Source organism: Trachypithecus francoisi, unplaced genomic scaffold, assembly GCF_009764315.1.
Source record: "Trachypithecus francoisi isolate TF-2019V2 unplaced genomic scaffold, Tfra_2.0 Lachesis_group4, whole genome shotgun sequence".
Lineage (NCBI taxonomy): Eukaryota > Metazoa > Chordata > Mammalia > Primates > Cercopithecidae > Trachypithecus > Trachypithecus francoisi.
In genome coordinates this window covers 144,574,440-144,718,618 of record NW_022681469.1, presented here as the reverse complement: position 1 = coordinate 144,718,618, position 144,179 = coordinate 144,574,440, and the positions used below count along the sequence as shown (strand labels likewise).

General features: G+C 43.7%; 1 protein-coding gene and 1 long non-coding RNA gene across 27 annotated transcripts; one reads left to right on the top strand and one right to left on the bottom strand.

The window, feature by feature from the left end:
* Window positions 1-31,518: 31,518 nt before the first annotated feature.
* IKZF1 (IKAROS family zinc finger 1) lies at window positions 31,519-134,017 on the bottom strand. 26 transcript variants are annotated; one of them, XM_033194268.1, is made up of 9 exons: window positions 133,666-134,017; window positions 118,049-118,102; window positions 109,528-109,647; window positions 68,510-68,569; window positions 59,280-59,540; window positions 53,388-53,555; window positions 48,622-48,747; window positions 44,223-44,357; window positions 31,519-36,054 (listed from the first exon to the last, which is right to left on the bottom strand). In XM_033194268.1, exons 1-9 carry the CDS (start codon window positions 133,721-133,723, stop codon window positions 35,345-35,347), a joined length of 1,692 nt encoding a protein of 563 aa, XP_033050159.1. In that variant the 5' UTR covers window positions 133,724-134,017; the 3' UTR covers window positions 31,519-35,344. The 26 variants fall into 26 exon arrangements, with proteins under 26 accessions (XP_033050159.1, XP_033050167.1, XP_033050157.1 ...); XM_033194276.1 differs by having other exon boundaries at window positions 133,689-133,709; XM_033194266.1 differs by lacking the exon at window positions 133,666-134,017 and adding an exon at window positions 133,088-133,305 and having other exon boundaries at window positions 44,253-44,357.
* LOC117073435 lies at window positions 42,129-48,270 on the top strand. The gene is made up of 3 exons (XR_004433233.1): window positions 42,129-42,223; window positions 47,495-47,589; window positions 47,979-48,270. It is a non-coding gene; the product is annotated as an uncharacterized LOC117073435 (long non-coding RNA).
* Window positions 134,018-144,179: the final 10,162 nt, after the last annotated feature.

Here is a 144,179-nt window from a genome sequence, read left to right as displayed (position 1 = left end):
TGAGAGAAAAATGTTTAAAGGTGAAGAGAAACTAATAAAAGCTTAATAAAGAGAAATTTTTTTTTATTGCAAAATGATCCAACAAATAGAGTGAGCTTGACATTTAAATCATTTAAAGATAATTCTGACAATATTTGGTAGAAAGATTGAAATTTCCACAGGCTAGTAGACATCTCAAACTTTTTTTAAGAAACGAAAGGTTTCAGAGATCAAAGCCAAAGCAGCATACATGGGAGCCAACCTATTACCAACAAGAATGTCATCACTCGGAATCACTTTCTGCCTTGCCACTTCTCCTGACTTTCTTGTTGAAGCAAACAGTAGCAGTGAGCTGCAGAGCTGACGTTTATGCTTTTGTCATGATGAGTAGTCCTACTAAAGTAAGCCAAAATGCCAATAAAAAGGAAAACATTTTCATGTTAACTAGTAAGAGAACCTAATAAATAAAATATAATTACTGAAATTGTAACATTAGTAATTAGTAATATTTGGAAACTGCTTACAACTTCAAGAATCACGCAAATGGAGAAAATAACCAGAGTATTGTGCCACACTCATAGGAACTAATGTAAAGTATCTTAAATTTCAGCCTAGTTTCAATATGCTCAGTTCTTGTGCTACAACATTTTATTTCCTTTATATTTTGAAACTGCTTAAAGTGTAGCATAGTGTATTATTCTACCATGAAAAAGTTTTATTTAGTGAGGATTTTTCCTCCCATTTAAAAATAAAGTGTTCATGTATTTTTACATCTCTGACATTATAGACTATCTACCCTGCAAATAAATGCCAAAATATATGTTTTGTGAATGAACAAATGACGAAATGGTGTTTGAAACAATGTAATAGCATCACTGGTTTACTTATGCATTCTTCTAAGACTTTAATTCATTATATCATCATTTTATGATTTATTTTCCACTCTTTAGAAACTCTACACTATTCAAAAGAACATTTTTGAAAATGCCTCTCAGGTAGAGAAGAGTTCTATTAGACAATTAACTATATGATCATTTATGTAATGTAGAGAATGTTAGGTAATTGCAATTATGATTACAAATACTGCTTCACATAAAACATATCTTCACAAGGCAGAAGTACATCTGCAGGGTGAAGTCCAATTGCATATTATGGTCTTGGCTTAAGTTATGGGGAAAATATTTCCACATTCATATAAATGCTTCTATCTTATCGATTTATTGTGCAAATTTTTAACTAAGTACAGTATTCTTCTGTTTTCTTTACAGTATTCTTACATTTTACTCTGCAGGTGACTATTGATTAAATCAAAATTGTACCTCTCCAAAGCTGGAAATTTTTGCAAACATTATGTTGCCTGAATGTAACATTTGGCCTTGAGGTTTTTTCCCAAATAACCATCCAGTCATTTCACATAGAAAAGATCCAACTTTTGGGAAGACCTAGCCAGTTTTGCCATTTTTCTAAAAAATTACATGAGGCTTTACAGTTGGCACATGATATAAAATAACTATTTTGATAAAGAACAGTTTCTGACAGAAATATATATATGTAAATATATATATATATAATTCCTTCTTTATGAGTACACAGTAGTATTACGGGCAAGAGGTATTTAAGGTGATTACTTTTTGAACATTACCTCTGTATTAGCATTAGTTTGGAATACTTTTGCATCACTGCAGTTATCAAGTTATCAAACTAATTATAATTTTCAATACAAATACTGACAAAAGCATTAGGATAAGAAGAATCTAGGCTGGGCACGGTGGCTCACGCCTGTAATCCCAGCACTTTGGGAGGCCGAGGCGGGCGGATCACAAGGTCAGGAGATCGAGACTACGGTGAAACCCCGTCTCTACTAAAAATACAAAAAAAATTAGCCGGGCGCGGTGGTGGGCGCCTGTAGTCCCAGGTACTCAGGAGGCTGAGACAGGAGAATGACGTGAACCCTGGAGGCGGAGCTTGCAGTGAGCCGAGATCGCGCCACTGCACTCCAGCCTGGGCGACAGAGCCAGACTCCGTCTCAAAAAAATAAATAAATAGAAGAATCTGTGACCTTCTTAGCAAAATAATCCTCGGTTTAAAAAGTGTTTCAAAAAGTGTGATATATTATCCTAAGATCCATGTTTAAGCATGATATGGAAGGTGTGTAATCATAGGAAACAACAGGTGCTGGAGAGGATGTGGAGAAATAGAAAATTTTAAATAAGACGTCAGGTAAAAGAGCAAACATTTCAGGGTTCACAACAAATGCAAAAACTTCCTTGATTAATAAGCAAAGCCTCCTAGATTAGGTAAAAAGGTAAAGTTTAATTACATTATCTTTATAAAACAAAATAGAAATATTGAAAATAAAGGAATAGAAATATAAATAGGAAAGTGCCAACAAAGATCAGGAACAGGGCTATTAATACCAGAAAAAGGAGGAATCAAGGTAAAAAGCAATAAACTGGATAAAGAAAAAGATTTTATACTGTTAAGAAGTTTTTGCAGCCGGGCGCGGTGGCTCAAGCCTGTAATCCCAACACTTTGGGAGGCCGAGACGGGCAGATCACGAGGTCAGGAGATCGAGACCATCCTGGCTAACACAGTGAAACCCCGTCTCTACTGAAAAACACAAAAAACTAGCCGGGCGAGGTGGCGAGCGCCTGTAGTCCCAGCTACTTGGGAGGCTGAGGCAGGAGAATGGCGTAATCCCGGGAGGCAGAGCTTGCAGTGAGCTGAGATCCGGCCACTGCACTCCAGCCTGGGCGACAGAGCGAGACTCCATCTCAAAAAAAAAAAAAAAAAAAAAAAGTTTTTGCCTTTACATCCATCATAAACATTTACACATTGAGCTAAAAGCATCCAAACATAAATTTAAAGAAGATACCAGTATAAAAATGTAAATTTAAAATTTAAAAATTATTAAAATATTAGCATAACATTTGGAAATAGTGACATTATCCAGTGTTGGCAAATATTTGGAGAGTAGGATCCTGGCATCCACTGTTGTGGAGTGTGGATAAACTTAGCCTTTTTGGAAAGGAATCTGGTAATATCTGCCAAAAGTGATTCCACTTCTAGGAATCTATACTACATAAATAAGTTCACTGAGACACTTTAATATGTAAATACTAGATGGCTTAAATATCCGTCAATGGAAGATAGCTGAATCTGTTCTATGGTCTGTGCAGTGGGTTTTAAAAATCAAGTCAATGTATGTGCAGTGGTGGGGAAAGAGCTCCAAGTTCTATAATTCAATGAAAAAAGCAAGCTGCACATAGTTCATGTACTTACATATGTAAGTAAAGGAATGCGAAAAAGATTCAGAAGGGCATACGATGACAGTTAAGAGTGTTTACCTCTCTGGAGGTAGGTGTTGTGAGAGGGAGGAAGTTTTCCGTATTTGACTTCACTCACACACACACTATGGTGGTTTTGTTTACAATGACAATCTACTCTTTTATAATCTAAAAAACTCAATGAAATATTTTTAAAGTATTGAAAATAGCTTTCTTAAATAATTAAACTATTTTTTTTTTCAACTGGCACCATTAGGTTTGTTTGGAGAGGCAAGTGGTAAGAATTGAAAATCCCTATTACGAATTCCTCTCAGAAAACATCATATATTGCATTTAGGAAATGGGGCTGAAAAGACAATGACCAAACAGAAAATGAATGTTTAAAAATCACGTTGAAAGTCTCCATGTTTTACACACATATAAGATTGTATTTAGAAGTAAACCCCTCAGAATCAGAATCCTTAGCAAATAGTCATTCATCCAACTCCAAATTGAGCAAACCTATTGAAATTGCTTTAAAAAGTAGTTGCGAGGCAAATACAGATTTCATCTGCATGTTAAGAAACCAAACGTTCGGAAACCCATTTTACAAAGGAATCTTTGAGCAAGCAACATATATGCATAACATTACATCTGTGACCACAGAAGTGGATAAATTCTTATTTTATCGGAGTTTGGGATGCAGAGAATGTTGAGCTCTCACATCTGGAAGAAATACCATGACTATATACGTGCTTCTGACCTGGTGGAACAATGCAACTCCCAAGTGCATGATAAGCATCTGGAGGCATAATTTCACAAAATACAGAAAATTGCTGTAAAGCCAGGGCATGATTGCAATTTAAGGGAAATGGTGCAGATAAATCTATTTTAATGGATAAGCTTAGTAGATGCAAAATAAATATGTCAGCACTTCATTATTTATTCCTTTCAACTGGTCTAAATTAGAGTAGAAAATGCACATAATATCCACTTTAGAATTGTACACATAGACATGAAAAAAATATTTTTCCTAAGCCATTTTAGTACTTTGGAAAAACTTAATCCTAGTCGAGCCTTAATTTCAAAGCCTCTCTCTGAGTCTCTTTTTCAATTCCACTGCATTATTTATTGACCACCTTTTTGTGTCAGACATTGCCTAAGCAGTCAAGTTGCTCGCCACTGAATGGAGTTCACAAATTCATTTTTGCTCAAGTGAGAGTTGGTTATTTCATTCAACATAAAATAAGTTTGGGAGACTGAACAGAGAGATCCTCACCTGGGATCACTGCCGGACAACAGGGCAGTGATGTCAGTGGTGATGAGCCCAGTCTGAGTACCCTGCCAAAGCTGTGATACCTTCTAATCTGGCAAGTTTTAGTTTATTGGCAGTGGTACTGAGGCAGGTTTATCTTTCTTGCAGCCTGTGCAATAGACTTTATTACTTAGGATCTCCTAAAATTATACCCAAATTTAGGAATCAAGTCATAGATATCTAGTTTCAGAAATGAGGAATCCAATATAGTATTTCCTTTATTTAATTAAATTGCTAATTTATGTAAACATAGTAGGTACTATATAATGTTCTAGAGAAAATACGACATTTCTTTTTAAAAGCAAGGACAAATCTTCCCTGGTAACATGATAAATGGTTTTATCAGCTTAAGATTAGTTATTAACTTTAAACAGGAGAAAATAAATGAACAAAGATAACTTTGCATAAGAAACGAAAACACATTTTCTGAGGTAACCATAAAATTTTGTACAGGCCCAGGGTCAAAAAATAAAACACCCCAAACTGGCTCTAAAAAGTACTAGAACTTAATCTCTGTGTTCCTTGTCTCTTCTTCATGTTCCCTGTGTAGGAGACCCAGCCCAGGCCCACTGCCTCAAGGATCTGCATGTTAACAAGATCCCCCTGGTAATTCCAGTGCATGTTACAGTGTGAGAAGCTCTGGCTTCATGCAACAGAGGAAAGGGTGTAACTGGAAAACTCTCAGCAATATTTCAAAATAGTACAAACAGCAGCCAATGGGTACAATTCTTGAAATCATTTCAAGTCATAATATTGTTCACAAATATATCAGGCTAAATTTAAGAAATGGGATTTGGGGTTTGGAACAACTCAGAGGAAAGTTAGGTTGAAATAGAAGGGCTAACCATCTTGGAAGTAGATTTGCTATCAGTCAAACCTTCAAATCTGTGTTTTGTGATTTCTTTCTTTCCATTTAGAAAGCCTTTTCCTAGCCACGGGTGAGATATCCTGTATATGTCTTGTATTTAAGTTCCCACCTTTTTGTCTAGGTGTCTTTTGTGTTTAATATCATGAGGCATTAATTGATTTTTTTCTAGTAGCTTCCTGATTTTAAAGAATCGTGAATTGCATAGTTATGTTTTTTCCTGTTTGTTTTTTTATCTACTTGTTCTTTCAAATCAGCTCTCAAAGTGTGGTTCACAGATCTCTGTATTCCTTAAGCCCCTTTCAGGGGGTATACAAAGGTAAAACCCAGATATTACTTGCTTTCCCCTGTGTTCATATGTGCAGTGATGGTGAAAAAGCAGTGGTGGGTAACACTGCTGGTGCCTGAATCACCACCGTGACTCCACACTATGCTGGTAGCCATTGTATTTCTCATTGCAACACATTCTCAGTTTTTAAAAAATCCCCCTTTTACTTAAGAATATCCTTGATGAAGCAGTAGAAGTTATTAGTGGTTTTTTTTTTTTTATAATCTCAATCCATGAGTAAACATCTGGTATTTTGTGAGACAAAATGGGAAGTAGACATATAGCAAATCTATATAGCATATCACAGTACCCATTTTCCTGAGGAAAAGCACTTGAACAATTATTTGAATTATAAGCTAAATTAGTCACTTTTTTGATAGAACACCATTTTTAGTGAAAAGAAATGACAGACACAGTATGTTTATTTACACTTGAGTTTTTGGCAAAGATTTTCTTGGAAGTGAATGGAGTGAGCCTGTCACTTCAAGCAGAACAACTGAATATTTCTTCACAATATAAAATTTAAGTTTCCAAAGAAGAACTGGAATTTTAGGAAGCTTTTCATTGTGAGCAGCTCCCCAATACTTCAGGACGTTTCTGATGAGATCAATGGTGAACAGATTTTGATGTGGCCTCCACAATCCTTGTTTCCTGGGGCTCACACCTTTTGACAGTGCCTCTCTTGAATGGGGTGCATATTTGTGACTTTCTTCTAGACTACAGCATGCAGCAAAGGTCATAGGCTGTCAGTTCTGTGATTGTGTTGTCTAAGACTTGATCTTGCTAGAACATTCACTCTCACTCTCCTGCTGGCCTTGAAGAAGCAAGCTGCTGTGTTGTGAATTGCTTGCTGTGAGAGCCACAAGGTGGGACAGCCTCTAGGAGCTGAGGGCCACATCTGGGCAGCAGGGAGTAAAACCCCAAAATTTTCAGTCATATAATCACAAACAGATGAATTCTGCCAGCCACCTGAGTAAGCTTGGAAATGGAGCCTTTCCCAACTGATCTTCCAGAAGATAATGCAGCCCAAATGGCACCTTGAATGCACCCTGGTAAGACTCTGAAACAGAATCCAGCGAGGCTATGTCTAGACTCCAAGCCCATAGACACTCCGTGATTTTAAGCTGCTAAGTTGGTGGTAATTTGTTATGTAACACTAGATAACTAACACAGATTTTGGTATCTAGAAGTAGTTGGGGGCTGTCACAAATCCCTACAAATGGGGCAGTGGCTTTGGAAGCAGGCCATGGTGGGGGCCTGGAAGAATTTTGAGGAGTGTAATAGACAATGCCTGAAGAACCTTGGACATACTGTTATTAGCTATGCAGACCCTGGCACTGTCATTGAGATCTCTAAAGAAAAGGAGAAGCATGTTATTAGACACTGGAAGAGGTGGAATCTTATTATATAGTGGCAAAAAGCTCAATGAAACTGTCTCCTGAAATTCTATGAAAAGCTGAACTTGTAAATGATTAACTTAGCTATATAGTGAAAGGGATTTGCAAGCAAAGTGTTGAAAGTGCTGCCTGGTTTCTTTTTGCTGCTTATAGTAAAATGCAAGGACATAGGTATATTGACAGAATAACTGTGCATAAAACAGAGCCATGACTTGAGGACTTTGAAAATTCTTTAGCCTTACCAAATGGCAAACATGTCAACATGAAGAGATTTATTGTCAGGAAAATGCACTCTGGGAGAAAAGCAGAGGGTGTAACTGTATAACCATTTGCCAAAATCTTAGAAGGAATACAAGCTCAGAATATTCACTCACACAAAATACCTTTCCATGCTTCACAGACCCTCTCAATAAACTATCAGGCCTCTGGGAAGCGTAAGGGCACTATCTGTCTTTCATGCCCAGGGGGCCAAGGTGGAGGAGGTATTATTACAAAAAGGTCTGTGGATGTGACTTTTGTCCAATGGAGTGAACCCATTAAAATCCACAGAAAGCCCATAGAATATTCGAGAAAATTGTTTCAGCAGAAACATCGCCAGCTTAGACTAATGGGGACAGACGGAGTAAAAACAAAAGGCCACGTCAGACTCCCAAATTCTACTGGCAGGTAAAAGGCCAATAAAACTGCTCACCTGCAAATGCCTTTTACGAAAATGGAAGGATGACCCAGAGGGCAGCGTTAAAACTCAGAAGGCAAAGCCAAGAGCCACAGGTCATTTATTCTAAGGGCTTAAAGCTTAATCAAGAAACTCAACATTCTCCTGCCTGGATTTCAGAACTGTGATGGATTGGTGACTCTTTCATACCTCCCGTGTATGAGAATGTGTATAGCTGTTATCCTCTGCCTCTCCACCTGTGTATACAGGGTGAGATGGGGGCAGATCATTCATCTCTTTTGTTTCCCAGGTCCACAGATCAAGGGAAGGTGGGCCCCAGGAACTGTATTTATCTGGACCTGGACTGATGATAAGATTGGACTTTGTGCCAATGCCTGAATGGGCAGGGACATTTGGGAACGCTGGGAGGCATGAATGTCTTTTGCATGTGTCATGGATGTGAATCACTGGGGGCCAGAGGGTGGACTCTGGCAGACAGACTCTAAGGTGGTCCCTGCAAACCTTGCCTTCTGTTCATGTTTCTGTGTAATCTCTTCACCTTGAGGGTGTTTGGAACTTGGGACTTTCTGCTAGTGAACAGAATTTAGAACTGATAGGGTCTCACTTCCGTGACTAATTTACCAAAAGACTGTGGCTTCTGGCTTGTTCATCCTCTCTTGCTCTTTCACTCACTCTGATTTGCACCTGCTGCCATAATGGGAACTGCCCTGTGGAGAGGCCCACGTGGCAAGGAACAGAGGGAGGCCTCGGGCCCAACAATCATAAAATGAGCTTAGAAGTGAACCCTCAGCTAGTTGAGTCTTCAGATAAGACCTCAGCCCAAGCTGAGGCCTTGTGAAACACCTTGAGCCAGAAAACAAAGCTAAATGTACCTAGATTCCTGACCCACAGAAACAGATAATAAATATCTCATGTTTTAAACTGCTAAGTTTTTGAATAAGTTTTATGTAGCAGTAAATAGTAAGGTCAGTAAAATGATATTTATAGCACACTTGAGTTTGTGGTCCAAAATTCAAACATACTGCACTATTTGTGAATTCACTGCTAACCATATGTATTTACCTCTAAAAACCTCATAGTGAAAGAAAGACTTACAGTTTACCTCCATAGATTCCTGAGTGTCCTTCCAATAGCTATTGTTTGTGTAAAAATGTAGAGATCCTACTGCTTATTAGAAACTTGCTAGTTCATGCACGTTTTTTTGTCTGGTTAAAGTATCTCCTACCTTCTTCATTTTAAAATAATTTTTTATTTTGAAAATTTCAGACACAGAAGTTGCAAACATGACAGAGTTCTTTAGTACCCTTCACCCACTTGCCCCCAGTGATAACACTGTACACACGCAAAATACATTATTAATATCATCTGATTCCTTTTTTGAATAGAAAAACAATTCTATTTGGTAGATCTATTAGTAGGCTTTCACCCTACATGAAAGTCTTTCTTATATTGGAACTTTTCAAGAAATGTGGCTGCAGATCTATCTGGTACTATCTACAGGGCAGAGCCCTCAGATCCCGACCGGCAAAATGAGCCTCATTGGGAATCTATACTTGCCAACCAACATGAACATAGCAGTAAAATGATCCATTCGTCAGGGCCTTGACGAGGCCTGCGCCCCAGAGGGCGCTCAGCTCCCAAGCTGCTGAGAGCTTTGGGGAGTAGCAGGTGTGGGGAGCGGACGGCTCTACCGAAATAACAGCAGCAGCAGCAACAGCGACAATGACAACAGACAAAGTAGAGTCCCAGGAAGAAGGGAGGCACTGTTATTTGAATTCACATTACTAAGGTGATAATAAATGTCACTTCAATAATGTGTCCAGTGATAATAAATGCCACTTCAATAATGTGTCTGTGGACATTCTAAGTGTCAGACTTCACGTGAGCATGACTGAAGTTCTTTCAGTTAAATTATGGATTCTCTTTGCTTCACATCTCTCACTATAGGCAAGCAAGCTTAACCACAATTTCCAAATTTAAAATCCTATAGAGACGTTTCGCTTAAGATTAGGCATGTATTCAATCTCACCAGCACAAACTCTGGCAAAAACACAATGAACAGTAACTGTGGTAAAGCAAAATAATTAGATACTATTAAGGAAATAATCTACTTAGAAGAGAGGTGATAACACTTTTTTCAGATCCAGCTATGGCTGTGCTGCCAAACACAGCAGCCACTATCTGCATATGGCTATTTAACTTAAATCTATTAAAATTAAATAAAATTAAAAATCTGTCCCTCAGTTGCACTAGCCACATTCAGGAGCACATGTAGCTAGTGACTTCCACACTGGACAGTACAGACATAGAACATTTCTTTTACCACAGAAAATTTTCCTGGACAGCAACAACTTGCAGGATGCAGGAATCTGAAAGGGGCTAAGAGAAAAGAAAAAATAACAAGGCACATGAAGTGAGATATGAACTGCAGCAGAGCTCTCTCAATATCATTAAGTGTCAGAATGATATTTAGATGTATATTACCAGATAACTCACCAATTATCTCAGCAAAAATTTTTGAATAATCTTCCTTTCCCCACTGATATTTCTAATGCCTCCTTTATTAGTCTTAGGGGACTCTGGGCAATTCCACCCTTTGGCAACTGGAATCATGGCCTCTAGCTATGTGAACATTTTTCTTCTTTGAAGGAAAGATGGACTCGGAATGCCGCCACTGGGAAAACATGGCACCATGAGCCCTGGGTGATTATTGTCACAAGAAGCACTTTTGTATAGCAAAAATAATATGATCTGATACGATACATGATATGACATGTCACAGGGAAGACTGTTTGAATGACAGGTTCAGCACAGGGACTCCATACTGCCATCATTTGCCCACAAAAAGGACAGGCTTTCCCCTTTGAGCTTCATGGGCAAGGCAAGAGGGCGGCACTGCTTCCAATTCTCCCTCAAGTGTGTGGGCTCAGGACCCTCTCATGAGATGCCAAAGCACAGTCAACACCAGGCTGTGGAGTTTAACAGACTTTGTGGAAATTTTGTGGTTCGTAGAGATAAGTTTTTATGCATTCAATGGAAACCATAAAATGATATAGGACATATTATTGTTCCTCAGGTTAACTGACCACAGACTGGAAGGGAGTCTCCCAGGGGCTGCTGGGGACATCTCAGCCAGGTGACTCCCTGCCTTGGTGTTGCAGAAGGCTGCTCACCTTACAACACAGGACCTTCAGCCTCGTCCTCCTGCCCAGAGCCCAGACCCAATTGCTTCAAGCCACCACAGAATCTTTCCTTCCACATAAAAGTTCTTCACTTCCTGCTCGGGGTGACTGCAGCCGGAACAGTCTCTCCTTTTAGGAGAATCTTCTACTCCAGGAGCCAGGCAAAACCATGGGGAAGGCTGCATAATGACTGGCCTTGAAGCTATGCACTATTTATTTTGGGGGTGGGTTGAGGACGATGGATAGAGATACCCCAGCTGCACCTGCTGTCCCCACTGCTCCCAGAGCAAAAGAAGAAGCTGACTTGAGAAATTTCAGCATCCACACAAAATACAGAAACCGCTGGCACTCTCCCATCTCATCAGTCTCCACTGGTGGAAACTCTGCTAGTCACCTGTTACATTAATCATAATAGCTAATACTTATCGGGTGCTTACTGTGTTGCAGACAGTTGTTCAGCCCTTGATATACATGATAATATTTGATCAGCACAACACTCCTATGAGGCAGAAACTATTACGGCAAAGTCTAATTTTCAGAGTTGAAACTTGACCCTGACAAACACTGGACTAGTCTCCTAGGGCTGTGGTGACAAATGACCAGCACAATAGAAATCTCTTCCCCCACAGCTCTGGAGGCCAGAAGTCCAACCTCAAGCTGTCGACAAGCCACGCTCCTGTTGGTGGTTCCCAGGGCTCCTCTGCCTGCCGTGGCGCCATTCCAGCCTCAGCCTCTGTCTTCACATGGCCTTCCTCCCCTGAGACTCCGTGTCTGTCTGTGGCACCCCCTTTTCCTATAAGGACACCAGTCTTTGGATTGAGGGCCCACCCTAAATCCAGAATGATTTCCCCTTGATATCCTTAATAACCTCTGTGAATACCCTACTTCCAAATAAGGTCACGTTCTGAGGATCCTGGTGGATGTGAATTTTCGGGGACACTGTGCAACCCATGACACATAAAAATAGTGGGGACTCATCAGGAATTGTTTAACGAGTTCATGAGGGGGATAAGTGGGATGTCAAGTTGAGGAAAAGAGCACTTGAGAGGCTGAGTGTGCACATGCAGCCAGGAGGGGAATGCTGGAGCAGGTTTGCTAAGTTAGCAACAAAGCTTGTCAATGTCTTCAGGTCAATAAAGTATCGCTTTTGAGGTTATCTTCACTACTGGGCAGAAATTATTTGTATCTTTACAGGACAAATGTACATGCATATAAGCAACTTCACAGAATCTAGGGCCAAGACAATGGCAATGCAGGTTAAACACCAATCAATTATCCTAGAGAATTATAGGGTCCTTGGGTGGATCTGTTAGCCTGTGTCCCAGTATGACACTAAAAGGACGCACCCAATCATTCTCTTTTCTGTTTTGGATCATTTTTCTTAGCAATTTTTACTCCCATCTTACAGATGAGAGATTTGGTTGCCTAATAATTATATCAGTGATTCAGCCAATGGATTCAAGCTCTAAACATGAGTCTGAATTTGGAGCTAAAATCTTTGCCAAATATATTTCCTCAGCTCTTTGGTTTTGAGACTTCTTGCACTAGATGTTCATTATTTATTTTTGTCTATAATGTTCACAGAGTGAAGCAGAAGCAAAGTTCTTTGTATCATGAAACAAGAACTATTATCTCATTTTGACTTGAGAATTAGCATGAAATACACACAGTATGACTCAATTTCTGGCTTTAAAGTGAATGCATACAGGAAATCTTGCATTTTTGGTTAAACATTTGAGAGTTTGGCCATTTGTGAGGACCCAAATTTCAGGACAGGTAGTGCTGTTAGCCATGCTGAGGCCTGGATCTTATGGGCATGTTGTGTGTGCTGGCCAGTCTTTCAACCTAAAAGGAGAGCCTAGTATAAAGGATGCCATCAGCTTCTCTAATCTCTGCTCCTCATTACTCAGGATCTCAGCAGGGTACTCTACATGATGGTATTTGTGAAGCTGGGGATCTCTAAATCTCCCTCGGCCCTAATTGCTTGTGAATGCCGAGTGCCTATTCTATTCTGCAACATGCTTGTCCATGAATTACCAAAGATCATCAGCTTGCTTTGATGTTCACATGTTTCCAAACAGAAAACTCATATTAGAATAGAAGAGAGCTGAAATCTTCAAATCCCAGGATACTTACCAATTCCAGTGATTCTGAGGAGACTTGAATATCTCCAATGACAGAGGATTCGGTACCTTCCCAGTCATCTTTTAGCCATCTCTCACCGAGGAAAGTTTTTCTCTAGTTTTCATATATTGTTGCAGTTTTCCTTCTGGGCTCACATGAAGTCAGTCACATCTCTTGGTCACAATCATTGATTAAGTAAATATTTTTTCACAACTATCAGCTTCAGTCCTGGTACAAAGATGAGTGAGACACGTAGCCTGTCCTGAGGGAAGTCACAGTCCAGGGAGGCCAGCAGACCGCTTGTGGAAGTGATGCGGCTCCCAGAGCCTGCTCTCCCTTCACCGAGCACCATAGTCTCTCAGTGCCTGGTCGTGTGGGAGGATGACTGTTCCATAGGCTGGCTTCCTGGTTTATCTCTGGATCCAGGCGGACCACCTGAGAGCCAAATGTCTGGACCAGGATTGACCTCTGCGTTACTTTTTGACATCAGGTCTTCAGGATACTTTGAGTTGTTTAACAAGGAAAAGCCTCGAGAACCCCATTAGGCAATGCCTGGGGAGGGGGACGGCTGAGGACATCGACCACCTACCTGTGTCAGTGGTTCCCAGCCCTGGCTGCACCTGGGCAGCTTTGAAGCTATGGACCCTTAAGCTCCCCCAGACACTTGTTGTCATTGGTTCGGCCTGGGTCCTGAGCTTTTGTATTGCAAATGCTTACCACTGGATCCTATCATGCAGGCAGGGTTGGGAATTAAACCATTACAAATATAGAGGGTCTCTTATTTGAAGTCCCATGAAGGAAGATATTTCTCTCAGAGTAAAGTGCAGTGTACATTGTATTCTCCTAAAAAGAAAGCCATGGAACTAGTAACATAGCTTAGAACCCTAAATCAGGAGGTGAGTGATACACATAGATACACGCACACACATAATGTGTGTATGTAACCATTTGTTCTACTTTATATTAGCTCTGGTAATGATTTTTTTAAATTATATTTCCTTGCCTGTGGGGAAAGATAGTTTTTGAGATGTTCACTTATTTTTCCCGCTTTCTTTTCTTCTTTCCCTTCCCATAACAGATAGCTAAGTCTGTAGGTTCTTGCCTAGGAGGATATTTAAGACAGGCTTCCTAAATCTAATAAAGACAATAAATAGGATGTGAGGAAAAGGGGTGCCTGAAGAAAATATGGAGAGGACATGGGATTCCCTTCAGAATCCCAATGCTTCCTTGGACTGGAGGAAGGAGCGAGAAAGAAAGGGGGTGGTGGAAAGATGGAGAGGAGAGAGACGGAGGGAGAGAGGAGGAAGACAGAAAGGAAGAGAGAAGGGTAAGGGGCAGAGGAGAGGGGGACTGATCCACTGTCGTAGCTTTTTGGCAGTGACCTAAGGCAATGAGTGACGGAGCTTCAGAGGTGGGACCTCTGAATTGAGAGGTGGGGCCTCTCAATACAACAGGAAGAACCGACTTTACCTCACCAAGGGTTCCTCAGCTCAGCACGGCCCCTGAGCAAAAAATCCAGTAAGGCCAGAAGGGCCAAGGAGAGGTCATCATCACTGGACAGATGTCAGCTGGTGCAGGGAACTCTTGGATCCCAGCCCTGTGTGAGGCCCTGAGAGCTTGGCAGCCTTCGTAGGGGCCCTGGGGTTGCTGAGGTTGATTTTCTGCTATCTTAATATGACAAGGCCTGGAGGTAAATTTAAAATGATTCATTAAAATAAAAAAGGAAGAAAGCAAAAATGTAACTTCTTACACACCTGCTATGTATTCAAAACCATCTCAGAGAATTTCTGAACTGAAGTGAGCCATAATTCAAACATGAACTAAATATGATTAAAAGTAAAAGGCTACCCCAGATATGGTCTGACTGGCACAACAATACCTGTGAGTCCAGATTGGCTGCCTACGCCGGCTTCACGGCTGTGTATCCCAGCTTCTGAGGGTTCTCCTGAGATGCAAAGGCCTTGTAGAGTCCACTCTGAAGGCCTCCTGGGGATCCAGCAACATTCTCCGAAAAGCTCTCAAGTCAGGTGCAGTTTCAAAGTGATTTCATCTCAGTCAGATACCTCAATGTTTAAAACAGCTTTATTGAGGTATAATTGAGATACAGCAAACTCTACCTGTTTAAATTTGGTAAATTTTAACAAATATATACACAGATAAAACCACCACCACAATGAAAATAAGATCCACATGCATAACCCCCAGAATTCCTTTGGAAATTCCCTTCTCCCACCTATGGCTCTCCCCACAATCCCAGGCAACTACTGAACTGCTTTCTTGACCTAGACAGTAGTTTTCATCTATTAGCATTTTATATAAAGAGTGTTGTTTTTTTTTTTTGGTCTGACTTCTTTAATGGAACATAATTATTTTGAATTTCATTCATGTCATTTTATGCATCAGTATTCATACCTTTTCACTGATGAGTAAGTGTCCCATTGCATCGATGTGCCATGGTTTTTATCCATCCAGGTTGATCAATATTTGGGTTGTCTCTGGTTTTTGGCTATCACAAATAAAACTGGTCACAACAGTGCTGAATGACTGGCTTGAATTTAGTTGCCTATTCAAAGATACAAGTGATTCATCACAAGAGAAGTCAAGGCTTCTGGTGGAAGATACCTTGCTTCACGGAGAGAGAACAGGAAAAGAAAAGCGTGTGGAAGAGGGGTGCGGTCTAGAGACCATGAGGAATGCCTGTCCTCCCCTCAGTTGTGGCCTTGCCACAGTGGTGCTCCTGGACCTCCCTGTCTGAAAGCTGAGCCCAACTCATTTCTAAATGAGTCAATTACAGATGACAAGATCTAAGTCATGCTGAGGGTGTGGGAGTGATTGGGAGGCTGAGGGGCCCAGGGAAGGGAGCTGCCTTTTTCTAAGACTTCCATGTGCTGGGCCCTATGTCATTCCTATGCCATCTCATTGCCTATTCACAGTATCCTTTTAAGGCTGAGATTATTATCATCCAACATCACAGGCAAACATGAGGACTCGCAGACAGTAAATAACATGCCCAAGCCCACGTGACTCACAATTTGCAGGTCTGGAATTTGAGCCCAGGTCTCTTGGCTTCCAGGGGCTGTTTTCTTTCATCCACCCTCTCCAGGACAGCCTCTCAACCTGTGGCACGTGCAGGTGTCAGACAGCAGCGGCAGCCACGGTTAAGGGGCCAGTAGGGGGAAAAAGTGCTTTCTGAACTGGATTCTTAGTGCATTCAGGGTCCTTACACCCCTTGTTCAGTCCTGGGCGAAGCTCTACTGAGACAGGGAGGGTCCACAGGCCAGAGCAGGACAGGAGCATCCATCCAGGCCAGAAGGGTTCTGGGCCACAGAGTGACGGTCTCTGCACAGCCCCTCTGGTGTGGGAGATATCTCTGCTCTGCGTGTTAGCAGGGTTTATGCAAGAATTGATGTGCGTAGGCACAATAGCTGATTTTAAGGATAATTTTGAAGTCAAGCCCTAAGCAAAGAATCAACCTGAGTGACGGCCCCTGTGTCTACCCTTAACTTGGTAAGTGACCTGGGTAAGTTCCGTGCTGGCCCTGGGCTCAGTTTCTCCGTGTCCCTACGAGGAGCTGGGCTCTTCCTGCAGGGCCCAGTGATGCAGCGCCTCCTTCCTGGAAATGGCATTAGTTAACTACATGCGTTCTGCCCAGCCTTGCATTCCTTCACCACTAGGTGGAGGGCGTCTCTCAGGTTTCCCCACCGCTCCCTGAAGGCCTTGGAGGTGATCTTATCCATCCCTCCATGAAAACCACTTTTTTACATTGGGAGTTATACCTGATGTAAATGACGAGTTGATGGGTGCTGACGAGTTGATGGGTGCAGCACAGCAACATGGCACAAGTATACATATGTAACAAACCTGCACGTTATGCACATGTACCCTAGAACTTAAAGTATAATAATAATAATAATAATAATAATAAAAAAAAGAAAATCACTTTAAATTTTGACAGCTTTTAAAGGAATTCCAACTCAGATATTAGGAAATATTCAGTCAATTCATTTGCCCAAAAGCTCAAATTTTGAGTTTCTTCATTTTCGATTTTCCTATTTCAATATATTGTACTTAGTTTTTCATTGTTGTTGTTGTTGTTGTTTTTAACTTTTATACTAAATTAATTGGACTTTAAAAATGTTCTGGCCTATATTTATTACTTGGGAGATTTCCAGCAGAATTGCTTTACTGATGCTTGCCTCTATGTGAAAAGTGCTTCTGATATCTTTTAAGTGAACTGTTCTCTCCTGCCTGAACCAGACACAATGAAATAGTGGAGATGTGGGAGAGAGGTAAGGACTCCTTCTTTCAGCTGACATGCTTTTGAGATTTCTATTACCCCCCAGGGTGTTCATAAGGCCTCGGCACAGAGCAAACTATTCTCACAATCATGCCTGATAATGAACTGATCACCTTGGGCATTTTCCAAGTGCTCTCTTCACATCTCTTATCTCATTGAATCCTTCCTACTCCTATTACAATGAGCATTTTTAAGTCTCTGCCTTAAAGAAGAAGCAGGCGAGGCTATTATTGGCCACATAGATTCCCCACCTGCACCCCAACATACACAAATTTTCCAAGCATAGGTTGGAATTAGGAAAGGGACTTGACCTTATTTAAGTGCCCATGAGCATAGGAGTGGTCAGACTTTCTCCAATCCTGCACTTAGCAGTAGGGACCCAGAGAAGCTTGCCTCATTCAGGTGGTTGTGTTGGCTGGCATGGTCATGGGGGCCATCAAGGGACATCCCCAGGCTTCAGATGGAACCTTCCAGAGCTGTGTCTTGCCTGTCCCTAGAGTCCAGTGGAGGCCAGCACCCCTCCACTGAAAGAAGAATCTGAAGACTTCAGCCAGGCTGACTTGCCCTGGGGTTGCTTTTCAAGTGGAGGCGCAAGGACAGCGTTAGCTACAGAGAGAGGGAACCTGGAAAAGCAAATGCCTCCAGAAGCCCCAGAATCTGCAGTGTGTGAATGTGTGGAAATAGCAGCTTTCACAAGGAACATTTCTCTAACTGCAAAGGAAATTAGGCAAGCAGTTTATTTAGGAGAAGCAGAAGCAAGAGGAAAGTGATTTGCCTTTTTTTCCTCTTTTTCTCCTGAGAGGAGGATGATCCTGCAACAATCTACCAGCAGGGCGTAGCGAGTCCTTCCCTATTTGCTGGAAATCCCACCCTCCTCCTATTGCACGTCTCGGTTTCTGTTTTGCAGGTTGCTACTGGCAGGAGGGGACTGGAAGTCACAGAAACCCACCAGGGCTCCGACTCATGAGAGACAGGGTGTGTGGCTAGGAGATCCCAGGCATGTCTGGGCATTCAGGAAAGAGAGCCAGCATGTCAGCCCACACCTTGAAAGGGACCAGTGTGCCTGCTTGAGAGAAAGCACATGTCCTCAGGCAAGTGACATTTCCCTCTCAGGCAGAGTGAAGGGCCAGGTCGAAAAAGAAGAAGCGAAAGTTGCTGCATACTTCGAATACCGAAGGCGGCCTTCAGGATTTAGTAACCCAAGGCAGACTTCTTTGGGGAACAAGCTGGGAATGAATGGTTTACTTGGAGAGGGAATTGAATATTTTCTGGGCACCCCCTCACCTTGTGCCAGGCACTGTGCTAGACCTTGGGGAGCACCAGGGAGCAAGGCAGGTGCTGGCATGTCATCAGCACTTCCCGACAGAGCCTTCTACAACAATGGAAACGTCTGCTTCCACATTTGTGCTGTCCAATATGGTGGGCATAGTCGCATCTGCTGATAGAACACCTGGAATATGGCTAGTACAACTGAGGGGCTGAAGTTTCAATTCTATTTCATTTTAATGTAAGTTGAAATAGTCATGTGAGGCTAGTAGCTACTCTGTGGAAAAGCACGGTTCCACATAGACCCTCAACGTGGGGAACAAAAGAAACACACTGTGTTGCAGGTTCTGGCATCACGGTGTTCCAGGTGTGAGATGGTTGCTCAGTTTCTCTGAGAAGACAATCAGGAAGTAGGATCGCTGGGTGCATCTGGGAGGTATGCCTTTCTATTGACTAACTTACTCTCTCATACACTTAGTACAGCCTACAGGGGTTGTGTGTACCCAGTGTGTATCAGGGACCAAGCACTCCTTAGGATGAGAGTGTTTTCTTTTTTGGTTGCTCGGCATCATCCTACTTTTCATGAGTTACAGTCACATTATATATATACAACAGCCCAGGGCTCTAGGGGCTGGTGAGAGGAGTGGTACCCAGCAGCTGGGGGACCTCAGTGAGGGGCTGGCCCAGCCCCATTCTTCTCTCTAAGGTGTGGGGAAAATGACTCCTCTATTCCTTTTCTCTACGTATCTGGCCCATAGAAATCCTCATTCCGTGACAGTGCTGGTGTCCACTGGACGGAATGCTCTGTTCATCTGCGCAGTGGGAAAGCTACTTAGTTCCTGGGTCCGGAGCCCTTCAAAAGGAAGGCCTGGCAATGAGAAAGGCTTTCCTTTTTGGTTGACATTGGAAATGCTGGAGATGGCTGGCCGCTTCAGTGCAGTAGCTTTCTGCCCTCTCAGATCCTAGGGCAGAAACAAAGTTGCACATTCATCATACCCTGGTCTGCAGCCGTTCTTCATATCAAAGAATATTTAGATGAACAGAAAAGCTGCCATCAGGGATGTGAAGTGAGGGATTATGACTAATTCACAAACATTTACTCCACACCTACTCTGTGCTGTTGGGTTAAGCATTATGCCTTCTGAGGTCTGCTAATGCTGGAAGGCTTTGTCATTATTTGCGGCTTTATAAATGTGCTTTTAAAGCATGGAGATCGTCAAGAACAGGAAAGATTTAATTTTATCCCAAGGTTGGGCTAAGGATTTTGTGCAGTATAGAACAGGGTCTGTGGAGGAGATTCTTTTGAGATCATTGAGACTTGCTTTACCCAGGAAGGTGACATCTTGTGCTGTGTATCTGTTTGATATCTGGCTAAGACTTTGAAAATAATCACTACATATTAACAAGTAGGGTACGACAGAATCTTTTTCTGTGCTATTTTTCTAGCCAAAATACTCAAAATACTACTTCTCCTACTTCTTTTTTTTTTAGACTGAGTCTCACTCTGTCACCCAGGCTAAAGGGCAGTGGCACGATCTTGGCTCTCTGAAACCTCCACCTCCTGGGTTCAAGCGATTCTCATGCCTCAGCCTCCTGAGTAGCTGGCATTACAGACACCCGCCACCACACCTGGCTAATTTTTATATTTTTAGTAGAGACAGGGTTTCACCATGTTGGCCAGGCTAGTCTCTAACTCCTGACCTTGTGATCTGCCTGCCTCGGCCTCCCAAAGTGCTGGGATTACAGGCGTGAGCCATTGCGCCCGGCCTGCTTCTACTGATTTTCCTTCTGAACTGTCAGTCCTGTTCAGCACTTTTCCTTGTTCCGTTGTTGAAAGTCAGGCGCATGCCTTTGAAGTACATTGTCAAATCTCTATATCATGTTTCTCTTTCCCAAAACTATTCTGTCCTCCCCACTGCCACCTCCCTCATGCGGTATTGTAAGGGAGTTTACTACCCAAGAGAAATCATTTTGAGGATTCTTCTTCATGATTTCAAATGATTGACTCTACACCCGAAAGGTCTGTACACTGTCAAACATACAAATGAACATGACCTAAAGGCATCCAGTTGTAAGGAAATATTTGGAAAACAAAAATAATTTATTAACTTAACTGATACCTTTTCTTCTTCTCTATTTTAAAAACACAGATATGTTATTAAGATCTCATATTACTTCAATATTGGCGTATTGCACTGATTTTGTTATCGTTAATTGTGTTATCCTGGCTTCGAGGATCTGTGAATACTGTATGGTTTGTTACTTGTCCTGTCTGAGTCTTAGGATCCCATATTCGTAAGTGGGCACAATAACACCTTGTGAGAATGACAAAAGCACTTAGATGATACCATCTCAGCAAATGCTAATGTTCCTCCTTCCTTTTTATTCAAGTCTCTAAGCATTTTACAGTGAATCTAATGCTACTTTTCATCCAGGCCTGAACGAGAAAGCACATAGAAATGGTAAGCTGGTACTTTTCATATGGTTCACACAGATGCTTAGGACCCAAATCTGTTCTGAATTATCCAGGTCCTGAATTTCAATGCTGAGTAGAGATGCAAGCTGAGGAGGCAGATAGTCCTGCAGCTCTGCTTCCTGCTCTAGGGAGAAAGGGCCTTAGGCACCCCCTCCATCCTTTACGGCCTCAGCGCTGAAATCCCCCAGCAGCAGGTAGAGGCTCCCACCACACCAGTTTCACTCTTAGGGCAAGGCTAATTTCCAGAAGTCAGGAGACAGCTCATGTGATGACCTTGGAGCAGGCTCCGGGCCACTGTGCTTCACCCTGGGACGGTGTAACCACGACCAAGTCACAGTGTGAGCCAAACCTGTGCCTTCATCCATGATCCAGGGCCTGGCACCGCAGGGAATGAAGGGAACAGCAGTGCTGGGGACATTAGCAACCTGAGGGCAGCAGGCCAGGAACATGGCCAGGCGAGGGAAGAGCCAGGGACAGGCTGGCTGTGGTCCCACCCTGGCTCTCGGTGTTCCCTCTAGGACCCCATTTTCTAAAGCGTTTCCCTTCCTTTAGTGACATGCATATTAATGGTAATGTTGAAGAGGGGAGGGAGGTGGGGCAGTTTTAGGTTAACTGTATTTGTGGAAAGCTGGATTAAATAAACCATCTTCCATTCTGCCCAGGGCATTTCAAATGCTAAGGTACCTTGTGGATCTCCAAAAGAGGGAAGAGTGTGTGGCTTTTCCCAAATCGTTTGCCCCATTCTCCTTTTTTGTATTACGCATAATGAGCTTTAGGAAATGTGGCTTGAGGGTGACTCCCTATGACCTTGAAAACGGCTCTCTGCTTCCTTGGCCTTAGTTTCACTACCTGAAATTGGTGCTCACACCCCTCTCCGCCCTTCCTCAGGGGGCCTATGCATTCATGACAGCCCTGCAGCTCCAAGGTCAGGACAGGGGCTCAGCTCCTGCTCCCTTCCCCAACCTTCAGAGGGCAATTCTTTGGTGGGGTGGTGGACCCCTTCTCTCCAGGCTTCTAGCACTCCCCAGCCCCCAGGACACTCCTCCGGCCCAGCTGCACGGCTTGGCTTTCCTTCAACACTATTCCATGTCCAGGCCTCTGTACCACATTCACGCTGCCCCCACTGCCTGAAACTGCCTGCTGCCTTTCTTTGCCCAAGTAACTCCTGTCTTTCAGTTCAACTGCATCCTTACTGATTTTCTGCCTGCTGGATCTGTCCGTTTCTGATGGAGAATGTTGGAGTCTCCAGCTCTAGGAGTGGGTTCACTGATTTCTGTGTGGTTCTCTCTGCTTTTGCCTCATGTATGCTGGTGCTCTGTTGTTAGGAGTGTACATGTTAAGGATTGTTACATCTTGTTAGAAAATTGACCCCTGTGTCATTATGGAATGCCCCCATTTACCCTGATGCCTTTGTTTGCTGTAACTCTGCTGTGTCTGAAATCAATCAGTATAGCTACTCTTGCTTTCTTTTGATAGTGTAACTATGGTATTTTTCCCCTTAATTTCTTTACTTTTAATCCATATGTGTCTTTATACTTAAAATGGATTTCCTTTTTTTCTTTTCTTTTTGAGACAGAGTCTCGCTCTGTCGTCCAGGCTGGAGTGTAGTGGTATGATCTCAGCTCACTGCAAACTCCACCTCCCGGGTTCAAGCGATTCTCCTGCCTCAGCCTCCTGAGTAGCTGGGATTACAGGTGCGTGCCACCATGTCTGGCTAATTTTTGTATTTTTAGTAGAGACGGGGTTTCACCATGCTGGTCAGGCTGGTCTTGAACTCCTGACCTCATGATCCACCTGCCTCAGCCTCCCAAAGTGCTGGCATTACAGGTATGAAATATGGATTTCTTATAGACAACATGTAGTTGGGTCACATCTTTGGATCCACTGAAACTCTATCTTTCAATTGCTGTCCTTAGACTATTGATGTTTAAAGATATTATGGGTACATTTGGATTCATATTGATTACATTTGTAACTGTTCTCTATTCTATTTGTGGGCCTTTTTGTTTTGTTTTGTGTTTGTCTTCCACTCTTCTTGCCTTCTTTGGCTTTGAGTATTTTGTATAATTCACTTTGTCCCCTCTCTGCCTTCTCTTTTTCAAGATTCAGCTGAAGTGCACTTGGTCCCATGGGCCCTGAGTACCTTTGGGTCCTGGGTGTCTGTGTCGGCAGCACAGAGCTTGTCTGTGGACGCTCTTGCCTGACGGTTGCCCATTTCACCCGCGGCTCCTCCAGGGCGGTGGCCTTACATTCTCATGTCTCTGACCCTGGCTCCTGGTCCTGGGGTGACAAGGGCAGGCCTGGTCAACGCTGGTGGGACAGGACAGAACTATGTATATAGGACAGCACTTGAATGAGTGTTAACACAAACACACGTTCATAGGACTAAAAGCATGTTTACATTGGAAAATAAAAAGCCCCAGAAGCCTTCTTGAGGGAAATCCCCTCTCCCCCACGCAGACTGCTGCACGGCTGAACTCCTCTGTGCCCAGAGGGGGCTCTTCCGGCCTTCCCTGCCCCACAGCCCTTCTCTAGATTCAGCCGATTCATCCAGGGCTAGAGGCTCTGCCTGTCTCTTGGAGGAGTTCCTTGTCCAAAAGAAGCGCCTGAATGCTAAGATGAGGAGAGGACCCTCCTAGAGCACCCAGGGAGTCCAGGGGTCAGTATCCTATTGCGTCTGGCCCTTTCTCTGGGCGGGGGGGTGGGGGGGAGCAGTTGATGTTGGCTGTGGAGCAAGTAGAAAGATGGCCAGGGCTTCAAAGGGAAAGTCATGGGCCTCAGGCCTACGTCATTGCCTGGGCAAGATAAGACCTCAGGGAGTCCAGGACTCTGGGATGGAATCTCCAGCAGAAGCTTCTCTCTGTTGTTATTAGAGGCTCGGGATGTGTGAGACCAGCCTCTGCTCTCCACAGGCTCACAGTCCAATGGAGGAGGTGGACATCCCATATACTGCGGGGTGAGAGCCCTAAGACAGCTGACATGAGGACTTGAGGAACTGAGAGATCAGGTCTTCAGAAAACTCAAAAAATTAGGTGCAGTAAGTTCTGCCTTGTCCCAGAAGAACTCAGCAGGCAGCCAAGCATGGGAAGACTTCCCAGGACCAGCAGGGCCCTGTGATGCAAGGAAACCTGGGAACTGGGTGTGATTTGGAGGTTGGGAGGAGGCTGGAGGGATCGTTTGGGGTCACATCTCACTGAGACCGGATGCCTTCCTGGAGATGAGATCTTACCCGGAGACCAGCTGACCAGCCTCCCGCAGCTCTCAGGGTCCCTGCCTCCATGCGTGTCGGCTTCAATTTCCCATCAGTGCATGTAAGCACACAACTGTTCTCCCATGGGGTGGTATGAGACCAACTTAAAAAAGGAATCATGGTGCTCACAGAGGTGGGAAGTGGGTGTGGGCAGAGGGGATTTACAGAGGGTTTTGCAAGGGGCAGTGCCCACTGAGGGTGGGGATCAGGGCAGTGCCCAGAGGGAGGAGGTCCCTGAAAGGGGAATCGAATTGAGGGACCCTGAAACTGCACACCCTTCTTACTGTGGGGCCCAGCCCACCCTCTACCCACAGGAAGCTGGAGGGAGGATGACAATGAGGAAGCTTGTGCAGGTGCCTGGGGAGGAACAGCACCGTGAGACGGTGGTGGAGAGGAGGCCGCAGCCACCGAGGCCTTCTGGGAACCTGGGATCACACGTGGTCACAACCACAGAGAGAGGTCTTAGCGTGGCCTTGTTCGGGAGAGGCCCACACGCGTGTGCATGGCACCTCCTTGGGTCCGGGGGTAGCAAAGCAGAGAGAGAGGCCAGGGCTGACTCATGGGCAGAGAAACAGAAACATTGGGACAATTCACACACTCAACGTCACAACTAGTTGGTTTGACAAAACATGGGAAAGAAGAAGTGAAATTTGTTAACTGTATCGAGATCCATGCAGTTCACTTCAGGGGACAGTTTTGGTACCAAATTATCCTTATTATGCAAATTCCCTCCCCCAGCAGGTTCCAGTTGTGCCCGGGGACCCATGGCGGGTGCATCTGCTTCCCATGGTTCCGATTCACCGAGTCACCAGGGCCCATCTGCTCAGCCCAGGCCCAGGGCCTGCTGCCAGGGAGGAGGGGGCGTGGACAGGGGCCAGGCTGCTGCTCTGGGACCTGCCTGGCCACTCCTGGAGCTGGAAGGTGATGCAGCGTGCCTTGAGCAGCCCAGATCCCAGACATGGACAGGAGACAGAGTTCAAGGGACGTCCACCTTCTTTCTGTCTTGGCCATGTCAAAAAGCAGAAAAAGCAAGGGAGCATCCCCATGAGGCTCTTACCTTTCTCCTTAGAAAAGTGCGGCCAAGAACTTGGCCTTTCCAAAGCATCCGCCTCCGTGAGGCCTGGGCTGCATTGCAGGGTCCTGTCTTCTCTGCCAGCTGCTCTCCAAAGCCCACGTCTGCCCACCCTTGTAGTCCACTGCCACCCACCCCTTGAAGTCATTGCCAGCATCCTAAATACCTGGCCCAGTGGCCTCATCTCTGCCCCCTTCCTTATTGCTTTATTGAACCTATTTATGGGCCCCCTTTTTTGAATTAAAAAAACAAATCTGAGATGCTGTCCCCAGCGGGCTTTCCTATCTGAAATAGCCCCTTATTTCCTTTGCCTAATTCCTCCTGCTTCTCCTCTCCCCGTGCTCCCCAGAGCCGTCCCCTACCCTCCACCTCTTTCCTAAGGTGACATGTACCTGTCACAGCCCCCATTACAGTAGCCTATGCCTCATGACTCCCAAATGCATTGACCATCCATGGGGACCCAGCTGTCCCACTCGTGCTTACACAAAGCCAAGTTCCCCTCCTGAAATCCCCTGCCCATTTTCCCTTTTCTCAGTAATGGCCCATACAGGCTCTGAGACTGGGTTTCACCTCCTCACCTCTCTTCAAAGCACAATAGATTTAATTATCTCAAATAGATGTTATGCAACAAATATTTATTGAGCATCTAATATGTTCCAGGTACTCTTTTTGACATGGAGGATATGGCATTAAATAAATGAAAAAAAAAAAAAATCCCTGCTCATGGAACCTGAGTCCTAGTGGCAGAGTCCAGTCCTCTCTTCTCTGCTTCTCTCCTCTCCTCTCCTGACTTCTGCTGGCTGGTGTCAGCACCCCTGCTGTGGGCAAAGCCTCTCTTCTGCCTGGATGGCATGACCCCCTTCCCTGTCTCCAGAGTTCCCATTGCATCACCCTCTCCTCCTCACCTCCTAAAGCTCCTGGATGCCTCCCTATTCACCTGTTCAAACTCCTCCTGTCCATCCTCAATCTACATTTCTCGATTTATCTCCCATTTTTTTTTCTCCTTGAGTACTCTTTCCCAGACAAACAGGGCTACTGCTATTGGACCTCTTGTTCTGACATACAACAGACTTCATTCATGTTTGCTCTGTTTTGAATGCCCTTCCTCTTATACCCCCAACCCCCTGCTTCCAATGTCAAAATCCCAATCATTCTGAAAAGCTGGGATCAGACAAGATCTCTTCCAGGAAGCCTTCTGTAATCCTCAAGTGAGAAGTGATGTTTCCTTCCATTCAGCTTTTACAGCACTTTGTCACTTTAGAGCGCTTTTCATTGCACCTTGTTTTTTAATCACCTTTGTGCTGGGTCATTTCTCCCTGTGCTTTCTGGAGTGCAGGCACAGGAGCCAGGTGCCCAGGGGCAAGTGCTGGTCCTAGTACTTTCCAGCTGTGTGACCCCATGCAGGTTACTCAGTTTTTCCAAGCTTCAAAGTCCTCATCTGCAGAACAGGAGGTGACAATGGTACTCGTAGAGACAGACAGGGAGTACCCATGGCACAAGCAGGTGGTTACAGTCCCCAAACCCTGTGATGCTGTGAGCCTTGATCCCAGCACAGAGCCAGGAACTGAAGGCTCAGGAGCGATGTGATGTTAGTGGGTCAAGTCATTATGTGATGTCAGGAGTGTCTCTTTTATCAAGGAGAAATTGATTTACTTTATTTCCAACTTCCCAGTCTCCCCTTTGCAGCTCAAGTTATTCAACAAATCAATGAAGGATCTTAAGATTGAGAAGAGCTAGGGATAAGATGCAGTGCGGAGAGAGCAGAATGAAGTCAAAAGTCAAATGTGTCATTGTGTGTTGGGGGCAGGGGCACTGTGTAATTGGGGAAATGCCCCTGCTCTTGTCCTTGGTCTTGAGTTTCTTGGTTGTAATTGCACTCATCTTTGACTAGATACCTCTAGGCTCCCTGGTATTTCGCAGAGCTCTCCCAGTCCCCTGATGCTTACCTTAACTTGTGTTTCCAGTGCTCTGAAATATCCCTTCATTGCTCAGACTCTGTTTGGCCCTCATTTCTTTTCCTGCTCCTCCTGCCCTTCTGTTTCTAGTTCAGATTCATGCATACTCCATCCTTTCAGGGACCAGCTCTCCAGCAGTGTCAGCTGCCTTGCATGCTCTGTGGGGCTGGAGGGGACCAGAGCGGTCCACAACCCCCAACCCCACCTCCTAGCTCTGTGCCTGCCTTGGCATATGCCCCTCGAGATGCCTCTGAATTCTCTGAAGTGAAAGAGCCTGCTCCCCGAGGTGGAGGCTGGGAAACTTGATGTGCAATTTGTGGGTGAGTTTGGTTGAGGAGGCAGCCAAGGGAAAACCCTCTGAAAGCAGGTTTTCACCCGCATCTTTCTCTTCCCCTCCCTGGAATTCAGAAGCGATGGGACTGCCACACCCTGTCATTCCTGTGTATCAAATCCCACATCCTCCCTGGAGGAAGCACTGCCGAGATGGAATGGGAGCCAGGAGAAGAGCGGGCCCGAGGGGCCGGGACCATTCTGCCTCTGCTGCACTGGACTCTGGGTGCTCTGTGGAGCCCTGAGACGCAGTTCTTTCACTTTACAGTGGGGCACATACCATCTTCCCCAGGCTCATGCGGAACATGCCCAGCATGGTGATGGCTGAGAAGGAGGTTTGTTGCTTCCCAGACACAATTGTCTGATCTCTAAGGGGAATGTGGTTGTGTTCCTGTCTCACTTGGCTGTCATGCAGTTGGAATGAGATAAGGGGGCTAGAAGGTGCTATACAAATGCCAGGTGAGGCAGGAAAGGCTGAGCAGCCACTCCTGCAGCATTGAGCCCAGTGCTCCACAGACACTGATGATTTAATCCTCACTATAACCCTCTAGGCTTTCAGTGAGGAGAAAACTGGGGCTCAGAGAGGTTAGGCCATGTGTCCAATGTCACACAGCCTTAATCTACGGAGCAGATATTCACACCCAGGCTTGGCGGCTCCAGAGTCCCATTCCTAACCACCGTGCCTTATGTACATCTCAACATGCCCAGAGGGACACCTCTAAGGCAGGGCCACCTTGTGCTCCTGGCTGAGGAAATGGCACTTGGCTTTGGAGTTGCAGGAAACTAGGGGAGATCTGTGTGCAGGGTAGGGTCAGTGATTGATCAGGTTCCTGCTTTAACACAATCACTATTGAGAAGTCAAAAGTCTGGGTAGGAGTAAGGAGACTCAGGAGGTAAGGAGGCCATTAGGAGGCTCCCATTGAAGGATGGCCAGGGAGAGAGACTGTGTGACAGTGAGGGTCACTGCGGAGACCAGTGGCAGCTGGGGCATGGCCTTCCATCTTAGTGGACCATGGAGGGCCAGGTGAACAGGCTTGGCTTCTCCATTAGGGGAAATAGGCTGAGATCCAGGGAGTGATGCGGGGATGCCTGTGGACTCAATTTTCTCACCCCTGTTTCCATGTGGATGGACTTTGGTAAAGCCCTTTGCTGGACCCCAGGAGGAAAGGAGTGGCCTAGACTTGAGTCTGGATGTAGGAACCGAGTTGGCTTCCTCTTGCTCCATGGGGGTCTACTGCCTACAGTGTGTAGTTTCTGGTACCCTCTCCCCGTCCTGCAGGGCAGGGGCTCAGCCTTTGCTGGGGCCTCCTGAGCTTAATTGCTACCTGTGGCCAGGTGGGCAAGTCTGTCTAATGCAGGACGAGTGTAATGCCTGCTGAGGTCACACCGTGAAGCTGTGTCCTCTCATCTTGGTTTATGAGTAAGAAAGCTAGTTTTTTGGTTTCCCACTTGTTGATTCTTTTATCTATAATATCTGGTTTGTTTCAAACTCAGGAGGAAAAAAAAAGAGACTATTATTGGTTCCTCCCCTCCATTCCAAAAATGGGTTTGGGCCCAGGAAGACAGTCAAGGCTGTAGCTGTTTCAAGGAGGAATGGATTGGGAGTCTGCTTAGCACGACTTGGGGGCTGGTCCCACACCTCAAGGGTGGGCTGTGTCCAGACCTCCAGCTCCAGAATGTTCTGGAGGAGGCTTCTGAAAGCTGCATTTTTAACAGCCACTCGGGTGATTACAAGCTGCATTTGGGAAACAAAGTCCTGGGAGATCACTGGAGGCACTGGAGCCTGGGCAACGCTGGAGTCAGTGAGGGAGTCTCACGGCAGCTCAAAACTGGGGGTTGGTTTTGTTCAAGCCTGTTTAATGGCAGGAAAAGACGGTGGGAGCCTAGGATGCTGAGGGCAGGGTTGCTATTCTAAGAGCCACGGGGAATCCCTTTCTGCCTTCTTAGAGGAAGTTAGGGGGCGGATGATTTGCAAGAAGTCAGAGAAGACAGATCTGTGCATGCAACAGCAACGTTTTGATTTCAGCTCCGCACAGCAACCCTGTGCCAGCCTGTTCTGGGTTCTGGTGCAGAGAAAAGGCCAGAAGTTTTCAGAAAGATGTCCTGGGCTTTGGAGGAATGTGGAGTTTCTGCTTTGGCTGTCTGAGAACTTCCTCCGGGTCTTTTACCAATTGCTCAATCAATCCCTTGAGTGTCTCTTTTGTGCCTGGCGCTGTGTTGGAGTTGTGAGGCCATGAAAGAAAAGACAGGAGTTTTGAAAACAGCCAAAGGGATTCTGTTCCTTGAGAACCCATGTGCTTCCAATGAGAATATGAGAAGGTTTCACCAAGGAGTCATAACCTCCAAGAGATTTTATTTTGATAGAAAATTTGTGACAAATCCATCAGAAACGGGATCAGGAATTTTTGGGCTCCTAGTCCCCAGTCCTGATTTTTAATTCCCAATTCCAAAGTTCTATGCTAACATCCAAACCATAGTTTGACTTTTAAATTTACCCCACTCCTCGGGAAGAGAAGTGCAGGCAGGCAGCTGTTTCCAGGAGATCAGAAGAAGGTAAATGAATACTCAAGATTTACAGCGTCAAAGGCTATGTTAAGGATAATTCTTATGACTTTGTAAAAGACAAGGTACGGAAAACTAAGAAATGAAGGCTGTCATCCTCCCCATGGCTCCTAAAAGAGTTTTGGAACCTCTCTTTTATGTCACTACATTGCTGGTCTAGCTTCCTAAGGCATTGAGCTGCTAGGCTGTACCATACAGTTTTACAAAAATATATATCAACATATTTCTCACCCTCTTGTCCTACCCCTTACCCTTCTGAATTACTTTTTCCTCTTAGTTTGAGTCCAGGTTATTTTTAACTAACTGTAGGTATTCTTTATTATTATTATTTTTTTTTGCACCATAATCACTGGAAATATGCAGGGTGTAGCTATAAAAATGACTGGATAAATTTGCAAACAGATGTATCATTATATGTATATGTACATATATACAACATGATCCCTCAATGAGGTAACCTAAGGAGGCTGAAAAGTTCTTCTAAAGATGCTGCCTTGGCAAAGATATTTTAAAAAGTCCTTCTTGGGTAGTGGTGCCAGGCCCGGATGTGAAACCTCATATGCTGTTTATTTCACTAGAGTTTCATCTTGTTTGCGTCTGACGTTGTGCCACATTAAAGGTAGTCACCTCACTGGATTTGCTAGATCTGAACCCAAATGATATCTGCCTATTCATCCAAAAGGGACAAGGATTTTCACCACAGAGAGTCTGCAGTAGTACAATTCCGTGGCAGAGCTCAGGCAAACCTCCCATCACTGGCTCAGTCCTGGCATAGCGTGTGGCTCTGCAAACTGCCTATGCTGAAGGTGTACTCACTGTGGTCACTCTGTCCTCTGTGCTCCCACCACCCTGGGTCTGGTCACTCACAGAATGACTGAAGCATGCTGCAGTGGAGAACTGGAAATGTATCTCTTGTTGCCCTCTCTCTCCCCCCACCCTCCAGACTGGGGCCCAGAATGCCCATGTCCAGCACTGTTGTAGACGGGAGGTCTGTCACGTTGAATTGCTGCACTGGCCACATTAAGATACCACGTGTTCCCAAGTGGTATTGCAGCTGTCCCGAGGTCCATCTCTTCTCCCTCTCATACTGGGATTTCACTGGGAGGAAGTCTCGGCAGATTCCTGCTCTGATGGGCCTTCTCTTATGCTAGTGTGGACTTCACGGGATAGGGCAGACAGAGTATTTGTTGCATTTATTTGTTCTATCACTACAGAAGAAGCATTTCAAAATGTGTACAAAAGGATACTCTATTCCTCCAGTGGTACATCCCTTGTTCACAGCTAAACAGCAATAATTTAACATCATCATAGAGGCAGACTGGAAATATGACTGCATTTCTCATTTACAATCCTGTGCATGTACTCGCCAGAAGGGCAGCTGAAGACCTAAAGCTGTACTGGATACAACAGATTCGACCTGAACAATCACCACACACAACATTATAAAAAAGTGTATTAGAAAGTATTGGAAACAATATTGCATATTAATATGTGGTTACACATGTTCACAGTGAGTGCCATTGCACCAAAAGCATTATGTGCTTCTTTTTTCTGATGCCTGTACATCTTAAATAAGTCTAATAATTTTGGTTCATCTTAAAGTAAAAATACATTGAAATGAATGAGAGAGATCTAGATTTTAAGAGTTGACCATTCATTATTGCTGGAACTGAAGAAAGGAAGGATACACTGGTGTCATGATTTGTCTACGTTTAAGTCCAGTTCATCTCGCGTTTGTTTTGGCAAGAAGAGGACGCTACAAAACTCACAGTGCAGTCAAAACAAAACAAAACAAGAAAAAAGCACAAAAATCGGGGGGTGCGGGAACCATATAACAACAAACCTACATCTCAGGCAGCTCTTTCTCAAGGAAGATTCTAAGATTTTATTATGTGGCTAATTCTAAATTGCAAATGGAACATGCTGGTATGTGAAAGCAACTGGTGCTGGGACTTTACCCTTTGCTGATATGCGATGATAATGTGATGATTTTTAGTGACTCTTGAATTAGGATAATCACACTCGTTAGGTACAAATTACAGAAGGAATATGGGGCAAGGAGCTGAGATCCAGGCTTTCCATATCTTGGGAAGCTGGGGTGTCAGAGAGGGGGAGGAACAAGAAACAGCGATTACTAGCTGTAATCAACAGGCCAATCTGTTACGGGTTACCCTCCCATCTCCAGTATTTACTTCAAACACAATGAGAGTGCATGGAATCTAGGCACACAGTAGTACACAGCAGTACCCAAGACACACACTCACGCCATCATACAACAGAACAAACTACGCAACAAAAAGTGTGAAGTCATGCAAACTCCTACTTTACCAGCTAGAAGAGAAACTTCAGCAACTTTTGGTACATTATATGGCCACCTTTTAAACATAAGTTAATTACTTGCTGACATAATATGAAACCTTACTTTAAATACAATAGTTTCAAAGAAAAATGGTGTTACAATATAAAACCACAACAAAAGGTGTGCAAAGAGACATTTATATTGGCTATAAAAGGCAGTGAGAGGAAAGGGCGAAGCAGTTTAGAAAAGAATTCCTGCAACCACTATTTACAGTTCTGGTTTGAGCTTTGCTTGAATTCCACTTGAAAAAATAACTCCCTTCAACCAACTGACTCAGGGGGATAGATGGAAAAGAACAGAGTAGGTGAAATTTGCAACAAACTGACTCTAAGAAGGCGCTCACCTTACAGATATTAACTTGGATAAGGTGCATCTTTCTCTGTAATGGCATATTGAAGGAGGACTGTCTAAAGCCCTTGGCTCCTCTCTCTGTCTTCCTTCACTCAGTGCATTGTTGCGGCCATTTTGTTTATTCCAGTTTCCAAATGCCACACCCTTCTGTGAGCAGAGAAATCCATGACTCAAGAATGGTATCTTTGTAAACTCCATCCTTTCAGCAAAACTCAAATGTTTATGAGGAAATACATTTTTGAAGACTGAAGGGGAATAATTCATTTATAGAATTTATAATGATTCCACAGGAACACAAGTCAGGCTTGACACTGCTGACTGGGAATATTGGGAATATGCTTTAAGTGCTTTTCTATTTTTTTTTTTTGGGAGAGGGGGAGGGCTTCCCAGACCTTTGATTGGTTTAGAATTCAACTGGGTCAGTGGTTCTCCACCAAGAGCGATTTCTCCTCGCAGGGGACAGTTGGTGATGTCTGGAGAGTTTGGGTTGTCAATTTGGGGTGCTACTGGCGTCTATTGGGTAGTGACCAGGGATGCTGCTAATTATTCTACAATGCACAGGAGAGCTCCTGCCTAACAAATAAGTATTCAGCCCAAAATGTCATGGTGCTGAGACTAAGAACCCCTGTTTGGATTAAATGCTGAGGTGTTTATGTACAATTTCCTCTCTGTTGCTTCATTTCTTCTTAGGACAGTGTTGGTGAAGACAAATACTGTAAATATTTGAAATGGTATATTCTCCATTGCCCAGGTGGTTGAGAGTAATAACCTTAATGATAGCATTAATCTCGAAGGAGACCCTTGCTGGTTGGGATTAGAATCTCCACACACCTTCCTTGGGCTTCAGTGCCTCCATGTCATAATATGGACAGGTAGGGTTCTCACCTGCAGTGCCACCTGCCTCCTCTTTCCTGGGGGATCTGGTGGCACTACTCTCTGAAGGTCTGGCTCAGTCCCTCGATTGCCCTGTGCATTCCAATATCCTACAGGCGCGGGGCCAGCCATCCTATGTGTGTGTGGACACACGTGGTGGCTTGCCTTTACATTAAAGAGCTTCAACACGTTTGACAGCTTAGGTTCAAACAGATGAGTTCAGTGTGTTGGCAACAGAGATGCTGGGCTTCACGTATTTCACTGAGCTGAAAATTAATGATCATTCTAAATCACTCCTTTATGGGTTTTAAAACGAGAATAATATACAGTGACGGTAGGTAAAGAAACTTACCAACACTGAGAAATTCAGGCTTGTGGCTACAAACAGATGTACATAATTAAAATGAGGGCCAGGATTGGATCTCCTCAGGAAAAGAGGTTTCTGGCATTAGATGGAACCAGCCAGGGAAGGAAGAGATTTGAAATAAAGCTTTGGTTTCTGAGGAATGTTGCCATTTGAGAGGTTCAAAAAGAATTAAGATCCAAATTTCGGGACTGGTGTTTAAATTGTAGTGACAGACTTTGGGGGCCATTAAACGCATGGGAGTGAAAAAGCGGGGAACAGTGCTCCCCAGATATGCCCACGGGAAGACAGGCTCCTCCTACGGGGCAGCAAGCCTCCGGAGGCTCAGGACATCTGAGCAGCCTCCGCAAAGCCAGTGAATCCAGGAGGATCCCAAAGGCTCTAGCCCAGGGTCTCCCTCCACCCAGGGCAGTCTGACAGACACAACTTTCCCCAAACAATTCATTTTCCTACGCAGAATATGACTTAAAATAGTATTTTCTCTCAAAAGTGTAGCCTCTCCGCCTTAGATGCATGTGGCCCGAAACTGGCCTGGGCACAGGTTGTTGGCCCTGCTGTGTCTTGGCACTCGGTTGGCGGCACACCTGTCCTGTCTGCTCACCTGCAGAGCCACACGGCAGGGGCTGTGCTTTCTGCTTCTGGGGACTGGAAGAAGACACCTGGTGCGCAAAGCCCGTGCTTAGCACGGGGACGAGCACGTTCCTTCCCAGGCTGTGCCGTGTTTTATCTATTTCTCTTTGAAAATTTAGACTAATCGCTTGGAGAAGGGGATTCTAGGAAGCAACAGGTGAGGGAATGTCAGCCAGCAGTCTGGGGAAACATCTAGGAAGGTAGCAGTTATGGATGCTCCCAATGCAGCCCTGCCTCTAAAAATAAAAATCTTTTCAAAAGCAAATCAAACCCCAATCAACCAATTCAAACAAAAAACAAAAACAGCTACAAATCCAAACACAACATTATCTGGTCCAGTCCAGTCTATGCTGCTGGCGGGAGCGAGAAGGCGACAGTCCTTGTGCTTTTCCTGGGATGGCTGGGTGGGGCGGGGGTCGGGAGGGCTTTAGCTCATGTGGAAGCGGTGCTCCCCTCGCGTTATGTGCGACGAGAACTCGTACCGGTCCTGGCTGTGATAGCCGCACATGTTGCACTCAAAAGGATCACGGAAGCCGTGGCAGCCCATGTGGATGGTGTACATGACGTGATCCAGGAAGAGCACCCGGCAGTGTTCGCATTTGTACACCTTCATCTGCTCCCCGCTGGTGCTGACCACGCGGAGCGCGTCCTGCGAGTTCTCGGAGGCGGCGCGCAGCAGGTCGTAGGCGCGGTGCTCCTCTTTGAGCGACAGCCCGTTCCGCGCGTGCGGGGCGATGTGGTTGGTCAGGTAGATGAGGCCGCTGCGCTGCTCCTCGTTGTTGCTCTCGGTGTCCGTGGAGTCTTGGCAGCTGTTGCTCGGGGACGCCTCGCGCTCCGAGGGCACCAACTTGGCCTTGGAGAGCAGCAGCAGGTTCTCCACGGCGCTGTCCTGGGCCGAGTGGTTGGAGCGCGGGGTGCCCTCCGCGAGCGGCTTGTGCAGCTGGTACATGGGGCTGATGACCGGGACCACCTCGGAGCTCCCTGGGGGCGTCTGCACCAGCGGGCGCAGGGACTCGGCCCCCAGGTAGTTGATGGCGTTGTTGATGGCTTGGTCCATCACGTGGGACTTCATCATTTCGTTCTCCTTCTCGTAGCTGGCGCTGCTGTCGTAGGGCGTGTCGGACAGACCCTTGTCCCCTGTGGAAAGCAGGCGACAGTGAGTGGGGCGCGGCCACCTCCGGAACCGGTCAGGTCCCGCAGCAACAGCTGAAATCTACACGCGGGGAGGAAAAGGGGAACGCCGCCTGGGGGCCCAGCACGCCTGCGGCCCCCACACCTACACACATACACACACACCTGCGGACACATCACACCTGCACCACACTGACGGGCTGGGGGAAGGCCCATGCATCTGTCTAGCGGGCACCAAGCCAGGACCCACCCATCATAGGCACTTAAAGAGATTTTGTTGGATAAATGAATAAATAAATAGGGGAACAAAAGATTAATTTAATTATGTTATTGCATTTCATTTAATATTTTAAATGATGCTTTTTCAGTAGAGTGTTCTCAGTAATTTACAACTGGCTAGCTTATACATTTATTGAATTAAAATACATAATAATTTATTCATTATATACAATATATTTAAAATATGTGATATGTTAAATTAATAATTTTAATAATTGTATTTAATACTTTTAATAATCTAGTGTAAAATTTAATCAAAATACATGATGATTGTTTATTTTTGTAATAAAATGACACATTTTTGACAAATAACCCAAAGGTAGATGAGCTCTGTCTTGTGATGAGAGTAGAAAGGATACTCAAAAATAATTATCTGTAGTTGGCAGGCCTGAAGCAGGGCTCCCCAGAAACATGTAGTGGAGAGTAGGAGGCATAGCAGGGGAGCTACAGGGAAAATAGTTGTTATTCATCTGTTATTTTTAGAAAGTACTGAGAATTATTGATTTACAAGGAACTACTGCTGAGGCCTCAGCAGTGACTGGGCCCTGGCCTCGAGAAGCTTCTGATCTAACATCATCAGTTCATAGGAGTCCGTGAGCTCATTTCCCTGGCAATGGTGAAATCAGAACCTAGATTTGGCTTCTTCAATTAGCTTTGTAGAAAATACCGTAATACAAAAAAAAAAATTTCCTTGAAGGCACACCTTCTCAATATGTTGGTCATAAGTTCGGTATGAAATCATGGCTTAATTAGCAAATTCATTAATTACAGTAACTGTCTGCACTCTTACTGGCAACACTGCAGCTGTGTTCTACTTTCAGTGGTGATACATAAATGAGTCAAAGCACATAAGCCCATCCTTGGAATGTCTGAATGGTTTATATTTTACCGCTACTCTGTATATTTCCATCCTTCAACACATCTGGACTGGGCAGAGGGACAGAATGGTGAGCAAGTGAGAATGGTCCCCATCCTTAGCAGCAGACAGCTACTAAGGGAGGGTAGGTAGAAGTTCATGCATGATTGCACAGATAATTCCTTCCCATCTGAGAGATCCACGAAGACAAGGGGAGCTTGCTATGAGAGCATTACACAGGTTTCTGATCTTGTAAGAGTCAGCCAGACAAGGAGGGTTTTGTGTCCCAGTGTAGGGGACAACAAGAAGGAAATTTCTGAAGGGAGAACGGGCTGGGAGGTGTGGCAGGACTGAGTGAAGGTTGGGGAACCAGAGCCCTAGGTGGGGGCTGTGCTGGAGAGGTAGGCAGGAGGGGCAGGCAGAGGCTAGACAGGCAGAGACTTTATCTAAAGGAAAATGGAAACCAGTGAAAGGTTTGAAGGAAGAAGTGGCCTTCTCATTCATTGTGGAAAGAACAGCTTGAAGAGGGGCAAAAGTGAGGGATAATTCAAAACTTCCCCAATGTGCAGGTTATGGCTGATGATGGCTGGTGAGGGTGGTGGCAAGGGAAGGTCCCAACACCTCCCACGCTGCACCTGACACTGAGGTCATCAGCTGGTTCTTACTAACAGAAGGATAAACTACTCTGTAATTCATACATTTACTAATAGTCCTTTTGTAAAATCTGTGACCATTAAGAATTGTTCAGGAATATATGCCCAATTATACCATAAAGTACCTTTGAGTTTCATGTCTTATTTTGCAATGGATATGTATCATATAATAGCCTAGTTTCTGTTTGTTTTCATCTACTGGTGGTCAGAAGTGACATATACTCTGACTACAGAAAGAAAACTTGTGCATGGCCAGTTACGCCCTTCCAGAAACAGAACAGGATGAAACCCCTATGAAGCTGATGGTAGGGACCAAAGAAGTGGTATTTCTCTCCTTAAAGGTCAGAAAAAGTAATTGTATAACATTACTGAAACCACACACATTTTTTGTTTCTCTTTTTGTGTTGAGCAGCTAAATGTCTTGTTACACTAACTCCAGAACAGAATGAATCCATTCTAGTTTGTATCCAAGTCTACCCCTCTACCGAATCACAGCAAGAAACGCAAGAAACGGAGGGGAATGGACTTTGTAGCCAATTTTGCTAAATATAGAAGTCTTTACAGCCCCACCAAAAGGGTGCTTTCCCACCTAATCATCCTGTCTCTCCCCAAGTCATGGTTGTGTGGTTTCCCAAGCAACCCTGAAATCTGTTGTTTTCAAACTTGGTATCACAACAAATGGGTGTAGGAAAAAAATCAACATATATGTCAGATTACTGTGGCACGTGAAAATTACCATAGAATTTCTCTTCCTTAATACCCAGTGAAACAAGAAAAATAAAAACCTCTAAATTTCACCAACAGCAATCAGCTAAAGGAACAGGTCATGTATAGTCATAGAATATTATATATAAACATAATTATATAGAATATGTACTTCATTATGGTGTGTGTGAGTACACACAGACACACACTCAAAGACTAGAAATTCTGGAATGAGATGTAGGGCAAAGCTTCGCTGTTAATCTCATTTCCAAATCTTTAGGTGTGAGTCAAGAATAACCTCAGCATTTTCCCTCATATCTTCCTATCTATAAAGACATGATTCAAATAGGTATATTTTCCCTGTTCTGATCAGAAAAGCAGTTGAAACCTTGGCTGACAAGAATCAGATGACCATGGAGAAGTGAGCCCCTGCGGGCTCACTGGGACAGAAGCAAAGTCCTCTGTGGTCTACACTGAAGAGGAAGATGGCTCGAAGCCCCAGAGAATCTCCTGTGGGGATGAAAGCATTCCCCAAGTAGGTACAGTGCTGATGGCTTAGGGTATGTAACTAAATTTCAGATGAGGGAGAGAGAGCAAAGGAAAAGTATTTTAACAAAGGCTGCGCTTTGCCTCACCAGACTCCTCCAACCCCATCTTTGTCATTCTTTTAGGATTTAGAAAACTCAATAGCTCTCACAGGAAAAAAAGTGTAGTGGGAAGAAGGCTGAAATGTCAATCAAGCTATATCAGACCAAGTAGAATAAGCAAGATGAAAAGAAATGTCAGGGTTACTAAGAAAATATTTTCTAGAAATACAGGGGAAGAAAGGAAGCAAAACACAGACCATCGAGCCCCTCCTAGGGGAAAAAATCCTTAATTCCAAGAAGAGAGGAAATGCCTCATAATTGCTTCATAACATGGAATCAATTTTAAAAGTATTCAAAATAAAATACAAAAGCAACGGAATAAGACAAAGAAAGAGATTTCAGATCTCAGGAGACAAGATAAGGAGCAAAATAATATTATTACAGAATAATGATGGATTAAAAATACATCCTCAAGCACAATACAATGATAGAAATAGAACATCTATAGAAACTTTTTTTAAAAAGTTACTTGAATGTAACATCCAATCAATTTAAGAGATTAATCAACATAGACAGAAATAAGAATAAAAGGGCAGGGTCTGATCCTTGAATCTATTTAAATAGAGTTAGTAATAGAACCGGAACTACTAAAAATTAAATTACTGACAGAGGAAAACCACAAGAGAACAGTGAGTAAATGTAAAAATAGACAGAGAAATAAACAAAAAACGTAAAGAACTGTTAACAGATATGGAAGACAAATTATCTAACATACGGACAACTAGTATCCCTCAACGGAGATCACAATAGATGGAACAAAACATATATATATAAAAGAGAATTTCCCAGAAATAAAGAGAGAAAAAAAGGGGACTTTCTAGATAAAATGGCAGGTATTTTTATTCAGAACGAATAGACCAAGATACATCCTAATCAGGGTATTTAACTTCAAGGTTAAAGAAAGAACCCTCAGGCATTCAGGAATAAAATGCAAATCACCTTGAAGAAGAAACAGTTACACCAGACTTGATGTTTCCACAGCAACATTCAACAAGCAGGGCCATCAGCCAAATCTAAAAAGTTCTCAAGCGAGAAAAAGAAAGAGTGGCCCAAGATCATAGACTCTGTCAAAATGCTCGTCAAATACGAAGGCAACAGGCCAGCATCCTCAAACACAATACAGTGATAGAAATAGAACACCTATAGAAACCCTTTTTAAAAAAGTTGCTTGAATGTAAAGTCCAATCAATTAAGAGATTAATCAAAATAAACGGAAATTAGAACAAAACAGCAGGGTCTGATCTTTGAATCTATTTAAATAGCATTAGTAATAAATAAACTACTATGAATTATGATTACAGAATAGAGTGTGAATATTATAAAGCTGGACAATGTAAAAATAATAAGATAATGTGAACACTGGAACACTGAATGTGAACTGGAATACTGTCCTTATTTTTCAAAGCAGTGAGCCAGTAAATACTGCTTAACTTGAAACAACCGGATTAAAGAAAATTCAAATTTCTTAATGTTTTTCATAATACATATTTTTAATCTTAGAGGATCCTTTAAAAATAATATTCCTTTATGTGAGAGGATATTTAAGATAAGCCAATTCTCCAGTTTTGTTCGGGTCTCTTTTCGCCTCTTGAATTTAAGGCATGTATGATATGTTGGAATCTTTATGAAAGTATTTATTTCATATTTACCTATCCATCAATCCACCTAGTTCATCAGCCTATCCACTCACATACATATGCATCAGAAGATATTTAGAATGTTACTTATTTACTTTTAATATTGGTAATTTCTGGATGTTGGGCTTTGTGGTGATTTGAAAACATTAATCTTTGCATTAAAATTCTTTATATTAACTTTGTGTTATTTTAACAATACAACAGGGTTTCTTTTTCTTACAAAAGAAGAAAATATACTTAGATAATTATAATGGGTAGCACAAATATTGGTAATTGTTGTTTTCCTCTTTGTGCTTTTCTCTATTTCAAAAATGTTCCCAAGTCAAGCACCAGACAGACTAAAAACAATAATTATCATTGCTATTTAATATAAGCACTTTTCTAATTAGATTAATCAGTCCTGTTGACCTGTATTTGATGATCTCAGAGGGGGAGATCTTTAATGGCCCCAGTGGTGAGGAATGTTGCTGGCAAAACAAATACTCATTCACACTCATGTCAAAGTTTAAGGAAAAAATTTTAATCATAGGTTATAGATCAATAAAGCAAAACTATATGCCACTCTGAGCAATAGTCATCATGAAAATCATATCATCTTACATTCTTAAGATGCTTTCTAGTGTTGGGAGCACCATCACATCCATCACCCCTTCTGAGCCTCAGGATAGCTCTGGGAAGAGGCAGGGTAACAGATCCACACCCATCCCACAGATGGCAACACTAAGCCCAGCACCATACTCAAGGCCACCAATCACTCCTAGCTGGAGCTGACTTTGAAGCATGGGGCTCTTTCAACTGAACCACTATTGGGCCAGCTTGTGTGAGAACAGCTGTATTCCTACTCTCTTTCCACGTTCACATGAAGGCTAAACTCAGCCTCCAAGAAGCGGAGAGGGGCCTTAGAGACTCACTCACCTTTTAATTTTAGGGCTGCAGAAGCCGTGACACATTGGGAGTGACTGATGGAAATCTGATCAAGTTGAAGTGGGGGTAAGGTAGGCATTTTAGGGCAGGAAGAGGCATCATTTTTACAAATGAACTCCCAATCACCAACAGATTATGCAGCTGCTTGTGAGTCTTTTGCTCCAAACTCCTCTTCTGCTACCCTTGTCCACTGTTCCTACTATGTCCCCTGGGTACTCCTTTTTCATCTTCGCCTTGCCTCATCAGAGCACTGTGTTGTTTATTTCTTCTACTAACACAGAAGCATCTCAAGCCAACGCCCACATTGTGGTCTCACAAGGGTGGGGGTTGGGGAGTGGCTCCAGTAGAGTTTCACAGATGAATTTCTTGTTTGGTTTCAAGTCTCCAAAAGCTAAAAGGGGCTGCAAATGTTCATTCACCAAAGCATTCTCCAGGCTCCTCACCTGACAGAGGATGCTGTCCCTGCTTCTTAAGGTCAGTAACCCTTCACTCCCCTTGCACACACTCGCTGCCTTGTCTCTGCCCAAATCCCAGTCACCACCCATCTCTCTGTCACTGTGTCCACCCCGTGGGCCTCCAAGCAGATGCTGGGCCCTGTGCCCAGTGCTGCTAGAATCCCACAGCTTATGCTCAGCACAGGACCCCACTCCTACTCCGTTCAGGATGGCAAGGCCTCCCTCGTTCTCATGGTCTAAAGGCTCAAGTGTATGTGGACAACTCCCCACTGGCTAAGCCAGTGACTTTCGTACTTTATGTACACTGAATCCTTCTCTCCCTTGCTCCTCTCAACCCCCACCCTATGACTAACCTCTGATTAATGAAAAGGTCAAAATGGAGCCCTGTTTGAAGCTGCAAGAGGGAGGCTGGTGCCCAGGACTTGGTCTTGCCTCTGTCCTTCCCCCTTCCTGTCATCCTGCAGGTCAACAGGTGCCCTCTGGGACCCTTGGCCTCACTAGCCCCTGTTCTGGCCCCACCTCTCTCCCACCACAATTTCCCCATGTGTCACAAACACCAGAAGTCCTTGAAAATCAACATGTCAAAAGCAAAACCCCGTCTTTTCCCAGAACCTGGTGTTATCCTTTTCATCAAGGGCACACTACTCTACTGGAGTCAGTGTGACTCATGGTTTTCCTCACCCAATCCCTGCCTTCAGCCCTATGTTCCTCTGACAGCAACCCTTCTCCTTCACAAGCCCCTCTTTCCATGCCTGCTGCCACTGCCTCTGCACTCTCCCTTTTCCAGTCATTTTTTGGTACTTGATGTCTTTACTATCCTAGCCATTGCTCTCACGAAAAATAAGGCAATGCTTCTTTCCTGCTGACTGAATGAAGGGTTCTTCTCTCACCTGGTATCTGAAGCCATTCATCCTGTGGCAGAGCTGCCTAGGACACCTTTGCTTTTCCTGCTTCCCCAAGGGCACCTGAGTTATGCTGGGAAGATGCCCTGCTCCTCTGTCATGTCCTTAGGCCCCCACTCCAGCTCTCGTGGTCAGCATGGTTTCTCATTGATCTTAAACATCTGCCTAGATTCCCCCATTCCTCCAACACCTAGAATGTGCTGAAACCCTATTCCTCTTCCAAGGTGCCTCTCAGCCTCATGAAGCTTTTACTGGTCCTCTTTCCTGGACAGAGTTAACCTTCACCCCGAGGGTTTCTAAATGTTTTCACAATCTCGGAGTCATGGGATGTTCACAATCACCCTGTGAGGATACTAAAGCATGGAACCAAGGCTCTAGGGGCAGAGCCATTTTACTAAGGTGACAGAGTTGGCGAGTGGCAGTGGCTGTGTATTGACTCTGAGCTGGTTCCTAAGCCTACTGCCTTTCCACTTGGACCCTGGCTTGCCGTCCCTGCAGCGTCTGGCTGGAAGGTGGTGTTGATGCGTCTATCACCTACTCTGGGCATTACTCCTAGAGAGAAGGATGGTCTGCTTCTTTTTTTTTTTTTTATCCCGCAAAGCATTAGGCAAAACAGCAATCCTAGCTAAGCCCTGTCTTCACTGGACACTTCTCAGGGGCCAGTCACTGTATGATTCTTCCCATTAACCCTTCAGAGTCCCCCATAAGGGGAGAGTTAAGAGCTTCATGTGAAAAATGAGGATCTGAAGCTCCGAGAAGCCGGCCAGGCCTGGAGTGTCCTGCAGTGTGGTGTCCCCCAGCCAAGCCAGGCCCAAACTCTCCACCCTGTGCACGCTGGTGCAGCCGCCCCTAGGAGCGATGTCCACAGGCATATCACAGTGTACCCCCAGATGCTGCAAAATCATATCTAGGAAAAACTGATGGGAGGTTTGCCATTTCTAAGACACTTATTGGAAAAAATTCTAAGATATTTAAGGAATGTTAAGCTTACCAATTTTTGCTTTTGAAAAATTAAGATTTTTTTTCCCTTTCTTCTACCCTCAACTAATTTCTACTTGCAACGAAAACACCCACATAGTTTTTTTTTTTAAGAGACAGCAAACATTTAACTCTTACCAAGAAATTTCTGAGGCATAGAACTCTTACGTTTGGCGACGTTACTTGCTAGTCTGTCCAGCACGAGAGATCTCTCTGATCCTATCTTGCACAGGTCTTCTGCCATTTCACTGTGATTAGTTTCTTCTTTAATGACTAAAGTCAAAGACAGTTAGAGAGGCCAGTTTAGAAAGGCTTACGTTTAAAGGGTTCAGTCGCGTCCAATGTTAAATCTGACATTCGTTAAGTGCCTACAAGAGCTAGGCCCTTCCTAGAGATTAATTCTAATCTTCCCAGCAACACTGCCAGACAGGCAGAGGCAGCCACAGCAATGCCAACGACCAGCTACGTGCAAATGCTTCTTCCTCCAACAGCTGCTCACCACACATCATCCTCTTTAAGCCCAAATGCACAGGCACTACCACCATCGCCAGAGGCTGGACTGGGATTAAGTATTGATGTCCCTTTGACAAGTCCTTTGAACTTTTCACAATACTCCTAAATCTACTACGTCCGTCAGTCCCTAACAGCAGCCCTCTGAGATGCAAAGAACTGTCTGACCTAATGTCTGACTTCATGGACCAGCACAGTGAACTGAGATACAAAAATGTGGCCCCCAAGAACCTACAGCAGATCTGGGCAATGTGGAGAAAAACCCAGAGTCCCTTATCCCTGAGCACACAGCAAACTCCTGAAAATCAAAGCACCCCGACTATTGTAGAAAATTTAGAAATTATGGAGGCAAATGTTGATGTGTGGGCCATTTCTAGTCACTCTTGATTGTTCTATGTTATCTCTTTCCAAAATTGAAAATACAACTTTGTATCCTGCATAGCCGGATCTATATTTACATCTAGTTATTGTGGTTGGAGGTATAAAAATATAACTCTTTCATTTCCCGGCAATTTATCCTAGTCTATAAGGAGGTGATAATGTAAACTGATTATCTTAAATGCCTGATCGATTCTTCCGATACCATTCCTGTCTTGTGCTTCCTCCTGCCTCATCTATTTCATGCTGATTTATCACGGGGTCTTTGGTAGGTTATCCATCTCTATTATTGATTTATCTGTCTATTCTTCAAAGAGTTCCATCCATTTCAGCTACATTTCATACATCACTTGACATTACTCTTCTTTTAAAAAGTTGCCAATTATCTCATGTATATATGCAGATACTTTATGATACATGGTTACCAGATTCCAGTAAAATTTACAAGCCAGTTTTATGTTGAAATGATACAGTAATTTGGGCAGAGGCACATGGACAGCATCCAGCCCTCTCTACCTCTCCAATCTCCCATGTTTTCTTTCCTACCTCATTATGGTTTGCTGGTTTTCTTCATTTGTAAGTATTTTATGTTTTCATTGATATTATGAATGTTATTTTGAAAACATGTATTTCAAACTGGCTATTGTTGCTGGTATATTTTATATTTTAACATTTGAAATATATTTTTTTAAATTAAATGGGCAAACATATATAGCTCACACCCTGATTTATATGCAAGATAAAGATAAATCCATAAAACCCAATTCCACTGGCCACACACTCCATCTATTAAGCTAATATGCTTCCTGATATGTCCATCTTTCTCTGCAAAGCTGTGCCCACGGCCTGCCCAGGGCTCCCAGAAGTCAGGGGTCTTCCTCTGCACCATGGTGCAGGGCCTCCCAAAAGCCTGCACCCCCAGAGGCAATCACAGCAAGGAACAAGTGAGCCTGATGCTCGTGAGTCACAGGCTGCTCTGTCATTAGATACATGCACCTCCAAGGGCTGGTGATTCTGTTTGTGCACCAAAGGCTCAAGAGAAACTTATTTTTTCCATAAAGACATGAGGAAATTATAACAGGTGGCCAAAAGCCTTTTACTAAAGAAAATTATATTCAGAAAATTCATCTTTTCCTATATTGCCTAATTGAGGCTTTGATTTTACTGAATTCAACCAATCTTAGGGGGTTTTGGGGGTTGGAGAAGAGACTATTTGCCCATCCATCTGAGCACAGACAAAGGGTTCTCAGAGGGGGACAGAGGAGGAGAGATGCATCAGAAGGCACAGGTTCCACCCACCCAGGCACAGCACAGCTGAAAAGACCAAGCTTGCCCTGCCTGCCTTCCTGGTCCCAAGCACAGTTCAGGAAGACTTCTGTCAAAGCCCTCAATACTCCAAGTTCCTTAAACCAGCAGCACCTACAAGTGCTAGGTGTTGGCAAGGGCAAAAACCAAAGGTGACTGTCAAAAGGTACTTATGATCATTTTGCACCTTTTGAGGCCATACCAGACAGAAAGAATTCAACAGAATTAAGTGCAAGCCTGGCTTTGTCTGCTGCCACACTGAGACCAGACCATTGCTCCTTCCTAGAGAAGCTTTCATACCTCCTGAGTGAGGGGACACAGAGGCATCACGATGGTAGTCCAAGTAACTTAACCAACAAAGGGAATACATTAACATTTTAGGGTGAAACTGATACTCACCACAGGGTAATATTTAATACACATTACTGGCATGTAGCCTTACTGACACAGAGACCAACAGAGAAGAATTAGCTTGATGGTATCAGTATATCAGTGACCTAAACCTTCATGTTTAGGCAAGTACCTGACACATGTCTAGGCTCCTGCTCACACCTGGATCCACCCCCTTATGTTTCTCCCAGAGCGCTGCTATGAGGGTGGCCAGGCACGAATCATCACTCACATTTAAGCGATGAGCTCTGGGTCACACTCAAAAACAGAGAACTCAAACCCAGGTCTCAGTGAAATGAATGCTGCTTCTCCCGCTCCCCTGGAAGCAGCTCTCATGTACTGCAGCTTGTTTCTTTGGTAATGAAAACAGTGGAGGAAACAGAAATGATATACCGTCTGTTTCTTTTGTTCATTTTGTCTTTTCAATTCTATGTGCATATCAGATTCCTGTATTCAACAGGGCTTGGCATTATTGATTATAAGTCCTCAGTAAATATTTGTTGAGTAAATAAAATGGCTTATTAAGCATTAATATGCAAACTACATCATTAGGAGCACTTCCTTCCAAGACCCGTTCATTTATTTTTTACAGAAAAATACAATATTTGATGTTGACATTTTATTTCAAAGGAACATAATCATCCTCTCATCCATTAGTCTTCTGCCTTGCGGTCTGGTCATGTGAATTAATAACTGTTACATTATTATTATTTTAACATCCAGTTTCTTCTCTTCCACTCACACTCACCTTCAATGCCTTTCCATTCTAGACCTGAGATTTTGAAAGAAGCCAAATGATAATTTAATGATATCTTCCCATTTCACAGGGAGAAGATTGAGACCTGGAGGAATCACCTGTGAGCCCCAGATCCCTGGCTGACTGGCAAAGGAGACAACAGTCTGGCTGCAGAGCTCTGGCCAGGTGAGATGTTGCCTCTCCATGCCAAGACTAATTGGAATCAATTTTTAGCCATTCCCAACATTCTTTTTTCCTCCTCTCATCTGCCACTAATAATCTGAGGGTACTCTGGTGAATTTTCCCTTTTGAACCATTTATTAAAGTCCGAAAGGTGAATGAACGAGGCTTAATAAATTTTCCACCACTCGTTAAATTGCAACCTCACAGTCTAGTGATGGCTTTTCCAGGAGCAGTGATAAATGAATACTGTTTTGAAAGAGATTAGCTTTATATGATCTCTTTATAAATTGTTTATCTCTTAAAAAATTAGGGAAGAACCTTTTATAACACTGCCATTCCTCCAGGTGAATCCAGCCTTCCTCGGTAATCTTTCCACATCATTTATTCTACAGGCTCTGGGGTTGGAATCAAGTGCTATCTCGTTATGCAATACAGCGGAGCATCACAGCTCCTGAGAAAGAAGCGGCCTTTCCTCTCATCCTTCGACAACCTCAATACTATCAACTACCAGGGGCTTCCAACAAACTTCAACCTCGCACTTCAGGCAGGAGTGGATACCCTGCCCTCACTCTGAACTGATGCTTAAAATCACAGTCTGAAAGTTCTTATTTGATAAACTTCGTTAAAAAATTGTTTTAAAACAAGATTTTACATTTTATTTTGTTTACAAAGAAATAATCACTGCCTGAGGTGTGTGTTTTTTTTTTTTTTTTTTTTTTTGTTGTTGTTTTAAAACCACCAACATCCAAAAAACAACCCCAAAACTTTTAAGGTCACTGCTATCCTAGGAGTTTCTCCCGATCGGAAGTGGGAAGGGTTTTAAAATCAAGCTCTCTCTGGTCAGATGAGGACCTAGAAAGCACAATGTGCTTCTGGTGAAACTGTGATGTTATTGGCCAAAAACTTTCCTCCCTCCTAGCCCCAGCAGGAAGCAGGCCCAAGGCTCTGCTCCTAAGGCTGCATGCAGAGCGCCCTCCTTCCCCACCATGCTGGGGGGAGAGCCCACCAGGCTGGCCTCCGAGCAGCAGCGCTTACCTGGGTACAGTGTGCCCGGAAGGCCCATGCTTTCCAAGTAGTTGTGGCAGCGCTCTTTATGTTCCTCTAAAGAGCTTCGCTGTTTATAGCTTCGGCCACAATATCCACATTTGTGAGGTTTACCAACTGCAGAAAACACAATTGAGTTCAAGACCGCAATTAAATGCCAGCCTTATGTGTAAGGGAAATGCATGCAATACAATTATTACCAAAAAAGTTTTAAAAAAAATTCTACCCTTGAGAGCTAAAAGTGTGATGGACTTGGTGAAAATTCCTGAATTCAAAAATGTTGGTGGCCAAGGGTTTCTTTCATTGTACCAAGAACTCATGCGATTCTTGTTTTGTCTTAGTTTGTCTACTGACTACCAAATTCTCTCCTGCTTCAATCACGGAAGCCTAACCTTTAACTGGAGAAAATGAGCCGCTGCCATGTTATAATGTGGATGCCAGCAACTGGACAGAGATGTGAGGAAGGCCCGTGTCTTGGCCACATTGTCTGCAGATTTGCCTCCAGAGTAGGCCTTGGTCTATGCTGTGGGCCGGATCTGCCTTGACGCTGGTGCTACATCTAACATAGCCAGAGTGAATTCAGTTCCAGGTGCTAAAATGGGTAACTTGAGGTCTCTAAGAAACCATGCTGGACAAATATGCTTGAATGAAATAAGTGTGTTATTTCACAAATGTATTTTCTTACATAATATAAATATACCTTATGTTTGTATTATGTAAGACAAAGTATTTTGTATTTTCCATTCATATGTATATGTAATACAAAATATTTTGTATTTTCTATGCATATATATTTCTATTCTATGTATATGTATATTTATATGTGTATGTATTTTCATATATTTCTATGTATATGTATTTTTACATATATATACATAGAAAATACAAAATACATTGTTCATAAACAGAGCTTATGGAAAAGCTCTGCTTTCTTGCCAAAGAGCTTTAGGATGGTGTAGCTTCTAGATCAGCCTTGTCCAACAGAACTTACTATCATGATAGAAATGCTCTCTATTGGTGCTGTCCAATATGGTAGCCACCAGCAACATGTAGCTGTTGGACATAAAAAGTGTGGCTAGTGCCACTGAGGACTGAAGTTTAAATTTTGTTTAATTTTAACTTATTATAATTAACAATACTGCATGTGGCTAGTGGCTACTGTATTGGGCAGTGCAGTTCTATATAATGAGTTTTAGTCCTTTCTGGATTTTACTGAGTGATATTTTAGGAAAGAGAAAGACTAGTCAAGAATTCATATCATGCCTAAGTTTAAGGACTTCAGTAGATACCATTTTAAGAGACAAACTGAATAAAGTATCTTTAATCACTTATATAAGGAATATAAATTTCCAACCTAATAGCAGAATCTTCTACTTCTTTCTCATGTTGTTTTATTGAACATATTTCAAAGTATTGTATAAAAATTAAGAGCACCCAAATAGAATGTCTGGTACAATGGTTTAGCCAAAGCTTATGTTGGTTAAATCTCTTTCCTAGGTGAACAGAAGCTACAGGAAGAAGACCAACATGAAAGCCAAAATTTGACTTCTGGACCATTTAATAGAGAATGAAAAGGATTTTTATTTATCTACACAAAGTGATGTACCCCCAGTATCAGGAGATAATGTTGAAACACATAATTTTGCCTAAAATTGCACATTTTATTGAGTATCGCTTTTAGAAATTAATAGGATATAGATAACCATTCGATGTCCTTTCCTGAAAAAGCTATAACTTCAGTAAATTCCATGATCAAATTGCTTCCTGTATATATGACATGGTGTCTGAATATCCATTTTTCTGAAAATATGATTGATTTTAACTTTGGAACATAAGAAGTATGTTCACTATAAGCAACTGAACTCAAGTGTCTCTTGAAGCATAGCCCAATATTCTGTGGGAAAGAAATTCTAAGCTTGCAACTTCCAAAGGAAGCCATGAGGCAGGAAGGGAGATCACTTCTCCACCCCTCCAGCTCCCCCAGTCCCCTCTTGCTATCAGCATGGGACAAATTCCCTAACTCTCTCCCTGCTAACATGCTAGTTCATAAGACCTCAGGCCACCACCAGTTGCTAGAGAAAGCTGTGATGTTGATCCTGGTTTTTAATGGGACAGGGAAGTCACCATTCCACAATGGAGTAGAGTGTGGCCACATTTGAATTTGCCAGACAAAGGCCAAAGTCCTTCTTTCACTTCAGTGAAATCATGTTGAAGAAATTATCGTTTTTTTTCCCCAAGAGCAGTGTGTGGCTCTACAGCATTTTTGGACAGACAGATCCCTAGCAGCCCTGCATCCATGATGGGTTTTCTCCACTGGCTCATCCATGGATCCAGAATAGAAATACACGGTCCAAAGTCTACCACCATTCTGTAATTACTCAAGTAATTAGTGGTACTTAGAGTAGGATACCATCATGCCTCAAATGAAATACATAGGCCTGGAGCCAGAATAACATAAAGTACTCTACTAGATGTTCCTAACTCCACAACAAGAAAGGAAAGATAGCAGCTCTGCTTTTAAGGACTGATGTGCATGAGAGATTCCATTGCAATGAGAGTAATCTAGGAGTGATGATGACCTATGGTTGGTGTCAACCTAAGAATGAATGCTTGTGTTTTCCACTGACATGGGAAGCGGTGCTTCCCACTAACCCAAGGCAATGTTGCTGCCAACTGAGTCCATGTTTACATGGCTCCTTAGAAACAACAGATGTGAAGCTTCTTCCTAGATCACTTGTTAGCATGGCACACAGACTGCACAGTCCTCTCAGTTGAGGCCTCCACAGGCCTTGCCTGTCGGGCCCAGGTACCACCTTTGTCTCCAGGTGGGACCACCGTACATGCTCATCACCCATGTGAACATTTAAAGATGCTCACGTCATGCTACTGTCTTCCCATCTCAGGCGAACCACCCGTTCTCCCTGTCCCTCTGTCACAAGGCAAGTGTCCCACTCCATGGCTTGCCTGCTGACCTGCCCGCTCTCTGGGGCAAGCAACTCCTCAGCTTGGTATAGCTCCTTTCTTGTAAGTTTTTAGGAAGTCAGATCACCCAAATCATGACAATTTTCTGATGGAGAGCATGTGGGGATCCTTCTCCACATGCACCGCCAAGAAGGAGGTCAGGATGGAGAGGAGGTGATGCGCTGGCCTCTGTGACTCCTCTCTTTTTTTGTCTCCAGCCAACTAGGTGAGCTACTACAAGGACCACCTGCCAGGAGAGAGACTGAGTTCCTGGCAACATGGGTGCCACACCCCTTTCTGGGATTACTGCCGACTCACACACTCGTGTAGAACTTCTCTAAAGCAAACCTCAGATCCTCGCCTTCCAGCACATACTTCAGAAGCCCCTTCCTTCTATGGGAAGTCTCTCCTGACTTTCCACCCCAGGACCCACTGTCCCCTTCCTTATGCTCCCACTGTCCCCTCAGATGCTCTGTCATGCCTCCTGTAACACACTGGTGCTTTCCTGGTGTGCACCTGAGGTCTTCTGTGCAGAATGGGCACCCAGGGGCACTCAGTAAATGTGTGATAAAGAGATGGATGCAATGAGCGGCCTCTAAAACCCTCAACCATTGAATATACGCATCACATTTGGGAAGAGATGGCCTGGGCCGCTGCAGACCTTCCACAAACAACACACATCCGCCTCCCTGAGGGAGGCTCCTCCTTATCCTGCTACCCCAGGTAGGTGAGGAGCAGCTGGTCTGAGGCATTGCCATCCCCCAGTGCACCTGCTTAGAGAGCCTGCTGCTTGGAGAAGGGCCTTGGCTGGTGGCTGGCTGGGGCAAGAGGCTCCTTGAGGGAAAGGACAAAAGCCATCAACCTTTCACATCCAAAGCCTCATGCAGTATGCTACAGCAAATACCCCCAACTGGACGGTATGAAGGAGACCTGTACCGTGTCATGTTGTATAGACCACACTGTAGGCAAACATGAACCATGACACGCCGGCCAAGAGCCCTCTCTTCCTCTGCCCTGTAGAATTACGGGACTGCTGGATAATGAAACAACCAGGACATTTCTCAGGAGGCAGAGGATCTAACCAAACTTTAGTGGATTTGGACCTTACAGGCTGGGAGTGTTTTGAGAATAATGGAGCATTTATGCCTATGATGATCTTGCCAAGACTCCGGACTATGTGGGTTGTACTTTATCTGTCTAATTGAAAGAGAAAGGCTGCTGTCTAAAATCTGGTAACAGCCCCAGACTGGCCTCTGCAACTGTGGTGTTGGCTGGTTTTTGGTGTGACAGCCACTGGGCTCAGTCTGGGTGGGTGTGCCCTAAATCACCCTTCTCTACCAGCTCTGCAAAAAAGCTATCCTATTACACCTGTGTAAAACACTCCAAAGTGGGACTTAACAACATAAAGAATTGTACTTGAAAACGTTTTGGGTCTTAGCAGTACACTTGGTGAAAACACTTCCCGCAAAATCCTTTATGGAAACCACACCAGCCTGACAAACGGGATGAGGAGGCCTGTTCTGGAACATGCTACCTAAGGTGAGACTTCTGTGTGTGAGTGCGTGTGTGTGCATGGGGGTCCCTGCGCCCAATCTCCCTGGTGCAGTGGGAAAAGTAGAATATGGGGAGGGCGGATGGAGCAATGTCAAAGAAGCGACGGCCCACACCCGATGCAGGACTGCGAGCTGGGGGGTACTCAGGGTTAGCCAGCAAGGATATAATCCGGGATCCATGCAGGCAGAGCGGAGGAGTCCCGGGACACCCGGACAGCCCCGGACTGCGCCCAGGGGACCTACCGGAGTGCGTCCTCAGGTGGCCAGTGAGGGCGTCCCTCCGGCGGCAGGCGTAGTTGCAGAGGTGGCATTTGAAAGGTTTCTCCCCGGAATGCAGCTTGATGTGCCGGAGCAGGTTGCCCTTCTGGGTGAAGGAGGCCCCGCACTGATTGCACTGGAAGGGCCGTTCTCCTGGGACCGAGAGAGGAGAGCTGGTGAGAACTAAACTCAGCGTGGGGACACGAGAATGATGCTACAAGAAAGTTGTTTCCCACGGGGGCTTGGTGACTTCCACCGGCTGCAGGTTTGATAGAACACGAGGCTTTCAGACTAAACCTGCCAGCTCCTTAACGCTTCACTGGCTGGGTCAATTTGATCTGAAAATCTAATTTTTTTTCCCTAAATCAGAATGGCACATCACAATGCAAATTCAAACTCATTTAAATAAAGTGACTGCAACATTTTGTGATGAAGAGCCACTCTTCCTGATCAGCAGTTTTGGAATAAACCAATATCCAATTTTGCGTGTTGTGGCATTTGGTGGGGTTTTTAATGTGGCTTTTTTCAAAGGGTCTTTAAAATATGCCACTGAAGCAGCAAAATAAAAAGGAAACTCATTAAAAATGCATTTCAGGATCACAAGTTCATTTCAGCGTTACATTCTTATATTTAAATGAAAGGCACTTCATTATAACAGTTATAATAACTTCTTTTCATTTACATTTTCCCTGTATTTTCCCTTTCAATTTCTTCTCCATTACCTGTCTGTCCCTAAGCAGGCAAATCAGGAGAGAGACAGACAGAGAGCGTGAGGATGAGAGAAAGAGAGAGAGAGATGGAGAAAGATTGAATAAAATGAGAAGTTAAGAAACTGTGAAGGAAGTCCCCATCTTCCAAAGAAAAGTCCCAAACCTCCCTGTGGCAGGGCATACAAGTCAGAGTTGCATTGAGATTTCTAGCTTTTTCTTTCTTTACAAATCCTAAAACATTTACGCTATTATTTGTCTATATCCATAGAAGACAAATTATATTTTAAGTACAGGTATTCTAAGAGGTGCAATTTAGTTGTTATGAAGGAATTCTTTCCAGGGTGGGACTGTTGCAACTGTGACTAAGAAAACACCTGACCCTCTGCTCTGTGTGGCAGCACCTGTGTCTCCATTCCAGAGCTGACAAAGGGATAAACAGGTATCTGAGTAAAAGAAATATGCTATTGTCCTACTGAATAGTCACAGGTCTTGGAATCTAAATCAGGGAACATTTCATTTAATGCTCACTTCAAAGAGTGATAATTTGTCATGTTTAAGTAAACATGAAACTCTTTTGTAAAACAAATGCTTTATTTAGAAGAAGAATCTTATGTGACCACAATTCCTGGTGTTGAGAGACCATAACAACATATTTCCTGGAGTCACTTTTTTCTCAGGAAAAAACAATGTATTAAAATGTCTATTTAACCATTTCCCGATTGATTAATATGATTATGGTAAAGAAGACAGCACTTCTCAAAAATGATTACACAGAAGCATATCTGGCACTATTAACATCCACACCAGATTAGATTTAAAAGTCTATATTGACACTTGAATTTCATGATTATCATCACTTTTTTTTTTTTTTTAAGCTGGCGGGTTAGAGGCACTACTATAAAAGCTGAAACTAATTTACAGTGATGTTCAATTATAGGCCAATGGAGAGGTCCTGATACTAACCAGGAGGTATCTGGTATTTCTCCAAATCCCTACAGAAATTTGTATTAGCTAAGCAGAGACAAGGAGTTTAAATGTCAGCAGGTTGGAAGGTGATGGTGAAACAAGCTAACTGACTAACTAACTAACTATACTGTCTGAGTTACAAACCCATGCATGTAAATCAATACTAGATGAAGAGGCTAAAACAGCTAGTAGCCAGATAGCCCAGGAGAGTTTCCACTGGAGAGAGATCATTTAATTATCTGTTAGGAACACTTCTGAGCCTTCCGTGCACTTGTGCATAACTGTGTGTATTTAACTCCAAAAGGATAAAATGGAAAAGTAGAGTGAGCTGGTGCAGGGAGACCCAGACAGCGTGAGATGGACATGCCTCCAACCACAGCTCTCATTTGGACAGGGTGGCCTCTCAGGAGAAAGCTCATGTCACAAAAATGCTCACAGTAAGGATGTGAGGACATCCTGGTGACACAACAGTGTTTGTGGTATGACCCTAAGTTAGTGAACCCAGCCCTACACTTACACCTGGGAAAGACCCCCTTCTATGCTGGGCAGGTGCTGGAGTCCCATGTCTCTCCCCAGGTCTGGAGGGCTACAGGGAAAACAGGAGGCAGAGCCAGGGACTCTGTCCATCACAGACAGAAAGGGCAGACTGCTGCAGACACATTGCCCTTCTGCAGAGCAGAGCAGGGCAGGCAGGCAGGCAGGCAGGCAGGCAGGGGTTCCCTTGGATCCTGTCGTGCTTGGTGTCCTAATACCTGCCTACAAACAAATTTCACTGGAAACCTTTTTTGCTTCTGAGTGCCTTTGCTGGTATGAACATGTAGCACAAGGCATGGGGGTCTTAAGAGAGCATTCCCGGGAGTGACAATACAGAGCACTCCACTCAAACAGTTTCCTTTGGTGGGGTCCGCAGCTAAGAAGCCACGTTCATGGAGCTGAGGCACAAGAACGCAGCCCATGCCATGTGTGTTCTTGCGTGGCCGGGGTCCATCATTTACCTTGTGCAGGTCAAAAGCTATTGCAGCTGAGTAGGTCAAGTTTCTCCAAGGTTGTATTTATTTTTATTTAACTGGGATGAGGACGTTGATGTCATGAATTGGAAATTTAATTTTTAATCCCAATGACTTCACAGATCTCCCATTTTAGGAACCCTCTGTAAGAAGGTTTGAGCCCCCTCTAATAACTTCACTGGGTAAAAACGGAAGTCTTCATGGATGCCTACATCCTAGAATTTGAGGGCATATCAGAAGAAAGTGAAAAAAAATATGTTTGAACTGCAAGAACTGACATAGGTCTACTGCAACCATACCTGGGAGGAGCAGTGCCATTAGGGTGCTGTGTTTAGGAAGCTCGGGGACTGAACCTTTTTATCTTACAGTCGGGAACTAGGTAGGCACAGACAATCTTCTTGGTCTTTGTTATTAAAAATCCCATCATTTAGAATAATAATGCGGTGTATTTGCACCCTGCATTTCCTACTTCCTTACTACGTCTCTCCCCTCTGGTTCTCACACTAACCCTGAGACGTTGGTGGGGAAGATGTTACTATTACACCCCAGGCAAAAATATAAAACTGAGCTGCGCAACAGGGGAAGTGACATGCTGGTGCCAATGAGCTGATTAGAAAATGGCACCAGTGATACTTAACCAACATGGGGATATGGGCAGAGGTGAGATCGCCCCTGAATTCCCTCAGTGTATCCCGAAAGGGACTGGGAAGCTGACTCAGCCATGGGCAGGAGGAGGAACAATGGCCACAGTGCAAGTACCAGCCTGCCCCAGATGGAGAGCCCTCCGAACGGTCCTGTTCTGTCACTGCTCAGCTGCACTGCCCTGCCGCCTGAGGCGGCTCTGTGCTCCACATGCTGGGAACTTGTTAGGAATGTCTGCTCTCCTGCCTCCCTCCAGGTCTGAAGCAGAGTTGCATGTTCACAAGATCTCAGGTGATTTACATGCTCTTTCAAGTTTGAGAAGCACTGCGCTAGAAATGTTTTAAGCGTAGAGAATTCAGAAAGCATGGCTTTTGTAACATATTCCACTCAGATCCCAGGAAAATGAAAACCTTTTCTAGCATGTCTAGTTATTCAAACCAAGTCTGGCCAAACCAGGTATTTTGTATCTACCTGGGACTGTCTATATTCAGGCAGTGGAAATGCATGATGAAGACAATTCACAAGTTCATTGCTTCAAGTGTGTGTATTTTTTTTTTTTTTTTTAACAAAGGGCAACACAGAAAGTATAAAATTGACTTCTGAAAGTTATTTGTTCCGTAAGTGAAAAACTCAGCTTATTGGTGTGCAGGTGGCACCTAGCTGCTATTTGCTGGGAGAAGTGAGCAACAAACAGCAGATGCCACCTGGCATATCTGTACTTGGCAGGTTTATTCATTAAATGTAATTATTCTTTTTATCAAGGCAGGCAGTCATTATATTTTGGCAATTTAGTATGCCAGAATTTGACTCACTTATCAAACATTTATTTAAGAGAATTTTCACTGTACAGTCAGGCTTTACATGAACTAACAGGCAAGTAATTCATTAGTGAGGTCTATTCCTCATCGGGGATGTATTACTACGGGTCCCGGAGTATCCTGCTAAGTGTCTATCACGGGGTAGCCTACCTTCATGTTAATTTCCACCTCATTACAAAGGTGAGGCTGGGACTACTCTCGTGGACGCTTGCTTCACTTAGGGCTGAGTGTGATCGGTCTATTTCACTGGATAATTTGAGGATAAAGGGGCTATTAGAAAAAGCAAAGTTTGCTTAATTTTAGAATTTGAATTTTTATTGAAGATGGGTATCTATTGACATCAACTTATTTTTACAGTTTTTCAGATACACTACAAATGGAATGGATCAGTTTGGAAACTGCCCTGATTCAAATATAAAAATTACAACCCCACAACTATCTGCATTTCTTGATAATATAGCTTTTTTGGCTCACGAAATTTTCTTAATTTCTGCTTAAATTCTGATAAACATATTTTTGTTTGCCCCCACGGAAGCAGCGTACGAGGGTCTGATGTCAAGTCATCGTCATCACTTTCCTGAGGTATCTTATAGAATCCGCTAGGCCTTTAAAATAGGATTTTCAACTAATTCTTCCCCTTGGTTTTGCAGTGGGAGACGCTAGCTTTATGCTGACCTAACGATGCCAGCTCAGAGGCAGTTCCAGCTTTCAGTGGCTGCTAGAGGTGGTGGATCTATTGTGTTTTACCCAACTTTAGAACAGCTTCCCATGCAAAGAAAAGTTTCTCTTCAGTTCATAAGAAACCTTCTGCCGACAGTTAAATAAGTGTGTGCCATTCACATTTTACTTCTAAGACCCTTCAGCACCACGAGTGGTGGTGACTGGACAGTTCTGTTGGACAACTCTGTGACATTTCCATCAACGTGACCGACTATTAGAAACACTGGCAGAGCGAGGCCAGCTGGGGCTCACTGTGTTCCCACGTCCCTGGTAAGGGGGCATCCTGTGAGCCTGAGCACAACTTGCTGACACTAGGGTGCCCGTGCTCCTTCCTTTCTGGACACAGAATATGACATTCTCTTATACTTCCAGTAAACCTTTCAGTAAGACAGAGGATTTGGGATGAAGTTCTTTAGGAATTTGAGCTGATAACCAGTGGTAACAGAAGCATCTGATTCAGTCTCCCCTGGTAGAGGGCAAGTCATTTGAAAGCTCATCTGAGGTCTTTCTGAAAACTCAATTTTGCTGCTCTTCTACCATTCACCATTGTTTCTAAACATCAAAACCTGTTAGTTTGAATACCATTACAACACACATTTTACTCATGGTTTCTCAGTGGAAAGTTTGAGGAGTAAGTTTTGGTGTATCAGGATTTTCCGTTTTGTGGAGGGTGATGACTTAGCACACGTACCCTGAGGGCTCAGCTGAGACCACTTAGTCTGTGTTACTATAACAACAGCAGGCCCTCGCCAGGCCTCTCATGTGATGCTGTTCACTTTTCCCTTGTTTTATGTATAGGGTGGAATCGGTACATGTTGATAAGTCCTTTTCAAGGCTGTACCAGAATAAGGACTCTAGGACTCGGTACCACTTGGAACCAATCGCTTGCAACAACTGAGCTACCAGTCAATTTGAAACATGCTCAGAACACTCAAGGAAGACAGGATGCTTTCCTCCTTCAAACCCCACGCACCTTCTCCAGGCCACTAAAGGAAAAACTGAGCCAGGCCTTACCAGTGTGGCTTCTTTTGTGAACCATGAGCACATTGGGCCCGATGCAAATGATCCCACAGATATCACACTTTAGTTTTCCGTTAGGAAGTCGAATGCCTCCAACTCCTGACAAAGCCGAGCTGCCTTGGTCCCTGTGGGAGCCATTCATTTTCTCTCCCGAGGCATCAAGCATTCGTAAATCCTCCGCACATTCTTCCCCATTCATTTCACAGGCACGCCCATTCTCTTCATCACTCTGAGTCTCTACTTTAACATTACTGGCTGAAAGAAACAATATAGGAGGCCACTCAGTGTCATTGCAAAAAAAAGATGCAACAAAACAACACAACAGCAAAAAGACAATCAAATAGGTGTGGAGAGCTACTAAACAGAAGTTCTTAGCAAATACCAAGGGGACAGCAGCCTGAGCTCGCCATGCATTCAGCCTTGAGAGGGCTTTGGTGGCAGGCCTTGGGATGCACTTGGGGTCACAGGGAGATCTGCCAGCCCTCTCCATAGGCCCCATTGGCGAGTGTCTGAAAATGCACTAGAAAGGTATTTACATAGTTCCCACTTTAGAGTTGGGCCCCCATTTAAAGCAGGTTCATGTCAGGAGTGGTCTGAAGCCGACTCCTACACCCTACCCATCAGATGGGCATCTTGCCCTAGAGGGTGGGTACTGGGTCACACAATCCAGCTCTCTAGGATGTGAGAACTTGTTTGGCAAAATACCTAATAAGTGGTTAACAAGCCTGAAAACGTCTCTTACTTGTGATGCTACCTTTCCTTATGGCATGTAAACATTAATAAACTTTGGGACAAAACTCAGTAAACATAAAAATGCTCAGAGTTCTGACCACAGTTCCCTTTCAGATTTCTGGAAGATCTTTCTGTTTCTTTGGTACATGACCATTTGAATTCCTGTTTATCTTAAATAACATAAACAAACCCTGTGTTCTAAAGAAGAGGTAATCATTTCTTACACTTCTTCCACTCACTGAAGGGTTAATTGGGATAGTTTATGAATGTAGATATCTGGAAGAGCTTTTTTTTCCCAAAGAGAAAGCAGCTTGTGTGTGTGTCGGGGGGAGGGTGGGAGGTGAACTTTTAGTGTCTTGAATACAATGACCACTATTGACTCTGCATTACTGTTGCCTTTAAGTCACACATCATAGGGTAATTATGTCATTTGAATATTTTTCTTCCTAAAGAAAGTAGGAAACATTTCATTTACACGCATCAGAAACACTGACTGATGATACACTGGTGAATCCAACACTGTAATGACTAAGAGAATTTGTAGTTACACTGAAAGCCATCATTTTAATAACCATTTTTACAGACTAATTAAGAGTAGGTAGGTAAATTTTGCCAAGTAAAATGATCAAAGAGATAGATGACAATCAAGACTAAATATTTCTTTTTTGAGACAGGGTCTTGCTCTGTCACCCAGGCTGGAGTGCAGTGGGATGGCTCACTGCAGCCTCTGTCTCCCAGACTCAAGTGATCCTCCCACCTCAGCCTCCCTAGTAGTTGTGACTAAAAGGTTTGCACCACCGCATCCAGCTATTTTTTTTTTTTTTTTGGTATTTTTTTGTAGAGATGGGTCTTCCCACGTTGACCAGGCTGGTCTCGAACTCCTGAGCTCAGTGATCCATCTGCTTTGGCCTCCCGAAGTGTTGAGATTACAGGTGTGGCCACTGTGCTCAGCATAGACTACATAATTTTTGATCAACATTTTCAATCAATGGTTCTCAAAGTTTGGTTCCTGGAGAAGCAGCATCAGCATCACCTGAGAACTTACTAGAAGCACAGACTCTCGGGCTCACCCCAGAACTGCTGGCTCAGGAACTCTGGGGTGGGCCCGCAGTCTGTTTTAATGAACCCTCTAGAAGATTCTAACGTATCCTGAGGACTGAGAACAACTGTTTTAAATAACCAACTTAGTTAATAACACTCCAAGCTTATTTTATTTCAGCGAGTTCCTCTCGATTTACAGAACTACAATTCAGACACTGAAATAAAAATACCTGGTCGGGAATCTTAGCTGCACTATTTAAAGGCTCTGAGATCTTAGGCAAGTCATGTAACTTCTCTGTGCCTTGATTTCCTCATCCATGAAAATGGAAATTATTACAGCACCAGCCTAACAGGGCTGACAGATGAGAAGTTAGCTGAGGACCGTGGCTGGGGCATGGCACGTGGAGGCTCACCCCCAGTGATCCCAGCACAGTCTTCCACCTAACCCCAATACCACATGCTGGGCAGACAGCACATTAATTGCACTCTGCTATTTAACCTTCACAACAACTTCATAAGGGAAGTGCTATCATTATCCTATTTTACAGTTGAAGAAGCCGAGGCACAGAGAGGTTGAACAATCTGCTAAGGTCACATAGCTGGCAAGTGGCAGAGGTGGAAGGTAACTGCAGACAGCCTGGCCCCAGCATCCACTTACACAGTCATCTCTTGGTAACTGCAGTGCATCAGTTCTGGGACTCCTGAAGGTCTGTGGATGTGCAAGTCCCTAAATTGGCCCTACAGAACCTGTGGATACAAAAAATCTTGCCTTCCATATCCACAGGTTCCGCGTCTCTTGAACACTGTGTTTTCAAGCTACAGTGGGTTGGATTTCCAGTGGCTGAACCCATGGATATGGAGGGCTGACTGTACTGCCGGTGTTTTCCCTTTAGCTCTTTAGGGAAATGACTTACAGATGAATAATGAAATGAATTAACTGAGACATGGTGGACCTGGAGACCACAAAAGTGAGGATGCACCAGAGGATGAACAGAGCTGCCTGTCTCCTCCATCAGATCCTGGCATTATGCAGGATTGTCCTGAGAAATCCAGCAGTGGGGATTCTCCAAATGCTCTTCCCTTCAGATCCTGAAGATCAGAGACTCAGAGCATCTGAGCAGCCTCCTGCTAACCTCTCCCCACTGCCAGGGATATGCTTGGAAAATAATGAGATAGGCAGGCAAGTGAGTCTAGTTGGCTTTTGAGGCAATGGTGCTTAATGACCACTGAGTTCTCTGGAATCTGTACTCTCAGGTAGAGGATGTGCATCTTTTTGGGAGGAAGCTAATTCTCTAGGCCCTCCTTGCTCACCAGTGTCTACACTAACCTGCTCTGGAAACACAATGAGGCTGCAAAGATCTGTGTACTCCTTAATCTAAGATTATTTTTAATCATTTATCTTGTGGCTTTTAATATAAGATTAGAACACAATGGACCAAATTAAGATTGGTGTAGCAAGTTTTTCAAATACAGGCGCTAAGACGAGGGCTACAGAGAAGGTGTAGGCGGAGTGCTTCTGAGGCTAGAAAAAGGATGCCACGCAGAAGAACAGGTATGGGGATAATCCCCTTGGCATATTCCCCTACTTGGCTTGTCTTCATAAATTCAGAGGCAACCAGCTACAGAGAATTGACTCTTGCTTTCCCACGGGTACATATGGCCTATTAGAACTTGCCAGAAGTTATCACTTGTTTTTCTGGATCATTAAGAATGAGTATTTCTGGGATTCTTTGGCGTGCTCTATGGTGTGTGTTGTTGCTAAGTGTGTGGGCGCTTGCAGGCGGGGAACAGAACAGCAGGGAAGCACTGGACATGACCTTCGGGTTTCTGGTTTCAGGATCACCAGTTCTGCTACAGCAGGCTGCTTGCAGGAGGAGGAGGCAAAGCTATGTGACAGGAAGGAAGCAGAAGCATAGGGCAAAGCCCACAATGGATGCTGCCATAGATATCACAGATGTCCTCAAAGCCAGAGACCTGGAGATCAGCCACTCATTGGACAAATGGTGGCTGAAAGCAGTACTCTATCCTTCTTAGCCTTCATGACACTGTCACTGAGAGCTGTAACAGAACCAAAAGAGAACCAGGGACACAAACACTCTGGCTCAGGCCCACCCTGGGCTCTTTCATTGACTGAGAGATAATGGATGAGACTCCAATTTTATTATTCAACAAATGTGACAATAAATATGATGAAGAGTGGATGTGTTCAAACTCCTAGTCAAAAAGGCACAAGAACCTATCACATACTGTCCTGAGATCAATGTGGACACCAAGGTATGATTTTAGGGACATAGGTACCTAGATCTCCACCTTGATGGCCAGATGTAGGGACATATATAGAAGATTGGTCACATAAGTCTGTAGGAACAGCAGTAGGGATGATCAGCTCAGGAAGAGATAGAGCTCCAAGAGGAAAATTAAGGACACTGCGATGCTCTAGGTTTCTAAAAAAGAGTATGTAGACAATATCCACAGATCACTGTGGGCAAGGCCGGGGAACTGAAAATAACGGAAAATGAACAGAGGAACCTGTATCAGCAAATGCTCAAAACGTTTTAAATGGAATTTAGATGGCAGATGCTGTGCATTTCAGGGCTGGAAGCTTCTAGCACTATTCGGACAACTTCTAAGCCATGTTATGACAGGAAAGGTTGGTGAAGTCTAAGACAGGGACTGGATGACTGCCAGGCGCTGGCAGGATTTGGTGGGAACAGAGTGGGCAACACCGTCACCATGGGCTGCGTTAGATTCAAGCAGTGTGTGGATTTCCCGTAAATGGGGTTAAGCTCCTCGTTTCTTTGTGGAAAAATGCAAAGTGGCTGCTGGTTACATAGACGAGATCAGGAGACTTCTGTCCACCCAAGGAGTCTGTCCATGAAAATGGGGGTCTCTTATCCAGCTAGGAGGAGAATATAAGCAACTTGCTTACTGTTTTCATAGATGACAGAAATCAGGGCTTGAAACTATCTTCATAAGTTGCAGCTACAGACTGTATCTCAAAATCTGAAACCTATTAGTCATAAATGTAAGGACCTGTGAAATTAAAATACACATTTTAAAAACACAAGCCCGGGATGAGAGTGTCTTGGCTTCCCATGTAAGTGTGAAAAAGGTTTCTGGGGTTTTCCCTGAAGGTAAGCTCAATCACAGATGTGGACAGAAGAAAGAAAAACAGAAGAAGGGGTGACAGAGTCCTGTAGTCACTGAAATCTGGAATCTTCTGTACCAGCCAGGCCGTACGCACGCCTCCTTTAAAAAGAGCAGCACAGGCTGGTGCAGGTTTGGAAGGAAGTCGGTCAGTGGGGACTGAAACTAATTCCTGTGAGCCAGGTTGATGGCACAGGATTCACACTTCCTCAGTTTGGCCCCTGAGGGTGGAGAAGGTGCTGAGGAGAGGCAAGTGGGAGGTGAGTGCAAGAAGAGCTTCTTCTGAGGGAGGCATTTGCAGTGGCGGAGGGTGTCCACACAGAGCGCAGAGAAGCAAGCCCTGGGGACTGGTGGGAACCCTGACGGCAGGTTCCTGCCACCTGTAGTTGTGTGACAGCTTCCACCAATATGCCCCCCATTCAAGGAGTGAGGAGTTCAGGGCCTCTGACCTGCAGACCTTTTCCTTTACCTAGAAGAAAAGAACAAGTGGGGGTTGGCCTGTTGATGGTAGTGAACACATGCAGTTGTGAGGGAGGCTCTGCGAGAGTGTGAGTTTTGGCAGCCCTTTGTTTTGAAATCCATCCTCCTGCAGAAGGCAATGACACCAGCTGACGCTTCCACTAACGAAGGAGGAGGTTGGGAAGGAATGACTGGCACTTACTGAAGCTGCGTACCTCCTGGCAGCTTCATAATACCCCGGAGCCCACCCAAAGGGATATGCAAGGCTCCCGCTGAATTCTGTTGAAAATGCCCTATGAGGGCCGGGCGCGGTGGCTCAAGCCTGTAATCCCAGCACTTTGGGAGGCCGAGACGGGTGGATCACGAGGTCAGGAGATCGAGACCATCCTGGCTAACACGGTGAAACCCCATCTCTACTAAAAATACAAAAAACTAGCCGGGCGAGGTGGCTTGGGAGGCTGAGGCAGGAGAATGGCGTGAACCCGGGAGGCGGAGCTTGCAGTGAGCTGAGATCTGGCCACTGCACTCCAGCCTGGGCGACAGAGCAAGACTCCATCTCAAAAAAAAAAAAAAAAAAAAAAAAAAAAAAAAAAAAAAAAGAAAATGCCCTATGAGAAGTCCCTTTGGTTTCTTAACAACTGCCACTCCTTAAACGGTGCTGCTCATACCTGCCCCAGAATCAATTCCATGAACCTGCCTGCCCCTGATTTGCAGGCATGGTGCTTGGTTCAACCCCATGGATATTGTCTCTATGGAACATTTGCCAGGGCCCGAGTTTCCTGGCCATGCCCTTCTGTGAGTTCCTAAATCGCTCACTCCCTCCTCTGTTACTCTTAGCTGGAACTGCTTAGCTATGGTATTGCTTCAGTGAAATGGTACATCTCCCAGAAGATAGGAAAGATACTTATGAATATTTTGTAACCCCCCACCCCATTACTTAGAAAAATGTCAAACTCAGTAAGGTGCTGAGTTGAACTGATTAAATATAGAACATGAAATGGAGACTGGTCCTCTCTTTCCCCAGAACACTCTGGCTCAGGCCCATCCTGGGCTCTTTCGTTGACTGAGAGATAATGGGCAAGAGCCCAATTTTATTATTCAATAAATGCGACAATAAATATGAAGAGTGGATGTTTTCAAACTCCTAGTCAAAAGCTGCTTTCCTTCCCAGACGCTATTTAAAGTTGGGAAAAATTAAAATCTCATTGACCCATCTTGGAGGACTTCTATGCTATTGGCACCCAACAGTACTAAGAGAGACCCCACACCCCTGTATGGAAGGTGTACTTTGGTAGATAGACAAGTTTGGATTGAAGAATCTGGAGAATACAAGGAGCTCAGATGCCAAGAGGAGCCAAGAGGCCTGAATCTGTGCCAGACACTGTATGTGCTCATGGATAATTAAACATTTTTTAATGCATAGGTATAATGTACACTGTCAGTCCCCACCTGACCAATGAGTTATGCTTCCTCTTCATTTCCCTTTCTTTTTTAGAATGTGTATTCATATTTACTGAAAAAGTAAATGTTTGGTACTCAGAATGCATTTTTCCATTGAAAAGATAGTCCGAAGCAATCACTCCAGTGTGAGTTTAGGCTACGTAAGCTTGAAATGCTCAATATTTTACTTGAAAAATGGTAGACAGAAATATTCTTGCACATTGGTGACTAGCAAGTAAAAATCAAATGAAATGAAAATATTTAAAATATATCTTGAAACACAGTAATTAAATGAAAATTTGAGATGAAGAGGATATGTATATATATATATATTTGTGTGTGTGTGTGTTGCCTCTAAAAGAGATTTATAAAACTTTTAAGCATTTTAAGGTTCATGGCATCATTTATTATAACTTAATATCATCTAAAATGTAGAAAGTTGTTTTCGTCTCACCAGGGTACCTTATTAGAAAATACTTTTCTCCTTATTAGCAATTTAAGGCCTTTAAATGGAATGAAGTCAGGGAGAGAAAAGAAAGGCAGAAGAGTAAAAACATAAAGAGAATAAAAAAGAGCAATAGACATTCTCTTTCCTCCAGTAACTAGGGACACAAACTGGAATAAGGACAGTAGAAGGGGTCAAAGGGGTTGTTTTTAATTTTTAAGAAGAAAAGAGCTGTTGAGGGCAAAGAGGGCAATTCTTCACCATGACCACAAGGTGGTGATATTGGCCCAGAACAGTTTGGTTGCTGTTTCGTGGGGGAAGGCATCAACACCAACTAGCCACTTGTGTGAGGAGGATAGTCACAATTCCAACACTGGGGAGAGGGGGAGAGAAAGAGAGACACCAATACCTTATGGACACATTTGCACAAATACAGACAGAAAGTGTATCCAAGTGTATATCATCTCTTTTATAAAAACTAAGTATCATAACATTAATACATCTTCACATGCAGCAATTCTTACAGACTGAAGGCTTCACTGAAGGGTCTGCTTCAACACTGCAATATGCTCTGGCTGACGCCTTCCTCAGACTTCACAGACACATGTTTCACGATGCATTAGCTTACTCCTAAGTGCATCTGACTTGTCAAAATACTTCAATAATATGATTCTTCAGTATCATTTCTCTGTTCAATACCATAATGTTTTATATGTTCATATAAGCTCATGTGTAAACAGATACACATATATAACCATTTACATGTACATACATATACATCTCACAAAAGTAGGTATCAAGCTATTGCTTTAAAGTGGAACCAAAGGAACCTCAGTAGAAGAAAGATTTCTGTAACCTTTTTTTTATTATTATTATACTTTAAGTTCTAGGGTACATGTGCATAAAGTGCAGGTTTGTTACATATGTATACTTGTGCCATGTTGGTGTGCTGCACCCATCAACTCTATAGGCTGGAAAAGTAGCCAATCTAGTTTATGAGCAAAAGCTTGTACTTTGATACTGTTAAATTCCTTAGACACCAGATAGTTTTTGATAAGTAGAACGTCAGAAACTATCTTTAACTGTCATTGGCACTGTTTAAATTAGAGCCTATAATTATAATTGTCACAGTGTTAACAAATGCAACCTGTCTTCTGATGTTGCTTTACAGCATTAGAGAATTTACTAATACAGGTCCTAAGGGGATTATCAACTTGTATGACTTTAAATATTCAGCTCTCTATACATTTTTAAAAGCACTCTCTGTTCTTTAAAGTATTTCTTTGAGGATGTTACCCAAATATATTTATCATTTATCAGCTCTCAATATCTAAAAAAGAAAAATGAAATTCACATCTGTTTTTGGTTTAACAGCTCAGATCAGAGAAGGTCCTGTGGGCACCAAGCATGAACAGTACGTTGGCTCCAGCAGCGACGCACCACAGAATAACGGCCTGGAGGCCTGCAATTTTCTCTTCTCAGTTCTGAAATTAATACTCCAGAACCACAGATGAAGAGCATGTCTCTTTCTCCTGTCCCACAAAATTGTAAAAATTATCTTGAAACCATGTTCAGTTCTTTGTTGGTGTCAGAAAGTATGGCCATTTTATCCTTACACTCAACAAAAAGGAGATAATCACAAGAGTAATCTCAAAGCTGTCCAGCAGCATCAGTGAAGTAACAATCCCATCAGTGCTGCTGTGACTCCAACCCTTACTGTTACTCCACTACCATGCTCCCAGGACACTGCACAACTGCCTAGACCTTCCTTTTGCACTTTATGGTATAAATACCCAAAAATGATACGGTAGGTGTCTAATGAATAGAACAGTGAATATTTAACGTATCTCCTTTTTCAAGCACGAATGAAGGCGTTGATGAAGGAACATGCACGTACGATATTTACATGATAGGAGATGAAGGCATGCTTTTGTTTTCCAGAAGCAAGGCATATACTTACGAGAGAAAGATTTGGGAATTATTGCATGGAAATCCCTAAAGTCATCAGCCCCATATGTAACTGCAATAAAGAAGGCAAAAAGAAAGCTGGGTTGTGATACCAGGAGAGAGATATAGTCAGAGTTTAACAGAAAGCATTACTTTTTTAAAAAGAACGTTTTATTACTCAAAACCACTCTTCAGCTACTCATCTGCTATTGCTGGCCCTCCTATAGGCAACAGAAAAGTAATTACTCATGAACAGGACCACAATTCCCTCAGGTCTCAACTCACAGCATTATATCCCATAAAGTGGTTTGGAGCAATTACTGATGGGTTCAACATCTTAGAGGGTGCAGCCCCAAACATTCTAGAACTGTGAGAAATCATTCAGCAGCTCCAATCCAAAACCTCAGGCTCCACGCACAGCGTCTCCTGGGACAGTACGTGTCTCCACAAAAGTGCATGTTTCTTAATGAGCTGATTGCATCGCAAATGTTCTTCATTCAGCTTTTTCTTAGAAAGTGTTCGTAGAAAATTAGAAAATGCAGCACATTGGGTGGGGAAAAATTATTGTTTTCCCCAACTGGCAAAAGAGCTACCCATTTCAGTGATTAGTACTTATCAGTTGCTTTCATAAATGCTATCACTGCCTCAAATCTTCAGGTTTCTATTCTCTTTTACAGGACAGTTTCCCAGTATGTTCCTTTTTCTTAAGATTTGGCAGATTCTGCACATGTGCACACATGTGTACACACACACAGATACACACACATACAATTTTTCCCCCAAGAGTCAAGTCTCAGTGACTGTTAAAGTTACGTATACAGTGAGCAGTTAAATTAAACTTGTTGGATGAGTTCCTAGGTTAGCAGAGTAAAGACTCTGAGGTGACCTGCAGGGAAACAGACCTATTGAACTTTGCTTAAACCAGTGTTTTCCAGACTTATCTGACCACAGAACTTCCTTCTTTTCCCATGAAATAATTGGGAAATAAATTATTGGGATAATGGGCAAACATAGTCTGAGAGATACTTTGAAAGCTGTTTCTTGAAGCGATTGGCTAAATTATTTCCTAGCAAATTCTTATTCTTCATCTGCTTATTTTATTCCCTGGTAGTCCAAATCTAATGGATAAAGTCAATATTATGAATCCTATCAAATAGAGGTAGCACAAACTGATTGCCTCCATATGGATGTGCTTGCTGGCCTGCAAACAGCCAAGTTTACAATAACCTTTGCTGTTCTTGCATCTTCATTGAGCTCCAACCCTTTATATAATCTGTTTTCCCTTAGTTATTCTGCTTCATGAAGCTGCTAGCATCTCAGATAATGGGAGAAAAAGCAAAGATGTTTTAAAGGGTATGTATTACCTTTTGCAAATGGGAACATTACAATGAGTGATAGAGTACAAAACTCTGACTAAACAACAAAGCACTGAGATACTGCTTATACTGCTGATCATGCTGATATGACTTGCCTTGAGAGTTAACTTCCTAATATATCCCTGCAGCTCTACAGCCAGAGCTCAGCCACCTTTGTACATATGATGATGACTACAGCACTGGGGAGGTCTTCATGTTTACTGGTACACTGAAGATTAAGGAGCTAAGAGATTAGATCTGAATGCAATGTGTTTCAAATTTGTCTCACCAGTAGAAAATGTAGCCTTGTGCAGTCTTGGGTAGTCAAAGTGTAAGCCCTGAAATACCGAATTCAGTCAAGACACTTCTCACTTCACACATTGCCACTGAATATGAAGAATACTGTAATATACTATTAGACATTAAATATATATTTTTTTAAATTTAACTTTTAAGTTCAGGAGTACATGTGCAGGTGTGTTATATTGGTAAACTCATGTCATGGGGGTTTGTTATACAGATTGTTTTGTCATCTAGATATTAAATCTACTACCTATTATTTTTCCTGATCCTCTTTCTTCTCCCACCCTCCACCCTCTGATAGGCCCCTCTATGTGCCCATGTATTCTCCTCATTTAGCTCACACTTAAAAGTGAGAACATCTGTACTTGGTTTTCTGTTCCTGGGTTAGTTTGCTAAGGATAATGGTCTCCAGCTCCATCCACGTTCCTGCAAAAGGCATGATCTCATTCATTTTTTATGGCTGCATAGTATTCCACGGTGTCTATGTACCACATTTTCTTTATCCAGTCTATTGTTGATGGACATGTAGGTTGATTCCATGTTTTTGCTATTGTGAATAGTGCGGCAACAAACATATGGGTGCATGAGTCTTACAGTAGAACGATTCAGATTCCTTTGGGTATATATGCAGTAATGGGATGCTGAGTCAAATGGTATATAGGTCTTTGAGGAATTGCCACACTGTCTTCCACATGGTTGAACTAATTTACAATCCCATCAACAGTGTATAAGCATTCCTTTTTCTCTACAACCTCACCAGCAACTGTTATTCTTTGACTTTTTATTAATAACTATTCTGACTGGTGTGAGATGGTATCTCATTGTGGTTTTGATTTGCATTTCTCTAATGATCAGTGATGTTGAGCTTTATTTCATATGGTTGTGGGCCACATGTATGTCTTCTTTTGGAAAGTTAGACATTGAACGTCAATCACGTTTCAAAAGAATCAGTCCTTTGCCTAGTGCAATTCAAATTTACTTGTTGATTTTTGTTCCAAACATGTGGTTCCCTAAAAATCACAAAATTGTTTAAAAATATATATATAGCTGTACCTATTAGTTCGTTTCATGTCTCCAGAGTAATGCTGAATTGATAAGCGCTCACCCTTGTTCCTGTACCATCCCCGTTCATGCACACAAGCTTAGGGCTCAGCAAAAGAAGTGTGCACTATTCTAGCTGGACAGGTAATTACATACAACAGCAAATGTGGAAACTCACTCTGTTCCATGCTAATGTTCAGTATCTTGTGGGAGCCATTCACTGGGACCTCTGTGGATGCCAGGTGGGCAGTAGAGGTTTTGTGGAAGCTGTTTTCATGATGCTTGAGAGGCACTGGAAGGTGTGTAAGGTACTGCAGCTGCACACACAGGGACACACATAAGTGTGTTTGTGTGTTAATGCAAATATACACACACTCACCTGCACGTGAGGCATGGGGAGTAATGGTGTTCCCCCAGTGAACTAATTCCCACCCAGTGAATCAACGATTGGTCAAGTGCGGCTGCTACGCCTCCTAGTCCCACCTCCTTAGGGACCTCACTGGTCCAGCAGCTAAGCCTGACACCCTTCACCACACATCCAGGGTAGGGACTGAACAAAGTCACAGAGCAGGTGAGTATGCACAGTAGTCACTGAGAGCTCCTCGCACTCCAGGAGCCAGCTGGCCCCAGGGGCTGTGCAGTCTGACGATATTCCCACATTGCTTCTGGCAAGCTGCAAAATGAGCCATATGACCTGCTTTTACTCACTCACTTTGAGAGGTTTGCAGGTGCTGACTTGCCTTTGCCCCTGAAGACAGTCCTGCCTCTAAGGTGACCCTCTTGCTTGTCATAAAAAGCAGTCACTGTGGGATTAGCGAAGCTATTATTCAGTGATTACCTCTCAACCTTGTTCTCTTTCCTTTAGTAAATTCAGGCCATTGTTTAATAAAAGGGTGCAGATAAAACAGGTATTAAACTTTTTTCTCAGTTTTCTACATTTTACAGAATATATTCTTATCAAGAGTAAATTTAACTTATTTGGTAGGAATTTCTATTCCCCAAACTCTCATGCACATTTTCATATAAAATGCTGTGAACACCTAGGATTCTGAATCCTATTTGAATTGCCAAATTGATGAACATTATGGGAAAAATGAAATACCCACAAACCACACTTTTCAGTTTGCATTTAGCTGTGCATAAAATTATAAATTTCTTGTGTCGTTGTCACTCTGGGGAGAGGCTAAATCTACATGAGATTTTCAAAACTAGAGGGAGGAGATCTGATCTACTTTCAAATGTGAGAACACTGACAATTTTCTAGGAAAATCTATCTAAAGGTAAACATATTCAGATTTGTGTTTAGGAGAATTTAGAAATTTAGAAAAAATGCTGTCTTTCTTTAAATCACATGAACCTGTTAGTCACAGTTAGATCATTAGTCTATTATGACCTTGTCTGAGTATGGTTTGAGTATGAAGGGTGCCAGGCTTAGCTACTGGACCAGTGAGCTCCCTAAGGAGGCGGGGCTAGGAGGCGTAGCAGCCGCACTTGACCAATCGTTGATTCACTGGTTGGGAATTGGTTCACAAACCATACTCAAGGCAAGTGGAGGTATGCCCAGGGACCCTGTCTGTAGGCTCTACTAGGGCTTGATACTCATCAATCTTCCCATTCTTCTCTCCATGCCTGGAACATGCAAACCTTGGCAATGCCTCTAAATCTAGCATTTCATGGCAGGGCTTCCTGACCCTGGGACTGAGCTAGTGAGAGTCACAGGACAGGACAGCAAGGTGGAGGTGGATGGGAGGACCAAGTACCCCAGACAGAACACCACAGGCCACGCTTCTGGAAAGTATGAGTTAGATCCTGAAGAGCTACCAAGTCAAGATTCTATGAAAACCTTTCCGACCTTCTGTGGATGGATACATTTGTTTTTAGGCCACACTCTAGTGAGGAGGCTCAGAGTCTTCTCATGGGAAGAGAACACTGGCTACCATCTATGGACTGCACATGCACATTCAAGGAAGGTGTTGTTGCTCCAGTCTTAGAAAAGAGGCAACTAAAATGCAATCAAGTTCAGTGGGACCCAGGGACACAGAGCTGGGGAGTGCTGGCTGGTGTGAGTCTCACATCTAAGCTCCCCAGGGGACTGGGTTAACTCCTCAGTGGCTCCTTTCACCGCTTGTACTGCAGTCAGTCCTGATGATGTCAGCTCTACTGCCCCTTGTCACCTTCCCACTCTACCAGCTCCTTCTTTTTCAGAAGTCAAGGGTCACACCATGCAGGCCATGATGTCTTACACCGCTCTGGATTCTGGATGGCTCCAGCATAGTACCTTCCACCCAACAGGCACACAAAAGTTTGGAGAAGGCAAGTGGAAGTATGCCCAGGGCTCCTGCCTGTAGGCTCTACCAGGGCTTGATCCTCATCAATCTTCCCATTCTTCTCTCCATGCCTGGAACACGCACACCCAAACCCAAATCCCCATCTTTCCCCCAGACCCAGCTCTCCTATGTAGCCCATGCGTGTTGATGGTGCTTCATTTGGATTCCATACATTCCAACCCACAGGGGGCTCATCTCTACCCTTGCCTCTCATGGCCAAATTATGTCTGAGGTCTTTGGAGAGGTCCCCATTCTTATTGTTTTCCATCCACATCACATCCCAGCATGGCCATGAAGCCCCTGCCTTCGCCAAGCAAAGGCAGCCCAGCCTGCACCACATCCTGCCTGTGTTTCCTGTCCACCGTCTGGCATGTGAGTTGGTTTGTTGGCATCATGGGGACCTTGCTTTCAGGCACCCCCTCAGTCATCCTGCTCATTGCCCTAAGATTATCATACTCAATCTGCTCTTATCCAGTCACATCTGCTTCCAAGTTTTCCATGGGTCTGCAGTGTTACGATGAGAAAAAAGCCTCCAGTCCTGTGTCAAAATCCCCCTACAACTGGTGAGCAATGAATAAACTTCTTAGCAGGTAATATTATTCAGATAAGCAATAGTAAGGGTGAACCTTATGGAAAAATGCTTTAAAACAAAAAAGCCCGGTAGCTCATGTTTTAGTCGAAAGCCACACGCAGACAAATATAACATCTATCTTCTTGTCAACAAAGACTTCAAGACCCATAGGATTAGCTACAACCGACCAACACTCACCATGTTTCCCAGATGGGAAAAACAATAGGGCTAGAGCTTTGCAAGTCCATTGAAGGTGAAAAACAAGGCAGGAAAACACCTTCGGCGCCTGCAAACCCTGAGTCTGTGCAATCTCCCCTTCAGCTCCAAATGCCCCTGGCAGACACTTACTGTATCTGGCAATGGGGTTGAGTGGACCTTCTGAAGCGCCTCACTTACCCTCATGGTGTTTTAGGGATGAGTGTCAGGTCGAGGGACAGTTTTGGTTGCTTTAAATGGGACATGTCAATGATGGCCAAAGTCACTATGCTTTACTTCAAATCCCAGCTGTTGGAGTTACCTTCCAGAGCAGATGATTTGGAGAACTTAACAGAAGATTAGGAAAAACCAATGTCTGGCCCCTTCTCTCTTCATGTAGCACAACTAGGCACCAGTCCTATTTTTGTTTATGTTTTATTAACACAATTTTAATTGTTCACTCATTAAGATAGAAAAAGCTCCAATTAATACACCTATGGCTTATAAAGGGAGAAAGGGGTACTTCTAAAGAGTACAAGAAAGAAAACAGTAGGTTCAAAATGATGGTTCTTTTATGGGATTAGCTTTTTTTTTTTTTTTTTCTTTTTTGAGATGGAGTCTTGCTCTGTTGCCAGGCTGGAGCGCAGTGGCGTGATCTTGGCTCACTGCAACCTCCTCCTCCTGGGTTCAGGTGATTCTCCTGCCTCAGCCTCCGTGGTAGCTGGGACTATAGGCGTGTGCCACCATGCCCAGCTAATTTTTGTATTTTTAGTAGAGATGGGGTTTCACCGTATTGGTCAGGATGGTCTTGATCTCTTGACCTCGTGATCTGCCCACCTCAGCCTCCCAAAGTGCTGGGATTACAGGTGTGAGCCACTGTGCCTGACCGGGATTAGCTTTTAAGTGATTGTTTTGGTACCATGTGCAATCTTCCTGGACCCTGAGGCTGGAGCATTTCCTCAGCCCCCTGCTAGGCCTGTTTCATGTCAGCCGACTTCCGGGTCCAGGATCTCCATATAACAATTTAGGGGAAAACATTCAACGGATTGAAGAACAGGCTTAGGGGTATTTTTCCAATGTTGTATCCTTCTTGCTTACTCTGTTTTGGAAGAAATACTACTTTTTTTGTAAAAATGATATTTGCTTATTCTAAAGATACCAAGTAGACAGAAGCACTATGACGGCACCTCTAGAAATTACCTCCAAGTTTTATAATTTAAGGAGAATCATGTGCAAAGAAGAAAATGGAAAAATGATAATGAGAATGGAGTAAGAAAGCTTGGTTCATGCTTTAAAAGGAGAAGGGAAAGGGATATTCAGGCAATCAAGAAAGGCTGAAAAAACTAAGAGGGCTGGAAGAACAATGATTAGATAGGAAAGCTCTTGTCAGGGATCGTGGCAGGGGTGAACAGTGTGAGGTCCTCAATAGAAGTGAAAAATGAAATTTTATTTTGTGATTCCAAATTTTATTCTAATAAGGGAGATTTGTGCTGGATCACATGGGCCAAAATGATAAGAAAGGGAAATTCTACAAAATAACTGGGCTGCCCACAAGAGTGTGGGCCATGCAGTGGGCAGGAGGGGCTCAGGGTGTGTGCGTGGAGAGCCACCTCTGCATATCAAGGCCTTGTCAGGACATGTGGGGGCAGCGCTGGGCAGAGCCACATGGTGACGGATGGCTGTGTTCCCTGCAACAGGGAGAAGAGAGGCACAGCAGGCAATGCGGAAGGGACCTGGGGCTGCGGAGCTCGGCAGTCGTCAGAGTGTCTGCAGCGTGGGCCACGAGGCGAGAGCCTTTGATCAACTGTTTAGCATGTGCTCTAGCTGATGTAACTGCACACGTGTTTCAGATGTGGTTTTCCCGGTAGCACACTCTTACAGAAGCAACAGGTTAAACTGTTGTTGCTGGTGTAAAAGGGAGTTCGGCACAGTGAAGGACTAAAGACTGAAGGAAATGTTTTGACTGTTAAGCTGGACTTGGCTTCCTGAAATGGGGTTATTGTATGTGCATTTCACACGTTCTTGAGGTGTAGGACATATCACTTCTGACCTCAAATGAGAATAAACATGCAAAGAAAGGGCTGAGGAGTTTAAATCCACTTCTGTGGCCTTTGTCCTCCGATGTGATCAAATGAAGAGAACTCTGGAGGCAGCGCTGGGCTCCTCCCCAGGCTCTGCAGACAGACATGGCCATTCCCTCTCATCCCCAGGGCTGACAGGGTGTCAGCCCCAAAGATTCCAGAAGCCCAGGCCCTGCTTCAGGGAGGCCAGAGATAAGTAATCTCCCCCAGGACACACAGAGGGTGGATCCTCTGCTGTCCCTCCCTTCCAGAAGCCCAACGGGTCCCTGTCAGAATTCCAAGCAGAAGGTGACTCAGCACAGAGGAGGAGGGACGGGAAGAACAACTCAGCCGCCCTCTTGATCCCGCGGCTCTCGGCCATGGGTACAGTCCTGCACACTTTGTCTTTAAGTGGTCGCTAATCTTTAAGGAAGGGGTATTTGTGTAGTAATCTTGCTGAGAAATCCTGGGGAGTCAGCCAGCCTCTGGTGACCTGACCCCACTACAGGTGGAGGTCAAGTCTTCAGTCCCGCCTTGGCAGTTTCTTCCGCCTTCCTCCCAGAAAATGGATTTGTCAGGCACAAGTTCAAGCCATGAGCCTGGTGATGGTAAAGATCAGAGTGCAGGCAATCTGGCCATAACTGTAGCTGAACTGGCTGTGTGCAGAGGAAAGCAAGGGGCTGAGAAGTGTGGATTGGGGTGGGTGCATCTGTTCTGGTGCACTAGTGCACACACGTGTACATGAGTGATCACATGTGCATGTGTGTGTGCGTGTGTGCACATGTGTATGCACAAGTGCAAATGACACAGAGAGATCGCCCTTTCTACGCATATATTTAAAAAGGCAGCTCAGTAAAATTGACTCAGAAGTAGAGTCCATTATTTACAGTGACTTTTCCAAGCAGAAGGACAGCAGCGCAGCCAAATAGGCAGCAGTCTCCACTGTTCTTAATGCCAGGTCAACTCCTCCTCACTCTGCACACATTCCCCTGCCTACCAGCTCTACGGGCAGAAGGCCGCAGGAGTCAGATCTGGTCTCTACAAGACTCAGAAGTCAGGATGAAATTCGTGTTTCCTCCATTTCTTAACTAAGAAGCACCCTTGTAGGGATTTCTGAGCAAGGAATTGTGACTTGTGGCAGAATTTATTTTATTTTATTTTTATTTTATTTTATTTTTTGAGACAGGATCTTGTTCTGTGGCCCAGGCTGGAGTGCAGTGGCTCGATCACAGTTCACTGCAATCTTGACCTCTTGGGTTCAAGCAACCCTCTTGCCTCAGCCTCCCGAGTACCTGGGATTATAGGAATATGCCACCATGCCCAGCTAATTTTTGTATTTTTTTGTAGAGATAGGGTTTCACCATATTGCCTAGATTGGCCTCAAATTCCTGAGCACATGTGATCCTCCCACCTCAGTCTCCCAAAGTGCTGGGATTACAGGCATGAGCCACCGCACCTGGCCAGAATTCTGTATCTTGATAAGAAACTCACACAGTGGCTGTGAGAAGACATAAGGAAAGAGATGTGGATACTTTAAGCTGTTTAATGTTTCATGTAAACTTACGTCTAACCAGGGAAAAGTAAACTCCAAGGACTTCATAATTTATAGTTCTCTTAAGGAACTCTTTAAGCTTTTTTTTTTTTGTTTTGTTTTCTTCTTTCCCTTTTCTCTTCCTCCACCTCTCCACGATCCTCTCACTGTTTCCTAAAAGCCCTGTGCTGTATAAATGCTAGGCATATGTTATTTTATTTAGCCCTCACAATAAAGCCTTGGCTTGTGGGCGATCAGCACTGGCTGCAGCACCCTGCCTCCAACCACCCGAAGGTGTTTACAGACAGCCTCTGCCTCTGAGTAGCTCTGGGGTCCGAGTCACACGCAGGACATCACCAAGCCTCAGCTTCCTCATATACAAAACCAAAGAAAACGCCAGCCTCATGTCACCATACAGCTGGAGAGTCACAGAGCAAAGGTGTCAGGTCCCTGCCATTAGCTGGTGCTCTGGAAATGCTGGCTGCTCCTCTCCTGCCCCATACCACAGCCTTCACACGCGACTGGCCTGCTGCTCAGACACCTCTGGCTTCCTGGCACTTCTGTCAAAACCTCACATCTCTTAGGAAGAACCTTCAAATGTCATGTTTTTTCCTAGTAGATATCAGCTGTTTCTTAGGATGAGAGTGTCTCAAAAAGTCCTGTCCTTCACATCAACAACACTTCTTCGAAGTAAGGGGGGTTCCTCCCTTTCTTTCCCATCTTTCTAGTTTTATGATTCAACAACAATTTACCAGGAAATCTCTGGAAACGACTAATTTGGGTCACACATTCTTCTCATTTACAAATCGAACAACTAAGAGTGTGTAACATCTACGTCAAGTCATTTACCTGGTTCCATAGCTGTTGCCATGTGACTTCAGGGGCTTGCAACCAAGCAAAGGTGCTATGCTATGTCCTTCCTAGACATTAACTTTGTTAACCCTTGAAGCAGCCCTGTGAGAAAAATATCACCCCCACTTTACAAATGAGAGAAACTCTGACTCAGAATGGTCACCCGACCTGCCCAAGGCCAGGTAAGACAGTAGCAAAGCAGAGTGGAGCCCAAATTCGTGGCACTCCAAAGCCTGTTTCTTTACTCGCTGCCTCTCTCCCACTCCACAGGTCCTGAGCTGACTTCTCCAAGTCTTTGCGTCCTAGCTGTTAATGAGTTTATGAAATGAGGCCCTCTGAATAGCCCACACTACACATCAGGGAGGACTATTTCCAACTTGGGCATTCCACAGATGTGTGTGCAAACCCCGAGGGAGTCTCCAGAGAAATTACAGAGGGAAAATCCAGGATCTGTCCAGGGATGTTGCAATCTATAAACAGCAGGAGGAAAATGCACTGAAACCCACGTGCCACCGTGCACAGCAGCCCTGGGTAGTGGGAAGCAGCACATGTTCTTAGGAAGACAAGGCGTGCCAACTGGAGGGAGCAGTGGCGGGGGTGTTGTGAGAAATCACAGAAGGATGATATTCAAAATGAGAACCAGGAAGAGAGAATCTCAAGTGGAGGTACGGGGCCACAGCAGGGTCAGCAGTGGAGTTGGGGGGTGGGGCGGGGTGGTGGCTGGCTCAGAGAGTCATGGGGACAGTCATCCCCAGGATGCAGGGCCTAGTTCCAGAAGCCTTGGAAGCTGAGATGAAGGCCCCAGGCAACAGGAACTGTGAGAGGTCCCGGCTTGTGGGGGTCCTGTGGTGGGAGGTGGTTTAAGGGAACTGGTCTGGGGTTGGGATGGAGATGGCTGGAAGAAGGAGTCGGTCATAACACTCCACAGGCACAGAGAGAGAGAGAGAAGTTGGGGGCCAGCAGGGTGGGCTGGGGAAATAGGAGGATCACAAGTGGAATCACACACCCATAGCCCTCTGAAGTCTGGCAAGTCGGCAGTCGGGGGTGCAGTCATCCTGCTCTCGGTTACTCTAGGCTTTAGAGCACCACCAGCCCAGTGACCACGAGACCCCAGCTTCCAGAAGACCCGACAGTCGGGCCTTCTGCCACCCCATGATCTTGCGCCATTCCCTCCACATCCAGAGGCACTGTCCCGCCCTGGTCTCCAGGAGGTAGGGCCCAAGCACAGCGATTGTGACACTGTGCTTGTGTGTCATCTTGTAACTGGGTTTCCACATCCTCCTGGCTGTATTGTAAAAGCCCTAGAAGAGGAACAAGAGCAAATAATGAAATATAGGAATGCAGGAAAAGAGGAAGCCGCCGCGAGATACCAGCCCAACCGAAATACAAAGAATTATGGAGAAGTGACAGAAAGGGAAGTAAGAGTAAGGAATTGCATTGAGTAGCTTAGCAGAGTGCGCGCGCGCACACATAAACAAAGCCATGCACACGCACAGACACACACACAGCCGCGCACACACACAGACACACCCCACAGACACACATATACACACAGACACAGAAACACAGGCACAGAGACACACTCACACACTCTCACAAATTCATACACAGCCTTTCTTGGGTCTAAATCAAACTGCTAGCAGAGTATGAGCTCTTAGTTGTCAGCCTTGGAGGGACAGTAACAAGTTCACTCTGGGGTCTAGCTGGCTGGGAGAGATCATCCAAGTGTGCCCGCTCCGGACCATCTGTCCCCACAGGGTACTAGATCCAGAACTTCCTGATAGTTCTAGAAGCCCATTCTGTCATTTTTTTTTTTTGTGTATTTAAAAAGCCAGAGTTAAAATATGGTAAAACTTCCTTACATTATGATCAAAAACTTAATTTTAGGGCTGAGACGCAAAGTGGACTAATGGAAAAGAAAACATAAATCGATTGGGGTAGATGTGTTTAGGGACCCCCAAATCATTTTTTTAAGCAAGGAAAACAGGCAAGGAGAGAAAAGCCTGAAACTGAGGGAAAATGAGAACAACACAGTGAATTAACCCATCTGTGGCATTTTCTGTTAGTGGAGATAACCAGTGGCAGAGCTCTGAGTCAAAGACATCCCCACCGGAGGAGTGTGGAGGTTGCTGAGAAAAAGTCCTTATCTAGCATTTTCACAGGCATGCGGCAGGAGGGGCAGGACAGCTGGGAGGCCTCCAGCCTGTCCTGCTCACTGCGGCCTCAGAGTTCACAGGGAACTCTGCCTACCTAGGGCAGGTTTTTAAATGAATGCACTGCTTTCCCTCCTCCTTATTTTCCAGGAGAAACACTGGCTAGCCCCGGAACTCTCATTGTTCTTAGAGGAAACTGCTGATCATCTGTTGGAATTTAAATTTGACTGGGACTTTCTGAGGACTGTTTCTTTCCCTTTATCTATTTGCTTGTTTGTTTGCAAGCTAACACATTAAATTTTGGAGTGAATTAAAACAAGAGAGACTGCAGATTCAGTACAATTTGGACAAGAGCATTGGCCACAGCCCCTTAGCATGCAGCCCAGTGGGCACAGGGTTTCCAGTGGACGGTGTGGCCCTGCAGACGGGGGGGCAGACCCAGCCAGGACTCTCTCGTGCTCTCGCCTCCCATCCAGCAGCCAGGCCTCAAGGCAGGGGTTGGCCAGTACCCCAACCCATTCTTTTTTTTTTTTTTTTTGACACTGTTTGACTGCTCTCAACCCCTCAACAGCTCACTGATGGTGATGACCACTCTGCAATCCAGCTGGCTGGGCAAGATCATCCGAGTGCACCCGGGACCATCTGTTCTCACAGGGTACTAAATTCAGAACTTCCTGATAGTTCTAGAAGGCCATTCACAGGTGCCTCCCCCATGTGAATTTCCGCCTGTTGGGAAGGAGAGCTCAGACATCTCAGTCATTTGCCTGCAGAATGGAGGAGGCTACTCAAGATTTGCCTCATGGAGGCTGAGGCCACTGGGGAGAGAGGCACGAGACTGGTCATCTCCACCTTCCCCCAAGGCCCAGGCCTGTCCCCCTCCTCACCCGAGGACTCTGCCTCAGAAGCTTCCTACAGGAATCTCCTGAACAGGTGTCACAAAAGGCACTGCCACACATTACATATTGTTCCTACCCAAAGTGACCTTTTTGACACTGAAGCATAGTATTGACGCTGTCCAAGTGCATCACTGAAATCTTACGCTTGAGCGTCTTCCATCCTAGATAAACTTCAGTGCATTCAACAAGCTGAAGGGGAGGTCTAACTTTCTGCACTAACCACTCTCCATCCCCATCATGGGGAGACAGTCCAGTGACCACAGGGCCTGCAACCAAGAGTATGGATTAGTTACATTAAAAATTCTTCACCAATCCTAGGGAAAAGACAAGCAGAAACGCTAGAGAGGGTAATGGAAGACCGGTGACTCCAGGATTTTGGTGTTCTCTTTCTGGCAAGAAGATTTCTCATCTCTCAAATTTGACTTTTTGTTCTGTCTTAAAAAACAAAAGCATACAGTACAAATACTGCTCCCCTGTCTTTCTGCCTTGTAGTATCTCCCGCCGGCCACCTCTCTGGCTCCCTTCAGGCCTGTGTTCAATCAGGGGGACAACCGGGGCCCTCGCCCCAGCTCTGTCCCTTGCTCTATGTCTGCCTTGTGCCTAGGAGGCTTTGGAACGGGCATTGTACACACAGGTGCAGCCAGAAAGCAGAATGATGCTCACCTCTGCCAGGCTGCCCTGGCTAGTGGGGACTCTGGTAGGGTGGAAGCCCAGGCACCCACAGCAGTGACCAATTGGATGACACACCTTTGCACTGGTTTTCCCTTTTCAGCCTCCCCTTCTCCCCAGGATCACCGTTCAGGAACCAGCAGCTCACAGCACCAGTGTTGGGCTTGTTGTGAAGGGTGCCCAGGCTGCAAGAACCACTGATCCTTCCACACCAGGGAGAACTGCTTAAGACGCACTTTGCAGGCACAGAAGGCACACCACACCTGGGGCTTTTAAATCCCGAGTTACAGATGAACCTGGCAGAACACACAAATCAGCGCCCTCCAGGATGATGCTACGGGGGGATTTCTGCCTCCTCTATGTCCTGACGTCATTCTGAACTTTACTAAGATCCCAGCATCCAGGATTGGGGCCTGGTTGGGTCCCAGTGTGGCATGAAGGTTCTGCTTCTTGTAACATAGGTGATGGGGGCAGGGGAAATGGGGACAACAGCAACTTCCTGCAGAAAACAGGCGCAGGGCCCTCGGAAATGTGATGCTCCCGGAGAGAAATATATAAGAGGAATGTGGGATCATGGATACATTTAGATAAATACAAGTGTTTATGACTAGTAAATCTAGAGATTCACTGAAAAGAGAGCCCCTTAAATAAAAAGGACACAGTTGAAGATTCTTCCTGGAGCAAAAGTGGCATCTACTGGCCCCTCGGCTCTTCACAGTCCTGGGGGGCTGACCCACCTGACCTCACCTGGAAGCTCCGACTCTTCCGGCCAGGATGTCCTCTCCTGCGTCACTGGAGGATTGGCCTGGATGGTCAGCCCTTCTCCCTTATAAGGATGAGAGCACGGCAGGAGGTGAGGATAGAGGGAGGAGGGCAACTTCTTTTTCTCTTCTCCCTTGCAGGGCCACGACAACCATTACAGAAACAAGAAAGGAGAGGCCAGCAGGCGCAGGTGGCTTCCAGACTTCAGGCCTTGTGAGAGGTGTGAGGGCAGAGGAAGGAGCTTTTGGCTGAAACTGCTCATCATGGCAAAAGTGTGGCTGGCAGAACTGAGGAAGAGGAAAGGCAGCTTGCTTGCTCTCTCTCTTTACATGCAAGTGCCCTGGAAGCCTTGGAAATATAGAACTGCAAATTGTGCTGAATGTTGGCGAAAGGGAAGGGTCCCATTGCTCTTCCTGCCTCCTGTGCCTAGGCTGTGGCACAGCGTCCCAGCAGACCACCCGAGCAGCCCCTCATGCTTCTCCAGCTCTTTCTTTCACGTCTTTCTGTTTCTTCTATAAAAAGATTCTACCATAAGATCTAAGCAAGGGTAAGCAGGGGGAAAGAGGCGTGGGCAGCCATCGCCTTGCTTATGAGCAATATTTCATTTGCAGAAAACAAAAAATTAAAAAAATTCTTAAAATATGTAAGAGAGGAAAATACATATTATGTGTAATTCATAGAAAGTCTTATCTTATGCAAGGATAAGATATTCAAATTTAGGATAGTGATTATGCCATGATATGTCATGGTTGAGGGCTAATTAAAATAAGTTTCCTAATAAATAATAAAAACACATTTATACATTAGATAAAAACATCATTAGTATTTGATTTCAACTTGGAGGCCTCCTTTAAGTGATAGAAGCACAACAAAAACTTAAAATGAAAAAACAGAAGACAGACCAAAGCGGTTGAAAATGTCACTGCTTTGGTCTCATTCTGAAACACTAAACTTAAAATATATAAACGTTAAGATCAACAGAATCACCAGCCAATCCCATCCCATCCCATTGACATTATTCTGACTCAGAAGTTGTACACATCATCCATATCAGCTAGTGACGATAGGTCAAGAATGAGAAAGAAAGTAAAACTGATCTCTGAGGTAATCAACCAGAAGAGAAGCAAAAAACCCTTGACCTAAAATTCATGCATTTACTCATGGGCAAGTCCCTCATACGCTCTCGGCACTTACACACACTCGCTTTATGCACAGTTGTAAAAATGATTAAATAGTTCTTTCTTATTGTAATTCCCAGCAGATTAAACGTAGCAAATTAGAATGCAGAGGAAGAGACAGATAATACCATCTGACCAGATAAGAGAATTCAAAGCCAGGATCATTCAGGGTGCAGCTATTAGCTCTGTATGCACAATGACTTCTCAGAAGTGAGGTTCAGGACGTATGGGCAGGGAAACACAAGTGTACTTTCTGGCCAAAACAGGACTACACAGTTGAAATCTGGACTGTTGTGGAAATTCTAGAAGTCAATTTCTCTGCTGCATTGGAGGCAACAAAAATGTTTGCTGAAGGAATGAATAAGAAAACTAATAAACTGATACTACAATATTCTCTGCTTAAGGGGTTTATAATTTACTCTGTGTGCCCACAAATTATCTTCCTGTAATGCCAGAGTTAGTATTTAGGATAGTACTTTTGAGCTAAGAAGAAAAGACTAAAGTGTTTTCAAGAAAGTCTTTGAAGAATCTTGGCATGGGAGCAGGAGGTATTGTTAGCAGGTTCTAGGAAGAGTCCTTATCCAAAAGTGTTAAAACACACAAGAAATAAAACGGGGTAGGCTTGAGTAGTTTAGAAAATTTAGTTTTGAAATCCTCCCTCCCCTAAATGCTGGATTAAGGTAATACTGGCCGAGACAGCCTTCAAACGTGTCAGCAGGAGTGTGAGGCCTGGCATAGCCTCAGATAATGCAGCGGATCTAGAAAAATCTTTGTTCCAATGAAGGGCTCACTGGCCAGCTAGCTGAATGATTTCGTACATGATTGGGGCAGCACACTTTACCTCACATATCCATTTCTGAGCAAAGATATTGTTGATTTGATTGCAACTAGGTTCAAAGTGCATAAATCTCAGGTGGGGTAAATGAGGTTGGTGTGACTGCTTCCAGGGTCCTGCTGCCGGGAAAGTAGATATGGAGGAAACACAGAACATTCTGAGATGAAAAACAGGAAATGGGTGAATTCAGTGCCCCTTCTGGGAAATGATGAAATGAAATATGCTTTAACTTTAAGGTGTAATCATGCAAAACTTAGTTTATCAAGGTTACTAAGACATATGATTTTACATTAAGATAAGCGACTTTTTAAAATTAAAAAACCCAGTTTACATAATGGTTAAATCTACTCCCAATATCATAAAAATATAATGGTTACATCCACACCCCCACTCCCCATATTATGAAAGAGAGAGTATGTAATGAACAATTGAGATGTGGTAAATGTTTCGGTGATCTTAGATCAAAACTTATGAAGTCTATAGTTAATTGGCTTCCACTATTTTATTCCGAGAGGTAACACATGAACTGAATTAAACAATTAAGAGTTACTGTGTTAAAATACAAACCTCTTTTGCTAGAATGCATAGCTAGTATTTAAACGCAGTTCTTAAATTGGTAAATACAGAAAATAGAAGCACGCTTGGCTCCCTGGGTCCTTGGCCCCAGGGCAGCTGAATGTGAGACTGCCTTTGAGTCAACCCGGACAAGCCAGCATGCAGGGATAAAGCACTACCAGAGCCCAGCTTGCTCTGCGATTTCTTTCACAGATTGACACCCGGCAGTTGTACAAATCGTACCAAAGATCTACATTTATGAGTAACCAATGCAAATGAGAGGGAATGAAAGAACAGAAATGATGGGAAATCTAACAGCATAAATATGTTCACACTTCAGTGACACATTTCTAACAGTTAAGCACAAGGTAGAATTATCTGTGCACGAGGTGAGGTTGTCGTTAAGAGTCCACTGGGTGTAACGTGCCATCAGAACCCAACTTATCCTCGCTCATCTGCCTGCCTCGGAATCCTGCCCCAGGATTCTCTACCCAGCTGCAAAGTCACCTGCAGCAAACTCTCTTTCAAAATTAGTGGGGAGGGCATGGGTTACGGGTGGGTTCAGAAATGCTACCCGTTCAGTTCACTAAATTCCCAGATGGGCCCTGAAAACCAAACTTAGCACCTGCACCGTGAAAGCCAAACGTGACTGGAAACAGTGCTGAGGGGAACATCTGTACAGGCTTCTTGAGAAACAGAGTCAGGGACCAGCCTCTGGAGCTGGGCTCCACCTCAAAGAGGGAATGTGCAGACCCTGTGGGTGATGGGTTCAGGCCTGCATCCCAGGATGTCAAACTGTCATACCTCCGAGGATACAGCATCAACATGCGCTGGTCAGAGAGGGGGCAGCCAGCTCCAGGCCTCCCAGCAGACGGTGGTGGCCATGGGATTCAAGCCCAGCCTGCAAGGCCCACCCTGGGGCTGCCCCACCTCCCTAAGTCCTGCTGCCTTCTTCCCATGTCTGATGAGACACCTCTGCTGATGTGGGGATAACTTCATATGTTTCTCAGAGCTTCTTACATCTAACTTTGGAATTTTCAAACCTACAGCTTTCTGAATGAGTTTATAAAGTGAGTAAGACACTCTGTCTTGTTTCCAAAGCTTTGACTGAAACTTTGCATGGAGGGGGTTCATAGGTTCCAGACTTATTTTTCATAGACCCAAGAACATGTTTTAAAACATAAGCACTAATGCCCTCAATGTGACAGGGTTTTCACCAGGATGATACTTGCTGTAAGAGTTATTGATAAAAGGCAATAGAATAAATGGTTCTAACTAGCTATCATTTTGGGGTAAGCTACCCCAGTGACTCCTCACCCATTCCCCATCACCCCCATGCCCACTCAGCTTATAGACTGGGTGGCTGTTACTGCCTGCAGGACAGACTTCTGGAAGGCCTCCCTGCTGCCAGCCCTCTCCACAGGGTCTGTACCCTTGGCCCACAATACACCAAAGCCGGCGGTTGGGCTTCCATGCTATACCTGCTCTTCCTTGGTCCATGTTTTGTTCCCACTCCCTGTTCCTTTTTCCCATCCATCTCTTCTAAAATCCTATCCATTCTTGTAGGTACACAATACATGTCCTGTCTTCTAAAAATTCCATGCGTTTCTCATCAAAGCCGATTTCTCTTCTTGCTTATTTTGTAAATGCTACCCCCTTAGAAAGACTCAGGCCGTTTCTTATTCATCCTCCTTACTCCTCATTACACACTCAACAAATACTTCACAAGAGAAACTAGTCTGCATAGTAGCTAGCACAGTCAGATTTCCCTACCAGTTTACCAGTGCTATTCAGAACACAACACCAACATGTCTCAGTATGTTATTCAGCTAATAGTTGATCTTTTGGTGGCAACAAAGGCCATGAACACACAGGCCAACACTAGACAGTGGTAATGACTAAGAGTTAAAGAGCAAAAGATTTAGAATCAGAAGATGTGGGTTCATACCAGTTGTGTGACGGGAAGATCACTTCATTAACCTCCGTTCATGTTATAAACTGGCTGTCCCCATGACCAAGCAGAAGGCTGGTGATGCTAAGTAGTGCCTGCCACCTCGAGGCCATGCTGGAGACCGGGCATGTGCCAGGGACCTTCCTCATCTGTGAAGCAGAGAGAGGGCCATGCCTGTCCATGACAAGGACCAAATAACATAAACTGCCCCATGGCCACTGCAGCCTGTCTCCTTTGTTGAAGGACAACTCTCCTTAGCATCTGTAGTACATGGTTCTGGTGCATTTTATTCAATGAGTGGGTGCATTGCTGTGCAAAATAACAAACCACTTATTGAGATTGCTCTGCCATGACCATCTCAAGTGCTGCCTTGTTTGTTTATTTTTCAACACGTCTATTTTCAGAAGAGTTGCTGACTTAACCACATCTGGCATGGTGGTTCACTTTGTTCATTCTCAAAACAAAATGGCGGCCCGTCTCATTGTTCAAGTGGGCAGGGCCTCTGCAGCGGCTGTGGATGACATCCAGGGTCTCAAAACTATTATGTTCTTGCTCTCCTCTTGATCTCAAAGCAATGAGGAAGCAGCATCTTAAGGAGGTGTTTTACCTCAAAGAATGTCCCCAAAATAACTATTTCTCCTTGAACATAGCTCACACTCATTTTCCTTTTGGAGGTGAGAATTCTGCTAACAGCCAACGTGTGGGGCATCTTACAAAATCAATAATCAACAAACGCCCCTCTCCTTCTCCTTCTTCCTCAGCTAGGACTAACATGGATTCTGGAAGAGCCAGATATGTCATGTCCAGAGGCAGCAATTTAAGACTTCAAAGAATTTGTTTTTCTGACAAACTTAAAAAATGAATTTCTTTCACTACCTAACAATTATGCAGTATGGCTGACTGATGGGCTATCAAAGGAGATTTCTCTCAAAAAAAGGAATTCTCTTGGAAACGTCCCTGGCATATCAGAGGGAAAACCTGGGATTTTCTTTAGTCTTTCTAAATAAACAAAAGTGCATACTTCACACTTTGGTTACACTAAAATCTCCCTTTGTCCCCTGCATGGCCCCCTGCTCTGTGGTCCCCTCTGTGTACCTTGCAATGTGGGCCTCCTTGGTGTGAGTCGGGGAAATGGGATGGGTGTCCATCTGCAGCACAGCTTGGTTCAATGCAAACACGAGGGTTGCAGAGAGCGTCACAAACAGCCATCTGCATATCTATTCTCATGAAGCACACTTTCTCCCTGGTTTCCCTTTCACTTAAGCTTTCTAAGAAATCTTTCCGTATCGATGGTAATCCTCTTGCCCTTGAGTGACTTGTGGAATCATGTGACACAGGTCAAACATGTAAACTGAACTCCGGGAATTCTGGATTTCTGGAGAGGACTGATTTGTTTAAAGGTGATATTTCTACTCACGAAAATAAAAACGAAATTCAATTAAAAATTGGATGGACAAAGCTACATATAAGACTAGAGTCAATGGATAAAGTAAAGCAGAAGTCAAGGAGAGCTTCTGGGGAGACAGTGGCATGTTTTCCTGCTTGTGCTCAGATGCATCGTGGGATTTCTCCCCACTTTAGGCAGCTCGCAAAAACTTGGTTTCCAATCATTTAAAGAGTATGACTTTGACTTCAAGCTTGGTTCACTGACGAACCATCATAAACTGTTTCTCCTTCTGTGACTGCTTGTGCAGACAGGGAGCCCAGGGATCTCAGAGGCTCTAGGATTTGATTCTTATCAGGGATCAGACCAGGAAGCATCCCTAGAAGCTCAGGTACGCTAACTTTATCTTTTTCCATTATCATTTTAACAGATTATTAGGCTGTTTTCAAAAAAGACTCTGTTTTTAACTAGGCATCTTATGGAGCTGTGGAAATAGCATCTTAAGGGCAGGAATGCTGTCTTATTTATCACTGTCCCTGTAACTAGCACATACAGTATTTCCAAAAGATCTTAACAGGCTGAAATGAAACACACTGAACCAAATGAGATAACGATAATTGCCAGATCCTACCCTTCCCTCCAAATATCAAAGGCACAAATACAAGATGTGGGAAATAACGTCTTCAGGGCTGTTCCTGAGAAACTGACTCATGAGTTCTCAGTTGACAGTTAACATGGGTCGTGGCTGCAAAGATCTGAACACAATTTTATATGTGCACATGTGCCCTATTAGGAGGAGCAAGGAAGGTGTTACTCCTGCTCAGCTCTCTGCCCCTCAGAACTGGAATAGTAAATAAAGTTGGGAAGCATGGAAAATGAGTTTAATATGCCATGCTTTCTCACACTAGTGGCAGTTAAGTCGTGTGAAATTACAGTTAGCTTTGGCAAACTGTTTCCCATTACACCCCGAGGGGGAAGGCAGACTTACATGCAGGAGAACTCCTTTTGAGGCAGGGGCTGGGATTTCTTTTTCATTCTGCATTCCCTGGCAAGGCCAGGAAGGCCCTTTGGGTGCAATGTTCTAGGAAGGACTAGGACACATAGAAGAATGCCAGGGAAGAGTGAGACCAGCAAGAAGAAGCAAGGCAAAGACATCACGGTGTTTATTTCATTATATTCTGAGGAAACAAACACACTTTAGACAGGAGAACGGGCTATTTAGAGGGCCTTGTAGAGCTGCTGTCAATGATTTGAAAGGCTGAACTGCTTGAGAGAAGCGAAAGTAGTTACACTGCAGACATCTGCAGGGCTGGCTTTAGAGAGAAGCAGATTTAGTTCAGGGCTTTTGTAACAATCAGTGCTTCCCTAAACCTACAGTGGGCTGCCTCCTGAGGGGTCTCAATAGGCGAGGTGATCACCTGTTAAGGATGCCCAGGAAGAACTCATGCACTGGGGCCTCATGATCTCTTGACAGCCTTCCATCTAGTATGTTTTATGGGACTGGTGATCTCTGTGCACAGCAGTAACATAATATTGTTGAAATACACTGCGCACATGGCTAGCTCTGTGGGCAGTGGGGGTGAGATGGAGGTGTCTGCACTAGCATCTCTTCTAAATTTCCATCTGTTTCATGCACATGCAGCCAGAAGCTACTGCTCCTCTTTCCACTAGGAGAACAGTCAGACTGTAATCAGTGCAACCCACAAAAGCAGCGATGGACTTCAATGCATCAAGCTAAATATTTTCACGAAGTATTTTAACTGAACCAGATGTTCAAACCAGGCAGAACTGCTTGTGGGACGAGAAGATAGATTATTCCGTATTTCACTTCTATCTTTTACCTTTTTTTTTTTTTTCTTTCTGCCAAGCTGCATCCATCTTTTCTTGCACCAGAAGGTAAATTCTTTGGCCCCATGAATCTCATCTCTCCGGTTCACCCCTCTGCCTAGCAGAGTGCCTGGGCTACAGGAGACATTTAACATGCATCTGTCTCATTAGTTGATTCTCCAAAGACGGCTCAATTTTCACCTCCCAGGGCATCCCACGTGTTCTGGAGTGCTGTTACCACTCAAAACCTGAGCTCCAAACCTAGAGTGTGGTGCGAGGCTTCCCTTTAGGTCTCTGCAGTTTGTTTAGCTCCACAAGGGAACTAGGTCTTATGTACCTCTGATTTGCCATGACCTCTAGTCTAACATCTTGTTAACTGATCCAGTTTGTGCTTTGGAGACAATATGATTCTGAGTAATAGGTTAATAAGCCTGCAGATTTCTCTATGGTTTTTAAGACTAACTAGGATAAAACAAATTCATAGTATATACCCATGAATATTTTAGTAAGGTGGCAATTCAGTGTGGGATGTACTAATAATTTCTGAGATCCCTGGATGCCATCAATTTGGATTATTTGTACCCTAAGGGCTGGGAGGAGACCAGAGGGTGTGACCTTCACAGGCTCCAGACTTCTAAGAATATTTTAATTATATAGCAAAGCTTAAAATATTCATTCCTCTTATTTTTCCCATCTATTAGGTTGATGCAAAAGTAACTGTGGTTTTTGCTATTACTTTTAATTAGGTTGGTGCAAAAGCAATTGTGGTTTTTGCTATTACTTTTAATGGCAAAAACCACAATTACTTTTGCACCAACCTAATACATTTGATTTAAATTTTTAGACGACACATTTTATTTTTTTCCCCTCATCTGTGTAAGCACTGCTCCTTTCCCTTTTAAGTATTTTCATCTCTTACTTAAAATGCTGTTTCCTGACTTTCAATTCCAATTAAGACGATTTTCTATTTCTAAAGCCTATCTCATAAAAAGGTATCATCACAATACACTGAATTTAGTGTTTCTGTAAGTCAAGATGTCAACTACATTCCTACTTTAACACTGCATTGTGTTACGTGATCGTGAAGCAATTCCAGTAGATGTAGTACCTGCCTGCAAGGATCTTGCAACCTACCTGCACACGAGGCACAAAATAACTGGAGTATAACAGTGTATACACGTTTGTACCTTTAGCACTGATTAAGAGGAGTGGAATAATTCTAGATGTGCTCGGATGAACTTAGGCAAATAGTTTGGAAGTTGTAAAATGTGTTTCCCAAAGCACAAAAGATAAAGAGGTGAAATGTGGATGACTTGCCCTGTGGGCTGGTGATATGTGAAGAGAAGGAACCTGGCTTAGAAACACTGCTGAATGACTTCATGAAGGAGTCTTTGGAAGGGACAAAGAAGTGAAGGCAGAGAACATCAACGGATGTGGCCTGGGCATCTACACATGAGGACAGTCACACACTAGACACAAGGCAAAAGGTGCGTCCTTTCTGACCCAGTCATGCAGATTAATGAAGTTTTGAAATACACTTTACGTATCATATATTTAGGAAAAAACATGATTTCATCCAATGTATTTTGCAGATGAAGAAAGAGGAGGTAGGCCTGCCCCATACATCCCGATTCTGGCAAGGCAGAGAACTGAAGCTTAAACCCAGGACTTCTGCTTCAAAATCTTTTACAATAAGCTGGGCTCACCTTCTGGAGGTTTTTTGGGGGTTGGGGTAAAAAAAGGTGAGTAAATTTATAAGTCAGCTCAGAAAGCAATTCTCACAACTTCACAATTAAGCCTTATTTGTGAACAAAAAAACAGCATTCGGCAGGTTAGGTCAGCACTTTATTCAAAGGTCTAGGTTCTAAAAGGATTTTGGACTATTTCTAAAAGGAAAATAAAACCCAGACTCAAATACACAAAAGCAAGTGCTTGGGTCTCTGAAGGTAATCAAAACAGGGAGCTGCAAAATAAACGTGAGTGATGAAAGAAAAGCGGATCCTCAACGTCAGGTCTTCCAGGCACGTGTGCTGGTGCATCAGGCCTTCAGCCCATCGCTGCTGCACTGTATTACACTCTAGGTACACTCAAAGACATGAGATGACCATAGCTAGTTACAGCAACATTGTAACCACAGCGTGTCTTCTCCTGGAACAAGCCTCTTGTACAAAGAAGTAGTTCTCCTTGTCCATAGATCTCAAACCAGGAAATCCCTAATTCATTTAATGATAAGGAAAATGCAAGAGATTTGTGTAGTCTTGTCTTTTCCAGTTACTCCCAGCTATACCATTATTTTAGGTTACCTATCACACAGGATGGTGTGCCTGATGGTGCACACTGGCAGCCTTTTACCTATGTCTCATAGAAAAGTTTCCTCCTGGGAAAAACAATTTGGTCACTAGTCTTTGGACCTAAGAAACAGAATCTTGAAATCATACTCATGATCAAATGTTGAAAGGAAGAAAGGGAGGGAGAAAAGAAGAGAGGAAGGAAGGAGGGATGGAGGAAAGGGAAAGAAAGAAAAGGAGGAAGGAAGGGAGGGAGGGGAGGGGAAGTGAAGGGAGGGAGGGGAGGGGAGGGGAAGGGAGGAAGGGTGGAGAGGAAGGAAAGGAAGGAAGGAAGAAAAGAAGGGAGGGAGGGAGGGAAAGAAAGGAAAGAAGGAAGGAAAGGAGAAAGAAAAAGGAGGAAAATGAAAAAGAAAAAGGAAGGAAGGAAGGAAGAAGAAAGACAGGAAGGAAGGAAAAAGGAGGAAAGAAACAAAAGGGTAAGCAAACCAGAAAGGTCAAAAGACAGTAACGGCCCAATCAAAGCTTCCATGACGAATCTGTGCCTTTTTGGATCATTGTGTACTCAGGAAATGCAGCCGCCACAGGAGCACACACTGTCTCCTGAACTGCAGGAAGAGCAGCGGTTAACAGCAGGAGGTGTCCCTTACACAGGAAGGCTGGGGTCTGGGCTGCACACTGCGGGGCAGATTCACATGCCAGGGTGGCCCCGCTTGGGCTGTGAGGACATGGGTGCCAAGGTGGAACTGCTTTCTCAGGCTGCAGGCAGGCAGCTTGCTGCCTCTCTTTCTCTCTTGGAAAAAAAAAAAAAAAAAAGCCTTTCCTTCACCACCTCTCCTTGGTTGCTTCATCAGGTTGCAAAAGCATCTCTTAGGAGGTATCAAGAGGCATTACTCTCCACAATTTTTGCAAAACAATTCCATAGGTGTGATGGTGTCTGCCTTTGCAGCTTAGTTTACTTACAGCCTGTCAAGGGCGCTCTCGGAGAACCTGCCTCATGTCTATAAAGCAGCTACCTCATTTCAAAAATTTAAAGAGAACTTCCCAACTTAAAAAAGTTACCATAGAGTATATGGGAATACAATGAAGGCATGAAGACAAAAAACATTTAATTCAGCTACTTAGCTTTGAAAAACTGATTTGTTTGACATGTTTACATGTTGCTGTATTCTCGTTACTTTGTACTTAACCAAAATGTCTACAAGTACAAGACCTATACTTAAAACACAGCTACATAAAATAAACTCAATTGATGTTAAAATTGAACTGAACCTAGATTTTCTTTAAGTAAAATGTGGGCAAAAAATGAAAGACTTAAAAAGCAGATATTCACATACATTTGTGATTGAACACTGAGAAAATGTTTTGAAAAGCAAATTGATTTAAAAACTCCTTTTAGAGAGTTGATAAATGACTAGTCTTTGGCTAACATTCAACAAGGGTTAATCTAAAAAGGTTTTTATTTGTATTTTTATTTTTTCCACAGTATAATGACACACAGTTCTCTGGAGCTTTCAAGTTCTGCCTGCCTGTCCAATAGGTAACCCCTAGCCCCATGTGACTCCTGAGCACTTGAAATGTGACCAACCCAAATTGAAATGTGTGGTGAGGATAAAAAAAAAAAACACACGCGGGGTTTCAAAGACATAGTTCAAAAAGAGTAAAATATTTCATTAACAATTGCTTATATTGAGTACATACTTAAATAGTATTTAAGTATACTGAATTAAGAAAATATTCAAATTAATTTCACCTGTGTCATTTTTCTTTTTTAATGTGGCTACTAAAAATGGATAAGTAAATATGCAGGTCAAATTATGTTCCCCTTGGACAGTGCTATGCTGGAATTTCTGATTCCTATATTTCACAAATAATGTTCCACAGATGCTAGTTATCATCCATCTGTGAAACCTCTGCCCTTCAAACAATGACTGTTTAAGGTTGTTGCATCTCATAAGGCATAAAGCTGGGCTGGGACTGTCTGTCTATGTCCTGATTAGAAAGACTCCATACTGGCCGGGCACGGTGGCTCACGCCTGTAATTCCAGCACTTTGGGAGGCTGAGGCAGGTGGATCACCTGAAGTCAGGAGTTCAAGACCAGCCTGGTCAACATGGTGAAACCCCATCTCTATTAAAAATGCAAAAAATCAGCTGGGCATGTTGGCAGGCACCTGTAATCCCAGCTGCTTGGGAGGCTGGGACAGGAGAATCACTTAAACCCAGGAGGAGGAGGCTGCAGTGAGCCAAGATCGCACCACTGCACTCCAGCCTGGGCTGCAGAGTGAAACTCCACCTCAAAAACAAACAAACAAACAAACAAACAAAAAGACTCTATACCCACCATTTAAAATACATGTGCAGGCACAGGGCAAGCAGACTTTAAGATTATATTTTTAGGAGCCTCCATCAATAATAAAGCATGGTTATTGAAATGGGAAAAATTAACTAACACATATAAATCTTTAACAGAAATTTTTACACTTACAGCTACAAAGTCAAATATAAAAATCAGTGTTGAGACCATATATGAGTAGCAATAATGCTTTAAAACTGCAAGTAAATACAGCCTTTACAATGACAAAAACAACTCCATTATCATCTCAGGATGAAAGTCACTTCACTCAGATCACAGCATTCTCTACAGAACAATAATTTCACTAAGGATTACTTACACTGCAACACTAAGATTAAGTAAGGATAACTACACCTGGTAATAGTTAATTGTCATTAAACATTATGGACAGAGTAGAAATGCTTGGGGGGCACTGGCAGATTCTTAATTTTATTGCCACCAAGTTCAACTGGAGAGCACAGAGATATTGCAAAAGCAGTCAAAATTCTGCCAGGTTCCAAGAATCATAATAAAAATGATCATATAGTTGCCTGTAGAAATATAATAATAGCCCTTTTCTCATTTCAGCAGGATTTCACTTCTCGGGTAACAGTCCTTCACTCTGAAAAAGAGAACAGCCACATCTGCCACTGGGCTCTGCCATGCAGCAAGGGGCCATGCTGGAGGCCTTCCATCGATCACACCCAACCTAGTGAGGAGTGACACCGGATGCTCAGGGCTTCACCGGAATCATCGCCTGGTGATTTCAGTGGAAATCGACAGCCTGCAGCCACATCCCCTGTGGGGGAAGTACTCTCCTGGCAGCAGGCCTTGCGAAGACACACCCTAGACCTGTCGCTCTGAGATCCCCGCAGCTGAACTCACTCCTGAAACTAGGGCACCAAACGGCTCTTCAGTTAATGGAGTTACAGCAAGTGTCAGGTGCTTCAAAGCACAAAAATACAATCTCCAGCCCTTCCACAGTAGAGGTAGTTTTCTGATAGACTCCTTAGACATGCGCATATTGCTAAGCCCTTACTGAGAAAGTATCCTCAAGAAGCCACCCCTGCAGGCACAGGGAGAACTGCACAGGCCACTTCCTGGACCTGCAAACCCATCTTGGGGCTGCACTTAATCTAAGGAAGTCAACAGAAATTTCTCTGCAGAAGACCAAGTTAATCACAGGAATTAAAGAATATTGCATGGGGTAATATCTTTCTGGAAAAATCATGGTAATTTAGTAACATATTACTGTAATTTAGACATCTTGCTTTACATTTAAAAATCATTCAGCCCCAAGTAAAAATCATTCAGCCCCAAATAACGGCAATAGCAATAATAATATCCCATAAATAAGACACAGAATCCTTTTCTTTCTTTCTTTCTTTTTTTTTTTTTTTTGAGACAGAGTCTCACTCTGTCACCCAGGCTGGAGTGCAGTGGCACAATCTTGGCTCACTGCAACCCCCGCCTCCCAAATTCAAGCAATTGTTCTGCCTCAGCCTCCCGAGTAGCTGGGACTACAAGCACACACCACCACACCCGGCTGTTTTTTTTCTTGTTTTTTTTTTTTTTTTTTTGTATTTTAGTAGAGATGGGGTTTCACCACATTGGCCAGGCTGGTCTGAAACTCCTGACCTCATGATCTGTCTGCCTTGGCTTCCCAAAGTGCTGGGATTACGGTGTAAACCACCACGCCCGGCCGAATCCTTTTCTAATCATACTCCCCCAGCAACCAAACTAAATGCTAAAGATGTGTTTGTTTAGAATATGGAGAGTCTAGTTGCTCCAACATTTCCAGTTTGTGACGTCAACAGCAAAGAGTCATTTGGAACCAACTCTTTTGTTGGATAAATTATATGTACCCCATAGTCCTCCCCAATAGATTCACCCTTTCCTAGCTCCTCCTCCACAACACACACACACACACACACACACACACACCCCTACCCCAAAAGAATTCCTCCTTTCAAATTTCACTGTCAAATTTCAGCTGTCAGGACAATAAAAGTGTATTTAAGCCAGTTGTGCACAGATAAACCGGCTCTCAAAAAGAAAAAGCCTTGATTTGCAGCATTCACCGATTTCTGTGGTGTAAATACTCCCAACCATGGTAGACTTCAAGCGACCAAAAGTTTACCAACAGATTTTCTGCATATAAGCAGTTGGCTGATTCTCGATAGCTCACTGCTCACCGGAGCACGCTTTCTGAGTTCCCTATAAGTTTCTGTTATCTCACTGATCCTAACAGGCAAAGAGTTTAAAATTGTGAGCATGTCTGCGGTAATTGGTGAAATGTAGGTTCCTGTTAGGGCCTTGAAGAAAGCTGGGCTTATCTGGTGGGAGACAGTAGCCCAGGCCCAGCCCTGCCTTGCCAGCAAGAGAGGGCTTGGTAGGGCAGCTTCCTGGCGTGGCACACTCCCCCGGAGCAAGGGCTTTCATTTAGTTTAACGGGTTCTGTGGAAACTTTTCGGGGCAATGTCAAGGCGGTACTCTGTTTAAGCCTTTCTACTTTTGCATAAAAGGAGGGGAAGCTGTTTTTTCTGGGTTATATTTACACTTCCCAAATCAGAAAATGCTCTAACCAGATAGGGGGACAGGTGGCAACTGGCAACCACAGCTCAACCCCCTGCCCTCTTTTTTTTCCCATTTCTTTCTGAAACCCCATGTAGAAGGAAAGTTAACGAAATGTCAGTTGGTTGTTTTATACACAGAGCTAACTATTCTTTCAACACAGATGGAACAAAGCAGAAAATAAAACTGGGACCGAAAACCCGGCAACAGAAAATGTTATCTATCTCCTCTGACAGCAGTTTTAATCTAAGAATCTCTTTATTTTCTAGAAGTTGGTTCTGTGTACTGAAACAATTAGGTTCAATGTGATCTTGAATTTAAGGGATCAAAATAAAATGAAGATTAACCTTGGTTTTTGTTCATAAAAATAAGCAACTTTCCACAGTTACTCTGCACCTTTGAAGACACATAGTCACCACTGCAAGCAGGGTTGAAAATGCAAGGTTTGGCATTTTTCAACTTTTTCTGGTCCAATTTCTCTAATAGATTTTTTTTTTTTAATTCACATGTCAGATTCTGGAACATTACTGTCTATATTAAAAAACCTTAACAAATCTGCCAGATTGTCCCTCTGAATTTTCAAAGCTCTTATGAGTGGGAAGTACTGAAGGAAGTGAGAATGAATGTGTCCGGGCTAACTGGTGGCTTTTCCAGCAGGGTCCTCACCTGAGAAATGTGGAGACATTTTGGGTGTCACAATCACCATGGTACCACTTGTGATGTGGGTGGTTAAATATCCTGCAATGGGAGGGACAGTCTCACCCAAAGAAGTGCCCCCTACCCCAAATATCATTGTGCCACTGAGAAACAGTGACCTAAAATAAGATGATGAACATCAGATGCAGCCTCGAATTCCCTCCTCTCACTTTGAAAGTTCTCTCTACTGTCCTACATGCTCCATTTGCCCTCATCTTTGAGAAAGCAGTGACACATTCCATTCATTCATTCAATACCCATGTATCGGACACCAACCTACTGTAGGCCGAGGGATGCCCAGGTACTGGGGATCGCGTAGGGAGCAAATCAGAGCTGAGTCCTTCATCTATGAGTGGTGATGCTGCTGTTATAAGGCAGGGCAAGGAGCAACAGTGCTGAGAACGCTATCTTAGGGCATGTGTCCAGGAAGACCTCTCTGTGTGGGGACCTCTGCACAGAGCCCTGAGGGAAGGGAGGAGAGCGCCAAGAGAAAACCTAGGGGATAGTCCAGGCCCAGGCCCAGCTGGTGACCCATGCCGGCCTACCCTGGGGCTGCTGGTTAGATTTTAATCCTTTCTTCTCTGCTAGCTCCCACTTACTGGCCTTCAATCATATTGAAACATTCTCCTAAAAAGACTATCCTGTAAATACCATCCCCTAGTCCTGCGACCCCCAACCCCAACCAGCTCCTTGTCTTCTTCCCTTGGTTCCTAACGCCTGCCAGCCCACAGCTGCCGCCTCCTCTCCTGTGCCGCTCCGGGTCCCTCTTACATGGTTGGTTTCTGCCCCAACCCTACTCAGTTGTTTGTGGGAAACCCACCGCCAACCCCCAGACACCTCTTTCTTGGGCACTATCCTGCGCCCAGCAACTCCTCTCGCCTTTGCTAAAATCGCTGTCCTGGGCTTCCCTGCCATGTTTCTTTCTACAAATTTTACTCGGATCACACAACTTACTCTCTGTCTCCTTCTCTGCTCCTCTCTTAGACAATTAAAGGTATTTACTCCCCAGGGCCCCTGTGGTCCTGCCGTTTCATTGGCTGTCCCTCCTGAGCTGATCGTGTCCCACAGATGGAATTTGCCCTGTGGCTTACATCCCTATCTTCCGGACAGTTTCGTGGCTAGACACCATCCCTAGGTCTCACGCTAACCCCTACTCTGGGTACAGTTCCCATTGCGTTCAACAGAATCGCCGTGGCCCCAGTCACCGAGGTGGACACAGCACCAACGGATGGAGCTGCCTCAAAGAGGTGAACACCATGGGGCTGCTGAGACACCCCTCCCTGCCCTTCTTCCCCTCCTGCACCAAAGGCCTCCTGGCTTCTGGCTGCTGCCTGTCCCAAGGGTGAGCTATCTGACAGGTCACCTGAAGGGCTATTCCCAGGTCAGCGTGCCTGTGGCAAAATGACTCGTCCCCTCCCGCTGCACCCCCTATTGCCCATGCCAGGGCCAGAGAGGGCTCCTCCTCCCCCAGTGCTTCCAGCTGTGGGAAACACATGGCATTTGCCAACTGAGTCTTCTCCAGGATCCAGTTTCACCAGACTGGCCACAGGCTGCACCCTGTGTTTTATCACTGAGGAATTATAAGCTTTTGGTCGGGGTCAGTGTGTCAGTGCTTTCCCTAAAGCCACCTGCCTAACAGGAATGTCTGACACAGAGCATGCCAAAATGCAGACGATGATGATGTCAGTGCAGCTGCCCTGGACAGCCGTCTATGCTGTGTCCCCCTGGGTCAGGCTTTGCAGACATGACAGCCAGGATCAGGTCGGGGGGCGCCCTCACCTCACAATGCAGTAACAGCAGAGCCACCTGCCAGGGCCTAACAGCTAGGAATCAACAGAGTCAGGCCTACTTATCCACATGGCCTGCTCCCAGGCACAGCAAACACCCCAGTGGCTCAGCTGCCACATGCATGTGCACGCATACACCGCAGACACACCACACATCCCATACACACACACACACCACACATCCCATAAACATATACACACCACACACCACACATCCCATACACACATACACACCACACATCCCATAAACATATACACACCACACACCACACATCCCATACACATATACGCACCACACACCACACATCCCACACACACATAAGCACCACACACCACACATCCCATACACACATACACACCACACACCACACATCCCACACACACACACCACACATCCCATACACACATACACACCACACACCACACATCCCACACATACACACCACACATCCCATACACACATACACACCACACATCCCATACACACATACACACCACACATCACACATCCCATACACACATACACACCACACATCCCATACACACATACACACCACACATCCCATACACACAAACACACCACACACCACATATCCCATACACACATACACACCACACGCCACACATCCCGTACACACATACATACCACACATCCCATACACACATACACACCACACACCACACATCCCATACACACATACACACCACACTTCACACATCCCATACACACATACACACTACACACCACACATCCCATACACACATACACACCACACATCACACATCCCATTCACACATACACACCACACATCCCATACACACATACACACCACACATCCCATACACACAAACACACCACACACCACATATCCCATACACACATACACACCACACGCCACACATCCCATACACACATACATACCACACATCCCATACACACAAACACACCACACACCACACATCCCATACACACATACACACCACACTTCACACATCCCATACACACATACACCACACATCCCATACACATACAACACACATACATACCACACACCACATATCCCATACACACATACACACCACGCATCTCACACACATACACACCACACATCCCATACACACCGTATATCCTATACACATACACACCACACATACGCGCCACACATCCCATAAACTTATACACACCACCTACCATATATCCCATACACACCACACATCCCATGCACACATGCACACCACACACCCCACACATACACACCACACATCCAGTACACACATATACACCACAGCCCACACATCTTGCGCACATACACACATTACACGCACAAACACCACACATACACACCATATATCCCATACACATATATGCACGATACACTGCACATCTGATACACACACACACCACACATTACACATCCCATACACATACACCCCCCATATACACAACACATGTCTCATACACACATACATACCACACACTATGCATCCCACACACCTATACACATCACATGCACACACGATACATACATACCACATACCCCATACACATATACACACTACACACCACACATCCCATACACATATACACACTACACACCACACATCCCATACACATATACACACTACACACCACACATCCCATACACATATACACACTACACACCACACATCCCATACACATATACAGACCACACACACATACTGCACATCTCACACACATAGACACACTACACATCCCATACACATATACAGACCACACACACATACTGCACATCTCACACACAGACACACTACACATCCCATACACATATACACACTACACACCACACATCCCATACACATATACACACTACACACCACACATCCCATACACATATACGCACTACACACCACACATCCCATAAACATATACACACCACACACCACACATCCCATACACATATACAGACCACACACACATACTACACATCTCACACACATAGACACACTACACATCCCATACACATATACAGACCGCACACACATACTACACATCTCACACACATAAACACACTACACATCCCATACACATATACAGACCGCACACACATACTACACATCTCACACACATAGACACACTACACATCCCATACACATATACAGACCACACACACATACTACACATCTCACACACATAGACACACTACACATCCCATACACATATACAGACCACACACACATACTACACATCTCACACACATAGACACACTACACATCCCATACACATATACAGACTACACACACATACTGCACATCTCACACACATAGACACACTACACATCCCATACACATATACACAGCACACACATACACTACACATCCCATTCATATACACACCACACACATACACACCCCATATACATATACACAGCACATACATATACATTCCACATACATGTACACACACCACACACATACATGCACACAAACATGTGTCACACATACCACACACGACTACATACCTAAACATACTACATGTACACAGATGCAAACATACACATGCCACACACAAACATACATATATATACATCACACACCACATATACCCCCCACATATATACAGACACCTGCATACACACAACACATATACCACATGCACATATACACAAACACACACACATCAATTTCAGTTTTCCAAGGAAAGTTATTAAACTTCTGCTGCCTGATCTCACTGGTCTATTCCAAAACCTAGTACAAGCTGGTATCTGATATAGCACAAAAGCCACTTACTTTAATCTAAAATCAAAACTGTCATGAAGTTCTGTCATGATCCCTAAACATTTTGAACTACTTGACAAATTAGCAGACATAAAAATCCTACCCAAAAGGCAATCTGGAAGACTGTAAATTAAAACTGACTTTGAAATGCGAAGCAATGAACCTGTTACATCATGGCCTCTCTTATCAAACATGGAAAAGCTTAGAGGTGGGTAGGTCATTTTGTAATGCTATATCTCATGTTTGGGACATTTGGAAAAGGGGAGGCTTTCCAACTGGGATCATCTGGGTTTGGACATGTTGGTGCTGACAATACCTGCTGTCTTCATGAGGCATTCCAAGCTAGTGGTAGGAAATTGCAAGACGAATAACACAGAATTTTCAAAATTTGCTCCATGGACCACTGAACAATAATTCAATTATGAAGGGGGGCAAGGAACTAAAAAAGCAAGGTGAATAAGAATCCAAATAATATGCTTTCAGTTATTCCTCAAAGAAGAAAAAAAAAGAAAACTTGAAACCAATACTCCAGTCACTTGAAGTTCGGCAAACAGTTCTCAGCTTGAGACTTCTCTCACATTTGAACATGCTTGAGCTCAGCTGCAGCTAATGCTCAGATGCTGCTAGATAATATTTCTCCCCAGCTAAAATGGGGTTTATCGGTTCAGAAGAGATGCATTTCGCAGATAAAAACAACTTCCTCTAGCTGCTGATTAGATAAGCAGGCTCCGCATCCGTGCTCAAAAGCCTGCTGCCCAATCTCCAATTAGACCAGAGCGGCTGCTTTCTTTCCATGGTGAAAGCTGTCCCCAGCACCACTCCTTCCCTCCCAGGCTGTACAGGACGGTTACCACCATTTGTCTACCTCCCCAGTACCGTGCTGGTCTTCTGCCTGAAACTCTAAAATGAAGGGGAGATTTGGCACCAGAATAGCCGGTTAAAAATATGGTAATCCTCTTACAATTCCCACTGCAGTCCTAGAACTTATGGCTACGTAAAGAAATTTTTACTTCAATTGAATGAATAAAAAAGAATATTTATGCTTTTACACACTTAATCATTTGTTCTGAAGTCCAGAGGGAAAATACCTAGATTTTTTTTTCAATTTTTTTTTTTTTCAATTATGCTAGGATAAATCAAATCCTGTTCAAACTATTCAACGTGAAGGACCTAAGTTGTGCTGATTCAGTTTCTATGTCTCCGTGCTGCCAGGGAGCCTAGATCCTATGCCTCTGAGCACCACACTGTGAGATGCAAGCGGAAATAAACCACTCATGAAACCATGGCAATCTCCTCACAACTCCTGGAGTTGGCTGCTCCAGTGCACAGAGCCAAAGAAGCACATTCTGGAATGTACCAGGGCATATAGAAACATACCTTATCTCCCTATATTCAAACTCATGGGTCCTCCCGCCTGAATAACTACTGCCTGAGGTTGTCCCGATTATCAAGCCAGGTAGCAAGTCATTTAGTAAGCCTTGTTCCAGGCCCATATGGGCCTCAATCCTTCAGCCTTCCACGGATTCAACTAACCCATCTCCAGTCGCTTACATCAATCATGGTCCCAATTCAGTCCTACAGCATTCCTGTGCCTCTGCCCTGGGTTTTTTCTTCAATTCTACTCTAAGCCCTAAATTTGCCTGTCTGCTTTCTCAGGGGTGGCCATCCCGTTTTCTGGCCTGGAATCTTTCTTCTCTGTCCTCTGGTCTTTTGCTCCGCTGTTCCGCCCACCCAAACGCCTCCCCTGCTTCCTGAATTCATGGGGGAGGAATGCCCTTACTCACACCTCCAGACCTGTGTGCTTGTCAATAGAATCCTAGCAGCTGAGGACCCTTGGTTAATTTAGGACACGGAAATGTGTACAAGAGAGAAGTGAGTAACTGGCAAATATGTATGTATAAAGAAGGAGGAAAAAAATGCAAGTATTACTGAATAAGGGAAGAAAATAACTAAACTTTTACTTTTCTCACACAAAACACTTATCTGCTCTCCAGACCCCAACCCTGACACAATTCCTAAATGAAAAACTTTTAAGAGTCCCTGCTCAAGAGTTTTCAGAAGAAGTCTTAATTCATTTTTTTACGTCTCTAGCATGTGTGGCATGGCTGACTGAGTAAATCTGGGGTTGCCTGAAGAGGTCACTGAGTGCATCCTCAGCTTTAAACAGTTTCATACACAACCACTTCAGAGAGGTGAGAGTTCTCTAGTTTTTAAAAAGACCACTTCAGAAGCTAGAGTCTCATTACATAGACCATTCTGATGACTAAACCTCTCCTTACCAAAAGGAGAGTAAAGACCACATCTCTCCTTTAAGTCTAACTTAAATTCTTCAAGCAGCACTTTAAATCCTTTGTTCCATTTTCTTCAGACCTGGAAGAAAATGGAGGCCAACTGAGGGCTGCAGGGCTGCTCTGCCCTCTGGCTCTGTCTCCTTCTCCCCAAACTTACACACAAACCTAGAATGTTCCTTCCACACTGAATGAAGCAATGAGGTGTGAAACCATTACTTATTTATACTGGGAGTGACTCACCAATCAGTATAACCTCGAATCCTCATCATAGGGGACTGATTTCTACCATTCCCAGCAATTTGTTTATTAATATGGTTTGTTATCGTTGTTGAGAATAGATTTGCCTAACACTGAAGGATGCCAGTGGTCATAGCAGCTCATAGCTTTCCAAAAGTGTTCCTTGTCACTTTCTAAAGCAGACACCTGTGTAATCTATTATTAGCAAATAATTTCCCACTTTTTTTTTTTTTTTTGCATCTTTTAGCCTCTCACCTTTTCTTCTTGAAATTTCAACAGTGACAGCTCGACTTGGACTTCAGTCAGGTGGCGGCCAGCACCCTTACTCTGTCCTTTAGTCTTGCCCTATTCTAACAAATTCCTCTCTTCTCTTCTGGCTGTTTTCAGTTTGTTTATTCTTTGGACCACTTTTCTTTTTTAAGTAAGAAATACCTCTTCTGTCCTTGGTGCTGGTCATCTGTTCTCTCCCTTTTCGCAACTGAAGCTACGATAACTTCCTTTACCCTTCTTGTAAATCTTTGAAATTTCTATTTTGCACAAGTTGAATTTCCTTTATTGGTCCTTTTTACTTTGTGTCTTTGCTACTCTGTCTTCAACAAAGTATGTCTATATATGTTCCATCTAACCCTCAAGGCCATTCTGTGATGCAGGTTCAGTTGCTACTGCCACCTTCAAAAGAGGAAACTGAGGCTCAGAGAGAAAAAGCCTTGCCAGAAGCTCCAGGCCAGGGAGGAGGGGGCTTGGACCTGTCCCTTCTGAGGTGTGCCTTACCCACAAGGCACTCTCCGCCCCTGCTTCTCACCCTGCATTTCAGCAACTCCATTTCCTCCTGCCGGCCCCACTACTTCTGTCCCGGGGAGGGCTGTCTTCTCATTTCCTGCTGTGTGCTCTTTACAGTCCTTTGCACTGATGACTTATTCCCATGGAATAATGTGATGAAATATGGCACCCAGTTTATTTCCTTTATCCACGAATTCCCCCACCTTTTTATATTGTTTCCTAATGTTCTCTCCATACTTCATTTATTTAATGCTATACACTACAAATTAATGAACAGCCTGTCACCACATATGAAAGCCGGCTGGTTTCCTTCCAGAACCATCGAGGGTGGTCTCTAAACTCAGCTATGTGAAGAGCCCTGTCTTCCCTCCATGTCTTCTTGGGCACTTCGGTCTTGTGGGATCCTCTCCTTCCCTCACTTCCTCTTCTCAAGCCTCTCCTTTGTGTGGTGCCCGGTTTGTCATGTGGGCTTTTGCATCTTTTTTGCTTTCTTTACAGTAAACCATCACTCCTGTGGCCTCTAGCCCCACTGAGAAGCATTCATCTCCCAAATCATCTCAGTGCCCACGTCACACGCTGTCCCTGCCTGTCCACAGGGCTGAATCAACTGCTATTTACAAGCTGAGCAAAGACGTTTTCTAGGGTTTTTAAATTTCACAATTCTGAAATCATATTTTCTAAACTTCATCCTGAAGGAAAAGTAGACTGAAAATCATGTCAAACATGACAAAGGGCAGGGCCAGGACCCATGGGCAAGGACAAACCCACCCCTGACTCCAAGGTGACACCTGTGCTGGGGGCAGCTGGGACCGAGGGCAGAACTTTGAACCAAGAGACACAGCTCTGGGAACCCATCAGTAATGCCAACCACATGCTGGGTGGTCTCCCACCCAGGAAAACCCACCAACAATATGACATCCATAAGAGACAGAATACTGACACTGTTTTGAAGGCATGTGTGCTATTCTTCACGCTCCAGGAATCGGCCTGACTTTCAGTTCTCTAAAGGTGCCCCAGCCACGATGGCTCACAGCCTTTAAGGGCAGCTGCAGGGATTCCAGGGAGAGCCCATCTCTCTCTCCACAGTGACCCAAGCCGGCCTCCTCACTCTGACATCCAGGCTCTCCATTCATTTACATGGTTAATAGATCATTTCTTCTGGTTTAGTCCCTGAGCCTCTCTGTGTTCTTGGGCAGGGTGTGAGCATCTGTTTGCTCCTGTGTTAATCAGGAAGAATACTACCCTTGGCACTGGGTGCTTCAGGGACTAAAAAAAATCAGGGAACATCACCACCCAGTGACTATTGCTGCGCCACTTTTGCAAACTTTTATCGTATCTATGTGTTACTACTGATTTAATGTTTTTATTTAAACTGGTTTTTTAATTTACATAAATGTGTTTTGAAAGGAACCCTTGTAGTGGCACAGTGTATGGTAAAACCAGTATCACTTGCAATACATAGAAGACAATCTCAGAAATAAATACATAAATTAAAATGAAACATGATCATTTGCGTCCCAACTTTGGAAAAGCCTGAAATGATATATGTATCTTTCTTTGGTAGAACAGAGCAGATAATCCACAAGTTCATTTCTCTTCCCCTCTACTTTCAAACATATAGTAGCCGTTTTCCAATAGCGTAAAATAATTCACAAATATACTTGTTTTCTGGATTCATCTACACCAAATGACTTTAGCCACCATTTTTATCTGTTTATGCCATTAACTGTGCTGCCGAGTTAAAAAAAAAAAAGAACCATTATACCTAGTCCACTTGGTTTCTAAGACACATAAAAAGCATACAAAATATGTTTTCTATACATGTAGATAAAATTCAATTCTCAGTTATCACATTTTCCATTATTGCATTAGGATGTCCTATAGACAGACAGTTGAGGCGATTCTCATAAGCCTGAGAATTTTACATACATGTTCCCTCCTTGGCTATGGGGGCTTATGCAGCTGACCCACATTGATCCAGTCTACCTCATTTTACCTGTATGTCCTTCATGATATTCTTTTATGCCAATAGGTGGCTTTCAGTATCACAGCTCTTTCTCTTTTTAAAGAAGAAAACAGGTACTCCAGGGAACCGTTGACTCAATAGCTCATGAGAACATGGTATAATGGAGCGAGAACTAGTCTTTGAGTCAGAAATTCAGTTCAATTCCGACTGTGTCATTTGACCTTGGTTAATTCACTGAACTTCTCTCAGTCATTGGTTTCTTGAAATAAAGAGGGTGGGTGAAGTTTTCCAAACACAAACTGTCACATGTGTAAGTTGACCAGTGGATTGCAGATGGTTCCATATGCACTTTTTTATGGAAAAGGTATGTAAATATGTGCTTAGATTTTTTTAATAACATTTAAAAATTACCATTTATGAAACTTTCTATTTTTAGTTAAATCTGAATTTTAAGAACTAGAGATTAGAGGGATAACATAAAATGGCCAGAAGTGGCTTCTTCTAACCCCAAACACTGAAGAGCACTGTTGCCAAAACACGTAAGTGTGTCATTTTCACGATCTACAATCCATTACATTTGATATTCCTGCAAGTGCAGTGAGGACAGAGGACAGTGACAGAGACGCCTCCCTGGGCAGGACTGCTCCTCAACTTGGACATTTTGCGGGGTGTGTGGCTCTCATGGCCATGCTGGCCTGTGAGTGTCCATCCTCCCACACACCAGAGGACCCCCATCCAGCCAATCTCTGTGCCATATTTCTTATATGCCAGTTGAGGGAATACAATGGATAAAATGACTCGTATCCCTTCATCCCTGTCTTGGAAAAATACAAAGAGACAAAGGTTTCACAGGCACAGAGGCCGCTGGTGACCCACTTACCCACAACTCTGTCACTCTTGGAGCTTTGCTGTCCTCCCGAGGTGGTGGAGAGGTCCTCGGGGATCGGCATGGGCTCATCGCCCTCATCTGGAGTATCGCTTACTGGGGGGCTTTCCTTCCCTGAAGAGAAAGAAGAAGTGTGAGTCTCGGGCGGTCATGGTCAAGGTGCCTGGGCTTCCCCCTGGCTTGGCTTGAGAGAGTGGCATGAGGAGGCAGGTATTGGGTAGAGCCAGCGCTTCTCTGCTGGGATGCATATACCTTTTTCTTTTTATATGAAAAATCACTTCTCCCCACACAAGACAAATGAGAGAACACAGATGTGCAAAAGGGAAGAAACACAATCACCTATAATCCCAGACACTGCCACTCTTAAAATCATCTTATATACTATAAATAATATGAGGTGACATCCTTTTGTTTTTCAAAATGAACTAGCTTTTAGACATTCTCATGTACATATTTCCATACTCAGGGACATATTTCATAATTTCATTTATAATGGGCACACTAGGATTTATTTAAGTTCTTTTCCTATTTTCGAGTTCATATTGTTTTCTGTCCATTTTTTTATTATTAAACAACTCTGTAATGAACATCCTAACAGCCAATCTTTGCACATATTCCTGATAATCACCACAGTATAAATATCTAGATGTTTTATCACTGAGTAAAAGGCATCTATATTTTTAAGGTTCTTCCTATCTTTTGTCAACTTATCCCCCTGGAAGCTTGTTCCAATTTACCCCCACAATAAGCTTGCCACACCACACCCTCCTGTCAATTTGTGTTTGAGGATACCACACCAGGTATCCTGCCATCTGCTCACTTTCTTTGCAAGAGCCAGGGAATATCTTACCAGCTGCTTAGTTTGACTTAACTTGGTGGGGAGAAGAAGAATGGACAGGGAATGGAAGGGAACCCCATGCCTACTGGGAAAATGATCCCCTCTCTGCAAGCAAAGGGAGTCTGCTAACACAAATTCTTTTCTTTGAAATAGGAAAATAAAATATAATCCATACAAATACAAAAATTGCTTATACTATACAAAGTAGGATTTACAAAATGAAATTGGGTTTTACAGAATATCTGTATTTATTTTGACTCGATTAGAATTTAATTTGACCAGAGGCTCTAGCAATGGGGAATCACTCCTACTCTGAGGAATCCAACCTTCCTCGGGAAGCCACAACTAGAAGGAAAGACTCTTTTCTCCACTGAAGCTGCAACTCCTATAGTGTCCGCCCTTCCAGATCTAACTTAGACTTGAGTTGAGACACAACCCACATGCAAGAAACAGATGATGTGAACTAATGCAGTATAGCTACGTGTGGAAGACTATTTTAGATAAAGGTCCTGAAGAAGTCTAACGAAACAGCAACAGCCTGGGAGTGTGTGCCTGCTGACTGAGCTGGCAACAGGCAAGGTGATATGAACACACAGACAAACCTAGATTTTTGAGAGTGTGTGCAAATGATGAACCAAACATTAAAAGGTCTGAAAAACATGACTAGGTATTGTGTGAAATGTCCTTGTTTGTTGAATAAACCTTACACAAGAGTAACACCAGCATTTCAGATGACTGGCAAGACCAGTAAAATCATCCCCGGTATATAAAACAACCCTTCCTGGAATATTTAAAATAGAACCTGCACAGGCACCAAGCCTATGCTCTGGGGAATACTATTTCATTCTCTGGAAAACAGACATTACAATTTAATATTCCAGCTTAGCTGTAATTACCACAATTGGCACATTTTCAGGAAGAGAATGATTGGGTATATTTGGATAGCCAATACAAAATTAATAGTTAAAGATGGAGCAAGATTATAAGAATTTCCCAAGGAAAAACAAAAGGCCAGAGAGACATTGATTGAAAGTGCTCATATTATGCTAAAGTCTTGGAAATGTGCATTAAGTCAGTACTATTTTCATTGCTATAAATAGAATTTTTTTTTTTTTTTTAGATGGATTCTCACTCTGTCACCCAGGCTGGAGTGCAGTGGCGTGATCTTGGCTCACTGCAAGCTGCGCCTCCCGGGTTCAAGCCATTCTCCTGCCTCAGACTCCCAAGTAGCTGGGACCACAGATACCCGCCACCATGCCTGGCTAATTTTTTGTATTTTTTTTTTTTTTTTTAGTAGAGACGGGGTTTCACCGTGTTAGGATGGTCTCGATCTCTTGACCTCATGATCCGCCTGCCTTTGCCTCCCAAAGTGCTGGGATTACAGGCATGAGCCACTGCACCCGGCCTATAAATAGAAAAATTTTAAAGTAACAATTGCTAAATATCTTACTGTTTTCAGTTCTTTCATAAATGGGGAAAAACTCCAAATAGGAGAATGCAGGAGGTATATGAACCACCTGACAACTCTTATTTTTGTATAAGATGACTTCCTAGAGCAATGATGCTCAAACTTCCAGGACTTTAGGAAGGTTGTCAGAGGAATCATTTTTTTTTTTTTTTTTTTGGCAGCGGAGGGGTCGGGGTAAGAATAACAAAATAATCTTACACAGAACTGTAATATACACAACAGGTCTCCTACATAAAGTGGGGACCTTGCAATTTGGGGAGGCAGGGACTCAGGCCACTTGCCTTCTTGAAGACCTACTGAAGTACCTTCACATAAATGACCATGGAGCCTCCTGGCCTGACATGCTATCCCAAAGAGTAAACATGTACAGAGCGTGTGGGGTGTGCATGTGTCTCATGATTAACCAGCTGTCATTATTATGGGGTGGGGGAGGGATGTTGAGAAACTAAACTTTATTGACTCTTTTCCGCCTATAGCTTTTCCCTGTGATCACGCTGGAGCACTGCAGGATGCTCTGAGATGCCTTTAGATGTACAGCGCCCTGGAACCCAGGAAGGATCATAAAGAATCAGGACTTACCCAATGAAAAAACGTCATACTTTCTGCTCAGTGCGTGCTAAAATACATCCAAATAACTCTTGGTTACTTTTACTAAAAAATTTAACTGCTGTATCTATGAGAGAACAAGATCCACTACAATTTGTTGAGGATGGTTCATAATAACAGGTGTGCTTCTTAAGAATTACATCTGCCTTTACTTCCTACACTGAACTAAATGTCAGTGCTCCAGTGTCCCTGATCTTGCATCTCGGGACATTTATTTTTTTCAACATGGGGGAGAAAAAGGAATAATGAAACAGTAGGGATCGCAATTCTAAAATACCATGGATCAGACTGATCAATAGGAACTCTCTATGCAGAAGAAACCACATGGGGAGAAGGGAGAATAAAAAATCAGTCTTGGCATGTACAGGGGCATCGAGTAAAGAGTCAGAACTGGATGGTAGTGAAGTGAGATATATTCACATGCCCACCAAGGGCTCCATGTTAATTCAAGCTTGCCTTGCCTGAACTCAGTGATAGTTCTTAAGAGGTTGTCTGATTTGCCTAAAAGCCCCAAAGTGTGAGTCCAGACTGCTGAGAATTTCATCCCTCACGTCAGCCTCTGTGCCCAGGGCCCCTCATTGTCTGTGACAGCTGAGGATCTCCACGATGAAAAGTTATCACTTCATGAACCCCATCAAGATATTTTTATGCATTGATTTTAAACAAATTTGTCCAGTTAACCATTTAAAATGTAAAAGTATGCAAATATTATAAAACACTAAAATGATTAAAACAAGTCAACACATCTCAAATACTAACACACAGTGACTAGGAGTTAGTTGACCCAGGACATAGTTCTGGCTTTGTGGCTTGACCAATTAGTTGTAAGATCTATGGGAACACAAGACTGGTCCCCTTACTAAGACTCCTTCCTCAAGTGGAAAAAGGAGGCTGAAAAACATGATTTTGGTCTATCTCACAGGGTTGTGGTGAAGATAAAATAAAAATAATGTGCATGGATTCTAATATGCTAAGTAAACTTATGGTATTATTTGGTAAACTATATGTACATAGAAACTTAAGGTATATATTGCATCAAGCTCCCACACTTTTCCTAAGAACATGTACAATGGCATGCAAACACACAGAGATGGAGACAGCAAGACATCATGTGTTTAAATAGAATAATTTAGAAGATGCAATACAATTTCACTTACTTAGAAAAATGAAATAAACTTCTGGTTAAATTACACATTTACACTTAACTTACCTATGGCCTATGTTTCAAATAAAGCATTACCTATGAGAAGTGTTCTGGGAAAACTGGATGAGATATGGTATAATTAGCTTATAAACTGTAAGCAAATAATTTCTCAAGTAGAGTATAATTCACTCGACAAAGTTCTGTGATCCCCTTTCCCAAACGCATGGGGTTTTATTATATACAATTGACCAAGAGGACATAATTCTCTGGGTAAATACAAGCTCAAAATATAGAATCCCAACTCTATCAAGTAGTGGAGAAGTTTGCACTCTAGGGTCCAAGTGGGGATCCCACCCCAGAGCCATCTCTGACTCCCTACTGGACTTCTGGTTAGTTACTTAAATTCCATGAGTCTCAGCTCCCTGCAGGTTGGAAATGATAACTGTACTTTCTTCTGTGGGTCCTTGTGAGGTTGAAATGAGAAAACACTTCAGGTAATGTTTGGTAAATCCAAAGCATTTAATCAATGTGATTTACTATGCTTAACTTGATAAAATATTCCCATTTACACTGCAATATATACAAACCTTCTTTACGTAAGCAGATTATATATATCTAAGGGTGTACTTCTGGTTCCCATATCCCCAAAAAACCACACTACAAATAGCATTAAGCCAATATCCAATATATATTTAGGGTCACAGGTGCCAGAGGAATCTTAGAGATCAACTGGCTCAAGTCCCTCCTGTTACAGATGATGCTATAGTGGTCCAGGAGGCAAAAATAACTGTCTCAGGTCCCATCGTGGGAGGCAGAGATGGGATGCTGATGCACGTCTCTCAACTCCCATATCCTTTACTTTCCTACCGGCTGACTCTTTAGAAACCAAACCAAAAAATAATGCATAGGTATAACACGTATTTTGGAAAGACTGCCAACAACACAAAAGAAAGAAAAAATAGGCTTTACCCAAAGAATTAGTGAGATGTGCCTTAAAGGAAAGGGTAGCTTGCTTTAGATATGCTCTCCTCCAAGTCCATCAATAGCACTTTCTCAATACTCGGTGACTTCAAGTCAGTAAACGCTTACGGAGTGTCTACTACTACACATCTGTGAGACACTGTAAACCAGGGCATAGCCCACATTTACACATCTCAAGGAACAAAGAACCCAGTGCTTTGAAAAAAGACAGATATTAAGTATTTATCTGTTTATCAAGCATTTCACATACATTAGGTTGAATCCGATGAAATTGCTGATACATGAATATTTTATGGGGAAAGAGGATGATTTAGGAACATGTTCTTGATAAGGTTTCTTATAATCTATAACATAATCTTGATAAGATTTCTTGTCAAGAATGTCAACTCCTATTTGGTTAAATGTACGTCCTTATGCCATAACTAAGTGTTATTTCTTCCAACTTTAGAAACGAAAAAACAAACACTGGTTTTAACTGGAGAAGCAGAGATCAAACTCCAAGAAGTAGAAAAAATATTCTTTGATTCTTTACTAAAAGTGACATGACTCTTTAAGTTCTCTCATCACTACGTAGAGTGCTCAAAGGTTAACAGAAATCAAAAGTACTATGAGTGTTTTAGAAATAGGAATCCCTTTGGTAAGTGTACACAAACTAAATTTCAGACCAAATCATTTCAAACAAAAACAGAGTTTCCTTTTTCAGGAAGTCTTATGTAATAAGGTCTCTATTCTTGTCCCCGCCCCCAGCTACCCTATCCTTTGAACAATTAGATTGCAGAACAAATTACTTATTTTGTATAATGGTAAAGACAAGAAAACTACCAGAGGAGAATCAGGCTTTTGTTAGTTTTGTTACTAAGTTATGAGATCAGAATACTGAGTATTCCTTATAGAAATATTCTAGAGATGAATCCCTAGGTGTCAGCATTCAGCTTTGACTCTAGAATATCAGAGTGTAGACCCCTGCATTGGCCAAAGGGGTCTCATTTTCTTTAAATACACCACGCAAAATACCAATTTAGAAGCTACCCAAAGTGAAAGCGACAAGGAAAAGAAGAAGAGCAGAACAATGAAAGCATCTTTTTGGCCTCTGGAAATTTTTAACATGTTTGGGTTTCTTGACACTCTAATCACTTCTAGTCACAGTCAGCAAACCCAGTGAATGAGATCCTCTTCCGTGAGTGAGGATCACAGTCCTCATCTACCAGCGTTTCCCAGACCAGCTCTCCTAGGCTGCAGTGAGAGGCTGGCGAAGCCAAATGAGAGGCTATAAAGAGCTAAACTGCTTTTTTCCCATTTAACTAGTTTTTTGCTGCTGTGCTTTTTTGTTTAAGAAACAAAGTATATGCTTAAGGAAAATAAATTCAAATAATGCTAAAAGGCAGAAGATGAAAAGCAAAGTTTTCCTTCTTCTCCTCCTCTTCCCTAACTCATCCCCTTCCTTGTACCATCAATCTTCCAAGAGGAAGTCCAGGTTAATAAATATCACTTTAGAATTTTCCTAAACGTTATGGGCAAGCATATAGAAAATGTGTATGTGTATGTAATTTATTTTCTTTTTAAAGAACGGGATCATATTTTGCATACCATCCAGAACCATGCTTTTCTCACTTTCACATGTATTTGAACTTCTTTTCATACTAGTTCATTCACATCCTCCTTATTTTTAAGAGCTGTATGTGGAAGTACATGGATGTACCATAGTTTTAAAATACTGATAACAATGTTGCAGTGAACAAATGCTTAAATGCTCTGTGCACTTGTGAGAATGTACCTCTAAGGTAAGTTCTTCAACGCAAAATTGATATTTTGATTTATACCATTTTTGTTTACATAGATAATCACAAACTTTTGGACACATTTTCACTTTTACCAACTGTACCATGAAGTGCCTGTATACCACATTGTAAAAGTTAAAATGCCACATATTCTCACTCACATGTGGAAACTAACAAATGCTGCTATCATCAGAGTAAAAAGCAGGACAGAGGCTAACAGAGACTGGAAAGATTGGGGGAGGGGAAGATAGGGAGAGATTTGTTAAAGGAAACAAAATTACAGCTAGGTAGGAGGAATAAGTTCTAGTGTTCTACACCATTGCAGGATGACTGTAGTCAACAATAATATATAGTTTCAAATACTTGGAAGATGTTGAATGTTCCCAACACAAAGAAACGATAAATGTTTGAGATGATGAATACGCTGATTTACCTGATCTGATTACTATACATTGTATTGTATCACAACATCACTATGCACCCAATGATTTTGTGTCTATGTACACAACTATTTTGTGTCGATTAAAAAAAGTTAAAAATTAAGTGAAAATATTCAATGATATACAAACAGAGAAGTATATTTAAGATACAAATGTACAGAAAGAATGTGGAAATTATATTGTAATAAATACAAAGCCTAACTCTAAAGGAAAAATAAGCTAGCCCTTTGTTTGTTCTTTACATCTGGGAGAGTTTAAGTCCAAAACCTGAAACATGAATAGAACGGCTATGGAGTGGTGGAGAAGGAAGCCTGTGATTGGCAGATCTATCTCCAGTTCCATGGAACTCAGAAGATCGTCTCCTGCATCTTCTCCAGGGAAGCCGCCAACAGGGGAGCAGCCACACACAGGTCCTGGTCTTCATCAGGAGCACTGACTTGTGCAATCCCATAGAAACTTCAAAACACAAGGGTGCTCAGCCAAGGCAAGGTGCCACTGAGAGACCTTTCTCAAACAGAGATCAGCCTCTGGGGCTGGTTGTGAGTCTGTGAGGCTCAAAAATGTGAAATACCAAAAACCCCAAAGTCCGTGAAAGCCACTACTGGGCCTGACGCCTCTGGATACAGGGCCAGACAGAAAGCTGTCTTCCCACGTCCATGCATTGGGGAACTGTGCGGTTTTGTTGGACTGGCTGGCTGTCCATCCTCACTACTGCCAAATGGTCAGTCTGTGACCTACCCTTAGGCTTTTCCTACTACAGACTTCTCCACTTCCTGGGTCTCCTGGATGAGAAGAGCTATGTCCAATATGGCTTGAAAAGATATATGGCAAAGGGGAGCCATGTTGTGTCCACGCTTGATGAACAAATAGTCAACGACTGTGCCCAACAATTATATTTTTCAAGCTTTCTTTCTCTCTCTCTCTCTAAGTACCATCATTGGCATGTGTTTGGGTTTTAGGGCAGACCAATCAGCCATTTTTCCTTCCAACAGTACAAATATGTATGTAACTCTTCCCAGTTTTTTCTTTCCTGAGGTTTAATAGTAAAACTAATTTCATCTTGGAGACTTTCCGTTCAGATTCTCAAAGTGAGATAATTTGTAACGGGTGAAGGAAACACTCAGGCAATTTCCATCACTGTCTTTTCTTTTGCAGAACAGCCGCTAGTCCTCCCCCATGGCCATACCAAGCACTCTGACTTCTGGCCCCAGGGAAACTTTTCTCATGAACTTCCCACATGGGTATCTCATAAGGTCTCACCTGAAACTTGGGACATGTCTTGACCCTCATCAGCATCCATTGTCCTCAGGTTATCTGAGAAAGAGAGGAAGGGATTTTAGTTTAAAGCAAAAATACCAATAAGATATGAGAAAGAGAGAGAGAGATAAAGAACCCCTATGCTATTTAACAACAAGGTTATCTAGCAAGAATAATGCATTTTCCTCCTCACATACTTGCCGGAGTATCAGACTGGCACAGACCTTGATCCTTTTAAAAACAGCATTACAAAGATTTATAAAAATATCATTACAAGCACAGGAGGACCAAATTTGTTATTTATTGTTAATTTCCTACTGCATAATAACCCAAAATGCAAACTGACTGCAACAAAATTAAGCAGAAAATTAAATGGCCCTGGGTCATTGTAGGCACAGAATTCATTCTCTTGGCTGATCCATAGTTATGTTCTTTCTAATTTACTGAGCATGCATCGATGAACCTTGAGTCAGCTTGGTGACACGCGTACAATCAGCAATCAAAAAACGAAGCAATTTGCTGAAGAATGTCTCATTTACCCAGGCAGGGCTGCATATCTGAGCAGCAACTGCACTACCTCCATCAATAATGAATACACCTCCAGCCTGGCAGATGGGCAATGCGGGCGCTCCTGTCTTTGTCCCTCAATCTTTCTGGGCCCTTGCCTCAGCCTTCACCAGCACTCTTACACGGAGAGAAGTGAAGCTCACGACGGCAGCAAAATGAGCCCAGGAGAGAGCCCAAGCCTTCCTGTTTTGCTGACAGATGGCTGGCTTCTCAGATTGGTTTAAATTAAATTAAAAAAAAAAAAAGAAAGAAACAACTGGGAAGATGCTGTCCTTCGATGGCCACACTGAATGTTCCACAGAGTGCACTACAAGCCACAAACACCAGGGAGAGAACCCCAGGGTCAGTGGAGTAGAAACAAAAAGGTGTGCTGTGTTTCGCCCTTGGGGTCCTGGCCTGCCACTCAGCAGTCTCAGGTGCCCCGAAGTGGATGACAGCTGGCAGCTCCACAGATAAGAAAGCTATGGTCAGCAGAAGGTGACCTCAAGGAAATCTGCTTATTTATGCTGTGATAAATGAATTTCAGGATAGCTCCTTCACTAACCAGAAAATACAGTCTATTTGTTGACTCTAAACCAAGTTGTCCCCCTGTACCCCTTTTTATTTTTGGCCACCTCTGTCTCTGGTTCAGGTGTGTGGATCTGAGCTGTGGCTTGCTTCAGCGGAGATCTGAAAACTGATGGATGATTCAGGGACCTTACCCTCTCAATTAGGCTGAAAACTGTGAGGGTAGAAGTGTTATATATATCTATCACTCCATATACCTTTAATACCTTTTATGGTACATATGGAATATCTATGTTCAATTTCAGGAATATCAGTATTAGTCATGATGAGGATATACATGATAGTCACTTTAGTCACTTTTTCTGGATGGGAGGGATTTTTATCTATTTCTAAAAGTGGCATGAATTTTCAAGGTGGGTGTGTGACTTAGGAGTACAGCCAGTGGCCACTGTACAGAAAAAGTATTTCAGAAACCAGAGTAAGCATCCATCAGCACACGGAAGCCAGACACACTAGCCCAGATGCAAGCATGTGACCAGCACAAGCATTTCCAAAAAGCAATACGTCAAGACTCTCAGATACCTTTACTGTATAAAAGGGGAAAAGCCATGATTCTTCTGAAACTGTCAAAACAATGATAAAGAAACAAGACAGACTCAAATGAGAAAAATCTTTGTAATAGCTGTGCCACACTAATACAGGGTGTTAGAAGTTAGTTCTTTAGCTTTCTGAAGATGTGTATAGTATTTTAGTGTGGCCTATCACACACCAGGTCTTAAATACCTCTGTATTGGTTGGTGAAGCATACAGAAGTTAAATCTTGTCACAGCAACTATACCAACACGAAATTGTTAGAATGATGACTTTAAACTTTTTGCTACATAAATGATACAATCTTTTACAACTTTTTTTAAAGGCAAGAAAATGCTCATAATTTCTACCACTTAGGACTACTATTTTTTTCTGTATATTTATTTCTGTGCTTTTTACAAAAAGAGAACACCAAACAGATTACAAATATACTGTTTTAAAATATTCTTTAATTTAATACTACACATATCTTTTTATTTAACAAATATACACCACCATCATTATTTTACTGGCTACACACTACTCAACTGATTTATATAACCAATGCCCTATAGTTGCATACTCAAGTTATTTTCAATTTTTTAAAAAAAGATGTTTCCTAAGGCACAGTCAAGGCTCTTCCACCCAAGCACCATTGGCAAACGCCCTTCCAGTAGAATGTGGGCTAAGCCTCTGAGTTTGCTGCATGGAGACAGAGGTGATCGATGCTAAGTCCTCCAGACACACTCGTCCTTTCAGGGGGTGAGATGTGAGAACAGTTTCAAGCCAGAATCCTGACAAACTGTCCTCAGCTGGTCCCCAAATCAAGCTCTGCTCTGTGGGAACCTTCTTACTTTTGCAGTCATTTGCAAACAGTCCCCGCACCAGTCTCCTGGAGGGAGCTGGGGATGGGCAGCAGATCACACCACAGTGAGCACCTTCCTGGAGTGAGTCTATGGTTAGCAGCCAAGTCTGCAAGAGGCAGAGAGCTCTGCATTTTCGTACGTGGGCCTGCTGGACATTTCCACTCAATGCCCTATCACCACTTCCTGCCCCAGCATGGAGACCTGTTTTGCAATCCACCTCACTTCCAAGTTCATACACAATTTCAACCAGACTGTTTCTGACGGCAGGGGGCTTCATGGGCTTATGAGTGCAGTTGCTTGGGGGCTGGTGCTTAGGGGATCTCTTTGCTTGGTGTGATGTTCACCAAAATTTTTAATAATTTTTGAACAAGAGGCCTCGAGTTTTCAGTCTGCACTGAGCCCTGTGAATTCCATGGCCTGACTCGTCTGACATCATAAAGGATGACTTGACGGGCTCCTGAAAGCTTCCCCAAACTCCAAACTTGCATCTCTTGAGATGAAAAGCAGTGACTTTCTCGTAAAAGTGGCTTTGCTTCCAGAGAAAGGCTAAAAGAATAATCAAACAATGAGAAACTGTTTGAGGGAAAGGAAACGTGGCCTCTTCCAAGACAGCTTACAAAGGGGAGCCTGAAGTGTCTAGAAGGGCACTTACGTCCTGTCACACTCTTTTGTTAGCACGTGCATCACTTTGGCTGTGTATTTTACAAAGCACTTACTGAGTCCCTCTTCTCCCACATGGAAGAAACACAGAGTGCCAAGTAAAACGGAATTTAAGCTTGATATCGCTTCAGCTTAAAAGGAGCTTACGTTCAGTAAAAGGAGTTAATCACAAAAGCAAACTAATGGTATGTTTTCACAAACTTTCACCTAAATGAAAAATCAAGATCAGTAGGTCTGTAAAGGGAGATGCCAGAAGGAATAATTATTTCACAGAAACGTACTGCAGTTTTCTACTTTGCCTGGGAAACCCAAACAATTTCAGGCAAGAGCTAAAAGAATCAATAGAAAATACAACAATATCAGCAAACTACCTTTCACCTGTGCAATTCTTATGAACATGAATGCTTTTACTGTTTTTTTGGAGCACGTAGTTCTGAATCATGCATAAGGGGAAATAGATGCAGAGATTAAGTGCAGGGCCAACGTGACAGAAGCTGTCCATGGCTGTGCCTCTAGGAGCAGGGAGTGGAGTCTGCAGTCACAAGCCATCAGGCACCCTCCGCTCCCATTCTGGACTGCTCACTGACTTGGAAGGTCTAAATCTCTGTCTGTCTTTCCTCTGCCTTCTGCATCTCTCCCTCCTCCCACACCTACCTCCCATCTCTTTTTCTGTCCCTCCCTCCCTCTGCCTCCCTTTGTCTGAGAGAGACTGTTTCTCTCTCAGTCTCTCTCCGCCCTTCTCCTTTCTCTCCCTCTTTCTGACCAAACAGTGTCAAATAGGACTTACTTTCCTAGTTTCAGTTATAAACTATTAGCATATCCATAACTTTACAAAGGAGGAGCAGAAGCTGGACTAGGAACCGGGCAAGTCCACAGCACAGGGGCCTCTTCCAGGCTGTGTGGGCAGTGCTGACTTACAGCCTTCACAGACCCTGCAAGGCGTCCCTGGGGGACCTTGGGCCTGTCCTGAAACAGCTTTCTGGACCCTGCCTTTCCTCCTTCCACACTGAGGCAGGACTGGGACCTGGCTGTTCCCTGGGGAGAAACATCCAACAGCCCTGGGCAGTTGCTGCTTCCAGGTGAGGAGCCTTGGCAAGCCTGGCTGGGAAGTAAACTCATTCTAACTGCAGCACCCCAGAGGAGAGTCTGACCAGAGCCCCGCCAAGCCTGCTGGGGCCCCTGTGGAGGCGGGTCTCAGGCCTCTGAGCTGCCTCCAACTCCCCTCTCTTTTCTGACAGTGAATACCTCTCTTCACAGTGCTTGCCCCGACACAAGGAGTCTCTCCCATAATTCTGACAAGCTGAGTCTAGACAAATGAAGTAAAAATTAAAATGCAGATAGATGCCTGTCAAGAATCACAACTTTACCACTTTTCTAGCAGCCCAAATTTATAGCTATTAAAAAGCCACTAAGTACACAGCATGCCAAATTAACTGTACAAAGTACTGAGGGTCACTCAAAATTAGCCTATCTGTTGGTAGCACACAGTACTTCTACAAGCTTTAAAAAAAATTGCAGTTGGCCGGGTGTGGTGGCTCACGCCAGTAATCCCAGCACTTTGGGAGGCCGAGGCAGGTGGATCACGAGGTCAAGAGATCAAGACCATCCTGGCTAACACCGTGAAACTCCGTCTCTACTAAAAACACAAAAAATTAGCTGGGCGTGGTGGTGGGCACCTGTAGTCCCCGCTACTCAGGAGGCTGAGGCAGAAGAACGGTGTGAACCCGGGAGGCAGAGCTTGCAGTGAGCTGAGACTGCACCACTGCACTCCAGTCTGGGTGACAGAGGGAGACAAAAAAAAAAAAAAGAAAAAAAAAGAAAAGAAAGAAAAAGAAAAAAATTATAGTTCCCTAAGACTTAAAACAGCTGCCTTACAGTGTCTTTCTGTTGGTTCATTTTTAGGCAAATGCCTTCCCTCTCCACTGGTACTCTACGGGGGACTCTTTGTCCTGAGATATTTCATAACATGTATTGAATACTTTGAGTGTGCCAGGAAAAGGTTGCAAACAAAAGGATACTGGTACTCCCTGGCTTTATCTAAGCAACCTACTAAGTTTCTGGCATTGAAGAGGCAAATGGTTAAGCCTCACAAAGACCGTGGGTGATGTCTGTCTTGTCCACTTGTTTATTTGAGCACCCGGCATAGTGTCCAATGTAGAGCTAGAATTCAACACCTACTTGATAAATATGTACACGTGTCTTTAACTCTCCCAATTAAACCCAAGGCATCTGCATTATTATCTCCATTTCATAGAAGAGAGAACCAAGGCTAAGAGCAATAGCTTTCCCCAGGTCACATAGTTAATCCACAACAGAGTTGAGACTTGAACCCGTGTAGTCTGATGGTGATGCCTCTTTCTTTCTAGCACTCTTGCCCATCAGAATGTTGCAGCCTGGTGCAGGGGTCGCGCACTCCAAATGCATGACAGATAAGGATGGATGCTACTTACATACTGCCAGAAACTAAATATGATCTTTGTAATACTCTGCAATGAAGGCAAATTTCATCATAAAACTTCTACAGTAAACTTCTGGTTATTTGGCCAAATGTATGCTATTTACTTTTTCCTCCCTGACAAGTGAAGCCACACTAGAGTTACATTTGGGGTTATTTCCTTAAATACTCAATGATGCTTATATTGAAGGAAGTAGACACATGGTGGGGGCGGGGGGCCATGGACCAAGTCTGTAATTTATTTAAAATGCCTTAGGTCACAGACCTCTTTAATAAAACCCATTATTCCTGCTAAGAGACAAGTCCTTTCATCTTCAGACTGGTAGATTTTACTTTTGCAAATCTATCATATCACTGTGAATTACACTGTATTTTAAAAAAGGAAATGCTTCAAGAGAAAGCTAAGGCAATATGCAAAGTCTTTGTATCTAGTCAAAGAGACCTTATAGGTTTTCGTAACAATTTGACAAAACAGGTTGAGAGAACATAAAAACTTCTCAGCACTCTTATTTCATTTCTGATTCTTTTCATTTTTCAAAAATTAGCTGCCAATCTACACATTTTCGTGATTATTCCACAGAGTATTGCTGGTGCAAATAACAATGAAAAACAAGATTTAAACAGGAAAGCAGGAATCCAATTTGGCTTTCACACCACCCTCCCCCGACATTTAACTGAGCCACAGAAAACTCCTCCTGCGGTTTGTTCCACTGTGAAACTTTTTGAGGGCAAATCAGCTCAGATGTGCAATTCTGTCCTAGCATTTTTTATTTTTATGGCCAGGAACTGATATGCAAAAGAGGAAGGGTCAAAGGGAACTAAGGAAACCTTTCAAAACACAGTTAAAAACTATGCTATTTGAATGTTTTCTTAGTAAAGAGGTATTTGATACAGAGGGAAAAGAAACAGAACATTTTAAATGCCACAGTGGAGCCACCTGTTTCTAAGTGAGGTATAAGAAATGATGGCAGATACTGTATCCAAAAAGTTGTTTTAAAAATAGAGAAAGTGGAGTTGGAGACAGTCCTTTGTGTTCACGTTTGTTGCTGCAAGAAGCCCAGAGCTGGAGTTCAAGCTGGCCATGACTGTCTGTCCTGACGTTACAGGCATATTGTATCATCTCTACCCTCTCGTAGGGGTGCACGGTTCACACAGAGAGGAGAGGCTTCCTGTCTATACTACTGTACCATCCACTCTCAAACTACTACTGCTGTTTATTGAGCAACCATGGGATAAGCATACATAGTCAAAATTGACAGAGGCTTTTACAGGCCCTCTTCTGATTTGGGCCATGGACATCAGCCACTTCCTAGGTAGCTTCCTCAAATATAAATGGCATTTCACACTTCATCATTTAAGTTAAAAAAATCTAAATTTAGAATCATTTTCTTCTGCCCTCCTACCGATTTCAGAAGACCTTCATGCATGGCCAGGAGCTGTGCAACAATATGAAGTGCAATGAAAATAGAACCTACAGCTTTAAAAAACACAGAAACTGCCTCCAAAAGAAGGGTCTGCACAGATATGCCCCAGGTCACTTTTTTCTTTTTTTGGTAATTTATTATAATAAGATCAAGAGACACAGGAGCCCAGGAAGAATTGTGTTCCCACTATTTTCAAAGTTTTTTTCCTTCATTTTTTTTTTAAAGATAGATAAACACAAAGTTATAACAGTAAGTTTTTCCCTCAGCAAGGCCAAATGGTGTCACAAAGAATGCTTTATCTTGCCTTCTTAGCAGTGAAATTATCTTAACGTACAAGTAAATCATTTCAGGTGGACATTTTGAGACTCATACTTAACACTCTACATAATAGAGAAATCCACTTGCATACCCATAACATTTCAAACAATGCACCTGCAAAATTGAAGTTTCTGCAAAGCCATTTGACTTCTATTAAAATAAGTGCTTGTGTGAGTTTATTTGGGAAGCGCTACATTTTATTTAGTCCCAAAGAAGTAAAATGATTTAGATCTTCACAGGAACATCCCATTGTTTATGAACCCATATGTGTATATTTATTAAAAATAACTTGAAATCATGATTGATTGATTTGCCCACTGAGGACACATTCCTAGGTACTATAAATTTTCTTCATCTTATTTAGATATAGTATCTACCATCAGCAGGTGGTAAGACAAGATCTACAAAATCTACCTATACATACAGAGAGAACATGCGCTCTAGAATAAACGCATTAGGGGATTCATTGCTGCACATATAACGATTTACCTCTTATTCCTTGCAATATAAAAGGCTGCTTTGGCCTGACCTATATACAATAATGGGCATTTAGTCTTTGCTCCAGAGAGGATGAAAAGGTGCAGACATCCTGATTGCTGTCTTCAAACTTGGGTAGGCCAAAGCCACTTGGTTTCCAGACTAACTGGAAATTTTCCCCAAGGGACTGAATTCCGACCTCCATTTTGTTTACGATACCCACAAAATTATCAGCTATCAATTGAGATGAAATTTTTTTCATAACAACTATAAGAAATTAATCTATGTTGAACTATGCCCACAGTACATAGAATTTGATTAAAAAATCAGGTTCCTTAAATTGTAGTTTGGTCTCTTAGTAGCTTTACTTTGGAAATTCACCTTGCTCATCATCCCACCTTTGAGGGGGTCCACTGAAGTCAAAATGAGTTGTGTCTCAGAAGGGCAAAGGGAAGAATAAATACATCAATAACTTGGTAACAATAACTGCTACTGACAACAATCAAATAATGACAGAAAAGAACATCATTTGAGAATCTAACTTGGTGTTTTAGCTGGATCCTGTTAGCAAGAAAGTTCTAGATTCCTATTTTGTTCTGCAATAGGGAGCTCAGCACTGGCTGTCCTGTAACCCAAATCTGGAAGCATTCTTAACACCCTCATACCAAAACCATTCATCACATTGTAAGGTCCATGTGAAACGTGGGAATCAGGCCCCACCAGGATAGTTTAGATCCCATTTTGTAGTCCTTTACTTGTGGCCTATGATCTCTTCATGCAAACCCAGGGGGAGGGGGCTCATCAGTAAAACCTCAGAGACCTTACAACTTCCTCATTTGTGGGGCTACAAAAATGGGCATATCTTTATTTATAACCTGACAGAAAATGCTCCTGTCCATAAGAGAGCAAAATGTGGGAAAATTCATTTTAAACACTGCAGTCAGATTTTTCTGCAGCTCTTAAGTAAGCTGAAATTATTTATTTTTAATGTTTCACTTTACATGTTCCTTTTTAGCAAATTTCATTTCTTTAACAAAACATTGTCTAATCTTAAAGCGAAAATTCTTTAAGTTCAAGCAAATATATACAACCTCATACTAAAGCGGGAAAACATACTGCAAAAGTACTCACAACTTCCTACCAATTTTTAAAATAATTAATTGCCTTATGTTTAACAACCTGAGATAATTAGCAGTATGCTTTTAATTTAATGAAATGGAATATACAATTTATCAATATGTTTTTGCAGTGAATCTCTTTGAATATCGGCTTAATTTTGTGCCCTACGCAAAACTCAGCACAGAGGAGGAGGTAAAGGTCACTTTCTCAGGTTAAAAGTGGGGCTCGCACTAGGGGTTTGCTGGCTCTCTCTAGTTTCCATTAAAAGCACTGGAACTCACTTCAGAGTGCCTCAGAAGTAAGCTTACAAAAGGTCAATTCCTCATTCTCATTTCTTCTAGACTCTAAATTAAACATTTTTCCCGTTAGGTCTAGGGAAGTATCTTACGTGGAATTTTATTTGTTCTAGGTTTGCCAGTGAAAATCTGGTATAACAACAAAAATTTATCAAAAACTGATAAATCAATATTCATAGTGGAACTCCTAGCTTCAGAACAGGACTCTAATCTAAACCACATTGTTCATTTTCAAATAGTTTCAAACTAACAGAAAAGGCTTTAAAGGTATAGATTTTAGTGTGTGATCTCAAAGTTGGAGCATAACAATCTACTTCAATACGTGTAAGCCCATTCGAAAACACTTTACGCAGTTCTTAGTGTTTCGACAGTCTGTGCAAAACCCCCACCAATTATAGAAAGAAAGAGGGGAGGGGAGGGAAGGGAAGGACAGGAAAGGAAAGGCAAGTAGAAGGAAGGGAAAGACACAGAAGAGAAGGGAAGAAAAAAGGAAGAGAGGAAGACCAGACAGACAAGCCCACATTGGGTCCCCTCTTCTTACTGCATTGGTCTCTCAACGAACCTAACCTCCTACCCATTAGAGTTAACTTTTGGTGTGAAATGGCGGGAAGACAGTCAGATTTACTTTAGCAGCGAGATGATTGCATAAGAAAAATAAATCACTGCACACTTGAGTGAGAAAATATGAAGAAAGCACTTTTCCACTAATTAGGACCCATTTTCAGCCATTCGTTAAGCCGTGGCCCCGTGCCACGAGCTATCAGGAGGTGGAGCATGGGGCCATCCGAAAGCAGAGCATGCAGACGGAGCATAATGATGCTCTCCATCACCCGAGACAGGTGGCCTGTACAGGGATATGGGCAGCTGCTCTGGGTTCAGGCCACCCACTGTGGAAACACCAGCAGGGAAGAGGGAAGAACACACTGGCTATTCCAATCCATGCAAGTACACAAAGAAACCATGTGGCACTCACCAACCAACTGAGGCCTCGCCAAGGCCAAGTGAGAGCTGCCTTTTCCACACAAATCCAGACTTTGAGGACCCAGGGGTGCTCGGTTTCCCTCAGACTCAGACACCAGGGAGGGATCTTGGTGCCTGGCTACAGGGCCTCTGTGTCCTCTTCCTCCTCCAAAAGGTTCCACTGCTGCCTTCACACTCCACCAGGGTGCAGAGAAAGGTGGAACCACTTGCCAAATATGCAAAAAAGGAGGGAAGACCGTTTTCTCTTAGGAAAACACAGACAGGAAGGGAGCCTGTGCTTCCTGTCGTAACCAAAATGAGTTCAGAAATTATGTGGACGTCTGATTTGTCAGGCTTGTGGTGGAAAAGGGTGCTCTTTTAGTCAACAGGAATTGTGAGTTCCCCTAAGGCAGAAATGGCCATGGGAGAAAAGAATTAGGGCCAGGCCTGTTAACAGGCAGGACAAATGGCCGCCACACCTGTGACCTAGGGTTTGCACCATTTTTAACAGTTTATTAACAGGTGGTTGGCTGAAGACTCCTCTGGCATCTACCTATTTATCATAGTCAAACATGAGAGGGAAAAAACGTCAACTGAAACAATTTGGCAGTTGCCTGTAGATTAGGCCTCAGTTACTCTTCCTCCAGGCCCTTCTCAGGAGTAACCACCAAGGAGACACCAAAATGGGCAGGCCCGAACTTCGCCACTTAAAAACCTTCTGCAAACCTTCTTCTGTTTGCTGTTGTATCTCGCTTGTAATATGCAGCACTTTGTAAGGTTTCATAATGTTTTAAAAATATTTGTTGGAATATCACCAAACATTTAAAAACTCAAACTAAAGCTACTAAAGTGATGACACTGAAACGTTAAGGACATAAACATATATTCCAGTAGATGTGGAAAGGTAACCTGAGGTATGAAGTCATTTATTAAACTGCAAAGAAATACAAGAAAGCCATGGTCCACGTGAAGATACCAGCATGAGTGTTCAGTCAGCACCACAGTAAAAATAGTTTTGTTACTGTCGATATCCTTTGGTTTTAGGTGCTCTACGTCCCTAATAAAACCTCATTCCTATCTTGTTCCTCATCTGAACTTTAAGTGTTTGTGTGTGTGTGTGTGAGAGAGAGAGAGAGAGAGAGAGAGGGAGAGACAGTGTGTATAATGCTGATCCTCTGAAACTCTATGTTTCTAAGACCTAGATCAAAAATGTACATGTGCCCTTTTTGAGCAAAATAAAACTCATCTATTTTTAAGATGTGAAATAGATTTATGTTTCTCTTCTTGTAAGCTTCAAAGGATGGGTCACTTGTTGCTTTTACATCTTGTATTTTCTCCCATAAAATGGAATGATTATTCAGCACAAATATGAAATGGAATAGAGCAGAAGTCTCTGTAATTATGAACGCAAAGACACCAGACAGAGAACAATGTTCACAGCCAGGACAGGAGCTGCAGCAACTCTGCTGCTAGAAGCAGGCGTCACAGTACCCCAGAGTGCTTGTCAGTCTTAGAAACAGAGGCATCGGAAGACAAGCGTTTTCAGAGAACACAAAAAGGTCATGGTTTACCTTCTGTAAGCTGGAGTGGAGCCACTTACATCAATCTCCCTTAGAATATGACAAGAACCAACACTTATTTCATAGTGAAATTATTTCACAATTCCAATAGAGGAAGAAAAAAATGCCACAAAAGAGTGCTATCCTTGATGAATTCTTAGTTAACTGCAGTTACATTACATTAATACATACAATTATGCAACACTCAAAAAACGTTATTTATGTCTAAAATTCACCACTATATAACATAGGGAAATCCACCTTGTTTTAGTAAAAGTTCAAAAATAAAGGGGGCCTTTAATACTCATTTCAGGTCTGTTTGATGTTAAAACTCTTCCACACTGCCCCATGCTTCTTACTCCACTCTGCGTGCATGCTCTGTGTGTGTGCATATGTACATGGTATTTCTTTATTTCATGTATCTGTTAATATAGGCATAATCTTGAACTGCACGTATACATATAGTAATAGAGAGTTCTTTCCTATTTCAAAAATTTTGACATTTATATTGAAAATATGCTACATTAACCACGCATGAAACATATACATCCAAATCAAGAACAAAAAATGTATCCAAACCAAAGAACCACTGTTCTCAAACTCCAAGTCTCTAGTCAAACAAGGAAGACAGTGGTCTGCAGTACAACAGGGCTTTAGACCTCTTAGCCAATCAATATATTCACTACAATATTAGTTTTTTGACAAAGGATATGGCTACAAACGGCCACAGCTGATCTTCTCTTTAGGAGCCCGTGTAAAACTTTTCAAAAGGGTCAAACCTAACACATCCACACTTTTATCTGCAGCCCTTGTGGTCTCCAGGAGACCCTGAGGGTGGGTGATTTTTGCTATGATGTTTCTGCAATAGGGGAGTGTGTAGTTTTCCAAGAGGTAGCACTCTAATTAGAACACTGATGAATTAAACAAGTACTGGAGAGTTTCTAAACTCCTTCCTTCAACTCTCACCATGAAACAAAAGGGGAAGAAAACATGACCATTGAGTTCAATAAAATGTTCTGGTCATTAGCTCTGATTGACTGTAAGACTCAGAAGCACATTTTTTTTTTCATGTAAAAAAGGTATGAGATATGTTCATGGCGAAATTTGAAATCAGATACATTCTATCAAGCAAGAATAATGTAGTATTTTTAAAGTGACATCATTTGTATGTGTACACATTATTTCTTTAACGTGTTTTGCGTTTTTACAAGATGCCAGCATAAGAAGGTGAATATTCTTGTCATGAATATTTGCCTTGTGTACATTTTAAGCCGCAGCCCAATTTGATCTGATTTGTCACAGAAATAATTGACACATTCTAACATAAATAATACAAAATTGTTACTTTTTAGAATTCCATATAAAAGATGAGTACAATAAACCTCATTGAACAAACATCTTCAAACAAAGAAATAAACTCAAGAGGACCCAGGACATTTTTATGTGGGTTTCTCTCCCCACTCAGCTCACAACCAAACTGAACCTGGCCTTAAAATCATTTGAATTTCTATGAAAGTTTAAATATCATACGCAGTATTTTCAACTTCCATAAATTTTCCTCTTTTAACAGAAGTTGATGGGACTAGTAAGGAGACATTTCCTCAACACCATTTTGTCTCGAAGTTTAAAATAAGGTATCTCAAAGCTGAAATATACTGCCTGCGGTGCAGTGGGAAATTGTGAGTGGGTAACCTAAGCAGAGTGCGCCGCATTGAAATTCAGTCTGGGTGGGCTGCAGTCCCTAGAGAGAGGGAAGCTGCGTTTGAAAGCTGTGCCTTGTCAGACCCTATGGAATCGCTACGGGTTTCGGTCATTAGATGCCATACTCTGTGCCTCCAAATTAGAAGGAAAAACAAGCCTTCACGAGGTTCCTTAGGCATCAGCAGCGATGCTTGACAAATATTTAAAATACATTTCAAACATAACCGCAAGTAACCTGATGCCTTAATATTACTAAGGGTTTTCCTGAGAAGGTTTGGTGACTTGAGCGCCAAACCTGCGGTCAGCAAAAGAACTAACTTTTCGAAGCCGGGATAATTCTTCTCTTGCAGAAATCAAGTTCTGACTCGATCTCATCATATTTATAGTATAAAAAGAAAGCTCTCGGCTCAAATACAAGGAAAACTCTTTACACACGACTTTATAAAGGCTGACTTCTGTGGGTATATGTAGGTCTATATAAATTTAAATATGGCTGGGAGCTAGAACTCCTCTCCTGGTGACAGTGGGGCTGCTCAGAAGTGTCCCATGCCGGCCTGGTCCTGCACCTGCTGGCACAGTGCAGAGCGGCAGACGCTTGACAGAAGTCAACGCTCTCACTGTCCTCAGAAAGGAGAGGCGGACCGGAGCGACACCAGGGATTACCAATCTTACCGCCTTTCTTGACTTTTTTTTTTTTTTTTAATTCACCAGTTACCCCAAGTTTTCCTATTGAAATTCAATTTGAAAACACTCACGTGGATTTGTGCGTCGCGCTTTGGGGCCAAGACTGATCTTCGGGTGCGAAGAGCAACCTCGGAGCCGGGGCTCCCTCTGCCCTACCGGGCTTGCCCGCCTCGCCGCGGCCGAGCGTCCCGCCCAGGCTGGGCTGCGCTGCGCGGGGACCCAGGGGGGTCGCCGCAGTCACCGCCCCGGGCGCGGGCCGCGCAGGCACTTGTTAGAGTGTCCTGCTAACTTGGCCGCGGAGCTCTTCCCAGCTTTCTTTCACAATGACTTCCTGAAGTTGCTCACTCGCATGTTCCCCATTTCTCCGCCACACTCCCCGCCCCCAGCCGGCTCAGACCCGGCTTTCGCGCTCCCGGTCGACTGGCTGCCCCGCGCACACAGCGCCGCCCGCGGGCCGCGTACCTGGCCCCCTCCGCGTCGGCCGCCCCCGCCGCGCCCTCGCGTTACCACCTGCTGCAGCCCAGAGCGGCGGGTGGCCGGAGCGCGCGCCCTGCCGCCCCGTAAACTTTGGGGTGACCCACGCTGGCGGTGCCCTCTCCACTTGCTCCGCAGCCGGCTCGGCTCTGCGCGCAAGTCTCGGCCGCCTCCCCGCTCACTGCTCCGGTACACGGAGCGGGGCACGCAGAGGGGCGCAGAGCCGGACACGGAGAGTGCGCGTCGTCCCGTCCCCCCGGCGTTGACGAGTACCCCGGCTCGCGCGGCGCCCGTCTCAGCCGCAAGTCCGGGCCAGCGAAGCCGCGCACGAAAACTTTGCAACAGCGCCGGGCTCCGGTTCAGCCCCCAAAAGGCCGCCCGGGCGGCGGCGGGCGCGGGCCGTACCTGCTGGCGCCGCCGCCGGCTGCAGCCCGCTCGCCCGCGCCGGGCCCCCTAGGCGCGCCGCCGCCACCCCCGCGCGCACCGCGCCCGGGCCCTCCCCTTGCCGCAGCGCTTCCTCATTCCAGCGCAGCATCGCGCCGCGGCCCCGCACGGGATGCGGCCGCCGGCGCTGTGCCCGCGGGCCGGGCAGCCCAGCTCGGCCACCGGGCTGCGGGACCCTCGCGTAACCCGTGGGGGGGAGGGCGGCGCGGACGACACGTGCGGGCCCCCAGGAAAGGGAGGGGGACGCGCGCCGCTGGGCCCGACACCCTGCACCCGGTGCCGCTAGTCGTTCGGGGCACCCGCACGCTGGCCCCGCTGGCGAGACTCGAGGGACTCGGGACACCGTAAAGCACTTTCCCCAGTGTCTGGGAGCGCCCGCTGTGCGCTCAGCTTCACGTCCCTGGAACTGGGGCCCCTTGGCTCCCGGGTTCGGGCTCCGGCCCCAGGATGCGAGTGCCCACCCGAGGGGGTGGGAAAAGTTGATCCTCCGCAAGGGAGGGGAAGGTGCAATTCATTTTCCCAGACAACCAATGGAATACCTCTCGTCTCTCTTCCCTCCCACCTGCTCACGGCAGAAGTTAGGATGGCGCCTTCCATGTTGGCCTGGGTGCACACGCAAGTGCGTGCGGAAGGGTGGCTGCAGGCGGAGGTGACAGCGAAGCAATCCCGCAGCCCGCTCGACGGCTCTTTGCGTCTCAGACCTCTCCCTGGCGTGTAAGACACCGTGTGTCTCCGTAAAACGGGAATGCCACCTCTGACAGCGCACCCCTTCGCCCTACGGGGAGCCCCTCACTCTGATTAGCCGGGCTCCACCCGAGCAGGAGCCAGCAGTGTGTTCAGCTTGAGCAGGAGAGAAAAAGTCATGAATTCCACACGTGCAGCCTGGGCTCCCGCCAGGCGCTAGGGGAGGGGACCCAGAGGAGTGAGATGCGCCTCCTGCCCTTCCAGACTTTTAGGAGCCACCAGGAAGGCACAGAATAAAAATCTCGGGCACCCCTGTGAGGAGGAGCGCCCTGTGAAGAGGGCCGAGGGTGTGCCCCTGCTTGGGCGCGGTGGTTCGGGAAGGCGCGAAGACCAGCAGGGAGAGCAATGAAAGACCAAGGGAGCCTCCTCAGGGTAGGACATGCAGGCGAAGAGGGCACAGGCCTTCCAGGTGGAGGGCACAGCCGGGCAAGGGAATAAGCAGAAAATGTCCCTTCGGGGCAGTCGAGCGTGGCTGGTGACCATCGCCACCGGGAAAGGTCGTGGCCTGGCCCAGGAGGCCTCCAGGTCGGGGACCGGGGCACACCAGAGACAGGATCTGCCTCTGGTGCCCCTGGGAGGAGGCCCTTCTACCTGTGAATCACAGTGTCTGTCCACATTCTTCCTGGGCGCATATGCAGCTCTTACTACAGTACTCAGTGTGTCCTGAAGGACATTCCGCTGGGCAAGCCTGAGCCAGTTAACTCACTGCTACAGCCCGGAGAAGGGGAAGGTAGTGAAAGGTGCATTGATTTACCTTCTAGTCCTCTCCTCCACTGCGTGACCTTGGGCAGGTTATCCAAACTCCTGAGCGTCATCTTCCTTGTCTGTAAAAAGAATACATGCCACCAATCCTAAAGAGTCCTTACCTGGATTAAATGAGGCAATAAACATAAGGTATAAGGCCCAGAGGGAGGCCAGCAATGTAAAGGGGACACTGACACCTCTTTTCTTGGATGCAGAAGTACTTTTAGTCCCTGGTATGTCTCTCTAAACCTGTGCCTTGGTCCTCAGGAGTGGACCAGTGGACCAAAACATAGGCATCTCACCAAGATGTAGCCCACTGAGGCTGGAGCATGTGGGGTTAAGAGCCCAGATAGTTTGGGCTTATGAATCTGACTGAGGTCCTTAATCTCTGGAAGCCTGAGTTTCCCCATCTGTAAATTGGTGATAATATGACCTTCCTGATGTGGTTGTTTGTGGGTTAAGTAGATCACATATGGAAGACCTTGCCACATGCCTGAAAGAGAGGAGTACTCTCCAAGTAGGAACTGTTATTCCCTGCTAACCCAACCAATGTCCCAATGAGATGAGGAGTGCTCTGTGAAGAGTCAGGCTCCTTGGCTGGGTGCAGTGACTCACACCTGCGTTTGGAGCCCAAGGTGGGAAGATGACTTCAAGCCAAGAATTCCAGACCAGCCTGAGCAACAAAGCAAGACCCTGTTTGTATAAAAAAAATTTTAACTTTAAAAATCAAACCCCATTTGTATTAAAAATTTAAAAATAAGGTGTCATGGTATGCACCTGCAGTCCCAACAACCTACTTAGGAGGCTGAGGCAGGAGGATCCCTTGAGCCCAGAAGTTTGAGGCTGAAGTGAGCCATGATTGGCACCAGTGCAATCAATCCAGCTTGGGCGACAGAGCAAGACCCTATCACAAAACAAAAACAAAACAAAACAGCAGTCAGGCTGAAGTTACCATGCCTTACCTTTGCCCCCAAGTGGGTGGAGTTAAAGGAAGTCAAGTTTACATTATTGTAACCTGGGGTCTGTGGATAGACTCAAAGGGACCAGAGAGGTGATATTAATCAAATGTTCAAACTCTTAGGGACAACAGTAAAGTGCACAATGGATGGGAAAACATATAGGGAGAAATTGAAACATGTAAAACTGTTTTTTGTTTTTCATTTTATGTCTAAAGCCGTTTTATTTTATTTATATATTAATTCATATATTGCCCTCTTCACAATGTTAAAGTGTTAAATAAAACACTGTTTAATTTATTCAGACAATAATTGCTAAATCACCAATTTTTCTTCTTTTGAGGCTGTATTATTGAAAGAATAGAGACCACCTATAGGATTAATCAGAGGCTACTTATTCAGAGCTCACTATAGAAAGACAGGCAACTAGACACTTTTATCCAGGTAGAGCCTGGATGGGATTTTCAAAAGAGAGTGAGTTTTTTTACTTTCAAAGGAAGGTAAAAGGATGATTGAGGTGATATGATATGGTTAATACTTTTGTTTCTTACTACCTGTGTTTGGCAAGTTGTTTAAAGTCTGAGCTTCAGTTTCTCATCTGCAGAGCATATCTACTTCACAATGGTCTTGATAGAATTATGTAAAATTAAATGAAATAATGTATGGAAGTTGTTATCATAATTGTATTTTTCTTCAATAAAAATATCTGTTAACAGCAATGAAAAGTGCATGTTTCCCCTGATGGTTGGAAAACAGCAAGAATATTTTTAAATAACAGCAAAAGTTTTTTTTTTTTGCTAAAAATAAAATTTTATTTTATTTATATATTATTTGTATCTTTGTATAATGTTAACCTAAGAGAACTCATTTAATTTCATCTGAAAATGAACAGGAGCAGGAGAAGAAAGACCCAGGACTTGGATGAAACTTGCAACAAAGACACTGCTTCTTTGGTTTCTTTTTCCCAATTTTCATGACTTCCAGCTTCTGCCTCTGCTGTTTTTGAAAACTAATGATCGAGGGGTCCTCGATCCTTTTTCTTGGGCTCCCTCGTTGGTTTGGCTGTTTCTAAGCATAGTCCACTGGCTCCTGCCTGCTACTAGAGGTGAAGGAGCAGGATACAGAGGAGAGGCAGGGGGCTGGTGCAGAACTAGGACTGTCCTGCTGGCAGTGCCTGGGTAGGAAGCACCTGGTGAACCGAGCAAGACACTCCTCTGGGTGCTCGGTTTCCTGAAACATCTGTAAGGCCCTGTCTTGGCACCTCAGTGGCTTCTGGTTCTGCAGGAACCACAGAAATCCTTTAGCACTACTGACCATTCATATCTCTGCCTATAGGTTTCGAATCAAGGATGGGCTGTAGCTGACACATGAATTCTCCCCACTTCTTGATAATACTTTCACTTTATTCCCTTTGAAATTTGTAAGAGAAATACACCTAGGTTCTCAAAAGCAACAAATTTCTATCAATATCATTTGGTTAGAAAAGACTAAAAAACACACTGTGTCAGATATAGTGATTTGGAGGAGATATATAGGTTTATACAAAAAAAACTTTTGGATGAAAAGTTTCTGAAGATGTTTTTGATTAGTAATAAAAAATAGTACATTAATCTGACCTGAACAGATCAGAACAAAGAAAAACAGAGCTGTGTGTCACTCCCAGTTGATTCTTTGAATAGGAACAGGATTGGAGCAGGATTTCTGGAAGCATAAACACTCTGGTGGCATGTATTCATTTATTCATTCAGAAAGCCTATATTTATTGAGAGTGTACCATTATTACAGGTGGCTCTTGAGATGCAGGTAGTCACAAGAAAGCAGAAGGGAAGATTTGTCCCTTAAGGAGCTCACAATCTAGCAAAGTCGGTGGACAATTAATAGTTTCATTCTGATGCAAAATGTGTCATGATAAATTCTGACATGAGCCTTATGGAACACAAAGGATAGCACTAAACAGTGGCTGGAGCTGGGGAAGGCTTCATGGACACAAGGAGGGAGGTGGTGAGGAGAGATCATAAAGGAGGTCTGAGCAAATGCTTTTCTGCTCCACACTTGGCTGGCAAGGGAGCTTAGAAAAATCCCTCTCAAAAGAGAGAATTAATTCAAGATTAATAGTAATATTATAATCATCACCCCACCCTGAGTCCAGCTCTGTGACAGTCATTCAGGCATTATCTCCCATCTAACCATGCAACAAAACCAGCACTGTGGTCCCCATTTCACATGAGTACACTGAAGCTCAGGGCAGGTGACTCGCTGGGGGTTGATGGAAAGCCCAGACTGTGAAATGACAGACTCTGGAGCCAAACTATTGGAGTTAGCTCTGCAAGTGACTAGGCTTCTCCATGCCTCAGTTTCCTCTTCTGTAAAATGGAAACATTGCCATAGCACAAACATCCTCAGAAATGTTTGAGGTCTAAACGAGTTAGTGCACATTAAGGACACTTCAATGGCTCCCTGGCAGATATCAAGCACTGGGTAAGTGTTTGGCTCTTTGAAGCATTCAGTTTTTATGTGGCCAGGCTGGGATACAAATCTTGGCCAGTTATAATATTTCAGCCATGTCTCCGCCCTCTCTTTTCAAATTATCTTGTGAATCATACTGGCTCCTCCTCTGGCTCCACCGTTATCTTCTTTCTTCCTGCTTATGCCACATTTCCCAGCACAGAAATGAGATCTCTCCAAGGACAGATTCCTGTAAGACAGGGATTCCCAACCTCAGGGTCACTGACCAGTACAGGACCGCACAGCAGGAGGTGAGCGATGGGTGAGCAAGCAAAGCATCATCTGTATTTACAGCCACTCCCCATCACTCACATTACCTCCTGAGCTCCACTTCCCATCAGATCAATGGTAGCATTAGATTCTCTCAGGATTGCAAATCCTATTGTGAACTGTACATGTGAGGGATCTAGGTTGCACAATCCTTATGAGAATCTAATGCCTGATGATCTGTCACTGTCTCCCATCACCACCAGATGAGACCATCTAGTTGCAGGAAAACAAGCTCAGGGCTCCCACTGATTCTACGTTATGGTGAGTTGTTATTTCATTATATGTTACAATGTAATAGTAATAATAGAACTCAATTGCACCATAAATGTAATGCTCTTGAATCATCCCCAAACCATCCCCTCCTGACCTCTGTGGGAAAATTGTCTTCAATGAAACCAGTTCCTGGTGCTAGAAAGGTTGGGGACTGCTGCTTTAAGACGCCTTTCTCCAATTGGTGGGAAGTGTTTTCCTCCAGTTCTCTTCAATTTTTTTATTTTCCCTAAGGCCAAATTGTCAGTTTTAGAGGCGCAGTCTTGGTAGAGAGGTCAGATGGAATGGACCTGTCCTGGAAAGATTAAGATATGTGAACAGCCTTTCCAGCCTATCAAGTAGGACTGAACTTTAGTCTAGCTATTTTTGAATTATTACAGCAACTATCTTTTCTTTTCTTAATTTTTCTTTATTAATTTTTTTTTTGAGACAGGGTCTCACTCCATCACCCAGGCTGGAGTGCAGTGGCACGATCTTGGCTCATTGCAACCTCCACCTCCTGGGCTCAAGGGATCCTTCTACCTCAGCCTCCCAAGTGGCTGAGACCGCAGGTGCATGGCGAGGGCACTGCGTGAACTCAGCTGAGTTACATCATCTCTCTCAGGATCACATTCCCATTTCTGCAACAGGGAAAATGAATCCTGTTTTGTGAAGTTGTGGTTTGGATTAAACAAAAGCATGAACATAAATCTTCAATTGTAATATCCAGTGATCAATGTGAGTTAGCCCTTCTCCCCTTCCTCTGCTTATGGGTGGCTATAAATATTCTTAGAAAGTGCTATCTAGGCCGGGCGCGGTGGCTCAAGCCTGTAATCCCAGCACTTTGGGAGGCCGAGACGGGCGGATCACGAGGTCGGGAGATCGAGACCATCCTGGCGAACACGGTGAAATCCCGTCTCTACTAAAAATACAAAAACTAGCCGGGCGAGGTGGCGGGCGCCTGTAGTCCCAGCTACTCGGGAGGCTGAGGCAGGAGAATGGCGTAAACCCGGGAGGCGGAGCTTGCAGTGAGCTGAGATCCGGCCACTGCACTCCAGCCTGGGCGACAGAGCGGAACTCCGCCTCAAAAAAAAAAAAAAAAGAAAGTGCTATCTAACAAGTCAAAAGTAGGCAGAGTTTCTGATTCCCAGGAATGTGTCTCCAGATTCTCAGTTGAGACTAACCTTGACTAAGTTGGATGTGGATTTTTTTTTTTTTTTTTTTTTTTTAATCTAAGAAGAGCTGGAAAGAATGATCTCAATGGATGGAGCAAAGTCCACCTGGTCCCAAAGGTAGTAAGTCAGCATTTATCTAGCACTTTAAAATTTACAAAAAAATGCACAAACATTTTATTGAACCCCAATATCAGTGAGGTAGATCTTCAGGACACCCTACTCACCACATTTTTCTTCTGTGCCATTCATTGGCTATTTTCTCCCCTGCCTCTTTTCTAAAATGCTGCAGCTCTCCGGACATGTCTCCCTCCACAGTCAGTTCCTTGAAGGCCTCCCCAGAATCAGTTCGCAATGTCATCTCTGTACCCTTACTCCAAAAATTTATATCTGCTCTTCAGACCTCCTTTTGAACTGTCCCACCTCCTTAACACCTTTACTTGGAGGCTTAATAGGCAACTCATATTTACTGTCTCCTAGCTCAATCCCTGATCTTCGTCTCTTACTTGCTTCACTGAGACCCCTTCATCTCATTGAATACCAACTGGCAATTGCTGAGGCCAAAACCTTGGAATCATTCTTGATGCCTCTCTCTTTCACTTACCATCCAGTCCATCGGGGGATCCCGCTAGCACTGCATGTATCAGGTATCCATGGTCCAACCTCCTCTCCCTCCATTGCAGACAGGCTGGTCACCTCTCATCTGCAAATAGCAGCGGCCTCCTCAGGGGTCTCTCTGCCTCCATCCCTGCCCCTCACAGAAACCAGAGAGAGCTTGATGAAGAGCAGAGTCAGATCAGGGTGCTTCTGTGCTGAATGCAGGCCAGACCACTCCCCCAGTCCAAGCCCAGGTCCTAGGAAGATGTATGATTTCCCATCCTTCTCACCCCTCTCTCCTGACGACATGGGCCTGGCTACTCTCCCACTTACTTGCTTGTCTCTGGCCACTTGGCCCTACCCTGTAGTCCTCAAGTGCTCCAGACCAGCTCACTGCCTTGCACTTACTGCTCTCTCCTAGAAGGTTCTCCCCTGGATTTCTGCCTGCCCACCCCTCTTACTGGCTTCAGGTGTTTGGTCCATTATCATTGTGGTTGAGTTATCGTTGTCTGTTCTCCATGAAAGGGAACAAACTTGACCCACCCGAGCGTTAGCTTTTCTCCTGCCTTCTCTCTGGTTTTCATTGGTAACATTTATTGTTTGTTCTCATTGAAAGTAGAGATTTGGTTTTTTTCTATTTTGTTTCCTCACAGTTCCTAGAACAGTGAGCAGATATTCAACAGATAGTTCCATTTCATGGTGCCACTTTTGAAGGGTTTATCTTAGTTATAGGAAAAATACTTTTGTTTAAATAACATGGCAAGGAGTTGGCATATTTGTTTTCCAATATGCAGAGGGACTGTGTTTTCCTCTCTTGACAGCTGAAAGCCCCTCCTTCCCTTCCTATGCTTCTGTCCTGTCTGGGGCTCTGTGATCATGCACTAGAAGTGTTGCTTCTTCACCTTTTTAATGCTCTTTTAGCAGTAAAGGCTTCAGCACAGAATATTCCAAATTTCCTTCCTTCAACTAAGAGTTGACAATTTAGTTAACACTTTCCTTGTATATACATTATTCTGCTCATTTTCAAGCCATTTTTCAAAAAGTAAGCAAAGAATAATTTCAAAATATAACAGTGCAATGTCATAATGAATTTTCCCTAATACTTTTCTGGTTGTATCAGGCAATTATCCTAAGTGAGCTGATACCTCTTTACTTCTATAGGATAAGAATACAGATTATAATTTAGTAATGCCAGGAGCAGGACTTTCTCTAAATTGGTGATTTAGAAATAATTTAAAGATATAATATATTCTGTAGCTACACACAGCCCAGTGCAATGTATTCTTTTAATATTTACTCATAATATCTTATTACTTGCAGATATGTTTTTCTAATGAAGAAAAAGAACTCATTTTCTGTGATATGCAGTCTGAAACTGCCAACTTTATTTCCACTTCAGAGCTCAAATTCACAATTTTCTATAGCTTAAAAAGTGTTCTGCAATTAAACTGAAAGATTGACTTCTCATTATAATATCCCTTTATTTTCTATGATTATAGCTCATAAACATTTTCAGCCAAGCAGGATGTTTCCAACAAGTTGTATTGAATGACCCTGCATGTTGGGAGAAGGAATAATGTTGTCTTGATTTATAAATGATAACAAAGGCTAATTTTGAAAAGAGAATATGCAGGATGAAGATACAATTCTTTGTACAAATAGAAATATGGGACATATATATGTGTGTAAGACTGTTGACTATAGTCGGGTGCACATTCCATGGCCAATCAAAAGATGATTAAGCTGAGGGACTAAACTGAGGGTAGAACCATGGGGTTTGGCTCCGGTGGCTAAAGTGCAGAGCAGGAGATGCATTTGTTTATTGATCCTTTGAAGGTCAGAACCAGTACGCTACTTTAATTATCTTATTCTTAGGTTGTTTATTATTTGTGAATCAAAAATAAGTATTCCTCCAGCCTTTGAAGAGCCCTTTGCTCACTTCAGAGGACAGCTTTTGGCCCTTTGGATTCAAAAGCCATTAAGCCCGTAAGATACAGAGTGTTGCACCAAATGATTGATGTCCTTTGAGCCGGACTATCTGATGTAGCAGAGTTCTCAGAGCAAATCCAAATGCAGCGGTCGATAATCATACACTTAGCTGTTGCCCCTCCACTACAACATTGTGCTTCAATAAGCATCACCAAAATGCTCTGGGCCCATCTCTCCCAGTACATATTTCTTTTGCATTCCTGGAGCTCCTGTTGATTTCAGTGAAAGCCCCCAGCACCTCAGGTAGCAGTGTGGCAATATGTGCAGTACTCAATGATTTATATTTGCATAGCTTTTGAGCTCATCAGCAAAAAGCACTTATCAATCTTCTCCTCCCCAGGAAGTTGGACCACATTATTATTATTATTTTATGGATGAGGAAACTGAGGTAAAGGAGTCCCCCAGAGTGAGGAGGGTTATTTTTAAATTTTTTGAAAAAGAAATACAGCTGCTTCTTGATGATCCAAAAAACTAATGTTTGACATGTGAGCTTCTAACAGGTGGCATTGAGCATTTTGACTACTCAGTAGAAAGGACATTTTATAGAGACATCATTGCTGGTAGAAAAATGCTACCACTCCACTGTGACAATTCTGTTTTATGAGGTAAACATTTTTTTTTTTTTTTTTTTTTTAAGTTAAGGCTTGGAAAACTGGTTGATGTAGCAAGGCAAATAGGACCAATTTCTTGCTCTGCTCCACCTTGATCAAGTTAGATAAAGCGCCCCACAGTCATGGCCCATGGAGTCGCCTTAACTCGGCCTCTGTAACTTGGGATGGGAACCAATAATACCTGTAGAAGGATGTTCTGCATGCCTCACTTTTTGGCTTCTTTCAGGATGGGTTTGCGCTAGAATCATTTCCCAGGTATAATAAATTTAGGAGCCTCCTACAGTGGAACTGACAGCAAAGGCAAAAACTGTCAACCCCCCTCCCCCAGTGATGGAAAACTTCTCAAGGTTTTCCCAGCAGTGCATTAGGCAGCTCCGTAAGAACCCACTGTTGTGCGCGTTTTGAGACTTCACGTCTTCCATTAACCAATTCTAAGACAGAAGACCAGTGTCTTCATTTCCCATGTTGTTGAAGTACTTTACATAGACTTTAACCCAGTTGCTAAATTGCTTGAATTTGTTAAATGTACAAAAGGGCCTACTCCCCGTTGATGGAGTGAAAGTAGATGTTTGATTAAGTAGATAGCTAGATGTGCTTTTTCCCCCCCTTCTGGATGTGTTAAGGGGGTATGTTTGAAACTTAGCACTCAGTTCATGCCTTTCAGAAGGGGAGGGAAGAGGGTATTTAACAAGGTTAATAATGACAGAAAGAGGAATTGACACCACAAAAGAAAAAGAATCATTCTAGCATTTCGTGACAGTTCAAAGACAGATGTCGTTGGCTAAGTGAGAATCTCGTAGACATGGGGGTAATATACACCTTATATGCATATGGATTAGTGAAAGCAGACTGTCAAGTCGGTGAGTGTAAGATTGTCAAATATGAGACATAGCTGCAGAAAACCTAGAGAACTACTTACTATTTATTTCTTCACTTAAAGACCCAATCCTGTTGTCTTTTTACAGACAAAAGACCAACTACTTTAAGGTCTGAAGCCGGTCAAGGGTAAGATGGGACTGAAACTTTGTCCTGGGGCTTCCTGTGAGCACCAGAGCTCATCATCTGTTCTCCTTTGAAGTCTATTTTTCTTCTTAGTCCCATGCTCACTATTCTCTTTTGTTTAGTAGACTTTAGTTTATCCAACAGGGCCATACTAAATTAAATTTCCCTGATGTCCATCATGAGGGATTCTAGAATTGCAACAAATGAGATCCCA

Excerpts from the sequence above, each read along its gene's own strand:
- IKZF1 (XM_033194265.1), bottom strand. The coding sequence starts at position 133,217 with ATGCTGCGCTGGAATGAGGAAGCGCTGCGGCAAGGGGAGGGCCCGGGC. Across the intron at positions 109,648-118,048 it reads AGACATGTCCCAAGTTTCAG|GGAAGGAAAGCCCCCCAGTA; the intron begins GTGAGACCTTAT and ends CTTTCTCTTCAG. Across the intron at positions 44,358-48,621 it reads TCCGGGCACACTGTACCCAG|TCATTAAAGAAGAAACTAAT; the intron begins GTAAGCGCTGCT and ends CTTTGACTTTAG.